We start from the raw sequence: 103,449 nt of genomic DNA, 5'->3' as shown, positions 1-103,449 counted from the left end.
AAGGAAGGAAGGAAGGAAGGAAGGAAGGAAGGAAGGAAGGAAGGAAGGAAGGAAGGGAGGAAGGAAGGAAGGAGGGAAAGAAAAGAAAAGAAAAAAAAGAAAGAAAGAAAAGAAAGAAAGAAAGAGTGGATGGCCCATGGCCATACAGGGTATCCAGATACCCAGGAAGAGCCAGGTTGGGGGACGGTTACAAAAGAGGCACGACCAGAATGGGTGGGTGGGGGGGTCTCCAAAGGTGAGCTGGGACCCAGCACCTTGCTAGAATGTTCTGTCTCTTAGACTTCTGCAGGTAGGATTAGAATTCTACTGTTGGACTTCAGAATGATAACATGGTGTCAGAATTTAGGAAAGAGAGAGAAATACAAAGAAACAAAAAGACAATGTCAGGAATAGGTGGAGATCACTTATTCCGACATTGGAAACCATATTGGTAAGCACTTGCATATTAAATACCTGAATCCCAGGATGGGGGTCTGGGTCCCACTCTTCCCCAGAGGATGATGTGCCCACTTTACCACCCAACTCCCATTTCAAGGGGGTGAGCTGACGCCGACGCTTACGCTCTGGGCTTCCATCCCCGTCTTGGTGCACCTGCTTGGGGTTTCCGAGGGTGTTTCTCGGGCGCCCCCAGGCGGCCACCTCTCGGAACAGCTCCGTCACATTGTGCTGAGTGATCTCACCAGCGGTCTGGGGAGAGAAGGGGGGCAGCCAGGGTGACAAGGCAGGGCCTAGAGCAGGGCCCTGTGCTAGCTTGGATTTCCAGACTGGGTTTAGAAAGTTCAGAGAGGCGGGACCTCCCCCAGCCCCACAACCTCCAGTCACACACCTTGACTGGCTGTCCGTTGCTGGTCCGTAGGAGGCTGTCATCATCCGCTTCAATGCCAAAGGCCACGAATGGCCCCGTGGCGATGTCCCCCCAGTACCCGCGCGCTGCGACACGTTCTCCGTGCTGGGAAAGCAGGGAGAGAAGAGGCAGAGGAGGTCAGTGTTGGAGACCCCGGTTCCTGTGTCCCCAGAAAGGACTGGCCAGGACAGGGAGTGGACACGCACATGACTCAGGAGACGACCGGACGCAAGGGTCCGGTTTGGCACGTGGTAGGCGCTGGAGTCTCTGAGTTCAAAGGCGACTCCCGTGTCCCTCCAACGCCGGAACTCGCGAGTGTGGATGACTCGGGCCTGGGTAGGAGGAGGAATGGACAGAGGTCTAAGCAAATCTGGTATATGGGCCCCCAGCCCCTCCTCCCTCAGTCCCAGGAGTCTGGGCCCCCAGCCGCCCTCCCAGGCCCCTCACCCCGCGGTCGTGCAGCTTCATGTGCAAGTCCCAGTCGCTGACACCGCGCCGGGCGTCGTAACGGGAGCCCAGGTAGTGACGCAGCCTGGAGTCCCAGAGGCGGCTCATGGGGAAGGCCTCGGGCCCCTTCTCCCCGCCGGCCCAGAAGCGGAACACAGCCTCCAGGGCGTCGCGCTCGCGGAACTGCAAGGCCAGCATGCGTGGGGAGACAGCGAGGGAGAGGGGGCTGCAGGGAGAGCTGTTTCTCCCGCTTTACCCTCCCTTCCATCCCAGGGCGTGGGAACCATTCTCCCATTTCTCAGATGAAGAAACTGAAGTTCAGAGAGGAGCAGCCACCCCCTAGGTCACATCCCACACTGGGAGCCGGGGAGCTGGGGCTCGAACTCCATCAACGAAAACCCTTTGGGGCTGCCCATTTCCATTCTTCCCGTGGCCATCCGGATCCTGGGCGGTGACGGCACCTTGAGGGCGTCCAGGCTGAGCCAGGGCAGCTGCTCCGCCAGGCGGTCGGGCTCCGGGACCAGGTGCGCCAGGCGGTTGGCCTGGGCGCGCACGAAGGCGGCCACCTGGGGGCGCAGCAGCGCGTTCCCCCACACCTCCAGGAAGGTCTCGCTCCTCTCTGGGTGGGGGGGAGGGGGGATTAGTGGGGGGAGCAGAGGAGGGAACCCAGAAATGAGACCCGTGTGGATGACGCATACCCTCTTTATAGTAATCTTATTATGTCATAGTCATGTGAGCATTAGGGACACTGGCCAACTCCTCATCCATCCCTCAAACACAAAGAATAACTTACACCTAACCTAGGCCTCCTTCTAGTCTTCCCCACCCTCCAGATGAGCCCAATCCTGAATTTCAAGTTCAAATTTTCCTTGCCTTAAAAAAGAAAACGTTATATATAGATAGGGACGGAGAAGGAGATTTATGCGTGTTAAAATAGTACAGTGTTAAATTGTTCCATTTTAGTTAGGAATCTTACAAGAGAACTATATACCTTTAGTTGTATATACATATACATCTATATCAATGTATCTCTATCAATATGTAAATTGTTCCATTTAGTGGTTTAAGACTCTTACAGAGCTACATACCTCTAGTTAGATCTAGTTGTTTCAGAGCCTTTTACAAGGTGCACTGTGAAATGTGTGCAGTGTACTCTGAATGCTCTGGGCTATTAATGACAACTACCATCCATACTCGTGATAACAATAATCATCACTAAGAGGTACTGAGTCTGTATCATAAGCCAGGAGCTATGCATTTTTTTTTTAACTGAATCCTCACAAGAACTCTATGGGAAAAGAACTTTTAGGATCTCCATTTTATCAATGTAGAAACAATGTAGGCCCAGAAAGGGGCAGGTACTAGCCCCAGCTCACTCAGCAAGCACAGCCTGAATTTGAACAGACTGTCTCAGTCCAGACTTTGCTCGAGGCGTTAAGCCGAAGTCATTGCCACTGAGAAATCATCATCCCTGCGTCCCTGCCCAAGTCCTCCTCCTCCTCCTCCTCCTCCTTTCAGGGCTGCCTCCTCAAGGCAGACTCTCTGAGATTCATGTCTCTAACTGAGGCTACTGCTACTCAGGCCTGTGGGGAGGCTCTGCAAAGGACTGAGCTCAGCACTCAGGCCTGTGGGGAGGCTCTGCAAAGGACTGAGCTCAGCTCGCCAGACCTTCCCCACATCTGGGGGACTCACTACCTCTTAAGAAGTCCTTTGATCTCTTTTGGCCCTCTTGTGTGGTAGGAGGCTTTGAATGCTTACCCTATGGCATGCACTGGGCTGAGAATTTATGTGGATTTTCTTCTGGGATTCTCTCAATGGCTCTAGGAGATGGTATATTTTTGTACAGGTGGGAACAATGACCAAAATGTTTAATAGTACCATTGAAATGCCAGAATCCCTGTGGGCAGGGGGAAGAGGCTGGGGGGCAGAATGTCTGGGTCCTTGCAACTGACCTTGCAACCCCATCTTCTCAGGTTCCTCCAAAGCTAGGCTGAAGATCAGCATGTGTCGGGCCACAGCTTCCAGATTATTCTCTAGCACATAGAACTGGAAGGACAGACAGAGCAAAATGATTCTGAGATTTGTGTCCCTAGCTCCTAGGAGATCCAGGAAAGGAAGACCTCAGCCTCCACCCTCCACAGGATCCAGGCATCCTGTACACTGGCCCCCTTCCTTCAAACACAGGAGTCTGGGCACTCAGAACCCTCCTCCCCACCGTTACTCTGGAGACCCAGCCTTTAGGCACTCCCTCCCACTTGAACCCAAGAGTCCCCAACCCAGGAGTTTGCGTCCCCGGCTTCTACCTCCCTCGGACCTAGCAGTCCAGGCCTCCAGCTCCCTTCTCCCTCAGGACTTAGGAATCTGGGCCCTCCTCTTCATCCTCCTCCCTCCACGACCCCATAATCCCAGCTCACATGTAACCTCTTGCTAGGCCAGAGCGCCGCCCGGGCCAGGGTCCGAAGCAGGTGCCGCCCATCCACGGAGCCCAGCAGCAGTACATCTAGCTCGGGGGTCCTGGGCTCTGTATCGCCCCTGGAGTCCACAGGAGGACCTGGCAAGATGACGCAGGCTGGGGTGGTGGCCTGGAGAGCGCCCCCTGCAGCCTCCTCAGAAAGATGGACTACAACTTCCAGCAGGACTCGCACTCCTGGCCTAGATTCTCAAGGGAGCTGTGCCTCTAAGCATTCTGGGACTTGTAGTCCGCAGAGGTCTTTCGGGCTGCCCAGTGAGGGGCGGCTCCACCGTTGGAGCCTCGGGGAACGTTAGCGCGCCGCCTGCCAGGCTGGGAAGGCAGCCGCCTTGTCAGATGTGGTCCTGGGTGGGGACTCACTCTCAGCCTGCAGGTCCAGCGCCGGGGACAGGCCCCACCAGGACACGGAGCCGAAGCCTGCGCCCGAACCTGCCGGTGTGGTCATGGCCCTGCGGAACAGACAGCCTGGGAGTCCCCAGCCATCGTCTCTGCGTCGCTCACCCATGCCCCTCTCACCGCCCCTCCCTTCTCGCCCCTCTCCTCCATGTGACACCCCCTCACCTCTATCCTTCCAGAGACTCCGGGACGCCCCCTCCCTCCCTGCTCGGTGCGGCGCCGCTGTTCTGCACCCCCTACACGCAACTGCCCAGAGCCCCCTTCCTTTTCGACCAACCAGCCAATGGGAGTACGCGGGTTGGCACAGGCGCGATCAACTGACCAATGGAGCGATCGGGACCTGCCTGCTACGAACTTTTGGCCAATGGGAGCGCTCGCGGGAGTGGGGGGGGGGCGTGTGGACGCGGTTGTCATGACGACGGCGCTGGAGGAGAAGGGGCGGAGCCGGGGGAGTCTGGGGCGGGGCCGGGGCGATCCACATTTCTGGGATGGGGGACGTATGAGGCGACTCAAGTTGACCTAGAACGGAACAGAATCTTGATGAATTCAAATTAAAGTGACGCCACCCAGAGCTCTGGGTCCCCTTACCCCTCACACCGTGGTTCTACCACCCAGGCGGGAAACGCAGCGAAGGGCTGAGGCTAGCTAGCACTAGCCCCCGGTTGTTCAAGTGTCAGTAATCCTGCGACCTGGTTGTTACGCACAGTCATTACTAAAAATTAAATTGTTTCACTAATTAGTAAAATTAAATTCAAGTTAAATGCATTACGTTAAAATAAAGGTAATATATACTCAAAACTCATCACTTCTTATTTTACTATACTTTTCCTGTTGTTGATGGTCTTAAGGTTTTTTACATCAATTGTAAAAATGATTGGAAATGAATTTTTACATGAAATGAATAATTTCCATTATTATTCAATAATGAATTTCCAAATTATTTCCAAATGAAGGAAATAATATTTTAACGCAATAGTTTTAAAAAAAAATCAAATTGGCAAACTACGACCACTGGTTGTCTATTTTTCTACGTAAATTTCTATTTTCTACGTAAAATTTTATGAGAACCAGGGCCAGGGTTGGGATGAAGCAGAGTGGTCCAAGTGCAGGGTCAGACCCTGTCTTTAAAATTTTTATATTTTATCCATCATGGATCTCTCTGTCTCTTTTTTTTTTTAAGATTTTATTTATTTATTTGACAGAGAGAGACACAGCGAGAAAGGGAACAGAAGCAGGGGGAGTGGGAGAGGGAGAAGCAGGCTTCCTGCGGAGCAGGGAGCCCGACGCTGGGCTCGATCCCAGGACTGTGGGATCATGACCTGACCTGAAGGCAGACGCTTAACAGGACTGAGACACCCAGGTGCCCCAGGATCTCTCTCTCTCTTTTTTTTTTTTTTTTTTTTTTTTTGCGTTAACTTTAAAAAAAATTGTATTAAAACACTATTTATCTTGGTGACTGGTGGTTTTGTTTTGTCGGCTTTGCCTTAAATTTTGGAACCTTCGTCCTGACCCTGGGAAATACTATTTTACTATATGATAGTATACTAATAAGCATCTCCTGTCAACTCCATATTCAGGGACTTCACACTGGTGGCTTGAAATCAGCCACAGTGGGAGTATTTACGCCATGGAAATAGGCAGACTACACAACAGGGCTTCAGAAAGTTGGTAACGGAGGTGGGGGGCGCCTGGGTGGCTAAGTCGGTTAAGCGACTGCCTTCCGCCGATGTCATGATCCCGATGTCATGATCTCAGGGTCCTGGGATCGAGTCCCACTTTGGGTTCCCTGCTCAGCGGGGAGTCGGCTTCTCCCTCTACGCCTCCCCTCCCACCCCCGTTTGTGATCTTGTTCTCTCTCTCACGCTCTCTCTCTCAAATAAATAAATAAAATCTTAAAAAGAAAACAACAACAACAAAAAATGTTGGTAATGGCACACACCACGTCCTCTCTGGCCTCTGCGTCTGAATTCATTGCGTCGTTCCCTCCTCCAATTTCCGCTCCCTCCCCATCCCCCACCTCCGCCACTGCCCCTGGAAATGTCCAAGTCCAGCAGGAGATCTTCCTCCGAGTTCTGCTCCTGCCTTCCCAGCAGAATGGCCACAGCAGTCCACACCCTGTGACTCCCTGTACTTTATATTCAGACCAGATGACAGGATGCTTGAGAATGTGGCTTTTCGCGTCAGATGTGCCTGGCTTTCTGTCTTGCCTTCACCTGCTGGCTGAGAGACCTCCACCAGGTGACTTAACCTGTCTTCGAGGTCCATAAGGGCAGGGACTTGAGTGAGGCACATCTCCAGATCAGCCCCAGTACCAAGCACAGGGTGGGACACCCAAGGAGCCTTGGCTCTCTGACTCACCTCCTCCAGCTATGCAACCTTAGACAACCAGTCACCCTTTCTGTGCCTCAGTTTTCTGCTCTGTAGATTGGGAATGGTAACATGCAGGTGGCAGTGCTGTGATGGATTGAAGGGGGGTCCATCCGCCTTCTGAGGACAGTTCTGGGCACTGGGGAGTGAAGCTGAGGTCTCAGGACACCCTGCAGGACTCACTGGCCTCCTGACTCTTTGGGGAACACACCAAGCCTATTCCTGCCCCAGGGCCTTTGCAACTTAGGGTTCCTTCTGCTTGGAAGTCTCTTCCCCTTCATCTTTGCTTATTTTTATTGCGGTAAAATGCACACAACATAAAGTTTAATGACATTTAGTACATTGACAATGTTGGGCAACCATCACCACTGTCTAGTTCCAGAACTTTCTCATCATTCCATAAGGAAGTCCTGTACTCATTAATCAGTCTCTCCCCATTTCTCCTTCTCCCTAGTCTTGCAAACCACAAATCTACTTTTTTTCCCCTCTATAGATTGCCTATTCTGGATATTTCATACAGATGGAATCATACAATATGTGGCCTTGTGCGTCTGGCTTCTTTCACTTATAATCTTGCTTTCAAGGTTCATCATGCTGTAGCATGAATCAGTGTAAACATTCCTTTTTATGACTGAATAATATTCCAGTGTATTTCCCCTTCATCTTTGCCAGCCTCGTTCCATCTTGTCCTTCAAAGCACAGCTCAAACATTACCTCTTTAGGTAAGTTGTCCTTGACTGCCCTGATCTCAGCTCTCACTAGCTTACTGCCCAGTACGGACCACCATTTGTAATGATTTTATTCTTCTCATTTGTTGGCTTTCTTGTTGACACGGAACTAGGGACCCCAATGTCATCATCTAACTCAGAACAGATTTGATCCCAGGATTTAAAGACAGATTTCCTGGCTGTATGATCCTAGGCAGGTCATGTTACTTCTCTGAAGCACAGTTTCCTCATTTGTCAACTGGGAATAATAACCATGTCTATTTCATGGGGTGGTTGTGAGGATTATTGTTAGCAGGAGTAGCAGTAATAGTAATAATAGTAATACCTCGGGCTATTTTCATAAAGACGTCCCCTCACTCACTCACACATGAGAAATTACCACATCACTTTGAAGAAATTTGTTAAATCGCATAGACATTACAACCTGTGTAACTGATCAGATTTCCCTTTTCCCATTGGCTACCAGGAAGCTCAGTGCAGATTAATACTCTGCCCTTTCTTTAGTACATGGGGGAACCTGTTGCCTCATTTTCCTCTTAACTTCCTGGTCAGAGAGCTCTCTTGCCAATTTTCATGGACCTTTGTCTACCACCTGAAATCCTGTCTGGGATGAGAGGAGGGAGGAGCCGATGAAATGATCGTCTTTCCTAGACACGGATAAGGAGGCTGCATTTGTTGAAGGAAGGAAGAGGTAGAACCATTAGTTTTCCCCTGCATAACTCTGTCCTTTCTCCCAGTTTCTGGGAATCTCATTCCCAGACTCTACATATCTACTTTGTTTCCGTGATGAGAGTAAGTCGCTTGGGGGTAAAGTTTGGATCTGCATCAACTTAGGGTTCCAGCATCCAACAGAAACTGCCACCCGGAAGACCTCAGGGAAAATAGAATGGATCAATGATGGAAGAAAGAAGGGAAGGGAGGGAAATATGGGTATGAAAATCTATGGAAGTCATGGGTGCGGGAGCAGATTAAATTCGTGAGCAAGTACATGATTCTCACAGACTCTTCATAGCAAACATACAGGAGGTATTGTTATGACCACAATTTTTTCAGATGAAGAAACCCAGGCTTGGAGGGGTGCGTGAACGAATAAATGAATACATGGGTGGTGGGTGGGTGGGCCAGTTTCCCTCAGTGTGTTTCCAGGATGAGCAGCCCTATCCTTGCCCTTGGATGATCCCACCCTCTTGGGCCCCTGGCCCCTGCCCTGCCCACCCCATCAGTAAGCACAAGTCCGGGCCACCAAAGTTGCTGAGTATTTATTTGGTCCCAGGAGCGGTGCAGGAATCTGACTAGGGACAGGAGGGGGTGATCCTGTGCAGGAAGAGGGGCACTGGGAGTGAGGAGGGTAGAAGGCTGGGTCACTGATTGTCAAAGCAGAGAGTGGGAGGCTGGGGTTGGGGGAGTCCAGATTGCTCCTCTCCCCCAGGAGTCCCTGGGGCTTCTGGGTGTGTGCTTGGTGGGAGAGTTGGCAAGTCACCATGATTGGTATAATGGGGGGTGGCAAGGCAGGAATGGGTCAGTTTGGGGTGGGGTGGGGGTGGTTAGTGGTCAGTGTAGGCTTAAAGGTAGGCCTGGGTGTGGCTTTGGCCAGGAGTCTGAGGTCAGGGGCCGAGTCCAGGCTTGGCAAGGGGCTTGCAGTGGGGATCAGGGTGCAGGCAGCAGCCTCACTCGGTCAGGCGGCCGCAGCGAGTGCCACTGGGCAATGGGCCGCCGGGGGTTGGCCAGCATGTCTGCCCAGTGCCGCAGGCCAGCTCCCCCGGCTGCAGCCCCTACGGCCACCCTCCCGATGGCCTCGTTCTTGCCCAGCTTATCATAGTCCAGCACCGTCAGCTCCACCTGGACCTTCTGGAGACAGGAAGAACAGGGGAAGAGACAAAAGAGCTCGTGAAGGAGGCGTGGCGGGGAGGGGCTCGGGTATCGTTGCCAAGGAGACCCTCTCCCTAGCAACCAGAGGTCTAGCAGGACTTGTTAGCACCCTGAGCTAAGGCCTCTCAGGGGGACTCCAACGGTAAAGGGGGTGGAAGGTGAGAGAGGGGAGAACCGCTGTTAGAGGGATGTTCTGGAGTCTTTCTGTCTCTGCGATCAGATTTCAAAGGAGATGAACAATCAGGACCTGGTAGGGGTTGGTAGGGGTTGTTAGGAGCCTCCTTAGGGAACAGCCTCCCAAGGGGGACAAACCTTCAGGACTCTGAAATGGGTGGAGGTGCCAGGCCGAAGTCCTGGCTAGGCCCCGCTCCTGAAGAGTTGTGGGGAAATCTTTTCCTTAGTACCCATAACTCCTGAGGGGGGGGCGGAGCCCTGGTCTTGCTTGGGGGCGGGGCGCCGTGGTCCTGCTTGGGGGCGGGGCATCCTGGTCTTACTTGGGGGAGGGGCATCCTGGTCCTGCTTGGAGGCGGGGCACCCTGGTCCTCATAAGAGGAAACTGACTTTGGAAACACAACCCCAGGCCCCCAGGACCTGGCTTCTAAAGGTTGCTAAGGAGTCTCCCTTCCCCTAGCAACGGGGGCTTTTAAGGGCTTGGGACTCTGAGGGAAGGGCTGCTCTGACAGGGGCTTTAGGTAGGTCTGAGCTCACCTGCACCTGGTCACAGGGCACCTCGAAACTGAAGGCCTCATTGTAATAGGGGTTCAGTGTATTCTTCTTGATGGTCGTTTTCTTCTTACGCACCTTTTTGCCGCCCTGCAGCAGGTGGACCTTGACATACGGATCTGGGCGGAAAAAGGAGTCTTACAGCCCCCGACTGCCGAGTGCAGGGGATCATGTTGAGGAGGATGCATGAGAAGCTTCTTTGGAACAGCACAGAGACACTCTGTGCACCCCTCAAGTCTCTCTCTCTGCCCAAAGCAAATCTATATCCTCCATGGCAGGCTGGGCCTCCCTCTCCACCAAGGGACTCTCAGGACCCAGAAACTGCCAGAACCTTTGCTACAGAGCCTCCCCCTTGCCCCCCCCCACACCATTTCCTTGCTTCCCACACACCTGAGAGCCCTCCTACGTCCATCTTCTTCAGGTTCTTAGCCTCCAGGACGATGACAGTGAGCTTCCCGGCCGTAGGGACATAGCGGAGGGAGAAGCAGATGTCACCTAGTTTTTCCTGCTAAAAGACAGAGAGGGACCCCTCGCCAGAGCCCCTGTTTCACAACCATCCCCTCTTGAACCCTTCTCCCCCACCCCCGCCTTAGAATGGAATGGTCCAGTGAGGACCACAGTGGTACAATCCAAGGAGGAGTCGAGATGTGGACCTACCAGGAGAGCCCCTGGGACTAGCGCTCTGAAGCAGGTGGAACGGCTGGAGCCCCGAGGGGCCAAGAGGCCTGTGATCTGATTGGCCCGGGCTCGCAGTGGGCGGGCCCAGCCGTAGGGGCGTGGCCACGAGTGCTCACCTCCTCCCGCGGAGCAGCCTGCAGCTCGCGCCAGGCCAGCACTGGCCGCCCCAAGTCCACGGAGCTCATGGGGACCCGCACCTCCCCAATGGCATCGTTGCGGGAGAAGCGATCGAAGTCGTATACTGCCATGACCAGTACCCTGCCCCCCAGCTCCACGTAGGGGACCTAGATGAGGGGGCCGCAGAGAAGAGAGCACAAGGTGGAGAGTAGGAAGTCAGAGAGACAGGAAGTGGGACACAGCACATCCTGGTAGAAGGCGGCGAGTTGGGCAGCAAGGGTTCAAGGGAACAGCTGTGCGGAAGTTTCTGGAACCCAAATGGAACAAAGCAACAGCCCAGGGGTCAGCAGTGCCCGACAGCGACAATCTAGGGTCCAGTGTGATAGTCCCCAGAGCTGGTAGCTGCTACCTGAGCTGTGGCTGCCCCCAGAAAAAGCTGAAGGAGTCGCTCCCCAGTGTTCCAGGGACTGGGGCAGGTTGCCAAGCCTGGGGCATGGAGGCCAGGAGCTCACCTTGAAAGCAAAGTTCTCCCCAAAGTGTGGGTTCAGCGTCTGCCGATGCACCTTGGTCTCATGCCGCCTCCGCTTGTCCGGCAGCAGGTAGACCCGCACGTAGGGGTCGGAGGAGCCCCCCAGGTCCAAGGCTGCCAATCCCTCAGCTTGCAGGATGCCCACCAGCAGCTGAAAGGTGATGAGGGGACTCTAGTCTTAGCTTCCTTTTTGGAGCCTCCTCTAGAAAGGGGCTAGAACCCTCGGACCCTCCCCTCCACACCACCCCCCTCCTCCACCCACCTGGCCACTCTGGAAATCATAATCGAGTGAGTACTGCAGTCGTCCAAGCTCATGCTTCTCGGCCACCTGTGACCCTGGCCCAGATGGTGCTGGCTCCAACTCCTCCACCTCCGGCTGCACCTTAGGGAGCCAGGAGCAAGGGCAGGTGAACTTTCCCCCTGACAGTGGTATCCTCCAGGCCCAGAAGCCAAGGGAGAGTCACTGGTCCCTCAGGCTACCCCTGAGCACTTGCAGGCTAAACAGAGTCAGAGTTTGACTAGTGATGTCTGCCACAGGCAGGGACTAGTCAGTAACACAGATGCAGTAGTCAAAGTTTGATTAATGATGTCTGCTATGGGGGAGAACAGACACACATGCAGTGTGTGTGTCATGCCTAGACTAGAAAAACAGGAGCTGATAGCACCTTGTTGCCTACAAGAAGGATGCAGAAGCTTTTATTTCACATGCAAATGGATGTACTGGGGTTGTTGTCCAAATTGACATGTTGACTGGTGATCTCGCCACAGAAAAACATGGAGGAGGAATAGTATCTTTACCCTGTATTTGCCATTCTAAGCTAGAACAAGAGTTCTCCTTAACCTAAGCCACCAATTTTCAAAATTCAACGTGAATCACAATTCCCCTGAGAAATGTGGTGAAATGCCTTCACTTCAGAGATTCTGATTCATTAGGTCTGGTACAAGGCCCAGAATTTGTGTTTCCACGAGAACCTGAGGTGAGTCTGATGCAGGTGGTCTTTGGACGTCGCTGGCTTGAGGAATAGGGATGGAGGCTGGATACCAGGACCCTAAAGGTCCTGCCTGATGGGCGATCATTACAACAGCAATTTGTTGACAAGGGAGGAGGGGAAATGCTGGTTACAGACCACACACTTGAGTCTCAGAGAAGGATAGTGAATTTCCCCAGGTCACAGAGCTGGGGAATGGTTCCTCTGGGTTGGAAACCTAGGACTTCCTGGCTTCCAGATGAGCACCATTGCACTATGCACTCAGACCCTGACACCTGTAAGCTTTCATTTTCCACTCCAGTGGCCTCTTCTAACTCACGTTTCTTTCATTCTCTTGGGGCTGCTACGCCAGCCTCCTCCCTGGCCTCCTTGCCCCAAATCCATCCTCCACATGGGTTCCAGAGGATTCATTCCAACACCCATGCTGCGCATGAATCTTCTATGGTTCTCAATTGCCCTTGTGACATGAGTACTACTGAGCTCTTCAGACACCCACTCTAGAGTGCAGGATATTTGCCATCTGCGCTCCAGCTATTGTGAAATGCCTCAGAGTCTGGATTCCAGGCCCCAGCACATGCTCTTCCCTCGAGCTACAATGTCCTTCTCTCCGTTCTGGGTGAATCTGTGTGTTCTTTGGGTCTCAACACAGAAGACACCTCCCTCGGACGCATCCTTGGACTGCCCAGGCTACGGGTGGTGTCCCTGCACCCCCACATGCTCTGTGCTGCCCCTAACGTGGCACACACCACCGTGTCTTGTGAGTGTCTGACTTCCCCACCAGACTGGTTCTCGCGAACAGGGACTAGATCTGGCCCGTCTCGAGATCCCTAGGGTCCAGGTGGGAGATGAGCCAGTAAGGTGAGCATAGGAGGGAAGAAAGCAGGGACTGAGGCTGCTGGGCCAAGGGTGCGGGTCGGGGCAGGAAGAGAGCAGGGACTGAGGCTGCTGGGCCAAGGGTGCGGGTCGGGGCAGGGCTGAGGGGCTGGGCCAGGCCACACCTTGTCTATGTAACTCCGGCCTAGCTCCTTCACTTCCTGAAGGTGGACCTGGGCTTGGGCCTGGCTCTTCTTGCCCAACCGCCTCCGACAGCGCTTCCGGTAGACACAGAAACAACAGCCGAAGACGAGGAGGCCTGAGACCAGAACGATTGCGGCCAGGGCCCAGGGGGGTACTGCAGAGGGCATGGAGACAACACTCATTGAGGCCCTAGGAAGCAAGCCGGCTGATCCAGTCCGAATTACACGTGGAAGCTGGAATCCTGGCCTTGTTTTCCCTCCGGCCTTTTCCATTCCGTTTTATTGCCGTGTTTTCCTTCCAACTGCTCTCACCTATAAAGCGAGCCGGTGCCCTATTCTAGGCTGACAACGTCCAGATTCTCTCACCTGTTAATTCCATCTCCCCTGCCACCCCCATTCTAATTTCTGCTCAACCCCTGACGCGTTTGGAAGCCATGCCCCTCCCCCGGCCTCAGTTTCCCTATCTTTAAAAGAAGTCAGAGGTGGACAGCCCAAGATCCCATCCCATTCCACACTCTTTGACCTGGTTCTCGATTTTCTTGTCCATTTCACTTAAGAGTCAAGCCCAGGATTCCCACTGCAATGCCACCCGGATTTGCCTGCCCGCCGGCCGAGTACACCTCTTCGAATCCCGCCCCTGAGAATCCCAGCCGGGCTTTCCCTTCGCTCTGGCCCCCGAGGCTCGCTCACCAGGGCCGTGGCCGATGCGACTCGAGTCAGGAGGCGTGTCGGGCGCTGGAGGCCCTGGGGTTGGGGGCTCCGAGAACATGTCGGCGAGGTCCTACGGTCCTTTCTGCGGAGGCACCCAAGAGCCCTAGCCCCCCACGCCCACCCGGTGCGTTCTGTGAAGCCGCCGAACAACCAAGAACTCCAATTCCCATCGGCACCCTGGGCGGCCGGCCGCATAGGAATCAGCCAGCAGCCGCGAGGCATGCTGGGAGTTGTAGTGTCAGCCTCCCCGCGACGGAGGGCGGGCGCCAGGGTGGGTTCCAGCACCTAGTTCCATCCCACAGGGACGCCCCCGCCCTCCAAGGCCCCCCAGGAATCCCGCCAACTTCTACCCCTTCCGTGCCCGTCCTCGCGGGCCTGAACCGGAAGTGGGCAAAGGCGGGCGTGAGAACCGGGGCCCTGGGTTGCCCCGAGCAACGGGTGGCTGGTTCGGGCAGGGCGGGAGCAACGATGGTTGCCCTGGGCAACGGGCTGTTGCCAAGACAACGGGCGGGGCTGACGTACAGGCAGAGTCCCCGCGCGGCAGGCTCGCACCTCGCGGGGTCAGGACCCCAGCCCCCGACCCCGCGCAGAGCGAGCGTGGGGAGAGGGCGGCCTCGCCCGTCGGTCTACGCGCCCTCGGCTGGCTCCTCCCTGCACATCTGGCCCTGCGGGCAGAGACTCGGGCTCCCCGCCCTCCCCCGCTCGGGCCGAGGCCGAGGGCTCCCCGCTGCCACTGCCGGGGGGGGGGCGGATGGGAGGGGGTCTGTGGGGGCGCACATCCTTCCCGGCCTGCTGTCTCTCCCGCGCATCCCGAGCTCTGTCTTTACACCTGTCTTCGTGACCGCCGCGGCCTCCACACCTCTCTCCACTCCCTATTTCTATCCATTCCCCCACCGGCCTCTCGCCGCGCCCCTGTCTGTGTCTCCCTTGTCCTCCGCCTGTGGTCTGTTCTGTGACTCCAAGGGTCTCCCACTCTCGCCCCCTGCCTGCTCCTCCCTCCCCTCTGCTTTTTGTCTCCAGACCTTTCTCTAAATCCCAATCTCCCCATTTCAGGCTCCAGTCCTCCCACTCCCTCGGTCGGTCCCTCCCCAGTGCCCCTCCTCGCCCCCCACACACACACCACGGCTCTCTAGGGATGGGGATGAGGAGGGGGCTTAGGGAGGGCCTCCCAGAGGCTCCTACCTGCTCGGCCGCTGGACGGGACCCTCGCAGGAGACACCCAGGCGCCGGCCCCGCCCGGACCCCGCCCCCGCACGTGGGCGGGTGGCGCTGTCCTGGGTGCTGATCGCCGCGCTCGGTGGGGCGGGGGCGCGGCAGAGCGGAGCCGGCTGGTGAGTGCGTGTGTGTGTGCGCGCGCGCGCGTGCGTGTTAGGTCCCGAGTACAGGGAGAGCCCCATCCCACCCCTCGTCCCGCCCCCAGCCAGGAACCACTAGGGTGTCCAGGCCCCCTCTCCCCACCCCCACCCTCGCCAGGATACCCAGTCCGAGGACCCCGGAGCCTCTCTCCGGAGACCCAAGCAGCCAGCTATCCAGACACAAGACTCAGCCTGAAAGTCTCCAGTGAAGCCGCCCCAGACCTCACCCCACCCTCTAGGTTCCCCCGGCACCAGGTCCGGGAAGCAAGCCCCTATGCTCCTAGCTTCAGCAAACGGCGTCCACACTGCCCAGACCCTGGACACAAGTATGGACCTCTAACCCTCTCTGAGAGACTCAACCATCCAAACACATTTTTTTCGGGTACCAAATTGTGGGTCCTTCTAGCTTCTCTCCCAGGACATTAACCTCAGTACCTGAACATCAGGAATCCAGCCCCATTCCCACCCCAGACCCAGAAATCCACTATAGCAAGCGTCTCTTGGGAGAATAGTGATTTAATAAATTATGGGATAGAAGAAAAAGATCTGTACAAGCAGTGGGGTGCAGGGAAATCTCAAATCCTAGGAGGCTGATTTGGTTTCCGGAGTAAAACATGGCATGGATCCTGCCTGCCCTCACTCCTGGGGTAGTTAGAATTCCAGACTCTAATTTCTTCCTTCCTCAGGATCTAGCTTCTTTTTTTTTTTTTTTTAAAGATTTTATTTATTTATTTGAGAGAGAGAGAGAGAATGAGAGAGAGAGCATGAGGGGGGGAGGGTCAGAGGGAGAAGCAGACTCCCCGCCGAGCAGGGAGCCCGATGTGGGACTCGATCTCGGGACTCCAGGATCATGACCTGAGCCGAAGGCAGTCGCTTAACCAACTGAGCCACCCAGGCGCCCAGGATCTAGCTTCTTTAAGACCCTGCAGCCTGAGCCCCCAGCCTCCTCCTCCCTCAAAGAATGAGAAATCCTAGCTCCCATCCTTCCCTCCTTGGAGGAACCAGGAGTCCAGGATACCTGCTCCCACCTGCCCTCTCTCTTCCAGGGAAACAGTTTAGGCTGCCAGGCCCCTGCAAGACCCCGGAGTCTGGGACCCCAGCCTTCTGCTGTCCCAGGGCTCCAGGAGTCTGAGCTGAAGTGGGGATCCAGAGTTCGAGTCTAGCTGGGCTGGGGTCTCAGCCCTTCTGGGGCTCAGACATTCTCATACACAGCCCCGTTGTCTGTTGGGGCTCGGCCTGACTGCTGGAGAAATCTCAGGATGCAGTGGTGCAGGAACACATACTGGGCCTGGGGAGGGGCACGGGGTAGGGGGTGAGCCTTGGCCTGCTTCCCCCCTCTCCCAGAGCCCCCCACCCTGTGCCCTCAGGAGCCCCATCACCTCAGTCTGCACCATCAGAGGCCGGCTTTCCCTCATCTTCTGCACATAGCTGAAGGGCCCCACACATCCATCCTGTTCCAGCTGCCTCAGCAGGACATCCAAGGCAATGAGGGTGCCCGTGCGGCCCACGCCAGCACTAGACAGGAACAAGAAAGGGTCAGGCCACAGGAAGGGGGAGTCTTGGCTGATAGGAGGGATCTGTGTTTGGAGCACCCAGGATCGGGGTATTGTTCAGCAAGATAGCATTCTGGGGGATACAGTGTTAAGTTGGGGTTACTTAACGGAGTGAAGAACCACTGCGTGTGACTATACCTGGGGTTCCTCCTGTCTACTAGGCCTTGCCTCAAGTGCCTGACATGCCCTTTACTCTTTCCCCGACCTTGAGAAGTTGGAGCTGCTAGCACACCCATTTTAGAGACGGGGAAAAGGAGGCTGAGTGACATGAGGTCACTTGTGTGTCCTGGGTCACTTGGAGAGTGAAACACAGAGCTGGAGTTCACACTTGAGAAAAGGAACTCCCAAGCTGATTGTTCCAAAAAATAATGTTTAAACATCAAACTAACCATCTTAAAGAAAACAATTCAGTGGCATTTAGGACATTCACAATGCTGTGTGCCCACCAGGTTTAATTAGTTCCCAGACAGTTCTATCTCCCCAGAAGACCCTGTGTCCATTAAGCAGTCCCTTCCCCTGTCCCCCTGTCCCCAGCCCCTGGTGGCCATCGAGCTGTTTTCTGGCTCTGTGGATTTTCCTATCCTGGACATCTCTTGCAAATGGGATCATACCACGTGGGACCTTTCGTGTCTGGCTTCGTTCACTCAGCATCATGTTTTCAAAGTTCTTCCACATCCTCAAATGAATCAGTACTTCATTCCTTTTTACAGTTCAAGTTAATCCTCCTAACCACTCTGCAAGAGTCCCTTCTGTGCTTGCAGGGGAGGGATGACCCCTTGCTGGGGACAACTCCAGGGGGCGCTATCTGGGGACAGGGCAGGTGTTAGGACACACTTCAGCAGAGAGCTTAAGAGTGCCACCACGGGCATCAGTTCGGCCACTTGCTAGCAGCCTTGAACCCAAGACTTCAGCTTTCTGACTGGATTTCCCCAGCTCTGCAGTGGGGAGGAAACTTCTTTGGTCCTGAGGCTGCCCTGCAGACCAGGGAGACCGAGGCTGTCCCTGCAGCCTGAGCTCCATTTCAGAGGCTGTCTGCCCCTCTGGAGTAGGCTCTTTGATTCTCGCCCCCCCCCCCCCGCCCAGAACCTCACCTACAGAGGTGTCAGGATCAATATCAGGAGAATGGTGGATGGGGTGAGGTCCGGGGCACGCGTTGGAGGTGTTTCAAATGCTTCTCAAAACCTCTGGCTGCTTGTCCCTCCTGCCCTTCACCCCTCCCTCCCTTCTCTCCACCACTGCATTCCCCTCCTTGACCTTTCCCGTCTTGTCACCCCATCCTCATGTCCCTCTGCCTCGCTGCCCCTTTGCCTTCTGCCTCCACGTCCTCCATCCACTCCTCCTCTCTTCCATCTCCTGCAGAGATGCCCAAGGACCCACTAACCCAGGTTCCTGAGTCCCACAGGGGCGGTGCCCTCACTGCGAGGGGGTCCTCACCTGCAGTGCAAAATGGGGGGGCCTCCCCCCGCGGTCTTGTCCAGCCACTGCCGCAGCATCTTCCAGAAGGCCAGCATGGGGTCTGGGGAGTGGGGGACGCCGTGGTCTGGCCAGGTCACGTAATGGAACTGACGCACCAGTAGTGTTTTCTGCTCTTGCATCTAGAGGGAGGGTGGGTTGGGGAGGGAGAGCTCAGGTCCCCCGGTGGGGCTGGTTTCTGAGTGGCGGGGGGCATCCCTGGGCATACTGTGGTCCCCTGGGAGAGTGACAGAAGGCTCAGCCTCGGGACGGGTTCGGAGGCACGGAACCCGGGGGATGGGGCCAGCCGAGTACCGCGGACTCACGTGCTGGAGCTTCAGGTCTCGGACCGTCCAGTTCTCCAGGACCTCCTCACCCTCCAGCGTCACTTGTAGGTGCCCATGTGTGCAGGGCTTGGCGTCGAGAGGCCAGTAATGCTCACACTTCACCTGGGGGCAAACTGGGAGGTCAGAGAACAGGAGGCCCCAGACAACCCGTCCCGGTGCCCGTCTACACTGTGGCACTTGCATTCAGCGCCTAGTAAGGAGGCAAGACCCCGGGGCAGCCAGGTTACATTCATCCCAGCCAGGGGGACCCCTCCTTCCCCAGGTCATTGGGTTATATGGACCAAGGGATGGGCTGGGGGACTGGAGGAGGCTGGGGTCATATGGGAGGGAATCAGCGAGGTCTGGGTCAGGGTGGACAGTGGGATGGAGCTCGTAGGTTGGAGCTCAGGGGTCAACACCAAGACCCCTGCAGGGCTCTCACCCGGCCGGATTCCACACAGTTGGTCAGCATGACCAGGGTGCTGCTCTGCTGCTCCCACACCAGGCGCCAGAAATCACCCACCGTCTGGGGCAGGGGGCCCTGGGCTGCAATGAACTCCTGGGGGTTCTCAAGACCCTGGCGGAGGGAGAGAGATTGCAGTCCTTCCCACCTCAGCGTCACTCAGCACCCTCCTGGCTCCCAACCACAACCTTACAGGCATGAAGTTGGCATTGATGTAGTCTGAGTCTGGCTCCTCCTGGAGGGGCTTCAGGGGCACACGAGACCAGTCATCTGGGGGAGGAGGCCAGCATCAGTGAAGCGGGGGTGGGGGGGAGACCCAGGAACAGAAGCCACGCGGAGGGCAGGCAGGCACTGGGAGCTCCAGGACGGGCCAGCGGTGCCCACCTCTCGGGGGCAGGAGCTTTGTGTCTCCTAGGGGACGGGGGACGGGGACCCGGGATGGGGTGTTGACAAAGTCATGGCTGGGGATGAGGTCAGCAGAGGCTTAATAAGACTCACAGGGCAGCACGTTCCTGTAACGGTTCTTGGCGCTGTTTTCCGGAGCTGAGGCCACCGTTTGAGACCAGCTGGGACTCTCCAGAGCCAATTGCTGGGGGCAGAGGCAGAAGGGGAGGTGCACAGGCATTGGAATTTCTCTACCTTCCCCCGAGGGTACCCCCGTTCAGCACCACCCCACTCACCCCCACGCCCCAGAATTCTGTAGCACCCACAAAAATAAAGCATGTGTACCCCCATCCCCGCAGGGCACTTGGGAGGGTTTGGGGCACAGTGGGGGCCGGAGAGGTAGGAGAGAGAAGAGGCATCAGGGGAAAACCAAGGTGTTTCTTCAGCACTGACCCGAAGACCGGTCATAGGGTAAGATTTCGAGGAGGCCAAAAAAAGAATCTCTTGTTTGCATAAGCAAACAAAACAGGTGGCCCTGCTTTAGTTTAATCCCAAAAGGTGCGGGAGTCGGGGGGTAGGTCGGGGTGGGCACGTGGGGCTCAGCTCCACCCCCTCGCTCCCCGCCCACCTGGTACTCCTCCCCGAAGCCACGATTGCTGTCCTTCTCGTTTTTCCTGACGTGGTCAGCAAAGTCTTCCACCAGGATGTCCTCTGAGAATCTGTGGGAAAGGGGCAGAATTTAACCTCCTCCAGTCCTGTGCTCTTGGGATGAGAGAAAAGCCTCCCCCCGCCACCCCCCCGGTTGTTGTTAAGTGTTTCTTAGCATCCCCAGGACCTATTCATCTTGTAACTGGAAGCTTACACCTTCTGATCCCCTTCACCCAATTCACCAGCCCTCCTCCCTTTGCCTCTGGTCTCGGTTTCTAATAACTCAGTTTTTTTTTTAAACTTCAAATACAAGTGATGTCATGCAGTATTTCTCTTTCTCTGACTTATCTCACTTAGTATCATGTCCTCAAGATCTGCACACCGTGTCCCCAGTGTCAGGATTTCCTTGTTTTTTTATAGTTTATATTTAATGTCATTTTCGATTAATCTTCAGTATTTCAGAAAATGTGCCTACCATACTATTTTACACACTATATATAAAATATACATATTTAAAAAAATATTTGACCAACTACATTTTTAATATTTATGAGCTATTTATGAGTTATGAATATACATTTTGTCAGATTTATAAAAGGATTGCATATTCTTTTTTTTTTTGTAAACAAAGATGGAAATTTCTTTTAGTCCACATATGACCATACAGATATTTTGAGTACTATATAGTTTGTGCTATTACTTGATATACTTTTCCTAGAGAACCCCTAAGTAGGAAAATGCTTAACCCCAAAGCTTTTCTTTTATTTTAAGGCTGCATCATACTCCATTATATATACATCAGTGGCCGCTTCGGTGTCTCCGAATCTTGGCCATCACACATAACGCTACAGTGAACGTGGGGGCACACATACCTTATCGAGATAGCGATCGCATTTCCTGCACGTAAATACTCGGAAGGGGACTTGCTGGATCAAAACAGCGTGTCTGATTTACCCTTTCGGCTCCTGAGCGGAAAGCGAGGTCTCGAAGAGACAAGTGTGCACCCATGTTCGTAACAGCACTATTCAAAGAGCAAAGGTGGGAGTGAGCAGTCCAGCACCCAGCATCCTTCATCCACTGTTCACTGCCTCATCACTGTGTTCATCGGCGGAACACGGATAAACAAAATGTGGTCTGTGCAATGGAATATTATCCTGCCTTTAAAAGGAAGGACATTCTGGGGGCGCCTGGGTGGCTCAGTCAGTTAAGCATCTGCCTTCAGCTTCGGTTATGATCCCAGGGTCCTGGGATTGAGCCCCGCATCAGGCTCCCTGCTCAGCAAGGGGAGTCTGCTTCTCCCTCTGCCTGCTACCCCCTCTGCTTGTGCTCTCTCATGCTTTCTCTCAAATAAATAAATAAAATCTTAAAAAAAAAGGCTATTCCGACACAGGCTACACCGTGGATGACCCTGGAGAACGTTATGCTGAGTGAGATAAGCCAGCCACAGAAGGACAAATACTGATGAGTCACTTGGATGAGGTTCCTAGAGCAGCCAGATTCATAGAGACAGAAAGTAGACGGTGGACCCAGGGGCCGGGGGATGGGGGGGATGGGGAGAGGGTGTTTGGTGGGGACGGAGTTTCAGTTCTGTGAGATGAAAAGTTCTGTGGACAGATGGGGGTGATGGTTGCACAACAGCATGAATGTGCTTAATGCCATGGAACTGGACACCTAGAAATGGGTACAATGGTCAATGCTATGTGTATTCGACCACAATTAAGGTTGTTTTTATTATAAAAAGGAAAAAGGTGCTTCTTCTCCCGTTTAGGGCCACTCTGCTTCCCCGGGGCTCCAATTCCTTCCACCCTCTCCAGCATTAGTTCCTCCTTCTAGTCTGCATCTCTACCCTCTCCTCTGTGCCTTTAGCTGGTAAACACGCTAAAAATCTCTCTTCTATATGAAAAAAAGGCTTTTGACTCATGGATCTCCAGCTCCAACCCCTTCTCGCTCCTCTCCTTGTAAGACAGCTTTATGAACACTGTCTTGACCCAGTTTTGAGGCACCGGCTAGAGGCCAGTGTGTCCCACATCTTGAGCCGTGGTTAAACTGCCCACACACACACACACACCACCTCCTCCATGGGGGTCTCACACTCTGGGCCACTGCGCACCTGCCCTCAGCCTCCAGGGGCAGCCCCTATGCCCACCGAAATGATTCCCACTAAGCCTGTTGGCCTGGTGTTGCCCATTCCTTCCCACAGAAACCATAATTGAGGGTCTTGCCCACATTTCCCCCACCTCCCCTACCTCCCGACTGAGCCTGGTGCTTCCCCATGTCGCCCTGAGGGCTATACTGTGTCCCCCTTTCTTGGGATCTGCGAGTATAATAAACTATGTTTTCAGTGGCGGTCATCTCTCAACCTTTGGCTTTATCACACCTAAACAGCAACAAAACGTGTTCAAACACCCATGCATGTTCAAACTTCTCATGCAAACCGGTTTTCTCTGCTGCTTTTCTAAGCACTTCACCAAGGCCTGGTGTGGGAAGGACATCTTTTCCCAGAGTCCCCGGATCTTATTTGCCTCCTTCTTTCCAATTCCAAAGGCCACCTCTCAGTCTTTCCATGGCATGACTGCTCAGCAACATGTAGCCCCACCCACCACTCCTCCCTTCTTCCTGCACCCCCTCCCTGACTGGGGCCACCACCACGCCCCTGGCCACTGCGTCTCTGTCTCCTCCACGGGCCCCTCTTCCTGCATCCACAAGACAAGGTGGATGTTCCTGAGAGTCCGCCCCCAAGCCTGTCTTCTCACTATGCACACACTTCTTTTTTTTTTTTCCTAAAGATTTTATTTATTTATTTGAGAAAGAGAGAATGAGAGAGAGCACATGAGAGGGGGGAGGGTCAGAGGGAGAAGGGAGCCCGATGCGGGACTCGATCCAGGGACTCCAGGATCATGACCTGAGCCGAAGGCAGTCGCTTAACCAACTGAGCCACCCACTGACTCTCCTGAGCTTTGGGTTGATGTGCCCCCCCTGCCTCCTGGAACCTGCACCTGACATCCCAGGGGGTTATCATGAGGACATCCGGACACAGATATGGAAGTTGCAGATGGCAAAGCGCTCAACATAGAGAGGGCCAGGCTTGGAATCCAACAAATGCATGGATTCATGATTTGTTGCAGATGCCGTAGAGGGCAGGTGGGCTCAGAGATTCGATGATTATTTTTGACCCAACCTGAAGAAGACTCAGAGCAATGAAGACATATGCACAGCACTTCTCTTGAACTGTTCATCCAGCTGCCCCATCGGAAGCATCTCTGCGTGGATGTCGCATAAGCATCCCAAACGTAATGTGTCTACAAGCTGAGCTGCTGATACCTTCACCCAAACCTGCCCCCCAAGAGTCATTCCATCTCAAGCAATGGTGATTCCAATCTTCCTGCTGTTCAGGCTGAATTCCTTGGGCTTACCCTGGAGCCCTCTCTGACTCCCACCACATGCCCATTCTTTAGCCAGACCTGTTGTTTAATAAACACTCAAACCATATCTAGAATATGACTACCTCTAACCATTTCCTGGTCCAAAACAATCGTCTCTTGTTTGGATTATTACATACCACTTCCTCTGTCTCTCTACTCTTTCTTGCCTTTGCTTCTTAAATAGGTTAGATTGGGTCACTGAGTCTATTCAAAACCCTCCAAAAACTCCCATCTCAGAATAAACTCAAACTCCTTACTTGTATCTGCAAGGCCCTACCTGATCTGGTCCCACCTGATACTTCTCTGACCTCATTTCCTACCCTACTTTCTTCATCCACTCTACTCAGTCTCAGAGATAACAACATTCTCAAAACACTGCAAGTATGCCCCTGCCTCAGGGCCTTTGCACTTGCTGGTCCCTCTGCCTGGAATGCCCTTTCCCAAGACATTCACATGAGTCTGTGCAGAAATGACTTCCTCTTAGTCGTCTTCTTAGTCTGGCTTTTCTCTGGACACCTGTCTATAATTTTCTCTAATTTTTAACACCTAATCTAAAATATTCTTTTACCCTTTCTATCCCCACCTCTTCCTCTATTGCCTATTGTAAGCATCACAACCACTAGGACCTTGTTTATTAAGGACTGCTTGTGCTCGAATGTAAGCTCCATGAGGGCAGGAATCTTTGTTTGATTCACTGTGTCCTCTACACCTAGAACAGTGCCTGACACATAATAGGTGCTCAGTGAATATGTTGTTGGATGCATAAAGTCCCAGAGCTGGAACTGGGACTGACTCCAAAGCCACTGGCCCAGGTTGTGGGGAGCATGGAAGGCTTGTGATCCTTGGGGCAGAGGGCATTGTGTGGGGGGGTTCAGTGAGCCCACCCTCTGACCTATCCAGTGACCAGCAAACACCTCTTGATTTGACCTGACAGCGATTCTTCCAGATGCTCCCCAACACCTTCTGCTTACCTGAAGACCAGACCCCTGGGTGCTGGTTCCCTCTGGCTTTTCTTGTACCTGGAAAAAAGACATTGCAATGGAAGACCCAGGGGTCAGGCTGGAACCAGGGATCCTTAGGTTCCCCCTGGTCCGCCCTCCAGGTGGTCCCATGGGTGGTCCCCCCCATGCAGAGTCCCACCTCTTCTTCAGGAAGAAAATCAGCAGACCCACCAGGATGAGAAACAGGATGACACCAACAATGGCTCCAGCAATGACCCCTGGGGGAGGAGGCATGGGGACTTGTTACAGTCGGCCTCATCCACTGGCGACCTGTCTCTCTTACCTCCGTCCTTGTCTGGACTGTGACCAGAGGGCCTATAGGGCAGATGTGAGGGCAGAGAGGGGGAGGAGAAAGCCTCTGGATAGAGCCCCACCTCCCACCCAACCTTCCCTGGGAGCCTGATCCAAAGACATCATTTGCTCAGGTAGCCTGGTTACCAGAGTGACTCCGCCCCTTCTTGGCCTACACTAATGGTTCTCAACGAGGGCGATTTTGCCCCCATAGGACACATCACCAATGTCTGGAGATATTTGGGATTGTCACCCCTGGAGTGGTGGTGCACTAGCATCCAGCAGGTGGAGGTCAGGGGTACTGCTCCACATCCTACAATGTACAGGACAGCCCCCACAGCAAAGAATGATCCATCCCCAAAAGGCAACAGTGCCAAGGTCGAGAAGCCACTATCTGGCATTGAATGTTCTCCCCAGAATGGAGGCCTATCTTCTCAAAGGTCCTCCTTGCTAGCAGAAGGGTCCCCCCCCATCGTGGTGCCAGAGGTCTGGGTCCCAGGCTCTAACGGACACAGATCTCCCAGGATCTGTCCTTAGACACCTGGTCTCGGGGCAGACTCCAGCCCACAGCCCACCTCCATCAGCTGTGGTGGCCCTAGGCTGCAGCTTCCCAACAGTCTCAGTGACTAGGACCTGTCAGTAGGCTCTGGTAGGGTCTGACACAGCCTGGTGGGGAGGCCATTCCCCTCATGGAGCTGGTCCCTTAGGGACCTTGCTTTCTAGGCAAGAGACCCTCCCGAGCAGTAGGATCCAGAGAAACCCAGTTGGAAGTAGCATCCATTTATCATTGCCCCAACCCATTGTCTCTCTCCAGATCAGAGACCCAATCTAATAAGAGGTCCTGACTCATAGGAAGTGACTGAGGGGGCCCAGTGAAAACTATGACCACAGTCAAAGGTATATGATCAGAGATTTCCTGAGTATGAGGCTCAAACGTCTCCAAGATACCCCACTGATGAGCAGAATATAGTGTAGCCACCTCGGAAAAAATTTTGGCAGTGCTCCAAAGGATAAACACAGAGTTGCCCATTTGATCCCACGATGCCACTCCTGGGTATATACCCAAGAGAAATAAAGACATGTGTCTGTACAGAATCATGTACATGAACATTCATAGTAGCATTACTCATTGGCCAAAATGTGGAAACCACCCAACTGATCCATCCACAGACAGATGGATAAACAAAATGTGGTCTCTCCATACAAAAGAAAGGAACAGATCACTGACACATGCTATAACATCAATGGACCTTAGAAACGTTATACCAAGTGAGAGAAGCCAGCCACAGAAGACCACATATCGTTTGATTGTGTTTTTAGGAAATGTCCAAAATGGGCAAATCTATAAAGACAGAAGGTAAATTTGAGATTCCCTAGGCCAGGTCGGTGGGAAGTGGGAAAATTAGGGGGTGATGGCTTAAGGAGTTGACATTTCTTTGGTGGGTAAGGACAATGTTCTATGTGAAGGTAATGGGGTGACATGGTACTGTGGATGTTTTGGAGCCATTAGTCATATACTTTAAGTGGGTGCATTGTACGATATGTGAATTATATCTCAATAAAGCTATTTTAAAGAAGGCAGAAAACAAAGCAAACAGACAAACACACAGGACCCCTTGGGTAAGCAAGACTGCCTCCCAACAGAGCCTGATGAGGTCCCCACAGTTCCATCCCTGTGGGGCTCTGCTCACCTGTGTTCTCGGTGTGGCAGGTCACAGAGGTAGACGGTGCACTCATTCCATCCCAGATGGTCGTGACGGTGGCTGGGTAGGACTGGGCCGGCCAGAGACCCAACACAGGCACCCTCCTCCCACAGGAGGACCTGTTCTGGGAGTCCCGCTGTCCACCCACCTGCAGCTCAAAGGCCTCGTAGCCTCCCCTGGGGCAGGACCAGGTCAAGATGACCCCGTGTCCCCCAGAGGTGGTGATGCAGGAGGTGATGGTGACCGGGCTTGGGGCTGGGTGGACAGGACAGGAGGAGTCAGTAGGAGCCATACAGGGTGGCTTTCCATCCMCCCACCCACCCCTACTTCCCACCCGTGGTGCCAATTCTCTGAGAACTAGTCCATCCTTTCCTTCTCAAAACCAAAACTCCTCTTCATCTCCCATATTCTGTCCTCCCCAAATGGACAAACAACAGACCCCTTCAAACTACAACTTCCATAAGCCCTTGGAAGCTCTGTATCATTGCAGCTTATGAAGTCATGACCCCATGGCCTGATGGGATTTGGAGTCCACTCACCTCCCACTGCCCCCAGGCCCGACCTAAGCCCCCACCAGGAAGAAGGGGGCCCATCTCACCTGTGGATGTAAGGAGGCTCTGTGCAGAACTGGCCACATTGTTCCTCTCTGCCCACACGTTGAAGTTGTACGAAGTCCTGGGTTCCAGAGTCTGCACCTCATAGCAAGTCTCATTGGTCCTGCCTGTCTAGTTGGCCTGATGTCCTCGGGGGTCTTGCTCTCCCTGGGGATGTCCCCCAGGGGCTCACTGGACCCAGTATGTGTGGGCCTGAGAGGGGGGGTCTGTGGGGGCCTTCCACCCCAGGGTGATTGAGTTGTTGGTCTGAGTTTCTTTGTGCAGATCTGTGACCCTGTTGGGAGGTGACAAGTGAGGAGAGATTGTTGGAAATGCCCCCCCCAACACCCGCTCTGCCCCAGAGCACCTGTAGGCATCCACACTTGGTGAAGGGGTGCAGTGTCTCAGCCTCCCAGGTCCCTGTCCTCCAGTGTCCATGATGTTGGGTCTCCCACCTGTCACATCCTCCCAGCCCAGTAGACCCAGTACATGAGAGGTAGGCCAAAACACAGAGCTAGCCAACCGAGCCCGGACACCAGAAACTTGGACTCGGATACTTTAGGGTATTTCTTGTCTTCTGAAGCTCTAACTCTCAAAGGTAGGTCAGGAAAATGAGGTGATTGCACACCCCCTTGCTAAGGAGAGACACTCCCTAACAACAGGGCTCCATCCTTTGAGAACACTCCAGTTCCTAGGAAAGATCTCAGAGGCCCAGACCAGCCCCTTCTTACAACCCTGGAACAGGCATGAGTCTCACCTGTGGGCACATCAAAGACTTGTGTATTGCTGCTGGCTCTGCTCCATCTCTCTGGATGGTGAAGGTGTACAGGGCCCCACTTCCCAGACCCTCCTCCATGACCCACGTTCCTGAGATGTGCAGGGTCTCACTGGTGAAACCTGCCTCCCACCATTGGACCCAGCAGGTGTCGGGTGGGTGGTCTGGGCCCAGGGGAGCTGTCCAGGTCAGGATGACAGAGCTTATGCTGCGTCCTGAATCTCCAGGTTTGTCACCAGATTGGGCACAAAGAGAGGGAGGAGGGTCAGCATTTCCACATCCCTAGGTACCTGCACCACACCTGGACAGACCTGGTTGCTAAGGAGGGTGTTCCCTAGAAATAGGGCCCGGAAGCTAGAAGCCTAGGATGGGGTGTCAGTCTGGGCATCCCTGATCTTGGAGCCCCAGGCTCCACGGACCTCATTTCCTCTTCTTCTCCTTAGAGTCAGCTTCAGGGGAGACCACATCTCAAATGTGGACACTGCCTATCTGTCTTAACAAGGCCATGGGAGTGTGGGCTCCCACAGCGCTCTATTGGAGCACCAACCAGCTCCTACTGTTGCCTCGAAGCTGGGAGTTATCTTGGCTAATCCTCACCTCCGTGACTGCTGTGGGTTGCATTGTGTCCCTCAGAAAGATATGTCCACATCCTAACCCCTGCTGCCTGGGAATGTGACCTTGTTTGAAGATAGGGTCTTCGCAGATGTAATCAAGGGAAGATGAGTTCACATGGAGTAGAACGAGCCCCAAATCCAATGACTGGTGTCCTTAGAAGGAGAGAGAAATTTGGATACAAACAGGAAGAATATCATGGGAAGCTGGAGGCAGATTGGCGTGATGCATCTTCAAACCAAGGAATGCCAAAGATTGCCAGCAATCGCCAGAAGCTGGAAGAGGTGAGAAAAGATTCTTGAGGCTCCAAAGAGAGAATGACAACGCCTCGATTTTGGAATTCCAGCCTCCAGAACTGTGAAACAACATGTTTCTGTTGCTTTAAGCCCCTCAGTTGGTGGTACTTTGTTATGGCAGCCTCAAGAATCAAATGCAATGAACTTTCTCTTTCTCTTTGGTAGGGTCATCCCTAGGGAGGGTCATTTGTCACCTGTAGACATGCAGAGGGTCTCCCTGGGGCTGCTCCCTCTGTCCTTTTCAGCCCACACTAAGAATTCATACAAAGTTGGGGTTCAAGTGCATCCACCACAATCCAGGTGTCTGGGATGCTGTGAAGACCACCTGGGATGCTATCCCCAGACCACTGGATCCCCTAGAGGTACAGCTGAGGGCCTGGACCCTCAGGGACCTCCCTTCTCAGGGTGATGGAACTGGTGGGCTGAGCCTCTACCTTTAGGCCTCTGACTGGGTTGGAGGCTGGAAGGGGGAAGATAGGCCTGTTAGGGGCAGGACATCAGACAGCCCTGCTCCTTCATCCACCCCAAGCTCATCCACAAATCCCAGAATGTGCATTTCCTATCAGCTCTACAAGGAGCCCCCAGGAGGCTCAGGGGGAGAGCAGTCCAAACTCCTTTGTCAACAGTGTGGATGGAGGAGTGGGGGGCCATCAGTGAGGCTCGGGACAACTCACCACCAGCTGGTGAGTAATTTTCTACTGTGTGTATGTATACAAGATAGTCCCCATTTTGTTTATTCACTCATGCGTCGATGGACACTTGGGTTGCTCCCACCTCTTAGATATTGTGAATAACACTGCTTTGAGCATGGGTGTACAAATATCTCTTTGGGACCCTGCTTTCAATTATTTTCAATTATCCCAGTGTGTTGGCTCCACATATGGTAATTCTATGTTTAATTATTTTGGGAACCGCCATGCTGTTTCCCACAGTGGCTGTTGCATGTTACATCCCCATCAACAGTGCCCAAGGGCTCCCATTTCTCCACATCCTCGCCAACACCTCTGATTTTCTTTTTGACTGTCGCCATCCTAATGGGCATGAGGTGGTCCTTCCTGGTTTTGATTTGCATTTCCTTAATGGCCAATGATATTGGCCATTTTTTCATGTGTAACTCACTCACTTTTTCTCTCCATATTATTAACGCCTTTCTCTGACAGGGTACGTCTAGCTTGTATAGACGTAATAAACGTATTTCTACGAGCAAACCTCCTATATATGATCTGTTTCCTTTTCCACCACCCACTCCTCACCCATGCAAAGACCCTTCTCATCTGCTCAATCTCTCTGACTCCGCACACAGGGCTGCCCACCCCGTGAACACCCTCCCCACCCTGCTTCACCCTGACGCCCCACGATGAACCCCTGCCTGTTCCCACCACCACCACCACCACCACTGTGGACGCCTATGTGGCTCGTTCCCACTGAACGGCTTTAGGACTGAAATGTCCCAAAAGGGAAGGAAGAGGGGGAGAGGAAGAAGAAGGAAGAGAAATACTTCATCTTTGGTGGGTTTGGGTTTGTTTTTTGATGAACAAAGCTCAACATTTTCTTTTTTTTTTTTTTTTAAAGATTTTATTTATTTATTTGACAGAGAGAGACACAGTGAGAGAGGGAACACAAGCAGGGGGAGAGGGAGAGGGAGAAGCAGGCCTCCCGCGGAGCAGGGAGCCCGATGCGGGGCTCGATCCCAAGACCTGGGATCATGACCTGAGCTGAAGGCAGACGCTTAACGACTGAGCCACCCAGGCACCCAGCTCAACATTTTCTTAAACATTTTATTTTGAAATTATTGGAGACTCCCAGGAAGTTGCAAAAAATAGTACATGGGGCCCCATGTGAGCTTTGTTTCCACTAACCCCCGTGGTAACATCTCACACACATAAAATACAGCATCAAAAGCAGGAAATCGACAGTGATACGATACTGTTAACTGGACTACAGGCCTCATTTCTCAGGTTTCACTGTTTTTAAGCATTTGTGTGTGTGTGTGTGTGTGTATGTGTGTGTAATGCTATGCAATTTTAATCTATGTAAAGAATTGTGTAGCCACCATCACAGTGAAGATATAGACCTGCCCTGTCATTGAGGAATTACCTTGAGCTACGCCCTTTTAGATTTGACTATCTCCAAACTGTATCTCCCGACAACCACGGGTCTGTCCTCCATTTTTAAAAGTCTGCCATCTCTTTTCTCTCTTTTTTTTTTTAAGATTTATTTATTTATTTTGAGAGAGAGAGAGCACGAGCGGGGTGGAGGGACAGAGGGAGAGAGAGATCGTGGAGCTGGACGTGGGGCTCGATCCCAGGACCCCGAGATCATGACCTGAGCCGAAGTCAAGAGTCCGTCGCTCAACCGAGTGAGGCACCGAGGCGCCCCCAGTCCACCATTTCCAGAACGAGATACGCATGGAATCGCGCAGCAGGAACCAGCCCTATTAACACCTCGATCCGGGACTTCTAGCCTCCAGAACCAGGAGACCACAGAGTTCTGGTGTTTCAGCCACTCCTTCTACGGCCTCCCGTGGCCATCCCCTTTCTGGCCCCCACCAGCCGCCAACCTTGTCCCCCTCCACCACCAGTCCGTGACCCCCTTCCATCTACCTGAGTTTCTCACCAGTTTTATTGTTCTGTGGCTGGTAGCCCCTCTGCTCCATGCTAACCTCTCCCCGTATGGCTCCTTCAGGAACTAAATCCATATTCGTTCACCATCTCGAACCAATCCCCTTAGTTACTTACCCGACATCTGCAGGTTCCTGCAGCCTGACCACAGGCCGGCCACGAGCTCAGTGGGCAAACGGTGTCTTCTGGTCCTGGCCAAGGGCGCGGCACCGAGGAGACGGTCGGGGAAGGGGACCCCAGTGTGAGATGAATGCGCCGTGACCAGGGTAGTGCTGGGCATGGCGGGAGCGCTGAGGAGGTGTCTGCCCCCCAGCAGGAGGCACCCCAGGGCTGAGTCTCAATACTAGAGTAGGATTTGGTGAGTGGAGAATGGCGTTGGGAAGGTGGCTCGGCAGAGGAGGGCAGGTGTCCAGGGGGCGAGCTGGGACGACTCAGGGGACCTGAGAGTATTTTGGTGTGGCCAGAGCTCTGTGTGGAATGGGGATGGGAGGGGGTGACCCTGAGCTGGGGGTCAGGTTTGCGGGGCCCTGGCCTAGTCTGGACTTAACATCAGCGTGCCAGGTCGGCGAGCACCTGGTGGTGCGGGGAGAGGCCACGGGAGCCCCACGTGCTTCCCCGCCCCCGCACCTGGCCGCGAGCACCTCTTCCATCTGGCTGTTCCTGAGCCCCAGGCCGACGATGTGGTAAGTGAAAGGCTTTCCCGAGTTCTGTGAGCTGCTCTAGCACGTTAATCAAACCCAAGGAGGGGCTCGTGGGAACCTCTCATCCATATCCGGTGGGTCAGAAGCTCAGGTGACAATGAGGACTTGGATTGGCCGGGGGTGGGAGGCAGTCCTGTGGGACGGGTAGACGGTGCCAGAGCTGACTTGGACGGTAGGAGCCCAGCTGGGGTCGGAGAATCGCTTGTTCTTGTTGGGGAGCCCACACACTGGGATGGGATAGAAGCATAATCACGTATCATTGAGAAATGCTGACAACAACCCGAACCCCAAATGATCGGGAACACGTTTAAAGATGAGTTATGCTGCTGGTTGCCCTGGCCTGGAGGGCAGGAGTGGTCGGGGAGGTGAGGCTGGAAGGCACGGGGTCTCTTTTTGGGGTGATGAAGGCTCTAACATTGATGGTGGTGATGGTTGCCCAACTCTGTGAATATACCATAAACCCCTAACGTCCACACTTTTCTTTCTTTCTTTTTTTTTTTTAAGTAGGCTCCTCGCCCAATGTGGGGCTTGAACTCACCACCCTGAGGTCAAGAGCGGCAGGCTCCACCCACTGAGCCCGCCAGGCGCCCCGCCCCACGCACCCTTGGGTGGGCAGCTGGATGGAATGTGAAGAGTGTCTCAGCAAAGCCGCGGCCAGAACGTTTTTTTCTGGGATTGAGTAGAAACGACCTCACACAGAACATGGTCACAGCTCAGCAATGACCGCCAACAACGCCCGACTGTAAAGTTCGTAGTTGTTAGGAGACCGGACCTCCCTGTTCCCACCGCACGCACCAACGCTCGCAATGTTCCATGTCAACGCGTCTCAGTAAAAAATAAAAGGGAAGATGTTCTTCAGACAGATGGGGGCAGGAAATTTCCCTCCACGGTCCTTCCCGTGGTGCTGGGGGGGCGCTCACTTCACACCCCTGCCCCCGTTCGTGTTTCGTGAGCCCCGGCTCCTGACGGCGGACAGAGCGCTCAGGACCGGGGCGGCGGAGCCCGCGAGCATGACCACCGCGTGGGCACGAGGCAGGGGTGCGCAGAAGGCAGCGCTGGGCCTCTGCGGTTGGGAGGAGCACGGCGCACACCCCCCATGACACTCACCCCTGCCCGAGGGTGCACCACAGCTGTGTGCCTCTCCTGGCCCAACGCCTTCCTACACGGTGGCCTGAAGCTGGGGCAGGGATTGAAAAGCAGGGGTGAGGTCAAAGGACAGGAAAGCACAGACTCAAAGGGGCCCACAGGTCCACCGACCGACGAGAGGGGAAAGGTGTGGTGTATATGGGATAGTGCGCAGCCATCAGAAAGAGCGAGATCCTGGCGTTTGGAGCTAGACGGTATTAAGCTGCATGAAATAAGTCAGAGGGAGACAAACACCCTATGATGCCCCTCGTATGTGGGATTTAAGACACAAAAACGAGCACAGGGAAACGAGACAGAGGTAAATCACACAACAGACTCTTAACTACAGAGAACAAACCACTGGCGACCAGAGGGGAGGTGGGTGGGGGAGGGGGAGCCAGGTGATGCGGATGAAGAAAGCGCATGTCATGATGAGCATGGGTAACGTATGGAAGTGCTAAGTCGCTATATTGTGCACCTGAAACTAGTATTGCATTGTGTTAACTACACCTGAATTAAAATAAAAACTTAAAAAAACAGGAGTGGGCTCTGCGGGTCCCTAAGAGCACGACGTGGATGTAGAAGTCCCCCCTCTGCTGTAAGAGTCCCTAAACGCACAACGGTGGGTGTAAGCTTCATTAGCATAACGTACGTGTGTATAGGCATGTTTTCTGAGTGCTCGTTCATGGGCAATTTCATGCTTGCTTAGCACAGGTGATGGTGACTCCCCCTCTCAATCTTCCTCCCAAACCCTAAAACTCACCCCTGTCCAGGGAGACCTGGCTTTGCAGATCACTCCCTGTGCTCTCCAGATTTGTACACACGAAGATGACCTTGTGAGGTGCAGAAGTCACTGAGGGCTGGACCCACTCTGACCCGGGGACACTGGGAGGACTCCACGTTCCCCAAGCCCGGGGCATCAGGCCTGAGCGTAGTATGCTGCATCGGACACGTACAAATGGGTTTCCAGCTCACAGTGTGGTTACCGCAGGAAAGACCATATAAACAGATTCAGTGTGTCACACTGTGGATGCACTTCATGTCACTGAATCGTGCGTGTAAAAATGGTTCAAATGGTGCTTTGTTGCTTCAAAAAACAAAAGTAGGGGCATCTGGGTGGCTCAGTCAGTTAATCAGACTCTTGATTTCGGCTCAGGTCATGATCTCAGGGTCATGAGATCGAGCCCCGCGTCAGGCTCAGCACGGAATCTACTTGAGAGTCTCTCCCTCTGCCCCTCCCCCTGCTTGCTCTCTAAATAAATAAATAAATAAATAAAAGGTTTTTAAAAATTTTTTTTAAAAAATACGGACGCCTGGCTGGCTCAGTTCGTTGAGCGTCTGCCTTCGGCTCAGGTCGTGATCCCAGGGTCCTGGGATCGAGCCCCGCATCGGGCTCCCTGCTCAGTGGGAGCCTGCTTCTCCCTCTTCCTCTGCCGCTCCCCCTGCTTGTGCTCTCTCTCTCTCTCAAATAAATAAATAAAATCTTTTTAAAATATTAAAATTAAAAAAACAAAAGAAAAAACGATTTGCTGAAATTGTGAGCACCCCTCCCCCAAGGCCCCTCCCCAAATAATGGAGATGTCGCCATTCCAATGTCCACTTTACTTGGGCACGAAATAGATTAGGGCCGCAGGGCAGGGGGCGGGTGCACAGGAGAGGTAGGCTGGGATCATGGAGGCAGGCGATGGATGTGGATGTCCACAGACGGCTCTCCCGTGGCCCCAGCCGCACGGGCACCTGCAGACAGGAGTCCAGGAGCCTGGGCCTCCCGTCCCATCTGGTGGGGCCTTGCTGGAGGGCAGGGGGCGCCCGGGTCCGTCCGGGCCCCTGGTCAGTTGGTCTTGAGCCTGGGGCTCTGGAAGGCTGACAGGGTGATGAGGAGCTGGGCAGCATAGTAGGTGGTCATGACCACCAGGCGGGCGTGGGGCAGCGGCTGGGCGAAGGTGTCCCAGGCCAGCACCATGTCCGAGAACGTGAAGAGCAGGACCCCCCAGCGGACGCTGCCACCCCTGGCCAGGCCACGCCACAGCACGGAGGCCAGGACCAGGGAGTAGGCCGCCAGGGCCGGGGCCATGCTGGTGGGGAGGTGGAGTAGCAGGATGCCGGAATACGGCACGGAGACCAGCGCGATGGGCAGCAGGAGGCCTGGCCGCAGGGGACTGAGGCCGAAGGCCCAGAGGTAGAGCAGGTGGGCCACGGCGAAGGCAGCCACGCCTAGAGGAGACAGGACCTGTTGCTCCCACGTGGCCACCTCGCAGCTCAGAGCCTGAGGGCGAGGACTGCCCCGAGCAGCAGTGTCCACCCCGGCTACATCGCCCGCATCGGCTGGGATTACCGTACCGGCCTCCCTGGGGCAGGCTCCCCTGTCCCTGCCCTTGGCACCAGAGTGACCTTAAAAGGCACACTGCATTCCATCCTTACTCAGCTTACAACTCCCCATTTTGCTCTGCTCCCCACTTGGCTCCACCCACCCACCTGTGCTGACCACCCCAGGGCCTTTGCACTTGCTGGCTCCCTGCCTGGACCGTCCCTCCTCCCATGGCCCCTGCACTTTCTTCAAGACGTCACCTCCTTGGTGAGGCCATCCTTGACCAGCTACTCCAGACTGTAGCACCCGAAGCCGCCCTTCCTGTCCCTCCACGCCACCCACACCCTCTAAGCTCTGCCGCCCAAGCCCCCCAGGGGAAGGAGGGCTCTGTGAGAGCGGGGGTCCGTGTCCGGGTGGGGGTCCACAAGCGACCATGCAGCCCCGCTCACCATGGAGGAAGGCGTCGGGCCAGATGAGGCAGGCGTCCCCCACAGCCGAGCACAGAAGGGCCCCCTGCAGGAGCGCGCGGTACCATCTGCCCCTGCCCCCGACCTGCAGGGACGCCGCCAGGCACAGCACCGGCAGGCACTTGACCAGGGCGCTGACCCAGGATGGCCGGTCTTGAGGGATCCAGAGGAGGAAGTGGACGGCACAGGTGAGGAGGAAGGGGCTCAACCGCCAGCACAGGCGCGGCTGCTTTGGGAGACAAGGGGGTCACCGAGTGCCTGGAGCCCAGCCAGCTCCCGGCCCCTGGGGGGCGCGCCACGCGGCCAGGACTCGGGTCGTGGGGCATCCACTGCACCCCCACCCGGGAACCTGACTCGCTGTCCGCGGGGAACGCAGCCTCCTGAGGGCAGGGCCCCCAGTTCCGGCAGGCTGCTCAGGGTCCCCGGAGCCCAGGCCTAACCCCCTCCCACACCCGGCGTCTCTCACTTGGGCTGAGAAGCAAGGCCTTCCGGGCAGACCCTCTTCCCGGGCGTCCATGTCGGCCTCTGACCCCCCAGAGTGGCACGTATATGGGCACGGGTGGCCTCGGGAGTGGAGGGGAAAGCGTGTGGTTACACGTTAACCTGAGGAGCGTCCTGTGGACTCTGGGGCTGATAACAGGGCCTGTGGAGATGGCCCTGGGGATGGCCCCGCCTGACACCACTGATAAGGTGCCCACTGGGGACGCAGGGGTCCCTCCTTCCCCACGGCACCCTGCCCCCCCGCCCCAGACCTGGCTTCCCCCGGCTGCCCGGGCGATGTGTGGCCATAAACGCCCCTGCCAGTGTCCCGTGCCCAACCAACCAGGAGCGACCCGGTGCAGGAGTCCTACGCCCTCCCCTGCGCCTGGGACTCTGGGACAGGGGAGCGCCATCAGCCCCGGGCACAGGTCAGCCCCGGGCTCAGGTCAGTGGCAGGACCGCCCGGCCGGAGTGCGGGACAGGATGGAAACTCCCCAGGCCCCTGCCCACCCAGTGTCCCCCCAGCAGCCTGCCTGGGGGTCCTTCCTGTGCCCTGGCCCTGCTGTCCTCAGCTCTGGCCATCACACACCCCCCAAGGCGGCCTCCACGGACCCTCCTGAGGGAAAACGTGCCAGTGCTGAGTCGTACGAGGCCCTCACTGCCCACCGGCCGCGGCTTTGCAAGCACATCCTGCAAGTGCGCTCAGCCCCTCTGTAACTCCTGGTTTAGCAGGAAAGGGTTTAGCAGGTGCCCAACTATACTGGTGGGCTGGCCAGCCCCAGGCACCCAGTGCTCCACCACCACAGGAGACCAGGCTCAGGGGACATCACTTCTGCAAGGTCGCCCAGCCATGAAACCGTCCCCAAGACTGGAGGCTGGCCTGCCACCTCCTGGAGGGTGTATGGACCTGGGACACATAGGGCTGAGCGCACGAAAGGGACCTCAGGAAACAGCTCGTGGGGACCAGGCCCCAGACAAGACTGGGCAGGACTCTGCTCCTCCACCCAGGACATCCTTTCCTGGTCTGAGCACAAGCGACCCACCCTCAGCAGAGCACGGAGATCCAGGAGCCTAAGAGCTCTCTGAGGGCCACATACAGGGGCTGAGGAAGGCCTGGGGCCCCGAGGCCAGGGTGCAGGGACAGCTCAGGCCCCCATCCCCACGTCCCAGAACTCAAAGCCCAAGGCCAGGGAGCAGGGACAGCTCAGGCCCCCAGCCCCAGGTCCCAGAACTGAAGGCCTGAGGCCACAGTGCATGGGCAGCTAGGGCCCCCTGACCCAAGTCCCAGAACTCAAGGACGCAGGGAAGGGTGCATGGGCAGCTGAGGTCCCCAGCCCCAGGTCCCAGAACTCAAAGCCCGAGGAATCCATGATGCAAGGACAGCTCAGGCCCCCAGCCCCAGGTCCCAGAACTCAAAGCCCGAGGAATCCATGATGCAAGGACAGCTCAGGACCCCAGCCCCATGTCCCAGAACTCAAGGCCCGAGGCCCCAGTGCATGGGCAGCTAGGGCCCCCTGACCCTTGTCCCAGAACTCAAGGACCCAGGCCAGGGTGCAAGAGCAGCTCAGGTCCCCAGCCCCAGGTCCCGGATATCAAGGCGTGAAGCCAGGGTGCAGGGACAGCTCAGATCCCAGGCCCAGGTCCCAGAACTCAAGGTCCGAGGCCAGGGTGCAGGGACAACTCAGGCCCCCGGGCCGTGCCCCAGAATTCAAGGCCTGAGGAGTCCAGGGTGCAAGGACAGCTCAGGTCCCCATCCCCAGATCCCATTATTCAAAGCCCGAAGCCAGGGTACAGGGACAGCTCAAACCCCAGCTCCACATCGAAGAACAGAAGGCCCCAGGAAGCCAGGGAGCAGGGACAGCTCAGGCACCCAGACCCAGGTCCTAGAACTAAAGACCTGAGGAGTCCAGGGTGCAGGGACAGCTCATGTACCCATCCCCAGGTCCCAGAAATCAAGGTTGGAGGAGGCCAGAGTGCAGGGAGAGCTCAGACCCTAGCCCCACAACCCAGAAATCAAGGCCTGAAGAGGCGAGCGTGGAGGGACAGATCTAGCCCCCAGCCCCACGTTCTAGACTTCAAGGCCCAAAGCCATGGTACAGGGACAGCTCAGGCCCCCAGCCCCAGGTCCCAGAACTCAAGGCCTGAGGCCAGGGTGCACGGATACCTCAGGCCCACAGTCCCACGAACCAGAACTCAAGGACCAAGGAGTCCATGGTGTAAGGACAAGTCAGGCCCCTAGCCCCACTTCCCAGTCCCATGGCCCAAGGCCCAGGTGCAGTGGCAGCTCAGGACCCAGCCCCAGGTCCCAGAACGCAAGGCCCAAAGCCAGGGTGCAAGGACAGCTCAGGCCCCAGTCCCAGGTCCAAGAACTTAAGACTGGGGTAGGCCAGGGTGGAGGGAAATCTCAGGCCTCCAGCCTCAGGTCCCAGATCTCAAAGGCCGAGGAGGCCAGGGTGCAGCACAGGCCCCCAGCCCCAGGTCCCAGATGTCAAGGTCGAAGGAGTCAGGGTGCAGGGACAGCTCAGGGCCCCAGTCCCAGGTCTCAGAACTCAAGGCCCGAGGAGTCCATGCTATAAGGACATTTCAGGCCCCCAGCCCCAGGTCCTGGAACTCATGGCCTGAGGCCAGGGTGCAGGGACAACTCAGGCCCCCAGCCCCATGTCCCTGACTCAAGGCCCAGGCCAGGGAGCAAGGACAACTCAGGCCCCCATCCCCAGGTCCCAGAATTCAAGGCCCGAGGCCACGGTGCATGGGCAACTAGAGCCCCCAAAACCACATGCCAGAACTCAGGACCCAGGCCAGGGTGCATGGGCAGCTCAGGGCCCAGCCCAGATCCCATTATTCATGGCCGGCAGCCAGGGTGCAGGGATAGCTCAAATCCCAGCCACAGGTCCCAGAACTCAAGGTCGGAGTGGCCAGGGTGCAAGGACATTTCAGGCCCCGAGCTGCAGTTTCCAGAACTCCAGCCCAAGGCGGCCAGGGTACAAGGACAGCTCGGGCCCCCAGCCCCAAGTCCAAGAAACAAGGCTCGAGGGGGCCAGGGTGCAGGGACAGCCCAGACCTGCAGCCTCAGGTCCCAAACTCAAGGCCCAAGGGCAGGGTGTAGGGACAGCTCAAGCACCCAACTCCAGGTCCCAGAACTCAAGGCCCAAGGAGGCCAGGGTGCAGGGATAGATAAAACTCCAGCCTCAGGTCCCAGAATTGAAGGCCTGAGGAGGCCAGGGTGCAGGGACAGCTCAGGTTCCCAGCCCCAGGTCCCAGAACTCAAGGCCCAAGGCCAGGGTGCAGGGACAGCTCAGGCCCAGAACCCCAGGTCCCAGAACTCAAGGCCCCAGGAACCCAGGGTACAGGGTCAGCTCAGCCTCCCAGCCCCAGGTCCCAGAACTCAAGGCCCGAGGAGGCCAGGGTACAGGGACATCTCAGGTCCTCAGCCCTAGGTCCCAGAACTCAAAGCCCGAGGCCAGGGTGCAGGGACAGCTCAGGTCCCCAGTCCCAGGTCCCAGAATTCAAAGTCCAAAGAGGCCAGGGTACACAGATAGCATGGGCCCGCAGTCCCACGACCCAGAACTCAAGGTCCGAGGAGTCCATGATGCAAGGACAGCTCAGGCCCCCAGCCCCAGGTCCCAGAACTCACAGTCTGAGCAGGAATCTTAAACGATCTTTATTTATTTATATTTGCAATATGAAATAGAAGCTCGGCACGAACACACACACACTCACACCAGCCTGGGGAGAGGGAGCTGGGACAAGGTCACTTGGCAGCTGGGCTGGACCCCAGATCCTTGGGCACGGGAAGGGGACCCCAGCCGGACCCTTGCCAACCCCCCGCCCCGGGGTCCATGGGAGGTGCGGGGGGTGGGGGGGCGGTCTCAGTGAGTGCATCGGGGCCCCATGGGAATGTCACCGGGGAGACCCCCTTGTACGGGGACCGCCAGCTCCCATAGAGCCAACAGGGCCAGGCAGAGGGTCCTTTATCTCCCAGCCTGGGTCGAAGTGCAGGGTCCAGGGCAAGGGTTTGGGCAAAGGCACGGCCCCCACTCGAGCCCCCCCCCGGAGGCGGGCCTGGGCCGAGAGTGGGTGTGGGCATCTGCACCGGAGGCTGGGGCATGGTGGGAGGGGAGGGCAGACAATGACCTTGGGACCCCAACAGAGCCCCCACCGAGATGGGATGAAGGTCCCACCCGCTGCCCGCCCGGCCGGGCCTCCTCCTGGCTCTCCACCCACCCGCTCTCTCTCTATATAATATATAATATAGGTCTCTCTCTCTCTCTCTCCTTTCTCTCTATTCAATTCTGTTTCTTTATTCTAGGAGACAAAACTCCATAATTTCTTTTCTCAGTGCAAATGGGGGTGGGTAGGGGCCTGACTCCCTGGCACCTGGCTCCTGGGAGTCCAGAAGAGAGAACATGGGGGCAGACAGGGTGGGGATGGGGTGATGGGGCAACAGGGCCATCGTGGGACCCGCCCTGCCCCCACTCGGGCAAGGTCCACGTGGAGTATGGAGGATTTAGCCGCCACCACCGGGACCAGGCAGTTACCTAGGAACCAAGAGGGAGACCCACGTGAGGAACCTGCTGCCCCGAGGCCCCCCACCTGCCCAGCCCCAGCCCACCTGCTACCCACCCAGCCCTTGCCACTCACTGGGAGCCCAGGGGTGCTGGCCCTCCCGGGGCAGAGCCATTGGGCATCGGAGGCGGCTCGAGGGCCTGGGCACTGCCAGGGGAGAGGGACACATAAAGGTCAGGGCCTCCGCCACAGGACACCAGCAGCCCCGGGAGGCCGCCCTGCGCTCACCTCTGGCTCTGGGGGAGCCCCGAGGGCTCTGGGCTCTTCTCCCCCTCTGTGGTCCGGGGGTGCTGGCAGGCCCCGGGGGCTGGGACAGAGGTAGCAGGGTCTCTGGTTGCACTGCGGGGGTGGGGGGGCACGTGGGTATCAGCAGGGTTATCAGCCCCGACACCCTCCTCACCCCTCAGCCCCTTCGCGCCTGCAGGAAGTGCATGGCCAGGACGGTCCGTCCCGTCAGAGACGCCGGGAGCCACCACAGGCAGGAGGAGCTCAAGGTGGGCTCCACATACTGCCTGCCCCCCTCCTGGAAGCCTTTCTGCCCCTGGGGCTGAGCGGGGAGCCCTGAGCTCCAGGGGCCTCCGGGGCACCCACACGTGGGCCTGGGCACAGCACCAGACCCTCGGCCGCGCCGCAGACCTGGGGGTCCCACCCAGGGCCCCGGAGAGCAGCTGCTCCCCAGCCGGTCACCTGTCCAGGGAGCTGGGGGTGGAGCGCGTCCCTCTGAGTGTGGCCTGGAGGTCCCCGAAGCCGACCAAGGCCTGGCAGGGGGCTGTGCAGAGAGAGGCCAGGACACGCCGGGCTCAGCGCGGCAAGCGCGCGAGGCCAGGGCGCGAGGGGGTAGCGGCGGGGCTGGGTGGCGGCGCTCACCCGAGGGCTCTGCTACTTGGCTGCCGTCTGTGGCTTCCTGAGGTGCTGACAGGGACGCGGGGTCCTGAGACCTGAGGGGAGAGAGGCAGCCCGAGGGCCAGCTGGGGTCCGCGCTCCCGCCCAAGGGACCCAGGCCGGGCGCCCGCCAGCGGCCTCACCTGAGCTGCAGGGCGGGGAGGCCCCGGGGTACGCCGAGGGGCCCCTGTGGGGCGAGGAGCCCGGGGCTCGGCTCCTTCTCCCCAGAGTCTCGGGGGCCAGTCGGGGCGTCTGTAGGCACTGGGTCAGAGGCGGCTGTCCAGCTGGGGCCTGGCGGGGGGGAGGGGTGAGCACAGGAGGCAGCCAGCCCGCCGGCAGCCCGCCGCGCCCCCCGTGCCTTCACCCACCCGGAGGCTGGGGGCCGGGGCTAGGCTGCGAGGGGGGCCCGGTCCCCCCACCAGCCGCACGGCCATCGCCGTCGTCCTCGTCGTCCTCGTCCTCGTCCTCATCGTCCTCGCTGTCTGTGCTGCCTCCGCTCCTGCCCGGAAACCACCGTCAGCTGCTGCGCTGACACAGGGATGGCGGGGGGGGGGAGGGACAGGCTGGTCGGGGCCTCCCTGGGCCGGGGCGTGGGAGGGCAGGTGGGACCCCCGCCTCGTCCCGGAGGCTCCCCCTGAGGGCTGAGGGCCGACCCGACACTCCCCCTCCGCCTCGGGTGGCCCGAGGGCAACGTCCAGCACGAGCAGGCGCTCCACCACCACGACCTAAACGTGGACTGAGGCCCGGCCCGAGCCCGTGGGGAAGGCCCGTCTGGCCCACACGTCCCCCAGCCAGGGAGCGGCTGAGCAAACCACGTGGCCGCTAAGAGCCGGCCGCCGCCGTCTTTACGGTTACTGACAGGAGAGGAACCCACGGGGACGCCGCTGAACATGGTCGACGATTCACAAAGACACTCAGCAGACGGGGGGAGAGAAGGGGCATCTCCCAAACCCACAACCCACATCACATCAGTGCTGGAAGACCCGCTGTCCCCCCAGGGTCAGGGGCAAGACGGGGGCCTCCTCTGCTGGGGACCGCAAGGACACAAGAACGCGACGTGAAGAGCCTCCAGACCAGAAAAGAAGGAGTGAAACCCTGTTTGCAGATGGCCTGACTGCAGACAGCAGACCCCAAGGAACCCGTTAACTGTCACAGTGAATGAGTCTGCAAAGCCCAACGTCGATGTACAAACATCCACCGTATTTCTGTACGCTTGGGAAATCTCAAAGTTCCACTTACATAAAATACGCAGGAAAAAACTTGAACAAAGGAAGCACAAAGCTTACTCTCTAAAAAAGACCTAAGTAAATGGAAAGATGTTGCACGCTCAGGGACTGGAAGATGGAATGCGGGTCCCAGGTCCCCGGGCTGACACAGGTTCAGGGCAAGCCCTCCCAATCCCAGCCAGCTTCCCTGCTCAAGTTAACCTGCTGATCCTAACAGTCCCACGGACTCTCGAGGGGCCCCAAGCAGACAGCCACGTCGGAGGACTCACTTCCCAACTGCAAGCCCTACTACGACACCCGTCGAGACAGGGAGGCCCCAGAGCGGCCAGAAGCCAAGCCGCACTCGTGCAGCCAAGCGCTTCTGGCCAGGGCACCAAGCACACTTGGTGGGGAGAGGCCGGCGCGTGCCACTAGAGGTGCTGGGACGGCGGCATTCGCACCTGCAGGGGGCAGCCGGACCCCGCCTCACACCACACACAGGACCTCAGCTCGAAACGGGACCGAGAAGTGAAAAGCAAGAACGAGCACTATCACGCTCCCGGAAGAGAACACAGGGCAAACCGAGGCCTTGGGCTCACCGGCTGGGCCACCCGGCAGATGGGAGTGACACGCGCACAGGCCCGGGCCGTGGGCTCCCGAGCGGAACAGGTCAGGCCCACGCCAGCCTCGGGGGCACAGCGGCCAGGGGCCGGCACGGGGCGGGGTGGGGATGCAGGATGCGGCCGCCTGTCTGTGTCCGGGGGGGCAGAGGCCCTGACCACTGAGTGGGTGGCCGGGGGGCCAGCCCACCCACACTCAGCCCGGCTCCCGTCACTGGCACGAAGGCACAGAGAGCGGCGGGAAGGCCTGAGTGCGAGCTGACCGGGGACAGCAGAGGGGAGGCACGGAGGGACGCACACCTGGGCCGGCCGCACAAGGACGCACACAGGCGGCCGGGCTCCGCCCCTCGCAGCCGAACTCACCTGAGTGACACACACTCCCTCACTCTCCTCCTCCACCCGGGCTGCCGACCACCAGGGCTCACGGACTCACCGCACGGCTGGGGGCTGGCCCCGGTGGGCTCCCGGGGCCAGCTGGCTGCCCTGCCAGGCGCCGTCCTCGTCGTCAGACTCCCCGGAGCCCTGGCCCTCCTCCTCGTCCTCGTCCTCGTCCTCCTCGTCGTCGAACTGCTGGATGCGGTCCTTGTAGCAGATCTCCAGCAGGTTGGCGTTGGGCTGTGGGGTGCAGGGGTGGGTGGGGTGGGCAGCACGGTCCACAGCGCCCCCCGCCCCCGCCCCGCACCACCAGGGATGCGCAGCACTCACGTTCTCGTCGTCGGCGTTGAGGGAGAAGGTGATGTTGGCTGTCTTGTCGAACGGCGCGCTAGGAGAGAGGCGCAGGGCGGTGAGGCGGCCGCGGTGGCAGGCTTCTCCCGCGTCCGCTCAACGCACCCTCGCCACTCGCCCTCCTGCGTCCGCAAGTCCGCCCACTGGCTACAGTCCGTCTGTGTTCTCACGTCGGCGCCGTGACCCCCTCCGGCCACCTGGGGAGCTGCTGACCGGCACGGGCAGCTGAGGGCCCCCGCCTGCCCCAGCCTTCGCACGGATGCCCCGAGGGCACGGGAGCCTCAGCCCGGGCCACGGAGCACGTCGCGTCTCCACCTGGTTCTCTCCGTGCTAAGACGAGCGCCGTTGGGACTTAAGGCCACCATCCAGGTGCCCACCTCCCCCAGGAGCGAGGGTTCAGGCTCACGGGGCCTTCACCCACCGGGGCGGCAGCCGGGAATCGAGCCAGAGGCGTGTGCGGCCCAGCCGTCCGTCCCTGCCTCTGTTCTGTGCTGCCCTAGGCCCCCGGGCCTTCAAGTCCCAGAAACAACACTGAAGGAGAGACTGGCCACGGCCGCGGCGTGGCTGGCCGTCACCCTGCCCGTCGCCAGCGGGGCCTGCAGCGCCGCGTGCCCGGACGCTGTCGCTGGTCCGCGCAAAGCCCTCCACCAAGCGCGCGGCCGCGCAGCCCGCCCCGGCCCAGACGCCCGGTCTGCAGCTGGGATCCTGGCCTCGAGGCCCCGAGGGCAGGGGCGGCCCCCAGCCTTCCGCTGAGGCCGACAACACCCGGGCCCTCGGCACCGCTCTCTTTCGGAAAGCCTCGCAGAAGCACGATTCCTGGGCTAAGGACGGCCAGGAACCGCTGACGAGAGCCTTCCTCATACTCCCTCACGGCCCGGGACCCCTGTGCTTTGCCCCCTTTTCCTCCGGGGCCGTCGGTAGGTCTGTCTGTATGGGGTCCGCACTCCGTCCCCGTGTTCTATCATTGGTCTACTTCGGGAAACGCTGGGCCACAAAGGGCCACAAAGGGCGGTGAATAGGCTCAGTGCCACCTCGGCGTTTGCACCGCGTCCCCTCGACCTCTGCCGCCGAACCGCGCAGCGCCGGGCAGAGCGGGGCCCCGGGCGCGGCCCACGGCTCAGGGCGCGGCAGCCGACCCAGGCCACACGAGTCCTGCGGGCCGGTATCTTCAGCCCCAAAGCTATGAAAATACTCATCTACTCTCCATCCTAGAACGCTTCACGGCTTTCACGGTTTTTATAAAGTTTCCAACCCCACTGGGAATTACGTGATAAAGGAGACGACACAGTCTCGTCCACAAGGACAGCCGGCTGTGCCCACACCACCCCCCGAGCGGTCGGTCTGTCCTCCCTCGGGCGGGGTCTGCTCTGGGGCCCCCGCCTTCCAGGCACCGGGCACGGGGCTGGGCAGGGCAGCAGACACAGAGCTCACGTCTGCCCCCGAGGGGACCTCTGTCCAGCAGGGCAGGCCAGCAGCTGACCACAGCCCGTCACGGTGCCCTCTCACTGAGCTGCACAGGGGCGATCCTGCTCCCACACCGACCAGCACGAGCCTCAGTCTCCCCAGCTGTAAAGAGGCTCCTCAGCCCTGAGCACAGGGTGATGGTGGGCACACGGCGCACAAGTACCGTGAAGAAGCAGATGGGGACCCCAGGGGCAGCTGAGGCCCCTCTTGCCTGTCCCCGGACCCCACCCCCGGCTGCCCCCAGCCCGCCCCTAAGGGGCCAGCTGGACCCCTCTCCACCGGATTCCTGCACTATCAGACGAGGATCGCTCTGTCCTGCCCTCCGGCGGTCCTTCCGCTTTCCCTCAGACCGTCCCAGACTCCTTCAGACCAACGTCTTCTGCTCTGATGGCTCTCCCCTCAGGGGCCTCGCGGGGTGAGCTCCCTCCCAGACCACGGCCTGGCCACCTCGCTCTCCCTCCAGACCCTCAGCCCCTGCCCTGCAAGGAGGGGACAGAGGAGCGGGGAGCCGGGACTGGCCCCTGTCCAGGCTGAGCGCAGACGCTAGGACCGGCAGGCACGCCACGGGTGGGAGCAGGGAGGACACGGCAAGGCGGGCAGGAGAAGCCACGGGGCGGGCAAGGGCGGCGCGCCGACCTGCTGTCTCCTGAGCCCCCGCCCTCCCACGGAAGGCCACACTCACTTCACACTCTCCTCCTGCTCCCCAAACTCCTCGTCATTGAAGCCGAAGTGGTCGATGAAGGCCGAGGTCATGCGCTGCATCTGGAAGTCCATGAAGGCCTGCGGAGGGGCACGGTCAGGGGCGGGGGGGGGCCGGGCAGCCCGGGCAGGGCAGCCCCCCGCGCCCGCCGCGCCACCCACCTGCTGAAGCACTGCCTCCTCCGGGAAGTTGAACTCCTTGAGCCGGTCGTCCTCGTCGTCGCTGGAGGAGTGCAGGTGGTGGGTGCTCACCTGGGGCGGGGGGCGGGCGGGGGTGAGGGCCGGGACGGGCAGGGCACGGCTGCGGGGGGCACGGGCGGAGGACAGACCCGCGGCACAGGGCGGAGCCGCCTCACCAGGTCCACGGCGTTCTTCTTGTTGGTCTCTGCCAGGGCTCCAGACACGAAGGCCTCCCAGCGCTCCTGCTGCTCCCCGGGCAGCTCTGCTCGGCGGGGAGGAGACGGGGCGTGAGGCCCCCGGCCCGCACCCCTGCCCCCCCCCCGCCGCAGCCCTGGCCCTCACCCTTCAGCAGCCGCCCCAGCTGCTCGGCGTTGGGCCCCTTCTCCGTGTTCTGCACCAGAGCATTGGCCAGTCTCGTCAGGTGGCCCATGTAGCCTTTGCGGGGGCCCCCGGCAGACCTGGGCGACATCAGAGGCCACAGCTGGACCGGCCCGTGCGCCCGGGGCCGCCCCGCCCCCCGCCCACGCAGGCGTCCCGGCGCTCACTGCACGAGGTCGTTCTCCTCCCAGGAGGTCAGGATGCGCTCCACCAGGCGGCACTGCCGCAGCAGCTGAGGGAGCAGGGGGGCCGTGGGGGCGGGCCGGGGCCGGGGCGCGCCCCTCCCGGACCGCCTGCGCCCCCCCGCACCCTGGACACGTCCCCCGGCCCCTCGGGCTGTCGGCTCCCACTCTACCTCCACCCTCCACGTACACAGCAAACCTGGAGTCATCCCCCCGCCTCCCACCGGTGACGGCCACGGATGCCCAAGCGGCCGCGCTGCTCCACAGCTCCTCCCCGAGGCCCTGGGCTCCGTCCCGGGAGGCACCTCCCCTGGCCTGGCGGCCGTCACCCCAGAGGACACCCGCTGCCTCCCGAGGGCGCCCCTACCTGCACCTACCTGCTCGGCACCCTCCGTCTTGCCCAGACGGACCTAAGGACAAGGCCGAGCCCCGGCCCCCCACCCGTGAAGCTGCCTAGCGAGCACCGGCAGGGGGACCCGGGACAGAGAGGGGGCCCGGGAGCCCCAGCTCACGTGTTTCAGGACGGGGCTCGGGGCAGCTATCTCAAGGCCGCTGTCGGAGGGAGGTGCAGTGCTCAGCAGGGCACTCACACACAACTCCACTTGGGCATGCAGGAAGTTGTTGAACATATAGTGGAAGAAGAGGTCCTGGGTGGGGGCACCGCAGGCTGGCACCGAGAGGCCCCTCCACCCACCCCACCCTCCGCACCCCGCCCCGGGGCCGCCCCGTGCCCCCGCCCTCCGCACCAGCATGGTATTGGGCACGTCCAGCGCCAGGAGCTCCTGGGTCAGGGCCGCGTCGTTGGCGCTCAGCGCGCTGGCCAGCAGCTTGACCACATGCAGCCGGGTGTTGCCCAGCGGCGGGGCCAGGCTGCCCCACGTAGTTCGCAGCGGCTCCAGCTGCGGGCACAGGGGCGGCTCAGCACTGCCCAGAACCGTGGGCCGCCCTCCCTGCCACCCTGCCTCCTTGGCCTCCCGGCCCACCTCGGGCGGCTCAAGCAGGAGCTGGTGGAAACGGCCGAGCCGCGGGCGCAGGGCGTGCAGGACGCCCACGCTGGACGGGGTGCTGTCCAGGGTCGCCTGGGCCAGGAGCTCCAGCTGTCCGTCCACGCTGCTGAAGAAGTTGTTCACGGTCACAGACTCGGACCTGCAGGAGGGCACAGGAGGCAGGCCTGTGTGTGTGGTACACACTCGTGCGGCACATCAGGAAGGGACACGCTGCTCCCCGGCGAAGTGCAGCGCGAGGCCCCACCGTTTCGGGCAACGCCCGCCAGCTCAAAGCTACAGACAGTACACGCAGCCTCGGACAGGAGCGGGGGACTCCTCTCCCAGGACCGAGGGACCACCGAGACGGGAGACCACTTGCAGAGACTATGTCCCCACGACCTTCACCTCTGAACGGAAGGGCAGGGCTCCGAGGGATAGCACGGCCCCCGGGGAGGCTGGCTCCCCTCACCTTGGCCTTCTGGGCTCCAGCAGGGTGAGCAGCACCTGGATCCCACTCACGATGACAGACTGGCTCTGCTCCCCCTCCAGCATGTTGCTCAGGAGCTGCTCGATCGTCTCCTGCCTGGGACAGGGGTCAGGACAAGGGTAAGGGTGGGGTCGGCATGGGGGCCACGCTGAGGGGCCCTGGACAGCTTCCCGCCCTGGGTCTCGGAACCACAAACCCACTTCTCCAGGGTGGCCAACAGCTGGTCGGGCTCCGGGCTGTCCTGGACCTGGATCATCTGCTCCCGGCTCAGGCGGATGATGTCGCACAGGGACTGGGATGCATTGGAATGTTGCTGCGGAGGCAAAGAGAGAGCTGAGGACACCAGCCTGGCTGCCAGGCCCTCCGTGTCCTGCTTTCAGGACTCCTCGGGAGCTGACACCTGGCCCTCAGGACTGAGAGAAGGGTCACAGAGACAGGGACACAGGTGCCCAGGGTACGGACACAAGGTACCAAACACTGGAAGAGGAAACGGCGAAGAACTGAGAGACCCCGGAAAACTTTCTGCAGAAGGGGACATCCCACACCCCACACCATCTGCTGCAGCCCCGGGGCAGGGGGGACCCCAACGTCCACCGACTGGTGAGCAGACAAGTTCCTGTGAACACCCCTCAGCCTCAGGACGGGATGAAGCACACGGATGAACACGGACACCTGGTGCTGAGGCAGAGGCCAGACACGCAGACCAAGTACGGTGTGACCGCGTTTACGCAACAAGTCCAGCAGACGCAAGCCCAGAGACAGAACGCTGCCTGGGGTGACAAGGGGACCACGAGCGCAACAGTGACAGCTAAAGGGCACGGGCTTTCCTTTTTGGAGTAACAAAAAAATAATCGCAAATTCACGCGGTAGTAACGGGACAATTTTGTGATTACGCTAAAAACCGCCGTGTGCTATACTTTAAACAGCTGACCCGCATGGTACGTAATCTCTATCTGGATAAAGCTGTTCCAGGAAAAACCCAGAAAGAAGCTCGAGCGGGACTCCGAGTCTAACCCAACAGGGAGCTACCTGCGCCCACCTGCGCAGACCCCAGACCCGTCCAGGCCACGGGCCGCACTTCAGAGCCCGTCACGGACGCCCCCCACCCCTGGGCCTGCGTGGTCCTCACCCTGCTGGCCGCATGCCTGGGGTACCTACCCCGCACCTGCGGAGCTCTGCTCTGTAAGCCAGCAGCCCCGGAAGACAAGGTGAGACCCCCTCCCCCGGCTGCAGTGAGAATGTGGGGCCTCTGCATGGATTTGCTGAAGAACAAGCAGGGTGTACCCAGGGACAAAAGACTCGAGAAGCTGCCAGGCCCCACTCAGCAGAGGAGTGGGGAGCAGGGAAGGGGCCCCTGGAAGGCTGGCATTGAGGGGGCCAGGCTGGAGCCTGGAGTCCGGAGACCCTGGCCAGACCCCTGACCCATCAGGAGACGCTGGGCCAAGCTCCTGGCTCATGAGATGCGCTCCCCGTGGGCGGCAGGAGCCCTGTCAGTGACAGACTGGAAGGACGAGCACACACAGCACCAATCGCGTCCTTCCTCAACAGTTCACCTTCCAGGGAGGGAGGGGGGCGAGAGGCCGGGCCACAGCTGGGCGGGCAGGCGAGGAGAGAACACTCACACTGTCATCCTTTGACGGGTGGATCTGTTCTATAAGCCGCTGCACGATCTTCTCCTCGTTGAGCCACTGGGGGTGAGAAGGAAGGTGGGCGGCCGCTCACGGCCCGCCCTCCCCGGTGCCCCCCCAGCCCAGTGCCCTCCTCCGGCCCTCCCCGGGCCCCCCCACAGCCCCACGCTCACGTTGACCACGTCCTGCCTCAGCTGTGGACGCTCCACGCAGGTGAGGAGACGCAGCAGGAGGTCCATGATGGCCGAGGTGCCGATATGCTGCAGCAGCAGGTCCACGAAGTCGTCCTTCTTCCGCAGGAAGGACACGAGCTGGGGACGGGAGGGACAGCATGCGTCACACGGCAGGGCCCAGGGCCTGTGCCCGCCTGCTCACCTGCCTGCACACCGGCCGGGGCCTCGGGTCGGCAGTACCTGGTCCGTCTTGCGGTTGATAAGGACGCCCATGACCTTGCTGAAGAAGCTGGCCAGCAGGGGGTTGAGGCTGCTTCTGCTCTGCAGGAAGCCGTAGAGCCGGTTCAGGAGGGCCTCGTCGGCGCCCAGCGCGTCGTTGATCTGGGGCACGTCTGAGGTCAGGATCTCACAGGCCACGCTGGGGTACCTGGGGGGGCGGTTCACATCCAGAAAGGGTGGCCGATGCCAGGGAAGCTGGCTGCCCATCCCCACCGCCCCCCACGCCCTCCTGTCGGAACCCACACGTGGCTCGCACGGCCCCCAGGGCTCCAGCCGACCTTCCCTGAAACCCCACGTCATCCCTCGCCGCCCCTCCCGCACCCGCACAGCCCAGCAGCCCACCCGGGAGGCGCCAGGAGCAGCAGGCCGGGGCAGCCCCGGGGGCCGGACGGCAGGGGCTCACTTGTAGCGCAGCCGCTCCTCGCCACTGGCCGGCGGCTCCTGGGTGACCCAGGCCACCATGGCCTGCAGGTGCGGCGGCTGCAGCAGGAAGTCCAGCAGCTTGCGGTTGACGACCTTGCACTCTTGCAGCACGTCCTCCTCGTCCAGGAGCTCGGGCAGGCTCAGGTCCTCCCGCTCCAGAAGCGTGTCCAGGTGTGAGCTCGTGTGCAGGTCAAACTTCCAAAACATGGCGCCCTGAGGGCAGGGCTGCAGGTCACACGCCGGGCCCTGCCTGCCCCACACCCTCCACCTCAGCCACCGATCACCCGGACGACCGGGACAGCCTGCAAGGCCACCCTGGAGTCCAGGGCTCACTTCACGGCGCAGGCCAGTGGCCCTGACCACCCCTCGGCCCCCAGGCCCCACAAAGGAGAGCCCTGCGCAGAGCCATCGCGATCCTGTCGTCCTCCGTCCCCCATCTGGGCAGGGACCCCCCAGGGGCGGGGCTGGAGCCATGCTCTCCTGAAGCCTCGGGCATCGGACTCACCGAACAAATTCAAATGCCCCATGGCCGCCAGCCCGCGGCTGCCTTCCAGCCCAGCAAATCACCACGCCACATGCAGGGCGTGGGGCGGTGGCAGGGGAAGTCTAAGATGTCCCCAGGCTGTGGCTGTTGCCTGGATGCTGCACACACACAAACACACCCAACCCCCCACCCAGTGGCTGGACAAGGAAGAGGACAAGCGGGGGAGGAAGACCTTCAGAAGAGCCCCTGACGGGGCCCAAAGGAGCCAGGACGGTCAGTGACTCGGTGGGGAGGAGGACAAGGCTGTCTCGCAGCCCCTGCAGAATGGCGGCCTGGTCCCGAGCCAGCACCGGGACCCTGCGTGCCCCGACCCACCCCAGCACAGGGGGCTAGCTGCCGTCGGGAGCACCACACCGGGAGCACCCACTAGGTGCCCCCTGTGCACACGCACCCAGCCGCTCCTCTGAGGGGCCTACGGGCTCCCCGTCCAGACCAGCGCAAGGCCCGCCCTGCACGTGCCACCAAGTTCCCCGCCCACGCGTTCCCACTCTCTCCGTCCCCCCCCCGCGGAGCACCCACATGCCCCTCGGAGGGGCTGTTGCCGCCCCACTGCCAGGGAAGTCGGGGGCTCCCAGCACCACACAGGCGGGGGCCACAGCTGACACGCATCACCTGCCTTGCGGAGACCACTGGAGGCAGAGGCCACGGAGGACAGACTGAGAGGCCCCGGGGCACCTCCCGGACCCACAGATGGCAGTCCCTCTCCTACGTGCCCTCCCTCGCCCTGTCTGCCCACAGCCCCCCGACCACAGAAAACTCGTCAGCCGCAGAAGGAGCCCCAGCCCAGAGCAGAGCACAGCTCTGACCTGACTCAGGAAGCAGCCGGGACTTAAGGCCAGGGCAGAGCGGGGCACGTGTGGCCTCGGGCAGGACAGGCCTTCTGAGCCTCGGTCCCTTCAAGACACCGCCTCCAGCACCAGCCCTCCCGTCCGGCCTCCGCAGGAGACACTCACCTCCCACGTCCTCCCCACCCTCTGTGACCGGGAGCAAGTGGCTCTAAATCCACAGTGACCCCAGACCCGGGACGGCTGCAGGTGGAGGACTCACGGTCAGGGAAGACAGCAGCAAGCGCCAGGCGCCAGTGGGGGCAGCGGGGACATCCCACGAGGCCTCCACGCCCCGTCCCACAGGGACTCGCTCCTTAGCCCTACGCCCTTCACCCCATGTTGGCCACTCTCCTGAAACACAAACTGGAGTGTCTGATGTTCACTCCTGGCCAAATACCCAAAAGGGCTCCTTAGGTCTCCACACTCGGGACCCCGGGGCCCGGCCAGCCTTCCAGCCCCGCTCGGGCCAAGCCCAGCGTCCACCTGGACCTCCAGCTCCCGCGGCGTCCACTGTCCCACGCCCGCTGGCCACGTCGGCCGAGGGTGCCCACCTGCCGGGCCCCTGGGCAGGCCTGCCTCCCCTGGAGCCTCCCCCTCCCCGAGCAAGCTACAGCCCGGCTCCTCCCACGTCGTCCTGCGGTGCCCTCTTGGGGTGCGCCGCCCCAGCTGGGGCTCTCCCGAGGAGGTCCCTGCGAGCGCCAGGCTGGGCACCTAGGCCTCCCGGCATCACTCGACTGTGACCCAGACGTGACGGTGCTGACGGCGCTCTCCGGCTCGGCTCAGCTCAGCCCGTTCACCTGAGGAAGGCACGACGGCCCCGTCTTACAGGTGAGGGAGCTGAGGCGCACCAAGGCAGCTGCCCGCCCAGGCCCAGGTTTGCGCAGGCTTCTGGGCTCGGGCCCCCGCAGCCCTGCTGTGCCAGCGCCCCCGCCCGTCCCCGGCCACCGGAAACCTCGGGGCTTCTGTCCACCTGCTCGGCCCTCCCCCGCCCAGGCCCCGTCACCTCTCCGGCCTGCCCTGTGCTCTCTGCATTCCACTACACAGGCTTCCAGGCAGAGCTGGCTTCGAGGACCTGCCCGCGTCCCGTCTGTGCTCAGGCGCCCAGGGGCTTCCCTCCACGGTCAAATGCCTCCAAATCCTGCCCTGGCTGTCCTCACTCGCACCCACAAACTGGCCTTTCTGGATGCAGAGTCCACCACACCTGGGGTCTTCTCAGCAACTGTGCTCTTGCGCCTCGCCTGCCTGGGACGCCCCAGCATCGGGCTGCTCCTCCTCCTCCTCCTCGGGGTCTCCTGCCGGGCAGTCCTGCGGCCCCACCTCCATCCACCACCCACATCCATCAACCTACACGACGGGTACGCCCTCACACGGCGCACGTGCCCGGACCGGACGACGGTCCGCACAGGCACCACCATCCTTGCTGGGCCGACCACCCCATAGGCAGTTCTTGCTCAGAAACACCAGCAGAAGGGCACCCCCTCTGCACCCCCACGTGTTAGCAGGCCCCTGCCCCTCTGAGGCAGCAGGCGACATCCCTGCCAGGACATCACTCCCACCCAGTCACCCCCAGCCATCTTTAAGCCACCGTCACGCGGGCGGGGGGGGCAGGGAGCACTGGGAGCAAACATCCCAACCCTGAGGTGCTCAGCGACCTTCCTTTGCAAGCCAGCAACTCCCTCCTTCTGCCCGGCTCCCAGACCTTCTCCGGGAACCCTTCCACAGCTAATGGACGTCCTCCCTCACTTGATGACAAGGCCGTGACAGGGCTCATGCCACAGGTGAGAAAACGAAGGCCCAGCCCCATGGCACTGGTGGCCCGCATGGGCACATGTCCTGAGCTGGAGGAAGCTGGGACCAGAACCGCCTCAAGGGGCAGCCACCACCCAGGGCCGCAAGGAGCTCTGTGGGGTGAGCACTCCACCTCCTCCCACATCGGACATTTTCATGCCCGACGAGGAGACCAGAGGGTTCAAAAGGCCACCTGCGCAGAGTGAACGAAGCCAGTCACCAAGAACCACGTGTTGCAGGACTCCGTTTACGAGAAATGTCCGGAAGACACAAATCCAGGGACAGAAGCAGGAGCTGGGGAAGCCGGTGCGGGGGGGTGGGGGGTGGGGGTGAGGAATACCTGCTAACAGGTAAGCGATTTTCTTCTGGGAAAAGCATGTTTAAAATAAAAACAACCAGGGCGCGTGGGCGGCTCAGTCGTTAAGCATCTGCCTTCGGCTCAGGTCATGATCCCAGGGTCCTGGGATCGAGCCCCGCATCGGGCTCCCTGCTCAGCAGGAAGCCTGCTTCTCCCTCTCCCACTCCCCCTGCTTGTGTTCCCTCTCTCGCTGTGTCTCTCTGTCAAATAAATAAATAAGATCTTTTAAAAAATAAAATAAAAACAACCAAGAGCTCTGAAACTGATTGTCCACATTTTTCTGAATTATACCTCAGTAAAAAAACCCACTACGGTGACGGCTGCACGGTTCTGAATACACCAGAAACCACTGACTTGTGCACTTTAAATAGATGAATCACACGACATATGAATTACATCTCAACAAAAACCATGACCAAAAACAAAAGCACAGTTGCCCAAGGCTGCGGTGACAGGGCCGGGCCCAGGCCTTGTTGTGTGTCCAAGTCACCGGGAGCTCCTACAAGACAGCAGCCTCCATCCAGAAGAGCGGAGGCACAGAAAGCGTGCTTAGGTTCCCCTCCCCCACCGTCCCTGTCAGTGTCCCTGAGCTAAGTGGGGGAGGGAGGCCCCACAGCTGAGGGACAGGGTGGGGACAGGGCCCAGCCCATGTCTCCTGAAACCCTGTGCACCCACACGGGCACCATGTCTCCATGCCGAGACGAGGAGGTGAAGCATGATCATGATTCCCACTCGACAGCCGTGGAGACAGGGGCCCCCAGGGACAGAGCCAAGGCCACCGAGAAGCAGAAGCAGGACTCACCTGCCCTGCTCTCCTGACTACAGGTGGAACTTCTTGACCCACCCGCTTCCAAAGCACCTAGTTAGAGGGCCGGGCTCCGGGCACCACCCCCAAACCTCCACAGCAGGTCCGCTTGGTACAGCAGGTAGGGCTTCCTTCCCCAAGCGGGCTTTCCAGAGAACTGGTGTGGGGGGGTGATGGGTGGGCCACCCACAGTAAGACAGGAGGTGCTGGGTGGTGCGGGGTACTCAGACCCAGGCAGCCCCTTAAACTCTCCCTCAGGTGGCTCCTCCAAAAACCAGAGGAGCCTGCAAGGACCAGACGCAAGCAAGTGGTGGTGGGCACCCTACAAACATCACTTCGCAAGCTCTGCACAGAACAGAGATGCGGATACGCGAGAACTAAACACACACACACTCTCAAGTGCTGACGGCCAACCCCATCTTCCCACTTAGCAGAACTTGCTGGAAGCCCTGGGAATAGGACGGACAGGAGAGGGGGTTCCATTCTCATTCTCTAACTGGGTGAACCCAGCACCTGGCATCCCCATCTGTGAAATGGGGCCACGCTGTCAGGACCGCCAGCTCAGGCAGGGGTCCCTGACCGTGTGGAAGCCCGGACACCCCTAGCAGGAGGGAAGGAGCCAGCCACGAAGCCGGGGGTGACGGCTCTAAACACAGAGAACCTGGACAACGACTGCCCCCCCATCTGCCTGAGCGGCCCAGGTCATTCAGACGCTCCGGCAGGTGCCACCCCCACCCCACCCCCACCCATGCAACTTTGAGCAACCCTCCAGAAAGCGGAAGTGACTAGCACGGGCTCTCAGCGGCAGTTTGAAAACCATGACTCTGGCTGCAAACGGAAGAAGGGGAAACCGTAAGCGAGAAAGGAAGCCATTAAACACAAGAACGACCTCTCCCTCCACCAGCCTGGCACCATGGCCTCCGGTTTCTTGCTCTGCTGGGTCCTTGTCAGGCTCTGATGCCAGCTGCCCTCTCAAGAGCCTGCCGGCTCCTGCCCTGGCTCCGGCAGGCGGGGGGCAGCTCCCGGGGCGGCCGCTGCCACGGCCTCTATCTGCCCAGACACAGCTCTACCTGCCAGGGAGCCCATGGGCAGGGCCTTCATCCTCCGCCCTGCCTCGCCTGCCCTGGCCCCGAAGCACCCAGAAGTGGAGGTCAAGGGCACAGAGGCCTCTGGGAGGCCTGAGCTGCCCTGAGCTGCCACCCTCAGCCATCACAGGCCCACAGGCTGCTGTGACGAGACCCGGGCTACGTGAGCCCTACGGAGGGAGAGAACCCACTACCGAAAGGCCAGCCCCAGCCCCTTGCAGGGCTCCACAGGCCCAAGGACGGTGAGACCACCTCCCTCAAGTCCCCCCAGCCAACCGTCAGTTCTCTGCCAAGTCTGGAAAGGGGGTAGGGGACTTGGATTCCAAGGACAGGATAGCAGTAATGGCGACCCCATGACCTCTGAGGAGGACCCCATGTGTGTGTGCCGGATGCAGAACCCAGCACAGACGTAGCAGGGTGGGCAGCAGGACGCCCATGTGGGACAAGGGGCGGGCCTGGCCAGAGCCACAGAGGACGATGAGCTGGGACTTTCCCATGGCTTGGGAAAGCCTGGGAGGGATCCCCAGTTAGGGGACAGCCCAGAGCACAGTCTCCCAGGGGAGGTGGCCACTCTGGTCCAACCCCGGGGACAGAATAATTAGGAAACAGAATGTAGACCCCAGGCCAAGGACCGAGGGGACTGAGAGCTCACATTCAGGACCATCTCCTAGATCAGTTACGGGTTCCCAGGAGGAAAAGAAAAGAACTAACAGACTCTGAAATAGCACTTGGAACACGAGGAGGAGCAGACTCGGTGCTCCAGGGCGACCCAAAGTCAGAAAAGCCTAGGCTCCAATCCTGCCTCTCCAAATTTAATCCCTGTGGCCTTGGACCAGGTCCTACCAGCACCGAGCCTCAGTCTCCTCACTTGGGAGACACCTCACAGTGACTGGAGGACCGCACCTCCCACAGGAAGACCCATAAAACAGTGTTCAAAGAGAGGAGCTTTGGCCTGGAAAGGAGGGCGTGTCCCACTCCCCACGTGCTGAGCCTGCCCTAGACAGCTGGCGAGCCAGGGATGCCAGGAAGGCCCTCTTTCTCACCAGAGCTCCCAGGCCTCTCTCACCTCATCTCTTGCGGCAACCCGCATGGCGCTCAACACTCCCGCCACACCTGACTGCTTGTAGGCACCCTCGCCTCTGCCCTGCCTGGCTGCTCCCTCTGCCTCCCCTCCAGCTCTCGGAGCCTGAATAGCTCCTCCTGGGTCCTTCAGGCTTCAGCACAGACACCACTTCCTCCAGGAAGCCTCCCCTGACTGCGTTAGGGGCCTGCTCCACGCTTCCACAGCTTCCGTGGTCACCCTATGACAGCGTCTGAGCGCTCTGTGACAGGATTCGCCCCTCCTGTCACCTGCCTCCCTCTGCAGAAGGCCAGACCGACCGCTAGAAACACTTGTTGAATTAATAAAAAACCAAAATCCAGAAGGGGAAAGTGACCCACAAAAGTCACTTTCCACAGATCCTGGAAAAAAGTGTTGGTGTTGGGGGGATGGGGGGGGGAACCAGCAGGTTCTCCTCTAATGCAGAAAAACAGCAGGTGACCCAACAAAAATCACCAAAAACACGAAAGTAAATCAAAATACACAGCTTAGAACACACAGCCGCTGACGGGTGCCAACAGGGCAGATAAGACAAAACTACACGATGCCCCAGCAAGAGAGCAGGGTTTCTCCCCCGAAGCACTACGGACATTCGGGGCTGGAAGATCCTCCTGTGGGGAGGGGCTGTCCTGTGCACTGGGTGATGGCGAGCAGCATCCCTGGCCTCTACCCACCGGGTAACCAGGAGCACCCCCCTCGCTGTAACCTCCGCCGTCTCCTGCCATCGCCAAGCGTCCCCTGGGGGACACAATCGTCCCCGAGGGCCACTGCCACAGATCATCCCGAACCTAGTAATCATTGTCAGAGCTACTGCCTTGCATTCTGCCACAGGCTTCCAGACAGTCCGCCGAATCCCCAGAGCCACCGAGTGAGAAGCGCCCTGACGTCAGCACCAGTCTACACCCCACTCAAGTTTCTTTACAACTCTGAACCCCGCACCACACCTAACACAGCTTCCCCTGCAGAAACCTCTTGCCTTTCAGGCCGGTGTTCCTGTCGCCTCTGTGGCCTCTGCGCAGACACTGGGGTGCACACGAGCGCACAAGAAAGGACCCCAACCCGGAGGTCACATTCAAGGGTCTGGACAGGCAGCGGCACCAAGGTCCTCCCCCTCCCCAGCCTTCTGCCGACCAGGCCCGGGCCCCCACCTTCAGAGACTTGCACGTGCTGCTCCTTCCACCCGGAAGGCCCTGCTTCCCACTCTCCATCTGTCAAGCCCTCCTGTCCCGCCCAAACAGCAAGCGCCAGCGCTGAGCCAGCCTCACCGGGCCCTCCTCGGCCGCCCGCAGGCCCGAGCTACCTCCATCACAACACCACTAATTGTGACCGTCCGGCCGGGCCTTTATGTCCCCTCCCTCCGCCGCCTGCCCTCACAGAAACGGGGCCGCTTCCCGGGCCCTCCGCACACGTTCAGCCGGGCAGGGGGCAGGGAGCGCCCTACTGCTCCGGTGGGGCCTGAGCCCGGGCCGGGGAGGCTGAGAGCAGGAAGGGGGTGCTCCAGGGGAGGGGCCGGGGAGGAAACGGTGGAGAAGACCCAGGGCTGTGGGGCTGGGTCCGAGGAGGGGAAGTTGGACTGGAGGAGAGACTGGGGAGGTGGGCTGCTGCGAGGAGACTAAGGAACTTGGGGCGGGCGGGGGGCAGGTGTCCCGCGGACTGAGGGGGAGCAGGTGCGGGAGGGGTGGGGGGCCCGCGGCGGCCGCTCACCTGCGCGGGGGGGGCGGCGGCTCCTCGCACTCGGGGCTCATCGGGGCGCCCCCCCCGCCCCGCCGCCGGAGGCTCCGGCCCCTGCTCAGGGGCCCGGTATGAGGGGGCGGGGGGCGGCGGCGGGGGCTCGCGCTCGCGCACGCGCCTTCGGGCCTAGGGGGGACCCCGGCGCGCCGAGCCGCGGGCTTCGGGGGGCGGCGCCGGCTGCGAGCGGACGGAGGCGGAGGTTCGGGGCCCGCCGGCGGCCGGGGAGCGCGGGGAGGTCAGCGCGGTCGCGAGGCCCACGGAGGCCCTCGGCGGGGAAGTCGCCCCGGCTGGCCCGGGCCGGCCCGGCGCCGCGCGGGAAAGCAAAGGCCGGTCAGGGAAGACGCTTCCCTGCGCAGTCCGGACAGGCCGCGGCGCTGAGCAGCGGCCGACGGAAGCTGAGGCCCACCTCCCTGGCCGCCCCTTTCCCCAAACCGGCTGGATCTCCGGGCTCTGCAGTCCGCTCGGGGCCTCCGACGCCCGGCTCCGTCCGCCACTATCCCATAATCCCCTAGCGCAGGGGCACGCAGGAAGCCCCGCCCACCCGCCGCCGTCCCGGTGCGCGGAGGCCGCGCGCCCGGGCCCGGCAGTGCGCGTGCGCGCGGAGCCCGGCAGCTCCCCACCGGCCCCGCGGGCGCAGGGCGCAGATGCGCTTGCGCTGGTTTGGGCCAACGGTCTCTCCCCGAATAAACCCAGACAACCCAATGCGCAAGCGCCACTGCGCGCCGCCGGCGTTTCTCTACGACTCCGTTCCAAAGTGCAGAGTAAATCCTGCTCCAGGATTTCTCTTCCCGCTCGCTCCTTTTGGAAATCCATTCGCTACTCCGTCTCGTCCAATTATAGTCCTGCTTTGGCTCCAGGGTCCAGCTCCTGGGTAATCCACACCGGGTTTTCTCTCCGGCCAAGGCTCCGCGCTCCGATCCCGCGCGGTTCTTGACGCCTTCTCGACTGCAGGCTGACTTCGGTCCCACCTGCACGCCTTCGCCCGGGCCTTGTCTTACTGTTGCTTCAGTGTCCCCAGCTTTCATGTCCCCCATGCCCATGTTACAGGCCCACCGTAAGGATCAGACGAGCGAGTGCGTGTACTGACTCAACTTCCATTTTTCAACCAGCAGATTTACTTTTTTTTTAAATTTCAGAGACATTTTATTGAATCGTATGGTTGAGTACATTTTCCTGTACTAGTTTGTTCTCCATTTCAAGGATGCCAATTATGCATTTGTCCTTCACATCTTAGCTTCTCTCTCCTTGCTTTAATGATCTTTGTCATTTCCACCTGTATCCACTTATAATCACATGTCTCTTCTGGGCCTTGTTGCATGGGACGTTTTTTGGTCCTTGTAACAGCTACCTACTGTCATGTGACGGTCACCACGGGTCAGGTTCACAGCTTGGAGCTGCCATTGTGAAGGGTGGTGACAAGGCTGGTTCTGCAAGGCTGGATCTGCTTCCCAGGTCTCTCATATTCTGGCACCATAGGCTACCGAGGACACCATCTCATAAGGAAAGGCAGAAGCACCTGAGGTCAAGCCCATCTGTTAGCACATTTCAAGTCCCTGGTTGTCTCACCTCGCTACCATCCTTCGGTCAAAGCAAGTCACACGATCAAGCCCAGAGTCATGGGACAGGCATTTACACTGCACACCCCACGGGGTAGGAAAGTGTAGCGCTCTCATGGAGGTGGAATGGGAAGGAGCAAGTATTTCCTGAACAATCTACCACAGTCCTCTGTTTCCTTAGTTTTGCCAATCTTACCTTTTCATCTTTGGGGTTTTATTTTAAAATGGGCCCAGGTTCCTATTGTTATTCAGCTTGAAGCAAGGGGGAGGCATTTCCTTCTGTTCCTTGAGTCACCTTTTCCTCTGTCATGTTCTTTTGTCTTTTACTCAGCATTTTGCTTGGTTTTTTTCTGCCAATATGATTGCACAGTTGCCATATTACTTTAACACATAAGTTCAGGAACTGAGGGACGGGGGTGTAGCCATATTCAACCACCAAATGAAACCTGAGAAGTTGACATGGTCAGTCTGGAAGAACCTGCAGGAGCTTTAAGGACTGAAATCTGTGTCTCCACCCTATCAGAACTCACAGGTTGACCATACTGTTATGTGCATTAGAACTGGAAGGGGCAGGGCGCCTGGGTGACTCAGTCAGTTAAGCATGGGACTCGGTTTCAGCTCAGGTCATGATCTCGGGGTCGTGGGATGGAGCCCTGGGTTGAGCTCTGTGCTCAGCGGGGAGTCTGCTTGAGATTCTCTCCCTCCCTCTCCTTCTGCCCCTCCCCTGCTTGCGCGGGCACACACTCTCTCTCAAATAAATCTTAAAAAAAAAAAAAAAGAATTGGAAGCGGCTTCTTCAAGTGTCTGGTGCGAACACCCATTCCCCATTGTTCACATTTCCATAGGGAGTAACTTCAGCCGCTTAGTGTCTTTCTCCTGGCCTCTCCACCCCTCCCAGGGGCTGAGGAACAATCTGCCAGATTGGATGGGCATCGTGGCTCACTCCAGCTCTCCCTCTCTCAGAGCCAGCCTGCCCAGTGTCTGGCCTGCTGCACCCAAGGGAAGGCCTGTGCTTATCCAGTGCTGTGACTAGACAGGCAAGCATGTCTAATGCTGGGGTGTGGTAGCAGCAAGACTAAAGCCACTTCCTCTGATCGGTGCTAAAAGTAATAAAGATGATACTTGATCTCCAATTCTCGGATCCTGTAGCTACCTTTCGCTTTATCCTGAATTTGGGAAGAAGGGTGAAAATAACTGGTCCCTCCCAAATCCCAGGAGTACGAGTAAATTCCACATGAGAGGAATTCGTCTACATCAAATGGAGCTAGGAAACCAGAATACGGGAGGAGGAGCACAGCTTTGTCTGAAACCTGGCTTTGTGAACTTTTGCCCACGGTTCAACCACCCTGGGCTCGGATTCCTCGTGTGAAACGGCCCTGGCCAGGAGCCTTGGTTGCAAATAATGAAACCCCCTTTAGCTAAACTGACAAGGAATTTACGAAAGGAAAGGAGGCCTGTCTCACCGCCCCAAACTCGGAGAGGGCTGGAGGCGGCTCAGGGCTTCGTAGTCGGAGCAACGCCCACACCCAGGGCACCTGCTCCCGCCGTCTCCCAGCACCAGCGCCCCAGAAGCCCCCGCGGTGGGCTCTGACTGGCTGAAGTGGAGTCACATGACGCGCCTCTGCAGGGGACGCTGGGAAATAACATGGCTCCCGCCTCAGGGCAGGTAGCCTGGGTTCTTCAAACGGAGCAGCCGGAGACAACGGGTGAGCCGAAACGAAGGACGGGTGTCCCCCACCCTCCCTGTCAAGAGAGGCTGAGAAGACGAGACACGAGGGCTCTGGACTGTAGAGAGCAGCACGTTTATGTCCAGGCTCCGCCCGCTGCCGTCTCCTCCATGGCTCCGTAGGTCCCCTACGACTGTGCCCGTCCCACCCAGGCACCCTGCAGAGAGGCGATGAAGGCCGCAGTGAAGGAGTTGAAGGAGAAACACCTTTATGAGAAGAACAGTGTGGACACAGAAGGGGGAACGCAGTGAGAGCGTGAGGGGTGGGGTCCAAGGAGCCGGCGCCTTCCTCAGCGCCCCTTGCAGGGGCTGAGCAGACACGGGCTGGCACGCCCTGGCCGCGCACCAGCAAGGCCCTGCTCTCCCTTGGGAGGCAGGACGCCTGGGCTTCCCACGGAGGGGGGGTGATAAGCCACCGGGTTTCACCGATCCATGCTGTCATCCGTCGGGCTGGAGAAACAGGTCTGTAGCAGCTTTTCGCAGAACTCCAGCTCCTCCTGGATTGGGGGGAACAAGAGTGGGAACCCTGAGTGCGCAGCGGGCTCCTGCTTCCAGCGTGCTCTGCACGCAGAGATGGCTTCTCTTCCCTCCTCACTGCCTGCCCAGAAGCCTCCCAGGGTTCTCTGACTTCTGCTGAGGTCCATGGCTCACTGTTTCTCTTCTCACCTGTGCCTGGATTACGGAACTAGAATGGGGGTCTCCCAGAGGCCGTCTCACCCCACTGGTCTGTCCTTACCTCAGCCCCCTTGGGCTCTAACTACCGGGTATGACCGACCCCTACTAATCCCCACTTAAAATCAAAACCCCTTCCACAGGTACAAACCCCAGAAACCAAGAAAGAAGCACTCACAGGTTGGACCACGTGAACATAAAAGTATCTGCATGGCAAAAAGATGCCAGAAACAAAAATGAAAGAAAAACAATTTGGGGTGAAAAATGTGCAACTTGTCAGAAAAGCCTAACATATTTAATAGTTCAACAGCTTTAATAAATCAACTGCAAAAACCACCACCCAGTAGATAAATGGGCACAGGATATGAATGAGCAGTTCACAAGAAAGGAAAGCTGTCCAACTTTACTCATGGAAGAAACGCAAATGTAAACTGGACTAGAATACTACTTTCCACCAATCAGCTTGAAAAAAAAAAAAGTCCAATGGCTTGAGGTCCCCTTGGACATTCTCATGGCTGGAGTGACAACTGGTTCAACCTTTATAAAGAGCAACTTGGCAATACCTAGCAAAAAGGGCCCTTAACTCTGTAAGTTCACCTTTAACCTACCTTAACCCAGCTTTTCGCTTTCTGGAAATTGCTCTATAGACATTCTCACGCATATAAAGAAACAGAAGTAAAGGGTTATTCTCTTAGCAGAGTTGGTAGCAGCAACCAGAGTGTCCATTAAGAGGGGTCATGACAAGAAAGAAGCGACCTACCTTGCAGCTATAAAAGGAAACAGGAAAAAGCCATGATGGCCAACACAAAACACGCTCCTTCTGCACCCCTCCCTGAGATGTTATGAAAGGGAATGAGGCAAGGCGTAGAAAAGTGGTCAGGACAGGTAGATTTTGCACAAAAGGGAGAGAGGAAGAGGAGAATTTATACGCACATCTGCTTGTGTGCCCAGACTATCTTAGGAAGGCCACGCACGGAACTGGGGGAGGTACTGGGTGGTTAGGGACGGGGGCAGCAGGGAGACTAATCACTTTACCCTCCTATGCATCTTGAATTTTGAGCCACATGACCACAGGACCTTTTCACGAGAAAGCATTCATGAAATTTAATTCTTAAATTTACCTACAAAAATACAAAAGAGGACTAAGTCATGAATAGAATCACCTTACAGAATACCATGCCAACTGCATTATTCAATTATGCTAAAATTAAAGCAGACCTCAGGGTGCCTGGGTGGCTCAGTGGGTTAAGCGTCTGCCTTCAGCTCAGGTCATGATCCTGAGGTCCTGGGATCAAGCCCCGCGTCTGGCTCCCTGCTGAGCAGGGAGTCTGCTTCTCCCTCTCCTTTTGCCCCTCCCCCTTCCCCCGCTCATGCTCTCTTTCTCTCTCAAATAAAAAAAAAATTAAAAAAAAAAAATTAAAGCAGACCTCTATTTAAGTATCTGGAAAGATTTCCAAGACACAGACACACAGACACATAGGAAAGAAGGCCATGTGAAGAGACCAGAGTGGTGTATCGATAAGCCAAGGAATGCCAAGGATTGCCAGCAACTACCAGCAGCTGGAAGAGGAAGGATTCTCCCCTAGAGCCTTCAGAGGGAGCTGCCCCTGCCAACAGCCTGACTTCAGACTCCTAGTCCCCAGAACTGTGAGACAATGCGTTTCTTGCTAAGCCACCCAGTCTGTGGTAACGACAGCTGCTGGAAACGAATACAGCACCGTGCGGAAAATACCACTGCCCAGCCTTCTCTGTCCCCTCACAGGTTGTCTCCTTCACCGGAGTCGTAATTTCCTGCTGTCACACTATGCAGAACGGAACGTTTAATTACACAGATAGAAATACTGCCTGTATCCTACATGCATGTACACACACACACTAGGTGTGTATTTGTAAATACGTCCTTCTGTGTTTGTCACCCCCGGGCCCCGTGAGAACCAAGGCTGGATCCTTCTGCTCCTCGCCAAATCCCCGGTGCTCAGCTCAGGGCCTGGCGCGTGGGTGAGCCGCCCCTGACCAATGGAGGATGGAAGGATGAGGTTTCCACAGATGTGTCCACGTGTCTAAACTTCTCACATGGCACACTTCCAGTAAGTGGAGTTTATTATATGACAATTATACCCCTAACAAAGTTGTGAAAGTTTTTTTGGAAGAAAAAAAAAAGGAGTGTTGGTCAGTTCGCATGAGGCCTCCCTCACCAGGTGGGTCCTGCCCAGGGTCTGGCACACCAGTAGCTCAGGGAACGGATGCGCCAATACAGCAAGCGACAACGGACACGCTCCCCGGCTGAAGCCCCAGGCCAGGTTGGGGCCCCGAGCACCCCACAACCCCATGGGTGCGCATGTCCATTGTCCGTACGATGGGGTCGGGGCAAGCACCTGGGGGTGGGCAGCGTGCCTCTCCTGGTCATCCCCACTCCTCACTCCCTGCACCTCTCTGGAAACGCTCGACAGTGTCACGGAGGAGTGGACTGAGTCGAGCAGATGTCCCGGGAGGGGGGCACCAACATCTGGGCAGTACTTCATCATCAGCCAGCTAACCCACTTAATCCTTTAGTAAACTAAACTATATGAATATTCAACCAGTCGTTCTTTATCACGTATGCATTCCCGATGATCTAATTATGGGATCTAAATATCTAATGTGTTGCTATTTATCACTTGTTACTTATCTAATCAAACATCTGAGTTGTTTATCTGTTACTCATTATCTACTTAATTATTTATTTTTATTTAACTATTTAACGGGTTGCCTTTTACCGTTGACTTATCAAATAATTATTGAATATCTGATAGGAGATAAATACTTATAAAACGTGGATAATAAATAAATGACTTTGTGAACCCCTTAAAACGCCCCAAGCTCCTCGTTCTCCCGCCGACCTGTGGCGCTGGCACGGCACGAGGCACCTGCTGAACGGATGGCGGGAGAACACACGAGCCAAGAGGCGGGGAGACAGACGCCCGACGCGCAGAGCGCAGAGGCCCTGCCGGCCTACCTGGTACTCCTCGTGCTGCTGCAGCAGCCGGCAGCGATGACGGAGGAGCTCCTCCAGGCCCAGCTCAGGCTCCCGGCACTCCCGCACGCCCTGGGGGAAGTCTGTCACCAGGCTGCGGGGACAGGAGAGCAATCCTTGGGACCTCCCTCTGCACGGGGCTGCCCCCCACCCCGGCCACTGCTCTCCCAGGAGCCTGGGCAAGACGGCTCCCCACACTGGGCTTCAGTTTCCCCGTCTGCAATACAGGCCCACCCCCCAAGGGCCTACGAGGAGACTTGTACAAAACAAGGCGCCTAGCACAGAGCCTGGCCTGGAGCCCACTCCACACGCTGGAGCTGCCACCTGCTCGAGCGGCTGCTCCAGTCTGTCATCTTTTCCAGATGCTAATCAGCTGGTCCTGTGTGCGGGTCAGAGAGACTCTCTCCCTACTTCCAGGCTGCTGGGTCAGCCCCTGACACGTGAAGAAACGAATGCTCAGGGAGCTCCAGCACAATGATTCCTGCCCCCTCCGTGGGAAAGGCCCAAAGTCCTGAATCCTAGAGGGGAGGAGGCTGGTGGGCTGGAGCCCAGGGGTGTCAGCCCGGGAGGCAGGGGCACCTGCCCCGGGGCCTCGTCCTCTCGGAGGCCCCAGCATACCTGCACAGGGCTCCAAGCACATGCTCATGGAAGGGGCTGTGTTCTGTCCGGATCAGGGCCACCAGCTGCTGGACCATCCCCATGGAGCACAGGGTCCCTGGGGGAAGGGTCTTGGGGGTCAGAGGGGCAGTCCACACCCCTCCCCCAGGCACTCCCCTCCTCCCACCCTCCCTGGGGATCGTCCCTGGGCCCCCTGCCCTGGCCGCCCCACCTTTGTGTTCGGGGTGGCCCACCAGCAGGTTCTGCAGCAGGAACGCCGACTTGACCTGGAGCTTTTGCACCTGCTGCTGCATGGCCCTCATCAAGACGGAGAAGCCGTCCAGGCGAAGGAACTGCAGCAGCCCCGCCTCCTGCTCCCGGACCAGGCCTGGGGTGGAGGCGAGAGAGGGAGGGGCCTCGAGGTCACTGTCGCCACCCTCACCAGAATCACTATCAGCTTCGACAGGCCTGGGCTTCATAAGCATTAACTTTTAAGTATTTTTTTATTGAGATGTAATTAATGTCAGCTATTCGAAGAAAACTCTGCCCCATCCCTCCCGCACCCCACTCTGGCTCTTGGTACCTCTGGGGAACTGAGTCTGTCTACCCTTTGTGGCCGAGCCACCCGAAGTCTGTGTGTCCACCTGTCTCCCCAGTTTTGGACATGACTTTCCAGATGCCACCCACTCCAGGACTCTTTCTCTCACTCTTGCCAGAATTCCTTTCCAGCCTCCCTGTTCCTTTTCCCAGGGCCACCATGACACGACAAATACGTATTTCATCTCTGCCTCCATTCCTGACACCAAGCTCTTAAAACCCGTGGAATTTCCTGGGTGATGGGAGCATCTTTTGTTCCAGTGAGGGGACTCTGGGTGGGCTCCTGGATGGGGTTTACTTACCAGAAATACCAAGCCATGATTAGAAGCTTGGAACTTCCAGCCCCATCTCCCAACCCCCAGAGAGAGGAGAAGGACGGGGGTGGACTTAACAATCCATTATGCCTCCATGAGAAAGCCTCCATAAAAGTCCCCAAAGGGTGGGCTTCAGAGAGCTTCTGGGTTAGTGACACGTGTGTGTGCCAGGACGATGGCACACTCAACTCCTCAGGGACAGAAGCTCCTGCGCTCAGGACCCCTTCTAGACCTCGCCCTGGGCACCTCTTCATCTGGCTGTTCATCCGTATCCTTTGTAATGGCCACTAAACACAGGTACTTCCCTGAGTTCTGTGAGCTATTCTAGCAAACTATCGAACCCGAGGAGGGGGTCATGGGAACGCCCAATATAGAGCCAGTAACTAGGAAGTACAGGAAGCCCAAACTTTCTTTTTTTTTTTAAGTTAAACTCTACACCCAACATGGGCCTCGAACTCAGGACCCGGAGATCAAGAGTTGCACGGTCTATGGACTCAGCCAGCCAGGCGCCCCCAGAAGGCCCAAACTTTCGACGGGTGTCTGAAGCAGGGGCCATCTCGTAGAACCGAGCCCTTAACCTGTGGAGATGTGCCAACCCCCGGGAGTCAGCATCAGAATGGAAGAGAATGGGACTGTAGATCACCCGGCGGGTGTCCAGAGAGTTGGAAAACTGGTCGTCTGTAAGCCCCACACACACATTCGGTGTCACAAATGTTGGGAGTGGAAGAAACGGGTTCTCCTTCAACTTCAAACAGAGAACCACGGGGCTGCCGTAGTGCCCAGGAACTCCGACCCCAGGCGTGCACACCCAGGAGAAAGGAAAACACACGACCATGCAGAACCTTGTCCACGTGGTTCACAGCAGCACTATTCACACAGCCAGGGGCAGACGCCGCCTGATGTCCCACTGAACAACTGATGAACGGGTAAACAAAACGTGGCGCCTTCATAAATGACCTATTATTCAGCCATAAAAAGGCATGAGGCATCAGTACAGGCTATAAATGCAAATGAACCTGGAGAACATGATGCTCAGTGAAAGAAGCCAGACACAAAAGGGCACGTGGGGGACACATCCAGGGCAGGCAAATCCATGGAGACAGGAAGCAGGCTGCTGGCTGCCGGGGGCTGGAGGGAGGGGGTGAGGAGGGACTGCTAACGGGAATGCGGCTTCTTCTGGGAGTGATGGAAATGTTCTGGAGTTAGACAGTGATCATCGCCACTGCACAAGCTAGTGAATGCGCTGAACTGTACACTTGAAAAGGACGAACAGCACAGCCTGTGAATTCTACCTCCATAAAGCTGATTTAAGGAGGAGGAAACAGTCCAGTGGGTCCCCCAGCACAGCACACACACTGACGGGGGCCCAGCACGTGGTTAAGAACGTTGCCTGAGCTCAGACCCCACATCTGCATGACCTGGCAGGGTGCCCCAGACTCTCGCCTAGGTGACCTGGCCTGGTCCCTCCTCCACGTGGATCCGGTCTCCCTACCTCAGAGGCTGTGTGTGTGGATTAACCAAGTTAACACGCTCGCACAGGGCTTGGCGTGGGGCCTGGCATAGAGTGCCCCCCAGGCGCTGGCCTCATCCCCGTCCCGGCATCTGCCCCCCAGGAGGCAGCATGAGTGGGGGCCAGTGGTATCTCTAACGGGTGGGGGCCGGAGAGCCGCTCAACACCCCACCATGCACAGGCCGGGCCCCTCCTCACCACAAGGAACGTCGACAGTGCGGAGGCCGAGGACCCTGATGTGCGTGAAGCACTGAAGCTGGGCGGCGCTCCCGCATCATCAGGAGCTGGCTGTCCGACTAGTGAGGGGCTGGCCAGCTCGCCACCCTGTCCCCAACACCCAGCACAGAGTCTTCACTGGCAATGGGAATAAATGAACCAACATGGCCCCTCTCCATCCGCCCCTCCCCGGCTGCCCCAGACACTCACAGGAGATGGCGAAGAGAGCCTTCACGCGCACCAAGTCGCAGGCGTCCCGGTCAAGCAGCCGCAGCAACTTGCGCAGGGCGCCCAGGCCCAGCACCTGCTCCTGGATGGCCGCCACGTTCTGGCTGCACGTGCCGATGAGCTGGGCCGCCCGCCACCGCAGCCCCGCGGGCCCTGCCTCCAGGTACCGTCCCACCAGCAGGTGCATGCCGGACAGCTGGCAGAAGTCTGTGCCAGAGAGAGGGGACACGAGAGTCCAGCTGGTATGGGCTGAGCTGTGCACCCCCCAAAATTCGCGTGTTGAAGGCCCAACCCCTCAAGTGCCTCAGGATGTGACTATATTTGGAGACAGGGCCTTTTCAGAGATCATCCAGGTAGGGGCGCCTGGGTGGCTCAGTCATTGAGCGTCTGCCTTCGGCTTAGGTCATGATCCTGGGGTCCTGGGATCGAGCCCCGCATCAGGATCCCTGCTCCGCGGGAAGCCTGCTTCTCCCTCTCCCTCTCCCCCTGCTTGTGTTCCCTTCTGTCAAATAAATAAATAAAATCTTTAAAAAAAAAAAGACCATCCAGGTAAAGTGAGGTCCTCGGGGTAGGTGCTAATCCAGGTGGTAAGACAGGTGTCCTTCTAAGAGGACATCAGGACACAGACAGGCACACAGGGAAAACCACATGAGGACAGAGGGAGAAGGCAGCTGTCTGCAAACCAAGGAGACCGAGCCCAGGAGAAACCAGCCCCGCCACACCTGGATCTCAGACCTCCAGCCTCCAGAACCGTGAGAAAATACATTTCTGTTTCAGCCCCCAAGGCTATGGCAGCCCTCACACACGAACACAGCAGGTGAGGCTGGAGGGGCAGGCTGGCTACCGGGGGGAGCCTGCCTCAAGTGCAGGCTCCATCAAGCGCCCAACCAGGGGTCCCTCCAAGGCCAGCATGGGTGGCCTGGGTGGCTTAGTCGTTGAGCGTCTGCCTTCGGCTCAGGTCATGATCCCAGGATCCTGGGATCGAGTCCCACATCGGGCTCCCTGCTCAGCGGGGAGCCTGCTTCTCCCTCTGCCTCTCTCTCTGTCTCTTATGAATAAATAAATAAAATCTTTAAAAAAAAAAAAAAAAAACAAGGCCAGCATGTCTCAAAAATGCCAGCATTTGGGGGGGTTAGGGTTCCAGACTCCAGCCCACTAGATGCTAGTACTGAGCCCCAATCTTTGTGACAATCAGAACATCCCCTAGACCAGGGCTCAGCAAATTATGGCCCACCACCTGTTCTTGTAAATAAAGTGGTACCGGTGAGCTCGGCAGTTCCTCAAAAAGTCAGACGCAGGGTTATCATAGGTCCACTGCTACGTAAATATCCCAAACCCCGGAAAGCAGGAACCAAAGCTCACAGCAGCATTATTCTCAATAACCAAAGGGGGAAAGGACCCAAATGCCCATCAACTGAGAACGGATAAATGACACGTGGGGTATCAGCCGTATGAAGGAATAAAGCTCCAATACAGGCTACCACGTAGGAGAACCTCGGAAACATCAAACTCAGGGAAGCCAGTCGCGAGCGCTCACATATTCTATATGAAACATCTAGAGGAGCCACATCCACACCCTCAATGGCTACGTCACGTCCCTCCAAAAGAAAGGGGAATGCCGTCCTCCTATCAGCTCCTCGGCATTTAGAACAAAGCCCACAGCGCCTGCTTCAGCCTGCAAGGCCCCGCACACCCAGCGTCACCTCCTACCTCTAGCCTCTCACTCAGTGCACTCTGCCACGCTGGCCTCACTGCTATTCCCGCACATACAAGGCAGGTTCCCACCTCAGGGCCTTTGCACTGGCCAGTCCCTCTGCCTGGAATGCCTTATTCCGGAGCTGATCTCATAACCCGCTTACTCGCTTCAGGTCTCTGATCAAATGGCACCCCTTGGGGAGGCCTTCTCTGACCATGCCGCCCAGAAGCACCTCCTCACTCATATTCTAGGGAGTGACAGTGCACTGCCCAGAGACTAGGGAGAAATGACCAGTTTTGGAGAACGTCAGGGAGGTAGACCTGCTATCAGGTGGGTGGGGTGAGAGAAGGTCCCCTCCCGATGGCAAGGGGACCAAGCAGGAAGACAGGGCAGTCTCAGCTGGGACCTCAGTTGGAGCCAGACTAGACAGGTAGAGGCTGGAGGTGGAAGGGTGGGGAAGAGGCTGATGGTGTGGTCCCCGAGAGAAAGGACAAGAGCTGAGCCACAGCAGGATGTGGGGCTAAGGTGAGGGAAGAGACAGAGGGAGAGCAAGGCACAGCCGCAGGTGGGCCTGGGTGTACCTGCAGCATTGTCCATGTTTTCACACAGGTCGGCCAGCAGCTCTAGGGCCCCCTCGCGCTCCTGCTGGTCGGCGGCCAGGTCAGCCTCCGCAGCCAAGGGGGGTGCAGGCTGGGACAGTACTCGAAGGCAGTTCTTCATCTGCTCGACTTCCTCCTGCTGGCCCCGGAAGGCAGCTGACATAGCCTCCTGCAGCCACTGCCGCCTCTGGCGTGTAAGACAGGGCAGGAGGGTGGGGGAAGGAAGCAAACCCCCATCAGTAAGGAATCCGTGAATAACACTTGTTACTTATAACAGCCAACATCTGAGAGCTCCCTGTTCCTTCAATCAACAGATGCCTACTGAGTGTCTTTCCCACTGACAACTTTCTAAGGACTAGATTTACGGAGACTGGCTATGGGGTGTGAGAGAAGGGCCTCCCAGGTCTGTCCAGAGCAACCAGGAGATGGGGAAAACGGTACGAGAAGCAGGTGTGGAGCAGGGGGAGTAGAGATTAGAGCTCATTTTCCACCATGTTAAGTTCAAGGGATGTATGACGCACCCAAGGTAAAATATTGAGTAGGCTGCCTGAAGCTACTGCTGAGGAGGTCCAGCCTAGACCTGGCTTTCTCAACCCTGGGTCCACTGACACTCTGAGCTGGAGAGTTTAGGGGTGCGGGGGGAGGGGATGCCGCTGTCCTGCACATGGTAGGATGTTGAGCAGCATCCCTGGTCTCTACCCACTAAACGCCAGTAGCCCACCCCATCCCCGACCCCGAGTGGGACAACGAAACATGTCTCCACGGGTTGCCAAATGTCCCGAGGGGAATCAAATCAGAACCACTGGTCTAGAGATATAAACTTGAGAGTCGTCAGCGTAAAGTCTCAACACGACATGAGATCACAAAGGAAGTGAGCACAGGTAGGGGAGAGAGGAGCCCTGGCGTGTGCCGTCATTCACAGGCTGGGGAAGGAGGAAGAGCCGACAGAACAAAATGGGAAGGAGAGCCAGTGAGTGAGGATGAAAACCAGGACACTGTGTTGTTCTAGAAACCAAATGAAGAAAGAAATCAGGGAGGTGGCCAGTAATCAAATGCTGCCTATTAGGTCAAGTAAGATGACAGTTGAGAGCTGGCCACTGAATTTTATTTTTCCTCCGGGCCTGTTAGTGCAAATATGTGGGCTCTGTAGTCATAGTCCTGGAACAATTTGGGCGAGATGTTAATCTTTCTGTGCCTGTTCCTACCTCATTGTCCTAAAGGTTCAATGAAATCATGGATGTCACTGGGTTAGCATGATGTTTTATACAATGGAAACACCAACCCAGCTAAACATCACATATAACAGATATTGCTACTCATCTCCAAGACAACCCTCTGAGTGTTACTGTCATCCCCGCTTCACAGACAAAAAAACTGAGGCCCAGAAAGGTTATGACATGCCAAGGTCACACAGTCAGCCACCCACAAAGCCTGAAGTCACACCTGTCTTCATGAGAACAGCCTGCTGCCTCTGTACCTGGCACTGTGTGGATCTTCAGAAAAAAGCTATGAAGTACCACTACTACTCTTATTACCACCATCAGCTTGCAAATAAAGACCTTGCTCAGGAGCACCTGGGTGGCTCAGTCGGTTAAGTGTCTGCCTTTGGCTCAGGTCATGATCCCAGGGTCCTTGGATGGAGACCCACCTTGGGCTCCCTGCTTAGCGGGGTGTCTGCTTCTCCCTCTTCCTCTGCCCTTCCCCACCGCTTGTGCGCGCTCTATCTCAAATAAATAAATAGAATCTTTAAAAAAACAAAAAACAAAAAGACCTTGCTGTTCAGAAAGATGAAGCGATATGCCCAAGGTCACACAGCTGGATATTGCTGAAACCAGCTCTGCCTGGCTCTGAGAACCCTCCCTCCTTCTTTTTACCACGAAGCTACACTGCATCCCAGCGCGGTGCTGGGATGCAGGGATCTGCCCTCCAGGCACTTGTAAGCTCTGACCTTCAGTCTACAATAACCCATATAGCACAAATACAGCCTACTACTCTGCCTTCACCCCTGGACTCCGCCCCCTGCCCAGGGCACCCCTCCCCCCACTGCGCTGGGTCCCCATCTTTACCTCCTCACTCATGGGTTCTGGAGGGGGGTCTGGTTCCTCGGAGCCCGCCGTGATTGCCATCTGCAGCAGGCCTTGGAGGTTTCTCGGGGGCGGAGGATGGCCCGAGTTCCCCGCCGAGGAGCCGCCGCCCCCTGATGAGCAACCCTGGGAGGCTGAGGGCAGCGCCAGGGGGAGGCGGCTGCCCCCTGAGCCTTGGTCCGCCATGGGCTGTTTGTGAAGGGAAGAATGTGTTTGGGGTAGGGGGTGATCACCGCTGAGGTAGCTCTGGCGTCCTGACGGGTCGACTCCTGGGGGTCTGCTGAGAAGGTGACATTTTAGGGGAGCTCCGAGCCCCCCATGACCCCAAACCACTCTGCCCGCACCCACCTTAACCACAGCCTCCTCTCCTTCCTCCATACCAACCGGACCCTTCCCCGAAGTCACAAGCCCCTCCTTCCCCCCCTCTCAACAGGCCCCACCCACCCCACCTAGCAACCAGCAACCCCCCCATCTCCACTAAATGCGTTCCCGTCTCTTAGCAACCCCACTGCCGGACCTCCATAGCAACAAGCCCTCCTTTTGGACGTCTTAGCAACAAATCTCCTCCTTCCTCCCCAAAGAGGGGAGCCCAAGCGGGGAGGACCTCACTTCCCCGGGCCTCACCTTCCCCGGGCCTCGAGTCGCCGCCGCTACTAAAGACAGAGTCGCCCGCACCTGACTCTAGTGGGCGCCGCCATCTTGACCGGAAATGCGCATGTCTCGCCCGGAAGTTGCCGGAGCACCCTCCCAACCTGGGCCGTACCTGAGGCGCGTGCCAGACTCTGAAGCCTTTAACCCGGCGGGAGACAGCGCTCGGCCCCGCCCACGCTCGGCCTAAGCTCCGCCCCACGATCTGGATTCCCGCCCCTAATGAGCTCTGCCCCCCGGCCTCCGTGCAAGCTCCGCCCCCGCAGTCTGGCTCCTCCTCGGTCGGGCCACGCCCACACCCATGCCCCCGCCCCTCCCTGCTACCTCAGGCTCCGCCCCTGTTCTAGGCCTTTCGGCCTCTCCCAGCTGGACCCCGCCCCGCCCCTAAGCCCCGCCCCGTGTTGGTGAGCGGGCCGCTCCCCGTTAGGCCCCACCCCTCCTTGCAGGTCGTGCGGGTCCCTCACCCTCGGGCCTTTTCCCCTCCACCTGGACCCCTAGCCCAGCTTTGACTGGAGCTCTGGGTTCTCACCCCTCGTGTCTGATGTAAGCACTGTTGGCCCACCTCACCCCTCTCTTGGCCTCAGTTTCCCCAGTCGTCAAAGGGGGCTACCTGGTTCCCGCTGCAGCTCCTCTGAGGACACCTATTACCACCCAGGCTCTCCCTCCCTCTTGGAATCCTCCCTGAGTCTTGCCCGGTGCAAGGGAGGGGATTCTTGAAGGTGGAGCTGAAGCAAAATGCCCAGGCGAGGTGCTCTGGGAGGCTTACCGGCTCTGGGCACGGCATTTGGGGTTCAGGTCTGGGAATGGGCCTGGTCTGTAGAGGTGTTTGCCTCGAGCTGGGCTTAAAGAAACCCAGGTTCTAGTCTTCATTAGAGGCCCTGCCCCGCCAGGAGAAGATTGTATTCACCCTCAGGTGGATCCCACTGCTAGACCTGGGGTGTGGAGGGTTCTATTTGGGGCAGAAATAGGAAGACAATGTAAAAGCCGTGTGCACGGTGGTCGGTGTTTGTAGCGCTGACCAGAATAGCTCTCAGACAGGGGTCTGGGCTCCCACCCCCACCCCCTGTACCCTATTGTATTAGTTTTCTTTCTTTCTTTTTTTTTTTTTAAGATTTTATTTATTTGACAGAGAGAGACACAGCGAGAGAGGGAACACAAGCAGGGGGAGTGGGAGAGGGAGAAGCAGGCTTCCCGTGGAGCAGGGAGCCTGATGCGGGGCTCGATCCCAGGACCCTGGGATCATGACCTGAGCCGAAGGCAGACGCTTAACCGACTGAGCCACCCAGGCGCCCCTTTAATGTATTAGTTTTCTATTGCTGCCTTTAAACTATGAAAAATTGGGTGGCTTAAAACAACACAGATTTATTATTTTACAGTTCTGGCGGTCAGAAGTCCAAAACGGCGCTTATGTGATGTGAGCAGGGCTGTGTTCCTTCTGGAAGCTCTGAGAGAATCTGCTTCCTGCCTCTTCTGGCTTCTAGAGGTCACCCACGCTCCTCGGATTGTGGCTGCAGCACTTTGGCTTCTGCTTCCATCGTCATCCCATCTCCTGCTCTGACTCTCGGGCCTCCCCCTCAGAAGGGCTCTTGTGATTACATTTAGGGCCCACCCAGATAACCAGGATCCTCTTCCCCATCTAATGATCTTCAATTCAATCATATCTGCGAAGTCCCTTTTGCCACATAAGGTGATATATGCACTGGTTCTGGGGATCAGGATGTGGGCATCTCTGGGGACTGTAATTCAGCCTACCATACTTACATACACCTACATACAAGTCCTTTTAGGTTATTTACCACATGATATCATGCATAATACCATGTCATATGTGTGTAAGTCACATGTAATTATATGTAACATTATATATGTTAATATATGTACGACATAACGGTGGTCCATATGAAAACTCCCTAGGTATCCTATAAAAGCCATAGTCCTTACAATGATCTTATAAGTAGGGTGAGCATACAATTTTCCATGTATAGCAAGATACTTCAGAGTGCAAACAGACCCCATTAATAATTACAGAATACCAGGCCTCTAGTTACCCTGCTTCTAAGGCCCTATATGATCTGCCTCTTCATTTCATTTTCTCTCTCTCCCCCTCCTTCACTCCCCTCCGGCCACACAGGCCCTTCAGCGGTCCCACAATACACCAGGCACCCTCCTACCACTGGGCCTTTGCACTTGCTGTCCCCTGCATGGAAGGTACTTTGTCCACACAGCCCTGACCCTCATTTTCCTTCAATGTCCCCTCACTGGAGAAGTCTTTCTTGGCACCGTATCAAAAATCACACTCCACCCAACGAATAATTCCTCTCTCCCTCCCTGCTTTAATCTGCTCTTTTATTTTTTTTTTAAGATTTTATTTATTTGACAAAGAGAGAGATAGCGAGAGCAGGAACACAAGCAGGGGAAGTGGGAGAGGGAGAAGCAGGCTTCCTGCTGAGCAGGGAGCCCGACGTGGGACTCCATCCCAGGACCCTGGGATCATGACCTGAGCCGAAGGCAGACGCTTAACGACTGAGCCACCCAGGCACCCTGCTTTAATCTGCTCTTTAGCACTGGCCTCGACTGTCAAATATACCATATATTTTGCTTATCTTGCTTATCACCCGCCTCATCCACTGCCATGAGAGCTCCACAGGGCAGGGATCTCTGTTGATTTGGTTCACTGCTGTCCCCTCATGACTTGGAAAATGCCAGCTCAGATGTGGAACTCAATAAAGGTTTTATGGAATGAAAGTTGTTGACTAGGAGACTAGAAGCTCTTGGGTCCACTTTAAAGGGGACTTGGAGATTAAAGGGCTGCCTAACACCTTTGGGTACCTCATACAGGGGAGTCCTGGATGATGTAGAGATCTATCTGAACACAGACCCACAGAGAGGAGGGGATGTATAATTATATGGAGGCCCATATGAAGATGGAGGAACCCTATGATGGGCATAGAGAATATTCAGGGGTCTAAAAAAATACACAGGGACCTGAGGGAGGGGGTTCTGGAAGTTTCTCTGTAGGAGCATTGAGGATCCTAAATGAAGGTGTGGGACCAAGATGATCTGAGAAAGTGCACCATGGGCTGTGGGTGGATATGAATTCCCCTGATGCTAGTGGGACAAAGAGGCTTGGAGGCCTGGGGAAGCAGGTTTGAGTCTTGGTTTGGCAACTCCCAAATTCTTTCCCTTGCTCTGCTTGTCACCCTCTTTCTCTGTCCCCATGTTCCCCAGCTTGTGCCCTGCACCTGTATGTACACCACTGTTCTCTTAAGGTCCCCCCTCACCATAGCTCACTCTCTCTGCATCTCTCTTTCTCTCTCCCTCCACCTGTCTGTTCTTCCTGCCCCCATCTCTTTCCATCTCTCTCCCATTTTTCTCTCTGACCCTCCGTCCTTCTGTCTGTCCTTCTTGTCCCTGTGCCTCACTTACCTCCACATCGTTCCCTCCCTGTCCCTGTCTGTTCTTCCCCGTTTCTCTCCCCCACCTCCCTGTCTCTTTCCCCTCACCTGTGTCTCTCCCCCTTGCCTTCTCTCCCCTTCCCCTTCACATCTGTGTTTCTGTACATCTCTCTCCATCTTTCTGGCTGCCTCTTTCCCTCTTTTCCCTCCTCTCTGGCTCTCCGCGTCCGACTCTCTCCAGCTGGGGCCCTTCCTACGACTCTATCCCATCTCCCTGTCTCTGTGTCTCCTGCTCTTCATCCCGTTCTGTTCTCCTGTCTCTGCCCACCTCTGCCCGACTCCCTGCCGCCAGCGCGGTCTCTGGTTGTCTCCATCTCTCTAGCCAGCTGCGCTTGTCCCCGTCTCTATGTCAGACTTCCTCTCCCTTTGTGTAGCTCCATCTCGGTCCCCGTCTCTTTGCTCCGCATCTCTCTCCCTCGCCATCCCTCCATCCTCTCTCCTCCTGCATCCCTCCATCCCTCCGTGCACCCTCCCACCTCCTCTCCATCCCTCCGGCGCCCAGGCCCGCCCCCTGCCCCCGCTCCCCCTCCCCCCTCCGAAAGGGTTAACTTTGGGGAAGGGCCCGGAGTCCCCGGATGGTGATGTCAGCGTGCCGGAGAGAAAGGACGAGGTGGCGGGGGGAGGCGGAGAGGAGGAGGAGGCGGAGGAGAGAGGGCGCGTGGGGGGGCGGGGGGGACCTCGGCCTGCAGCATCCGCCGGCCCGCACCTCAGACCCCCCCGACGGGGGGAGGCGCAGGAAGGGGGGGGCCGGCCAGAGACGGGCTGGGGAGGGGGGGCCGCGCAGCCCCCCCGGGCCATGCTGACTCCCGGGGCCTGACCCCCCCGGGCCAGCCCCCCCTCCCCTAGCTCCGCGGCCCGCCGACTGGGGGGGCCCAGCCCAGCCCCCTGGGGACCCCCGGAGAGGTGGGGGGCAGCCGGGGGGGCCGGGACGGAGCTGTCGCCGGCCCCCACCGGAGGGACGGGGCGACCTGCCGCAGGGGGGGCGGCCGGGGGGCCGGTCGGACCGGGACCAAGGGCACCATGTCGTCCGGGGCCAAGGAGGGGGGCGGGGGCTCCCCCGCCTACCACCTCCCGCACCCACACCCACACCCACCCCAGCACGCCCAATATGTGGGCCCCTATCGGCTGGAGAAGACGCTGGGCAAAGGACAGACAGGTGAGTCAGGGGAGGGGACACCTGGGGTAGGGGCAGGAGAGCTGGGGGGCAGAGGGCGGGACTCATGGGTATTCAAAGGGCAGGGGCTGATTGCCCAGACCCTGGGGTCCCTCACAGAGAAGGGACTTGGGGTCCAGTGTGCTGGGTCCCCAGGATGGAGGGGGCTGGGGGTTTGGACTCCTGGGGGGAGGTGCTGAGGCCCAAAGGCTCCCACCTCACGGGGGCAGAAGTTGGAGGGGCTCCAGGGCCTCGGTGGGGAAGGGAGGCCGGCCTGCAGCAGCGGATCAGCCGGCACTGGGAGCTGAGGTCCTTGCTGCAGTATGCCGCGGGATGGGGGTGCACCCTGGGCAGCCGCTTCCCTCTGCACTGCTCTCTGGCTGAGGAGGGCCTCAGGCTCTCCTGGCAGGCTGTCCGGGTGACCAGCAGTGAGGCTAGGGTGATGGGGTCTGCAGCATTCTCCCCCTTCTCCAGCATGCAGGCTCAGTATGGGGAACAGGAACGGAAGGTGGAAAGGTGGATCTGAGAGTCAAATCTCCCAGGAGTGGTTGTGGAATCAGGGGTCATCCTTTGGCTGTTGCTAAACCCTGGCTCCAGCCGTGGCCTCTTTCCTGCCAGGTGGAGGGTGGGTGGGTGTGAAGCAGGATCTGCACACCCGTGTCCTAGGCAGGAGGTCCAGGGGTGGGCCCAGGATCTCTTGTGAAGCTGAGGGCATGAGGGAAGGGAAGAGGCTCAGACCTCAAGATCCTAGTGGTAGGAGTGTGAAGGTGTCACTGACCTGAATTCCTGAGTTATGGGGGAGGAAGGGACCATGGGGCCTGGACGCCTGGGTCTGAGGGAGGAGGGGCTGGGGGCCGTACTCCAGGCTCTGTGGCTTTGGGGCTTACCCTTGGGAAGTGGGCATACTCTTGGGGTTTGCATGCTCCCAACTACAGCTGCTATTAAAAGCAGATCAAGAAGGGGATTAAAAGGTCAGGGTTTAGGAGGAGGCGGACAGGGATGGTCCGGGAGGGGGGCAAACGTGAAAGTATATTCCTTGGGAGACATGGAGTCTCCAGAAGATTGAAGGGCAGAGAATTCAAGGAAGCGATGGGTTGAAAGAGAGAGAGGTTGAAGGTGGCAGTCGGGGAGACAACATGATGGAGACAGGGTGAGGAAAGATTCTGTGGAGAGATGGACTTGAAGGGTCACACCAGAAAGACAGAGAATCCGGGTGAGAACCAGGGGTGCCTGTGGAGGTGATGGCAGGTGGAGGGATGGACAATCAGAAGGGACAGAACAGGGGCGTCTGCCTGGCTCAGTCAGTAGAGCACACGACTCTTGGTCTTGGGGTTGTGAGTTCGAGCCCCACGTGGGTGTAGGGGGGGAAAAAATAAAGAAGGGACAGAACAGAATGTCCATGTCTACGGGCAACAGGAAGAAGAGAGTGTTTCGTGGGAATGGTAGCTGTCAGAGCCCTCAGCTCGGGTCAGGGTGATTCAGGCCACTGTCAAACAGCCAGCAGGGAAAGGAGGAGGAAAGTGGGGAGTAAGGGGGATGTAGGAGCCAGAGGCTGGGAGAGTGCTCTGGGAGCACACCCCACATTTTCAGTCCTGCTTCCTCAGGGCTGGTTAAACTCGGGGTCCACTGCATCACTGGCCAGAAGGTTGCCATCAAGATCGTGAACCGGGAGAAGCTGTCTGAGTCGGTGCTGATGAAGGTGTGTGTGCACTGGGGCAGGGTGTCCCTTTGGGGCTGGGGGGGGACGAGGGAGGCCATGCTGACCTCCATTCCTGTGTCTCCCACTGACCCCCAGGTGGAGCGGGAGATCGCCATCCTGAAGCTCATTGAACACCCACACGTCCTCAAGCTGCACGATGTCTACGAGAACAAGAAATATTTGTAGGTATTTATAGACACCCAGCCCCCCATGCACCCCCACCCCAAGTTCCTAGGGTGGGACCTTTCTGGAAACAAGGCCTGGAGGGGCCTGGAGAAACTTAAGCTCTCCTGGCTGGAGCCACTGAAGGGCCAGTCAGTCCCTTCGCTCCTGCACAGAACACCCTCCCACACACACATACACGCACACATAATCCTCCTTGTTCCCACACTGACTGGCCTGACCTGGCCTGACACTAAGGGCCAAATGTGCCCTAGCAACAGGACAGCCAAGTGTCAGCCATCCTGGTGGGGGACAGAGGTCCATCCTGGCCCTTCTTCCCCAGCCCCAGGCCCACGCACTGCTGCACTGCAGGGAACACTCTCTACTAGATAATCCAGATGTCCTCAACTGGACCCAACTTGCTAAGGGCAGCTCCCCACCCTGCTCCTCTTTGCTGAGGCAATGGGGGCTTAGCAAAGCCTGAGGCTCAGTGAATCCTGCTTCTTCCTAAACCTACCCCCAACCTCTTGGAGCATTGCAGGCCCCCCTCCTCCTCCCACATAACTCTGGGTGCTATGATGGACACCCCAACAATGGCCTTCTATAGGAGTTCCCAGTCTGTATCTCAAAGTTGATTACCCCCCAGGAAGATGGGAGTGGAGTCCAGCTGCCCAGGGTACAGACAATAGGCCTTTGTCTGGACTCTGGTGACCCAAGGGACAGCTGGGCTGGGCAGTGGGTGAGGGGACAGACCCCTGCCCCCACCCCCGGATGAACTGACTCCAGGACCCATCAGATGCTGGGGAGGGTTTCCCCAGGCAGTAAGAGGCCCGGTCCCAGGTGCTCATGGGAATTGTAGTCCTCAGGCTTCCCCAGGTGTGGCGGCAGGGAGGGGCTTTGTCACCATCTGGTGGAGCTATCACTCCCACTCCTCCACCTAGGTAGGCATAGGGGGTGGCCCATGGGAGTTTGGGCTTCACAGAGAACTATCAGCTTTCCAAGAGCTCATAGAAATTGCGCTTTTGTTCCTAGGGGCTGATGGGAATCAGAGTTTTAGCCTCCTGGGGCCTGATGGGATTTGGAGTCTTAAGGATCCAGGTGGCTGATGGGAATTAGGAGTCTGTGTCCCAGAGGCTTATGGGAGTTGGGCATTTTAAACCTCTCAGGAGCTGATGGGACTTGTAGTTTTTTATCTCATGGTTGTTGACTTAGATTGGTGCACACTGCGATTGTTATTGCCAGGAATTAATGAGAATTTGAGTTTCTTCATCCCTGAGGCTTACAGGAATGAGAGGCTTGGCTTTCCAGAAGCTAATGGGAGTAGGGGAGGAGGAGGTGTCTTTATTTCTCAGGGTCCTGTGAGAATTGAGGTGTTTCTCTCCTCCAGGTGCTAACGGAGTTGTCTTATCTCCTGAAATAACTAGGAGTCAAAGTATTGATACTCTAAAGTTGCCGTGGGAGTCTCTGCTGCCCAGAGCTGAGAGGAATTGAGTTTTGGGTTCCCAGAGGCTGATGGGAATTGGAGTCTCTTTTGCTCCGGGACTCATGGGAATTGGAGTCTCCTCCTCCTCCCAGGGACTCATGGGAATTGGAGTCTCCTCCTCCTCCCAGGGACTCATGGGAATTGGAGTCTCCTCCTCCTCCCAGGGACTCATGGGAATTGGAGTCTTCTCCTCCTCCCAGGGACTCGTGGGCATTGGGAGTCTCCTCCTCCCAGGGACCCGTAGGAATTGGGATTCTCTGCTTCCAGCGACCAGTGGGATTGAGGTCTTGTGCGGGGGTCCAGGGGATTTTGAAAGAGAGACCAGGCTCTTTGGTCCTCCACATGCCCCTTCCAGCCCTCTGCCCCCTCCACGTCCCCCAGGTACCTGGTTCTGGAGCACGTCTCTGGAGGTGAGCTGTTTGACTACCTAGTAAAGAAGGGGAGACTGACGCCCAAGGAGGCCCGGAAGTTCTTCCGCCAGATAGTATCGGCGCTGGACTTCTGCCATAGCTACTCCATCTGGTGAGGGGGCAGCTGGAGGGGAGGCCGGGATGAGCACTGCCCACAAGGCTCACTGGAAGCCAGTGTGGTGCAGCCCCAAAATAAATCTTTATTCCTTTTTAAAAATTGAGATAAAACTCACGTCTCATAAAATTCACCCTTTTAAAGTATACAATTCAGCAGTTTTTAGTACATCCAGTGTTGCGCATCGCTGCTATGTAATTGTAGAACATTTTCCTCACCCCCGAAATCATCACCTCGTACCCATGAAGAAAGCAGTCACCCCTCCAGCCCCCCTGCCCCCAGCCTCTGACGACCACCAATCTCCTTTCCGTCCCCATGGATTTGCCCATTCTGAACATTTCATATAAATGGAATCATACTATATGTGGTCTTCTCTGTCTGGCTTCTTTCACTCAGCAAAATGTTTTCAGGGTTCATCCATGTTGTAGCATGTGTCGGTATTTCCTTCCTTTTCGTGGCTGAATAATACTCCATTGTGTGGCTGCGCCGTATCTCGTCTATCCATTCCCCAGTTGATGGACACTTTAGTTGTTTCTCCTTTTTGGCTCTCGTAAATAATATGGACATGGGAACAATCAAGTACAAGTTTTGGTGTGTACCTGTGTTTTCGATTCTCGGGTATATCCCTGGGGGTGGAATTGTCAGGTCATGTGGGAACTCTGCTTAGCCTTCTGAGGAAGCGCCAGACCATTTTCCAAAGCAGCCGTACCCTTCACCATCCCCGCCAGCAGTCCACAAGGGTTCCAATCTCTGTGCATCCTTGCCAACACTTGTTATCGTTTGACTTTTTGATTATAGCCATCCTAGTGGGTATGAAGTGGCATCTCATTATTGTGGTTTTGATTTGCATTTCCCTGATGACTAATGACGTAGAACATCTTTTCGTGTGCTTATTGGCCGTTTGTTTATCTTCCTTGGAAAAATGTCTGTTCAGATCCTTTGCCCATTTTTTTACTGAGTTGTCTTTTTATTATTGAGTTGTAAGAGTTCTTTATTCTAGGAACAAGAGATAGCTCTAGGAATAACCCCTAAGAGTTCTTTTTTAAAATATTTTATTTATTTATTTGTCAGAGAGAGCACAAGTAGGCGCAGAGGCAGGAAGAGGGAGAAGCAGGCTCCCCGCTGAGCAAGGATCCCAACGGGTCGCTCGATTCCAGGACCCTGGGATCATGACCTGAGCCGAAGGCAGATGCTTAACCAACTGAGCCTCCCAGGCATTTCCTAAGAGTTCTTTATTCTAAGAACAAATCTTTTATTAACTGTATATTTTTCAAGTATTTTCTTCCAGTCTGTGACATACTTTTGAGTTTTAATTGTTTTTTAATTTTTTTAAAGTTTTTTATTTAAGTAATCTCTACACCCAACATGGAGCTCGAACTTATGACCCTGAGATCAAGAGTCACAGACTCGGGGCACCTGGGTGGCTGAATTGGTTAAGTGTCTGACTTTGGCTCAGGTCATGATCTTGGGGCGCTGGAATGGAGCCCCGCATGGGGCTCTGCGCCCAGCGGGGAGTCTGCTTGTTCCTGTACCCCTCCCTCCACTCGTGCTATTTCTCTCTCTCTCTAATAAATAAAATTTCTAAAAGGGGGGGAAGAGTTGCATGCTCTCCTGACTGAGCTAGCCAGGCTCCCCACTTTTTTTTATAGCAATGTCTTGTGAAAAGCAAGTTTTAAATTTTGATAAATTCAAGTTTATATCTTCTTTTTTTTTTTTTTTTAACAATTTATGCCTTTTCTGCCCTATCTATAAATCTTTGCCCAGCTCAAGGTCCCTAAGGCTTCCTCCTACATTTTCTTCTGGAAATTATATAGTTTTAGCTCTTGCATTTTGGCCTGGGATACATTTCAAATTAATTTTTGTCTGTGATGGGAGGCAAGGGTTGAGGTTCATTTTTTTGTTTTGTTTTGTTTTGTTTTTTGTTTTCTGGCATGTGAATGTCCATATGAAAAGATTGTCCTTTCCTCACTGAATGGCCTTCAGCTCGTCTTTCAGCCTCATTTGCTTGCGCCCCTTCCCTCTCTGGGATGGGGATTGGAGCTGGGGTGGGTGTCAGGGTGGAGGGGCTCCAAGGTGGGGATAAAGCTTGGTGATGGAAAGAAAGGCAACCCATTTAAATTGTCAACACCTCCCGATTGACACGACCCAGTCAAAACCCTGACATTACAAGCCCTGGCCTCTAGGGGGCAATAGTCAACATATTTAACAACAAGTGTGACCCAGTTACTGACCACTTCCAACAGGAACTGTAGAATCCTCAGGCCCCACCTCCCCCCAGACATCAACCCTTAAAACTTGAGGAGTTTTGCTCCAGGGGAGAGGGCTGGTGTCTCCAGGGAGGGACCAGTGACTAGCTTGGGGTGACCATATTCTTATTATTCAGTATGGAAGTATTTCAATATTTCAGTAGCTCAACATTAGCCCTCTTACTTCCTTGGTACATATTCAAATATTTGTGGGTAAAATGATACACTGTCTGGGGCCTCCTACGAAATAATCCAGCGGAGGAAGGAAAGAGTATGTATGGGTAGAGATGAAGGAAGACTTGCCCTGCGTTGATAAAGGTGAGGCTGGGGGGTGGGTACTTGGGGCTTCCTTATATTCTTCTCACTACTTGGGAGCATGTTTGAAATTGTCCATAATAGTTTCCAGAAGTGCCCGCCTCTGAGAGATAGCAAACGGGGCCTCAGCCTCCAGGAGGAGGGCAGAGGCCTGAGCCCCACCTGCCTGTCTCAGCCACAGAGACCTGAAGCCCGAGAACCTGCTTTTGGATGAGAAAAACAACATCCGCATCGCAGACTTTGGCATGGCGTCCCTGCAGGTGGGGGACAGCCTCCTGGAGACCAGCTGTGGGTGAGTGGGGGCCTGGCCTCCGTAGTCCCGGGGAGGGGGCGAGAAGCCCACCAGAGGCTCACACCGCCTCTCTCCCGCAGGTCCCCCCACTATGCGTGTCCGGAGGTGATTAAGGTGAGTGAGCAGGTGGAGAGGAGGGAGGAGTGGGGGGAGCATGGTGGAGAGACCCTGTCATGGCTGGGCCTTCTCCTTTCCAGGGGGAGAAGTATGACGGCCGCCGGGCAGATATGTGGAGCTGTGGAGTCATTCTCTTTGCCCTGCTTGTGGTAAGGGGCCCCTCACCTCTCCTGCCCCATTTTCTAGAACAGTCCTGCCTGGTGGGAGCACAGAACATTAAGTTCCATCTTTCCCTCAGGGGTTGTCTTCCAAATATTTAACTGGTATCAGGAAGGTGGGAAGTATGAACCAACAGACCAAGATCCTGGAGCACCCTCCCCCCTGCCCCTACCTCTGTGCCCAGAGCTAACCATTGAGTCACAGCACTGTGAGCTAGTCCAGGGTGTCCCAGAAAGGGACGGGGCAGCCGGGAGCCCTTGGGCGGCTTGGGACAGTGGCTGTTCTAGGGTGTTTGTTGCAATATGGTAATAACGAGTATAATCAGACCAGGCCTGTCAGCCCGGCTCTTCCCCCAGGGCCTTTGCACCTGCTCTTCTCTGCCTAGAACGCTCTTCCATCCCTACCAGTCCCGTTGCTCATCTAGTTCACACCTAGACTTCTCTTCGCTCCCACTTCTCCCCCCACCCCTCACGAGGTCAGACCTTCTGGGGCGAGGCTCTGTCCTTCCTGGTGACTATCAGAGTTGCCATTGTGCGTTGAGTTGTGCGGTTTCTCCTTCCCTTCTAAATCATCAGCTCCCAGAAGTCAGGGCTTTTGTCTTTGTGTGTTTTATTCTGTTGGGTCACCATCGTGACCCGAGTTGGCATGTAGTCAGTCCTCCTTAACAGTGGCACGAATAAATTGGTGGTTTACTCTGTGCCAGGCACTGTTCCAAGCACATTACCTCATGCACTTCTCTTAAAAACCCTAGAGACTAAAAGTGACTGGCCCACAGGCACACTTCTGGACAGTGGCAGGGCTGGGATCAGTGTTTGGTCTCATCACCACTAGCCTATGTGACACGGAGGGGACTGAGGCTGAACGGGTGCGCCTGGGGCTCGCAGCTCCCCCAGGGAAGATTGACCGAGAGAGACAGCGAGAGAGGGAACACAAGCAGGGGGAGTGGGAGAGGGAGAAGCAGGCTTCCCGCCAAGCAGGGAGCCCAATGCGGGGCTCGATCCCAGGACCCTGGGACCATGACCTGAGCCGAAGGCAGTCGCTTAACCACTGAGCCACCCAAGCGCCCCTGTTGGTGATTTTAAATCGTCCCGCCGCAGAGTGCCGTTGTGCGTTCCTAAGGACGGGAAGGTTGTTTTGTCTGTCACAGAGAAAATACCTGTGTTAGATAAGCTTCTTTCCAGCCTGAGTTCGAATGCTGCTGGCCACGTGTTCAATGTCAACAAATTGTCTGTCTTAGTCTGGTCTCCTACAACAAAGGTAGATGGGGCGGCGTGAACTTACTTCTCACTGTTCTGGAGGCTGGGAAGTGTAGAATCCAGGTGCCAGGCTGACAACAAACACTCGGCCACATTGAATGAGACAGACAAGTGGAAGTCACATCCAGGCTTCCTGGCCCTAGACCAGCATTGCGGGGTGCCCCTTTCCTCCTCTCCCCTACACCCTGCATCCTCTGTCCAGAGGCCTCTGACACCAGGGGCAACACCTGGAAAAGCCCTCAGAGACTCATGCTGTCACCCCTGCAAGTCTTTGTCCAGCATCATCTCCTCCAAGACCCCTTCCCCGACTCCCTTGCTAGACCCGGCTCCCCTCTCTCGCTACCTGCTCGCTCTGCTCGTGTTTCCTCATCACACGGACTCCCACCTGTCTCATTCCATGTGTCCCTTTGTTGTTCGCTTGCCCTCCCACTACTCATCCAACAGCCACTGCTTATTAATCCGTGTGTGCCAGGCACTGTTCTGGACAAAGCTCCGTGGGGCCAGGAACCTGCTGTCCCCTGCTCCATCCCTCGCGGCCAGATCAGAACCTGGGACATAGCAGGGTGTCTGCATCATGACATGGCTGCTAAAGTTCATTCATTCACTGGGGTCTCGCAATCTAGGGTGTGAGCTGTAGGAGGGCGAGGGCTTGTTTTGTCTGTTATGAGAGCCCTGACCCAAAACGGATGCTCACCTTTTGTTGAACGAACGCGTGAGGATTACCCCTCCTGAAACTGGTCTGGGGAGAAACCTGTTTTTAAGATGCAGCCTCAAGCTGCAACCCCAGCCTCTTAAGCCCTGGAGCCTGACTTGTCTGTTGCCAAATCCTTGCTCTGGCCACTTACCAGCTCAGAGGCCTTGGGCAAATTGCTGGACAGCTCCATGCCTCAGTTTCCCCCATGTAAAGTGGGATAATAATAGTCCCCTGCCTCCCAGTGCTTGTGGCAAGGACTAAATGTGCTGATTTGTCAAGTGCTTAGGCTCTCGCCTGGAACATCCTAAGCTCTATGTAAGGGGTCCTGTTATTTCTCACTCAGGGGGCTCTGCCCTTTGATGATGACAATCTCCGTCAGCTGCTGGAGAAGGTGAAACGGGGCGTCTTCCATATGCCCCACTTCATCCCTCCAGACTGCCAGAGCCTCCTGAGAGGGATGATCGAAGTGGAGCCTGAGAAAAGGCTCAGTGTGAGTTGGGGGGGGCGGTGGGTCATGAGGACAGAATCCCTAGAGGGGGTGCATGAGGCTGGATTTCCAGGACCTGCCTGTCAGTCCCCGGGGTCGCTGAATGAGCTCCAAACTGGGGAAGACCCCTACAGCGGGGGGGGGGGGGGTGCCACTGTGCATGCGGGCCATGTCCCAGGCCTGTCCCAGGCCTGTCCCCTGTAGTTGCGGGTCGAGGCGCTCAGTCGCCACTAGGGGAAGACCTAAGCTGTCATCCTGCCCCTGGTGGAGAGGAGGGGACACTGTTAGGGACCCCCAACGCCACCTCATCAACTTTCCTTGCGGCCTACTGTGTTCATAGGACCTCATTTCTGCTTCTCTCCTCCCTCAGCTGGAGCAAATTCAGAAACATCCCTGGTACCTGTGAGTATGGGACAGCTGAGCACCTGGGTCCCTGGGGGAGAAAGGGAGGGGGCCCAAACATCAAGGGTCCCCGGCAGGAGAACCAGCTAGAGGGTGGGATACCAGGGTTCCTCAATGAGGAGGGGCTAGGGACTCAGATTTCTGGGTCCTAGGGGAAGAGGACACAGGTGGAGCAGGGGCTGGGAGCCGGGACTCCTGGGTTCCCAAGAGAGGAGCAGGTTGGGGCCCAGGACACCTGCGTCTCAGGTGGAGAGGGCTCGAATCCTGGACGCCCGGCCCGGTCCCCTGTAACGTTTCTCCCCCTCCCCAGGGGCGGGAAACACGAGCCGGACCCTTGCCTGGAGCCAGCCCCAGGCCGCCGGGTGGCCATGCGGAGCCTGCCATCGAACGGAGAGCTGGACCCCGACGTCCTGGAGAGCATGGCCTCGCTGGGCTGCTTCAGGGACCGCGAGCGGCTGCACCGCGAGCTGCGCAGCGAGGAGTAAGGCCCCCTGCCCCAACGCGCACCAGCGGTCCACGTCCCACGAGCCGCCGCAGGGCCCCAGCCAGCCAGCAGAGGGCGCGCCCAGGCCCCGCGCACGCGCAGACTCCCTGGGGCGTGGCGCCCAGGTCGCTGGATGGGGCGTGGCTTAAAGTTCCCACGTGGAGCTGTCCCCGGAGGGACCACGAGGGGGCGGTAGGACCGGCGGAAAAAAGACAAGATGCTGCAGAGTATCGCCAGGCGCTGAGACAGACTTAGTGCCCCACGCAGTGCTTACAAGTAGTAAGTGCTCAGTTATTAGGTGTTACTACGGCTAAGTAAGGGTCAGATGTACGCCGACACAAAAAAGCTAGCCATGTTGATGCCTAGGAAGATGGACCCATGGACAGAGGTATGGGTGTGCCAAGTCCCCGAGAGCCACAGCTGCAGGGAGGGGGTGAGACCTCTGGAGCCCGACCCCTGACCCCAATCCCCTCCTACCCCCTCCCTTCCCTTGCCATCAGGGAGAACCAAGAAAAGATGATCTACTATCTGCTTTTGGATCGGAAGGAGCGGTATCCCAGCTGTGAGGACCAGGACCTGCCTCCCCGGAATGACGTCGGTGAGAAGGCAGGGCTGGGGGTCCAGACCCCGGACTCCGAAGGGAGGAAGGGGCTGCAAGCCCGTAGCTTCTGTGTTTAGACGCGCCCCCCCCCCCCCGCCCCGACTTGCTCCGTGGCCTTGTCAAAAGTCTGCACTCCGGGCCTCCGTTCCCCCACGGGCACCAGTGCCACGCACGGCTGCGCGAAGCCGGCTTCTGATGGGGCTGAAACTCTCCGCCCTCAGACCCCCCTCGGAAACGTGTGGATTCCCCCATGCTGAGCCGTCACGGGAAGCGGCGGCCAGAGCGGAAGTCCATGGAAGTTCTGAGCATCACGGATGCTGGGGGCGGCGGCTCCCCCGTGCCCACCCGACGCGCCCTGGAGATGGCCCAGCACAGTCAGAGGTGGGAGCCGCCGCCCCTCCCGCGGACCCACAGTGTGGGTGGGGAGGGGGTTCGGGGTTCTAGCCCCAGCTCCACCGCAGTGGCCCCTCTCCGGGCCTCAAGTCCTCATCGCAAAGGCGTGTGGAAGGGAGAGGACATCTGCGCCTTGCGAAACCCACACACCTGATTAAAAATCATCATCATCATCATCATCATCATCATCATCGTCTCTCCTGGAAACAGATCCCGCAGTGTCAGTGGAGCCTCCACCGGTCTGTCCTCCAGCCCTCTCAGCAGCCCAAGGGTAAGCCCCAAGTCATTCGGAAGGGGTAAGGGGGTGAAGACGCTGGAGCCGAGATTGAGCAGCAGGAACTACAACTCCCATGAAGTCTTGAGGCATTGCCTCTCTGTCCCTAAAGGGCCCCCAGCCCTAAGGCCGCATAAGTATTTTAGTACATTGGGCATTTCCACCTCTGATAGGATTGGGGTTTTAGTGTGTTTCAAGGGTTCGTTTAGGCGCGGAACAAAAGCTAATTGAGCGCCTACTGTGTACCAGTCACTGTGCTACAGCAGTGAACATGATAGAAAAAGTCTCTGTCCCCCTAACGATGTGGGTTGGGAGGGGGAAATCACTGGACTACAAGTTCCAGCATGCATCGGGACCCACCTCCGTGAGTATGTGCGAATGGGGTTCCTAGAGGCTCCTGGGAGTTGTAGTTCGCCATCTCACCCTTCTCCACTCTTCCGCAGAGTCCTGTCTTTTCCTTCTCACCTGAGCCCGGGGCCGGAGATGAGGCTCGGGGCGGGGGCTCCCCGACTTCCAAAACGCAGACGCTGCCTTCTCGAGGCCCCAGGGGTGGGGGCGCCGGGGAGCAGCCCCCACCCCCCAGTGCCCGTTCCACGCCCCTGCCTGGTCCCCCAGGCTCCCCGCGCTCCTCTGGGGGTACCCCCTTGCATTCGCCCCTGCACACGCCCCGGGCCAGTCCCACTGGGACGCCGGGAACGACGCCACCCCCAAGCCCCGGCGGTGGAGTCGGGGGAGCCGCCTGGAGGAGTCGTCTCAACTCCATCCGCAACAGCTTCCTGGGCTCCCCTCGCTTTCACCGGCGCAAGATGCAGGGTACAGGGTCCCTGAGGGTGCAGGGACTGGGGGCCCGGATTCCCACCTCCTGAGAGAAGATGGGGCTGGGAGTAGAAATTCAGGTGTTGGAGAGAGGGGGTGTGGCTTCCAGCGCTGGAGGAGGAGCCTCTGTGAAGGACACCTCCCTTCAGTGCCCTGGCTCATCTTCCCATTGGCTCATGGCGAGCAAGTTCCACCCTCAGAGGACATGGCCTAACAGGGGTTGGCTAGCATCCCCAGAAGGACTACCGAGCAGCATGCCATTTGGGGTTTAGTTACTGGGAGGTGCATGGGCACCGGGATCTGGAACCTCTGGTTGGAGGGGACTGCTGGCCCGCGTGCTGGACCCCAGGATGATGGGCAAGTGTTGACCATACTCTCCCCTCCCTCCCCGCCCCCCAGTCCCCACTGCCGAGGAGATGTCCAGTTTGACGCCAGAGTCCTCTCCAGAGTGAGTCTGACAGGGAAGGGAAGTGAGAGGATGGGGGAAGGGTTTATTCCCTGAGCCCCGTCCTGACTCACCTTCTAACCATCCCTTTTCACTCAGGTTGGCAAAACGCTCCTGGTTTGGGAACTTCATCTCCTTGGACAAAGAAGAACAAATATTCCTTGTGCTAAAGGACAAACCTCTCAGCAGCATCAAAGCGGACATCGTCCATGCCTTCCTGTCGGTGAGGGGCCTGGGTCTTACTGTGTCCTGGCCAGCACAGGACTACAAGTCCCAGCAGCCCCTGGGGTCCACTGCCTTCGCGCTGGCCTGACTGCCTCCTGAGGCTCATGGGTTCTGTAGTTTTCCGTTCAGAGTTGGGTTGGGTCACTGTAGGGGCGGGAGGTGGAGAGGTTTACTGTACCCCGGGGCCTGGAGGTGGTGCAACTCCCTAGAGTATTGGTGAGCTGCCATTCCCCCATCACCAGGTCTGAGATTAGCAGATGGAACCACTTTTTCCACTGGGCCCTCTGGTTCTTGCTCTAGGAGCTAGTGGGACTTACAGGTTTTGAGACAGATATGGTAATGCCTGTGGAGGCAGAGAAGTTTGTATCATGTGATTCTGGAGCCTGGGGCTGACGCCTAGATGTGAAAGTCCCTGTTATCAGCCATTCCTCTGATACCGTTTAGAGTTGGACACGAAAACTACAAGTCCCAGCAGGCAGTGGGAACTCCCCCCGGCTTTTCTGTTATTCTTTCCCCCCTGGTGGCTGATGGAAGTTGTAGTTCCTTGGGCAAAGGTAGTCGTGGTTCTCCATTCCCTGGAATCACCCCCTCCTTTCGTCCCCCGCCTGTCTCAGATCCCCAGCCTGAGTCACAGTGTGCTGTCACAGACCAGCTTCAGGGCCGAGTACAAGGCCAGTGGCGGCCCCTCCGTCTTCCAGAAGCCCGTCCGATTCCAGGTGGACATCAGCTCCTCAGAGGGTCCAGAGCCTTCCCCACGACGGGACAGCAGTGGTGGTGGTGGCATCTACTCCGTCACCTTTACGCTCATCTCCGGTAAGCGTCCCTTGGCTAGAGACTGCCTCCACCCTGGTGTGTGGGATGCGCAAGACAGCTGAGCTGGGACAGTGGCCCCCTCATTCAGACCCTCACATTCTGTCCTTCCCCCTTTTCTCAGTGACATTTCATGGACTTTTTTTTTTTTAAGATTTTATTTATTTGAGAGAGAGACAGGGCACAAGTCAGGTGGAGGGACAGAGGGAGAAGCAGACTCCCCGCTGAGCAGGGAGCCTCATGCGGGGCTCGATCCCAGGACCGAGATCATGACCTGAGCTGAAGGCAGACGCTTAGCGGACTGAGCCACCCAGGCGCCCCTTCATGGACATTTATGATGTTCCAAGCGCTTCACATGCACTATTTCACTGAAGCTTCCCAGCAGCCTTTGAGGTATTAGTGCTCACCCACTTGACAGAGGAGAAAACAGAGTCCTGTTGAGGTAAATGGACCTGACAGAGCTGGGCTCAGCCCAGCCCTGCTGACACTGAAGGGCAAAGACGTGGCTCGCCGCAGTCCAGTGTCTTGCTGCGCCCAGAGCAGACATCACCGGTCCATCGCGGCACTTCTTCCTGCGGAGCGCAGCTGCAGCCTCAGAAACTGCAGGCCGCCATGACCCATCAAGAGTTGGCACCAGAGATGAAAACCCAGAAACGTCTTGCTTCCGATTCGGCTTGCTTCCCGGGCCCTGATGAGAAGAGTCTGAATAACAAGAGATGCTTCTGTGTGCTACCCTTGTTAGCGGTCTTATTGAGTCACAGTTGGGAGATGAGCTTGCTCCCAGACTTTCCTGCCAGTGTTACATCACTAAAATGAATTACAGTGCATTTCTGTTCCCCTTCCCTTAAAGATTAATACGCAGGACTTACTCGATTTTAAGATTTTTTTTTCACTTCCAGTTCATTTTTCTTATATTTCTGGCTCTTCACGGCCTCAGCTAGAAACTAACAAGTAACACAACCTATTTAAATAGAAAGCCACACCCATTATTATTTTAACTCCAATCTTTCTTAGCCCCATTTGCAAATGGTGGGTTTATGCCTGGCCCCAACACAGGGCAGCAAGTTGAGACCAAGAGGAGGAGAGTCCTTTGCTGGGTTCCACAGGGTGGGGGGGCCTTCCTGTCCCTGTCCCCAAGTCAGTCCATCTCCGTATCCCCTCCAGGTCCCAGCCGTCGGTTCAAGCGAGTTGTGGAGACCATCCAGGCACAGCTGCTGAGCACTCACGACCAGCCCTCCGTGCAGGCCCTGGCAGGTGGGAGGCAGGGGCCGAGGCCATGTGTCCCTCCTTTATCCCATGGGCTGGAGGGGAGACCGCCTGCTGAGCAAGTGCCCCAGGGCTTTGGTTTGTGGGCGAGGATCACAAGTTCTCAGAGAGGCTGGGGTCTAAGCTCCATCCAGGGAACAGGGCCATCCCAACCTGAGAAGGCCTCCTGGCTAGGGAGGGCACCTCCAGGGATCCCTCAGAGGTTGACTAGTCTCTGTGTCGCGGTCGTGGAACTTGCTAACAGAAGTTTGGGAACGGTGTTCTGGAGACCATCCGGGTTTGTTCAGATCCCCCAAACAACCCCCTGTGGGCTCCCCTGTGCCCTGTTGCTGAGGAGCGTTTCCCCTAACAACCAGGAGAGCAGAAGGCAAGGGGACCTCTGGCTGTGATCTGGGGACTCGAATGGGACCTGCTGCTGTGACAAGCTGTCCCTTAGTGGATAGCATCATAGCCAGAGTCCGTGAGAAAGCCCCCTGGAGTCGGGCCTCTGGGTCTCACTGGGACTAAGTTGGCCCAGTTTCCTAAGCCACAGGGGCCGGAGGGGCCCAGGATGCATGACCTGCTTGCTGTCCATGACCTTGGCAGGTCTGGTTGCAGATGGGTGTCCTCCTGGCAGCCATCCCCCCAGGCTTCCGGCCCCGCAGTGGGGGCCCTTAGCCTCACCATGATGTCGCTGGAACGTGTTCCTTGGGGTTCGGCAGCCTTGAGGTTCCTGAGGCCACACTGCTTCCTTCTCCACAGATGAGAAGAACGGGGCCCAGACCCGGCCTGCTGGCACCTCACCCAGAAGCCTGCAGCCCCCACCCGGCCGCCCAGACCCAGAGCTGACCAGCTCTCCCCGCCGAGGCCCCGCAAAGGACAAGAAGCTCCTGGCCACCAACGGGACCCCTCTGCCCTGACCCCAGGGGGCCGGGGAAGGAGGGGAGCCCCCTCCACCCCCCTTCCCTGCCCCCCAACTGTGAATCTGTAAATAGGGCCCAAGGAGTATGTAGGGAGGGGAGAGATACAACAAACCCGGCCTTGCCCTACAGGGATGGGGCTCAGGGGGCCGTGCCCAATGGGGGGTGGTTCTAGGGGGGGCCGAGGGCGGGGGAGCTGTTTCTATTTTATTTATTGATTAATTTATTATTTTATTTATTGATCAATCTCTCTGCGGGGTGGGGTGGGGGAGGGACGGGGGCTGGTTGGGGTGGCTTAGCAGATCCGGACGGAGAGGGCCATCTGTCCTTGTGTCCCCAACTCCTCCTTCCTGGGCCCCCCCTTCCCCGGTTCTCCCCCTTCCTCTCACAACCTTCTGTACGGATTTGCTCTCCAGAAGGAATTCTGGTTTCGCGTGACCCTGCCTGCGTCCGTGTCTCTGATTCCGCCGGCGGCAAAAAAAAAAAAAAAAAAAAAATTAATAATAATAATAATAAATAGCCTTGAGCAGGGATGGCTGGCTGGCCTTGGCCTCTCACTTCCTGGATGGCCCTGACAACAGCACCAGGGCCAGACCACACCGCCCGGACTGCCGTTCACAGGGGGATCTGCAGGGAGATGGGGGAGGCCGGCGGGGGGCTGAGGCTGGGGCCCGGCTGGAGACATAGGGTGCAGCCATCCAGGCAGGAAAAATCCACAGCAAACAGGCCGAAGAGCGTGAACAGCAGTGTGGCGATGGCCCACTCGCATGCAGCAGAGGCCGAGCGCAGCGGCCAGGCATGGAGGATGACCACTGCACCCCGGGGTCAAGGGCCACACCAAGCAGGAAGGATCCGGGAGCCCAGCTGGGTCACCGGGGCCAGGTGGCCGCTCGCGCCGCACTCGGCCCGCCCAGGCCGGAATGGCCTCCGCGGCTCCCAGACACTCGCAGGGATGCCTTCCTCCCCGTCTAAGGCTGTTTCCCAAATGTTCCCCTTGCATGTTCCTCCTGCTCACACTGCATTTCCAACATCCCAGAACAAGGTTCTCACCTTGCCCTCGGCCTCCCCGACCCCGTCAAGGCCCCACCATCACCATCTCCCACTTGCCCGCCAACTGCTTCTTCCCTCAAATATGCAGGGCTTCCTAAAGACACCCCCAAGCCGGGCGCCAGCCTCAGGCTGTGTTGGCAACTTTCATCCCCCACCCATGGCCCACAGGCCCCTCCCGCTCACCCCCTAAAATATCTTCCTCCTCCTGGTGACAACTCTGCCACCCACTCACGTGCCTAGCGGACCCTGGGCACTCACCCTCACCCCCTCCCTCTCCTCATCCTCATGGCCAGCTGCTCACCCTAAGGCTTATCCTGCTGGCCTGGCCCATCTCCTTCTGGTCTTGCGTCTCGCTCCTGGTCTGCCGTGTCTTCCTTTCTTCCTTCCTTGCTTCCTTCCCTCCTTCCTTCCTTCCTTCCTTCCTCACCCAATGTGGGGTTTGAACTCACAACCCCAAGATCACTGCAACAACCTTCCTGCTTCTCCGCCAAGCTAGCCCCTACTCACTCCTAGATCAGTTTAGACATTATTTCATTCATTCAGGGATTTTTAGATAGCAGATACGGGCCGACATCACCGCAGATCCCATGAATCCTAGAGCAAAGGAGAGGTGAGAGCACTCACACACAAGGTGGTTACCGCCAGAACTGGCCTTGTTCCTCCCCTGCTCATAAGCTTCCCATGGCTCCCTATTGCCCCCAGGAAGAAACTCAAGCCTTTAAAGCCTCACCTTAGCACTGAAAATCCTCATCTCAGGCCCTTCCAGTGGCCTTATCTCCAAGCTGGTTTTTCCACCCTCAGCATGCACCTGTGGTGTGTCCCCAACCTCCCAAAGCAGGTGAAAAGCAGCTAGTTCTGCAAGACCAGCTCAGAATCTGCCAGTTCTCAGACCCATCCTTGCAGAACCCCAGCCCCTATCACACTCTGCTGGCCATCTTTATGGTCCATTTCCTGGCCCCAGGGCCAAGGGATGTTTGAGCGCCACAGAATAAGGACCTTGCAGCCAAACTGATTATCAGCCCAGTTGGGATTCTAAAAGGGCCCAGCACGGGGCGCCTGGGTGGCTCAGTCAGTTAAGCAACCGACTCTTGGTTTCGGCTCGGGTCATGATCTCGGGGTCCTGGGATGGAGCCCCGCATCGGGCTCCACACTAGCACAGAGTCTGCTTGTCCCTCTCCCTCTGCTCTTCCTCCTGCTCTCTCTCAAACAAATAAATAAAATGTTCAAAAAATTTAAAAAGTAGTAATAAAATACAAGGGGCCAGCTGGATCTTATCACCAGCAGGGCCTCTGCAGAGGAGAGATGCTTGTACAGCCAGAGTAGCTAAAGGCTTGGGTGAGGGGCCAGCCCTTCCCGCCTCTTCAGTGGGATTCAGTTTGCTGCGCTGGGAAATACGACTGCCCGTTCCATTTGCTGAGATAATCCCAAATAAGCAGATGTCCCTCAGGCAGCCAGCACAGGACCTCAGTTGGTTTCCTGGTAGGCTCTTCTGAACACCAGCAGCCTTCTGGCCTCCCCTGCATTCTCCCCAAGGAGGAGATCGGTCCCTAAGGCTGAGTTTGCAGCCTCTTTCCTCTCAGGGCACTTTATCAGTAATGACCATTACTATGATCAAAACAACTCCATTTTACAGATATGGAAACTGGACCACAGTGATTTGAGTCACCCGGAGGCGTGCCGGGCTGGCGGAAAGCATCTGGGCTCGGGTGACTCAGAACTGGGCTGGGTAGAGTCTCCAGCCGGTGGTGGGCATGCTGGTGAATGGTTAACAACCAGCTCCGATTTGCAACATCGGCCAATTTCTGTGTTGTGAACACTCCCACCGAGGCCCGCGGGATAATATGACAGCACCAAACATGGAGCTGGGAAGAGATAGGGACTGCCCTCGAGAGCCTTGTACAAGCTGCCTGCCTCCACCATGAGCTCCACCGTTGGGCTTCATGACGGGCCTTGGCCAAGAGACTCCCCCTCTCTGAGCCTCAGTTTCCAGTCTTCGCCAACATGATGCCCGGCACAGGGCAGGGACCCCAAACAGGCTGCTCTTGCTGGCTTGCCATCATCCCAGGATCTGCTGGTGGCTCACTGTGCTGGGCACCGAGCTAAGCACCTCACATGTATTACTCCCTTCATTCCTTACAACTCCGGGGGCAGCCCTGTTATTATCCACATTTGAGAGCTGAAGGAGCTGAGACACTGAGAAGTTCAGCCAGTGGAGTTTCTCCCCCGGCTAGGACGTGGGGGAGGTGGGATTCGACCCAGGCTGCCTGACCCCTGGGTTGACACTTTCTATGACGCTCTAATCCTGAGGAGACTGAGGCCAAGAAAGGACAGGGCACCGCACATTGCATGGAGCCGACCCACCCCAGTGAAGAACCCCCAACGCCTGCCACCAACCCCAGTAAGGATATTGGCCACCATGAGGATGGTGCAGAGGCTGCAGAGGCCCAGGCGCAGCGGGCCGATCCAGGGGGCCCCAGGCTGGGGCAGGCTCCTCATCCTCCAGAAGAGAAAAAGCTGCAGCCAGAAGTAGAGGTTGCCCACGAATAAGGCGAAGAAGGCCCCTATCAGGTGCGTGGGCAGCTGGTTCTTTTGCTGGGAGGAAAAGGGACAAGAGTTGCGAGGAAGATAGATACACGGTGGGGGGGGGGGGGCGAGGCGCGAGGGCTGTGGTGGGGGGAGGGGTCTTTGACCCACCCAAGAGACTGCTCACTGCTGCGGCCTCACTCCCTAATACAGGGCCTGGCACATCGTAGATGCTCGGGAAATAATAGTAATAAATCTTTCATTCTCAACCGGGGAGGGGGAGGGCTGATATTGCCACCCAGGGGGTAAAAATTGGTTTTTGGAGGGCGAAAAGTTCTCATTTATTTATTTATTTTTAAGATTCTATTTATATATTTGACAGAGAGTGAATGACAGAGCACAAGTAGGGGGAGCGGCAGGAAGAGGGAGAGGGAGAAGCAGGGAGCCTGATGCGGGACTTGATTCCAGGATCCCGGGATCATGACCTGAGCCAAAAGCAGACGCTTAACCAACTGAACCACCCAGACACCCCAAGAGTGAAAAGTTCTTAAAGATTACAATGGTTTGTGCTTTGCAGATACATAATATATGTTATTTAATATTTTTTAAATATTAAAAGTTTAATGAGGGGAAGCAATGACCGGCGGGAAATGTCTTTAAAAGGCTCCTTAGGGGAGCAATATAATAATTTTAAGCAGTGGGGCACCTGGGTGGCTCAGTCGTTAAGCGTCTGCCTTTGGCTCAGCTCATGATCTCAGGGTCCTGGGATCAAGCCCTCCATTGGGCTCTCTGCTCAGCAGGGAGTCTGCTTCTCCCTGTACCCCTCCCCCCTCCTCATAATCTCTCTCACGCTCTCTCTCTCTCTCTCAAATAAATAAATAAAAATCGGGCGCCTGGGTGGCTCAGTTGGTTAAGCGACTGCCTTCGGCTCAGGTCATGATCCTCGAGTCCCGGAATCGAGTCCCACATCGGGCTCCCTGCTCAGCGGGGGGTCTGCTTCTCCCTCTGACCCTCTTCCCTCTCGTGCTCTGTCTCTCATTCTCTCTCTCAAATAAATAAATAAAATCTTTTTAAAAATAAATAAATAAATAAATAAAAATCTTTTAAAAACTTTTTTTTTTTTTTTAAAGAAGTTAAAGTTGAGGAGCACAGGAATAAATGAATAAGTGATGGGGAATTTTCTTAACACGTGGGAGGCAGCCTCTTATCCCATGGTACTTTCACAGGAGAGGTTTGGAGTCAGAGACATTACAGTAAAATTAAATAACAATATAAAATAATCAATAGGCTTTCTCCAATCGATTGTCCTTTTGTTCTACAAGTATCTACTGAACTTCAAGGCGAAGAATGTGAGTTCTAGAGTCTATGAATCTGGGTTCATTTCTGACCGCCACGAACCAGTTGATTAAAACAAAACAAAACAAAAAAAACCCTCTGTCGGATTTGACCAAAAAGAGTCTAGCTAGAGCTCTTGTGGAGATGGATGAAAACCGACACAGTGTAAAGCCTAGCGCCCCGCACGGAGTGAACGCTCCCTCGAAGAATGAGTGGCTCTGAGTAATTTCACTATTAAAAGCAAAAGGGGCAAGGGACGGCAGTAAATTACCCCCAATCTTCTAGGGTTCAGTGAAATAATTATACCAAGAGCCTCCCACGCGGGACTCCATTCAAACAGCGGAGGAGCTCACTTCCCTCCCCTGTCCGAGGACCCCAAGAGAAATACAAGTCCCAGAAGGCCGTGCGCGGAAGAGCCCCCACAACGAGAAGCCAGCAGCCCTGGGGGATGCTGGGAGCTGTAGTCGGGGACTCGGGCTGGTCGGACAGCCTGGCTGGGCTCCACGAGCGGATACCGTCTCACCTGGAAATTGCCCACCACGGAGGTGCCCAGGGCACACAGAAGCCCCGTCCACAGGATCAGCCGGTTAAACCATTTTCCGACTCCCCAGTCCCGGAGCTGGTGGTAACGGATAATGCAGATCCAGGCGGCTGGGAGGAGAGGGAAGTGGGCGGGCAAGCCGGGCCCAGATTCCTGGGGAGGGGGTGCGGAGAGACTGGGCGTCTAGGGGTGGGGGCCTAACCTCCACATCTGGGGGAGGGGTGGGGGCTTGGACTCCTGGGGCGGGGGCCGGGGCCGGGGCTGGGCGGGGCGCCCTTGGCTGGGGGTCGGGGTGGGGGGGTCTCTCCCTGAACAGAAAGGCTGAGAATATTTACCCATAGCAGCTCCCATGTTCAGCAGCTGGCTGAAGATGCAGCTCTGAGGGGGGTAAGATCCACAGAGGCTGGGGAAGATGAAGGATCATCCTGCGGCTCCTCGGAGCCTCGGAACCCCCCCCCCCCCCCCCAACGCCATAACTACCTGATATAGGGGAAACCTTCGGTGAGGTTCACAGACCTGTTGGTCACGGCAAGGGCAAAACTGAAGTATAGAGACATCAAAGTGGTTTTTAACGACACCTTTTCCTTCTGTTACCCACAGAAACAAGGACTTCTAACTCCCTCCCCTTCAGACCCCGGAGCCCAGGCCCCCAGCCCCTTGCTCCCTCAGACCCAGGAGTCCAGACCCCCCAGCCCTCCTCCCTCAGACCCGGGAGTCCAGACCCCAGCCCCTCCCAGGGGTCTCCTGCCTCTAACACTCACACGGTCCAGACTCCAGCAATAGCCCAAAGGGCCAGGAAGGCAGGCAGCAGGGATAGGTAACCCCACATGCCGGGCTCTGCAGGGGAAGAGGAGGGACCACGAACCTTTCTCTCTCTCTCTCAGGTGAGGAACCTGCCCTAAGGGTCCAGGTGCATCAGAAGGTGGCCTCCGGCCTCTGAGCCCCTCAGGCTCTGAGGCCCGCATTGGCTCCCAGGGCAGAAACAGTGGGTGAGGGTCTGGTGTGATGAGGCCAGCTCTCAGCCTGGGGCACTTTCCCTCTTGTAACAGCTGTCTTTCCATCCTGACCTCCCAGTTTTTCCAGGCTGTCCTCCCTCAACCCAGCTTCCGAGCCTCTCCCAGCCAGCCCTCCACTGCCAGCCTCTGGGCTTCCCCGGAGTGCTCACCTGTCCGAACTTTCTCCCTCTTGCTCTCCCAGTCCTGGGCCTGGGGCTGTGGGAGAGGTTGGAAAAGGAGGGGCGACGTGGGGTAGGGCTCGGGCGGTGTCGTGGCAGAGCCAAAGTCCAAGCTGCAGAGCAGTCTGACCGTCTGACCCTCTGACCCGCCGCTTTCTTCGGGACCTCACCCCCAAACCGCCACTTCCCCACTCAGAACCTAGCAGGCAGCCCCTTCGTTAGCTTCAAGGGGCCCCCAACTTCCTTCCTTCAGCTTTATAAGTTCAACATCCAAGACCCCTTCTCCTTACCAGGACCCAGATTCTGAGCCTCTAGCTCTCTCTACCCTTCCTCCCTTGGGAACCCAGCAGTCCAGACCCCCAGTCCCTTCTAGAATTCCTGCATTGGTTTCTAGCCCCTTGGCTCCAGCTTCCTAGCTCTTACCTCCTCTGGGGCCCCAGAAGCCAGGCCCACAGGTCAGACTCCTCTCTGGGTGCAGTTTCTGTCCTTAGGCTGCTGGGTATGGGGCTGTGGTGACCTGCCTCCTCCCGTCACTTGCCTTCCCCTCTCCGTTCCTACAGGCCAGCTGCTGGAATTCCCCAGTGGGCCGGCTCAGGGTGGGAAGGGAGACCTTGGTGTCGAAATCTAATTCCGATGAAACTCCCCCCTGAAAGCTATTGCTTCCTCTGCCCTGATCCTTTCTCTGTCCCACATAGCAACCTTCAACTTTCGGGTTTCCTTCCCTCTTGCTAATCAGATATTTGGGTGTCTTCTCCTCCTGCTTCCCCTGGACCCAGGAGCCCAGACCCCCAGCCCCTCCTCCCTCAGACCCAGGAGCCCAGACCCTCAGCCCTCCTCCATCAGACCCAGGAGTCCAGGCACCAACCCTCCTCCTTCAGACCCAGGAACCCAGACCCCCAGCCCCCTCCTCCCTCGGACCTAGGAGTCCAGGCCCCCAGCCCCCTCCTCCCTCAGACCCAGGAGCCCAGACCCCCAGCCCCATCCTCCCTCAGACCCAGGAGTCCAGGCCCCCAGCCCCATCTCCCTCAGACCCAGGAGCCCAGGCCCCTAGCCCCTTCTCCCTCAGACCCAGGAGTCCAGGCCCCCAGCTCCCTCCTCCCTCAGACCCAGGAGCCCAGGCCCCCAGCCCCTCCTCCC

At 57.6% G+C, this 103,449-nt stretch overlaps 8 protein-coding genes across 18 annotated transcripts in view; 1 reads left to right on the top strand and 7 right to left on the bottom strand.

Annotated features, from left to right (window-relative positions):
- DNAAF3 (dynein axonemal assembly factor 3) overlaps positions 1 to 4,393 on the bottom strand; it is a 6,040-nt gene extending 1,647 nt beyond the window's left edge. The window contains exons 1-9 of the mRNA XM_032388785.1: positions 4,323 to 4,393; positions 4,122 to 4,210; positions 3,706 to 3,842; positions 3,244 to 3,337; positions 1,753 to 1,910; positions 1,292 to 1,474; positions 1,051 to 1,176; positions 827 to 949; positions 561 to 687 (exon numbers count right to left, since the gene is read on the bottom strand). Coding sequence (XP_032244676.1) covers positions 561 to 687; positions 827 to 949; positions 1,051 to 1,176; positions 1,292 to 1,474; positions 1,753 to 1,910; positions 3,244 to 3,337; positions 3,706 to 3,842; positions 4,122 to 4,206 — 1,033 coding nt within the window. The 5' untranslated portion in view covers positions 4,207 to 4,210; positions 4,323 to 4,393. The remainder of the gene's footprint in view (positions 1 to 560; positions 688 to 826; positions 950 to 1,050; positions 1,177 to 1,291; positions 1,475 to 1,752; positions 1,911 to 3,243; positions 3,338 to 3,705; positions 3,843 to 4,121; positions 4,211 to 4,322) is intronic.
- A 4,087-nt stretch (positions 4,394 to 8,480) lies between these two features.
- SYT5 (synaptotagmin 5) lies at positions 8,481 to 15,239 on the bottom strand. 2 transcript variants are annotated; one of them, XM_032388812.1, is made up of 9 exons: positions 15,067 to 15,239; positions 13,864 to 13,987; positions 13,156 to 13,328; positions 11,431 to 11,550; positions 11,152 to 11,319; positions 10,639 to 10,806; positions 10,235 to 10,349; positions 9,830 to 9,963; positions 8,481 to 9,100 (listed from the first exon to the last, which is right to left on the bottom strand). In XM_032388812.1, exons 2-9 carry the CDS (start codon positions 13,940 to 13,942, stop codon positions 8,900 to 8,902), a joined length of 1,158 nt encoding a protein of 385 aa, XP_032244703.1. In that variant the 5' UTR covers positions 13,943 to 13,987; positions 15,067 to 15,239; the 3' UTR covers positions 8,481 to 8,899. The 2 variants fall into 2 exon arrangements, with proteins under 2 accessions (XP_032244703.1, XP_032244702.1); XM_032388811.1 differs by having other exon boundaries at positions 8,482 to 9,100; positions 10,235 to 10,352; positions 15,067 to 15,238.
- Positions 15,240 to 16,431: 1,192 nt separating this feature from the next.
- PTPRH (protein tyrosine phosphatase receptor type H) lies at positions 16,432 to 31,659 on the bottom strand. The gene is given in 15 exon segments (XM_032388901.1): positions 16,432 to 16,527; positions 16,619 to 16,754; positions 18,227 to 18,387; positions 18,571 to 18,693; positions 19,013 to 19,147; positions 19,227 to 19,303; positions 19,532 to 19,622; positions 20,046 to 20,126; positions 21,251 to 21,260; positions 24,459 to 24,506; positions 24,628 to 24,706; positions 26,471 to 26,737; positions 27,081 to 27,428; positions 29,084 to 29,218; positions 31,497 to 31,659. Coding segments are annotated over 15 exon segments (1,950 nt in total).
- A 3,135-nt stretch (positions 31,660 to 34,794) lies between these two features.
- TMEM86B (transmembrane protein 86B) lies at positions 34,795 to 36,552 on the bottom strand. 2 transcript variants are annotated; one of them, XM_032388828.1, is made up of 3 exons: positions 36,447 to 36,552; positions 35,963 to 36,206; positions 34,795 to 35,419 (listed from the first exon to the last, which is right to left on the bottom strand). In XM_032388828.1, the coding sequence occupies exons 1-3, from the start codon at positions 36,495 to 36,497 to the stop codon at positions 35,037 to 35,039; spliced, it is 678 nt and encodes a 225-aa protein (XP_032244719.1). In that variant the 5' UTR covers positions 36,498 to 36,552; the 3' UTR covers positions 34,795 to 35,036. The 2 variants fall into 2 exon arrangements, with proteins under 2 accessions (XP_032244719.1, XP_032244720.1); XM_032388829.1 differs by having other exon boundaries at positions 35,963 to 36,209; positions 36,447 to 36,497.
- Positions 36,553 to 40,103: 3,551 nt separating this feature from the next.
- Positions 40,104 to 59,771, bottom strand: PPP6R1 (protein phosphatase 6 regulatory subunit 1). Of its 4 annotated transcripts, none has more exons than XM_032388757.1 (24): positions 59,549 to 59,771; positions 51,319 to 51,551; positions 50,877 to 51,063; positions 50,637 to 50,774; positions 50,458 to 50,523; positions 49,036 to 49,148; positions 48,818 to 48,931; positions 48,346 to 48,508; positions 48,109 to 48,261; positions 47,875 to 48,009; positions 47,348 to 47,412; positions 47,145 to 47,260; positions 46,979 to 47,064; positions 46,785 to 46,874; positions 46,606 to 46,703; positions 44,439 to 44,496; positions 44,167 to 44,348; positions 42,277 to 42,407; positions 42,052 to 42,199; positions 41,894 to 41,964; positions 41,714 to 41,795; positions 41,255 to 41,365; positions 41,102 to 41,173; positions 40,104 to 40,998 (listed from the first exon to the last, which is right to left on the bottom strand). In XM_032388757.1, exons 2-24 carry the CDS (start codon positions 51,543 to 51,545, stop codon positions 40,995 to 40,997), a joined length of 2,610 nt encoding a protein of 869 aa, XP_032244648.1. In that variant the 5' UTR covers positions 51,546 to 51,551; positions 59,549 to 59,771; the 3' UTR covers positions 40,104 to 40,994. The 4 variants fall into 4 exon arrangements, with proteins under 4 accessions (XP_032244648.1, XP_032244646.1, XP_032244649.1 ...); XM_032388755.1 differs by lacking the exon at positions 59,549 to 59,771 and adding an exon at positions 57,812 to 57,924; XM_032388758.1 differs by lacking the exons at positions 41,102 to 41,173; positions 59,549 to 59,771 and adding an exon at positions 57,812 to 57,924.
- Positions 59,772 to 63,053: 3,282 nt separating this feature from the next.
- Positions 63,054 to 75,206, bottom strand: HSPBP1 (HSPA (Hsp70) binding protein 1). Of its 5 annotated transcripts, none has more exons than XM_032388801.1 (8): positions 75,008 to 75,206; positions 74,366 to 74,663; positions 72,282 to 72,486; positions 69,987 to 70,211; positions 67,372 to 67,527; positions 67,161 to 67,257; positions 66,525 to 66,636; positions 63,054 to 63,354 (listed from the first exon to the last, which is right to left on the bottom strand). In XM_032388801.1, exons 2-8 carry the CDS (start codon positions 74,567 to 74,569, stop codon positions 63,280 to 63,282), a joined length of 1,074 nt encoding a protein of 357 aa, XP_032244692.1. In that variant the 5' UTR covers positions 74,570 to 74,663; positions 75,008 to 75,206; the 3' UTR covers positions 63,054 to 63,279. The 5 variants fall into 5 exon arrangements, with proteins under 5 accessions (XP_032244692.1, XP_032244690.1, XP_032244691.1 ...); XM_032388799.1 differs by having other exon boundaries at positions 74,366 to 74,660; XM_032388800.1 differs by lacking the exon at positions 75,008 to 75,206 and adding an exon at positions 74,732 to 74,803 and having other exon boundaries at positions 74,366 to 74,660.
- A 3,928-nt stretch (positions 75,207 to 79,134) lies between these two features.
- BRSK1 (BR serine/threonine kinase 1) lies at positions 79,135 to 96,186 on the top strand. Of its 2 annotated transcripts, XM_032388761.1 has the most exons (19): positions 79,135 to 79,642; positions 81,244 to 81,338; positions 81,435 to 81,520; positions 83,365 to 83,505; positions 86,245 to 86,361; positions 86,442 to 86,475; positions 86,559 to 86,627; positions 88,931 to 89,077; positions 89,445 to 89,476; positions 89,787 to 89,957; positions 90,461 to 90,558; positions 90,783 to 90,942; positions 91,165 to 91,225; positions 91,672 to 92,041; positions 92,444 to 92,492; positions 92,589 to 92,712; positions 93,329 to 93,527; positions 94,689 to 94,778; positions 95,532 to 96,186. In XM_032388761.1, the coding sequence occupies exons 1-19, from the start codon at positions 79,507 to 79,509 to the stop codon at positions 95,687 to 95,689; spliced, it is 2,337 nt and encodes a 778-aa protein (XP_032244652.1). In that variant the 5' UTR covers positions 79,135 to 79,506; the 3' UTR covers positions 95,690 to 96,186. The 2 variants fall into 2 exon arrangements, with proteins under 2 accessions (XP_032244652.1, XP_032244653.1); XM_032388762.1 differs by lacking the exon at positions 79,135 to 79,642 and having other exon boundaries at positions 81,247 to 81,338; positions 81,435 to 81,524.
- A 38-nt stretch (positions 96,187 to 96,224) lies between these two features.
- TMEM150B (transmembrane protein 150B) lies at positions 96,225 to 102,837 on the bottom strand. The gene is made up of 8 exons (XM_032388843.1): positions 102,736 to 102,837; positions 102,304 to 102,349; positions 101,900 to 101,975; positions 101,619 to 101,678; positions 101,474 to 101,541; positions 101,121 to 101,248; positions 99,148 to 99,331; positions 96,225 to 96,501 (listed from the first exon to the last, which is right to left on the bottom strand). The coding sequence occupies exons 3-8, from the start codon at positions 101,965 to 101,967 to the stop codon at positions 96,305 to 96,307; spliced, it is 705 nt and encodes a 234-aa protein (XP_032244734.1). The 5' UTR covers positions 101,968 to 101,975; positions 102,304 to 102,349; positions 102,736 to 102,837; the 3' UTR covers positions 96,225 to 96,304.
- Positions 102,838 to 103,449: the final 612 nt, after the last annotated feature.

Source organism: Phoca vitulina, unplaced genomic scaffold (assembly GCF_004348235.1).
Source record: "Phoca vitulina isolate PV1807 unplaced genomic scaffold, GSC_HSeal_1.0 scaffold52, whole genome shotgun sequence".
NCBI lineage: Eukaryota > Metazoa > Chordata > Mammalia > Carnivora > Phocidae > Phoca > Phoca vitulina.
The sequence above is the reverse complement of the archived record's forward strand: the minus strand, read 5'-3'. Positions and strand labels throughout refer to the sequence as shown.

Excerpts from the sequence above, each read along its gene's own strand:
- HSPBP1 (XM_032388798.1), bottom strand. The coding sequence starts at position 74,761 with ATGGAGGAAGGAGAGGAGGCTGTGGTTAAGGTGGGTGCGGGCAGAGTG. Across the intron at positions 72,487-74,365 it reads CAGAACCCATGAGTGAGGAG|AGGCGGCAGTGGCTGCAGGA; the intron begins GTAAAGATGGGG and ends CTTACACGCCAG. Across the intron at positions 66,637-67,160 it reads GTGCTTGGAGCCCTGTGCAG|CCTGGTGACAGACTTCCCCC; the intron begins GTATGCTGGGGC and ends CTGTCCCCGCAG.
- BRSK1 (XM_032388761.1), top strand. The coding sequence starts at position 79,507 with ATGTCGTCCGGGGCCAAGGAGGGGGGCGGGGGCTCCCCCGCCTACCAC. Across the intron at positions 81,339-81,434 it reads CTGAGTCGGTGCTGATGAAG|GTGGAGCGGGAGATCGCCAT; the intron begins GTGTGTGTGCAC and ends ACTGACCCCCAG. Across the intron at positions 86,362-86,441 it reads CTCCTGGAGACCAGCTGTGG|GTCCCCCCACTATGCGTGTC; the intron begins GTGAGTGGGGGC and ends TCTCTCCCGCAG.
- SYT5 (XM_032388811.1), bottom strand. The coding sequence starts at position 13,942 with ATGTTCTCGGAGCCCCCAACCCCAGGGCCTCCAGCGCCCGACACGCCT. Across the intron at positions 13,329-13,863 it reads TCGCATCGGCCACGGCCCTG|TACCCCCCTGGGCCCTGGCC; the intron begins GTGAGCGAGCCT and ends TGCCCTCTGCAG. Across the intron at positions 10,807-11,151 it reads GGGAGAACTTTGCTTTCAAG|GTCCCCTACGTGGAGCTGGG; the intron begins GTGAGCTCCTGG and ends CCCCTCATCTAG.
- TMEM150B (XM_032388843.1), bottom strand. The coding sequence starts at position 101,967 with ATGTGGGGTTACCTATCCCTGCTGCCTGCCTTCCTGGCCCTTTGGGCT. Across the intron at positions 99,332-101,120 it reads CCGTGGTGGGCAATTTCCAG|CAAAAGAACCAGCTGCCCAC; the intron begins GTGAGACGGTAT and ends TTTTCCTCCCAG. Across the intron at positions 96,502-99,147 it reads CACCATCCTCATGGTGGCCA|TGGTCATCCTCCATGCCTGG; the intron begins ATATCCTTACTG and ends CCCGGGGTGCAG.
- PPP6R1 (XM_032388755.1), bottom strand. The coding sequence starts at position 57,835 with ATGCGGGTTGCCGCAAGAGATGAG. Across the intron at positions 48,010-48,108 it reads ACGTGCCCAATACCATGCTG|GACCTCTTCTTCCACTATAT; the intron begins GTGCGGAGGGCG and ends GCCCCCACCCAG. Across the intron at positions 41,796-41,893 it reads CCAAGTAGCAGAGCCCTCGG|CCCCCTGCCAGGCCTTGGTC; the intron begins GTGAGCGCCGCC and ends CTCTCTGCACAG.
- TMEM86B (XM_032388829.1), bottom strand. The coding sequence starts at position 36,497 with ATGGACGCCCGGGAAGAGGGTCTGCCCGGAAGGCCTTGCTTCTCAGCC. Across the intron at positions 36,210-36,446 it reads GGCCTTGCTTCTCAGCCCAA|CAGCCGCGCCTGTGCTGGCG; the intron begins GTGAGAGACGCC and ends TGTCTCCCAAAG. Across the intron at positions 35,420-35,962 it reads GCCCGACGCCTTCCTCCATG|GCGTGGCTGCCTTCGCCGTG; the intron begins GTGAGCGGGGCT and ends TGTCTCCTCTAG.